Source organism: Trichoplusia ni, chromosome 2 (assembly GCF_003590095.1).
Source record: "Trichoplusia ni isolate ovarian cell line Hi5 chromosome 2, tn1, whole genome shotgun sequence".
NCBI lineage: Eukaryota > Metazoa > Arthropoda > Insecta > Lepidoptera > Noctuidae > Trichoplusia > Trichoplusia ni.
Window position 1 is genome coordinate 13,062,856 of NC_039479.1, and position 144,179 is coordinate 13,207,034.

Consider the following 144,179-nt stretch of genomic DNA (forward strand, 5'->3'; position numbering starts at 1 on the left):
ATTCGTTTTACAAAACAAAACTTCCTTCAACAATATAGTAATAGTATATGTTTGGTCATTTTAGAGAAAACTTGGTACAGGCCCATTAAAAATGTATACGTTTTCTGTGCAAAATTAAACAGCGCGTTGCGTGTTTAAGGAATTAGTAATGGCGGTAGACTAGTGGAGCAGTCGGGTACATTACACCGGACTCGGAGGTTAACTAATGTCCAGGGAAAACGTTCCAGAGAAGGAAATATTTGCTTCATACTAAAAATGTTCTGACAAAGGTGGTCTGTTTTTTTTAAACTTGTTACTAAAAGAAAAGATACAGTTCTATCAGTTTTTTTGGCATACAAAATGATAGGTGAAATTTGAAAAATTCACAATGTATGTGCAACAAAACATATTAGACTTTAACACAACTGCTTAAAGTGCATACCTCATGAACTACCTCCAATATTCACAACAGTATCCCCTAAAATCAACAAAGCGAAATTAAATGTCCAATTTCATTTTAATCGCGACCACGGACCGTCCAATTCCATATGTCAAAAGGTTACATTCCCGCATTGAGACCGCGTTTGTTTTCCCTACAAATTAGAATCTGTCAAACGTTCAGTAAAGTCGCATTCATTATCGTATGCAGTACGAATGTATGGGTGTGTGTATGGGATGTATGGACTATGGACAGTCCCCGGTCGGATGTTTCGCAATGTTCCTTTTTGTGTTCCCCTAAAAGCAAGCTTTGATGACTGGTATTCTATGAAAGGCCAACGAATATTTGCTTTGAATTCCGATTCATGAAGATCGTGTTGATATGAGGATCTTTGAGGGGTTGTTAAGTTGTTATGGTAGTTTTTCTTGTTTCGCATTTTTTTTGCTCAATATTTTTTTTATTAAGCCTTTGTGTTTCATTCATTTGAATTACACTTGAACCAGTAAAATAAAAAAAAACACGATCATATGATCGAGTAATTAAGCCTGACTTTATGTATCATATTCAAGTAAATATTACTTTATTATTTAAGTCTTATATTAATAATTAATAAATCTTGCTGAAATTAATTAATGATAAAAAATCCGATTACAATCGTTACCATTACACATGTATTACTCTAAGCAAAACAACGACATAATTTTACAATTTATCTTAGAAACTTGCTAGTATTAGTTGACGTTAAAGACCGCACGACTACCCGGGCCGCACCCGGACGGCAACTGTAAAGTTGAAGAAAAACTCCGTAGAACAAGTTCAACAAACATTGGTTAACTGCGTTCGAGTCATTTAGCAGACTTGTTAGCGCTAGTTATAACTTGTTTGTTAGCCATATTGCCATTCCAATGTAAATTTGAAAAGGTTGTCGATATGGGCCAAGAATATCTCTAATTATGAATTAAATATGCTACGCAGAGGATGGATTATTTTTTCATTTCGATATTGTTCAGCCCTATAATGACTCATACAGCTACTTATTACCGCAAATATAAATAAAAAAGCAAATATAAATAAAAACGCAAATATCTAAGTTTGGCTTTTTGGCTAAAAGCATTTTTTTTGACAGACGCTAATTTGCTTGCGAGTTCGTCGGATCTGTTTTAAGGGCTCCTTTAAAAATGAAGACCCAAACTAACAGCAACTAATTTCTTAAGTAAACGAGAGTTTCCCTGACTTTCTATCGAGGTTCGGTCTATGGCTGAAAGTTTCGGGCTACTTCATAATGATAGTGGAATGAATACTGTCTAGATACTTTTACTGCAGTTAAAGAATATTTTAGAAATGACCAAGTAGAAAAAGTAAAACAAATCTTTCAGATAGATTTTTATGTCCAAATACATATCTATATTTTTATTATTATTTATTAACAATTCTTCATTAAATATGTTACCATACATAGGTCATAGTACACATAAAGTTTATTTTAACTGGTTCATAAAAGGAAACCATTTAATTTTTACAGAACGAAACAACATTTCCAACGCAAAGCCCATTAATCATAACTCATTTTATCTTCATTTCAGTACGTGATTACTTCATAAACTTGTAAATTGAATCCATTGAGCGCAAACGTTGTAAAGACGTTAACACGTTTGTTGAACATGCATCAATATGCATATGAAAATGAAATTCTGCTCAACCAGGCGGTTGAAGCAGTAAATAAGATCCGGAATAAATATCCGGTACCAACTGAACCCGCGTGCTTCCATCCCTCTCTGGCTGCTAGAGTGAGAGTGAGACAGCACGCTACAGCTACCCAGTGTTGATGACGAACTGTGATAGTCCCTACGGCTTCCCGCGAAGCCGTGATTGACAGTGCAATCGATGCACAGTGGGCTATTCCTTTAGAAAGGAACAATGCTGTAGTCAGGAAAACTCAATCACTTCGAGTGAATAAACATTGAAATGTCGAAGTACAAGGTTTTGGCTATAGATGGACCACTATAAAAATGCACGAATAGTAGAGTCATACTGCGCCATTGCTATGCGCGTGAGCTTTAATCATATAAAGCAAAACTTTGAGTTATTCTGAAGTAATTGTCCGTTACCGTTCTAGGTGGGATTATATTTTCATGTCCAAAAAATATTTATAATAAAGGCACCTAAATATTAACTTATTGCTACTTTTTGCGATTAAATATTTCAATTTACACCTGCAAAATTTGGACCACAGTGCAGCGAAACGTTGCATCGGAAATAGAAACGTTAGATTCACTACTGCTTCGAAATTTGGAAGTGAAAGGTTTCACGAACATTCAACATCGGTTTAAAGCAATTCTCCATAAAATCATTTACGATTTGGCTTTTGAGTCTAACAACTTCCGACGTAGCGATTTTTAAATGTTCTTTGTGTTGCCGACAGTTTTACAGTACAAGAATTTGCCTATTGTAAAACAGCCTATCTTTGAATTATGTTATTTTTTTATTTGCACTTATTTATTGAAGATCATTAATGCTTTAAGCACTATTCTCCAGTTTCCCTAAACGCATGCCTTCCCACTATTTAAAACCGTCAGAACAGCAGACGAAGTATTACATAACAACTTAAAGCGTAGACTGAAGTCTTAACTAAGCTTCAACTGAAACTAAACATTTCAGCAGTTCTTGTCACAACTATTAGCTAACTATTCCACCTGAGTAAGACGCGAGCGAAGCATTGCAGACGAGTTATCTCGCGCTAATTAATTTTATTAATATCGGCACCACAACACACCAACGTAACTTGATCTCCCACATCTCCCCCTGTCAAACAAGAATAGAGTAACGCCGCAATGTAGAGCGAAAATGTAGAGTCCTGACAATGTTGGTCCAATGTAACAGGTGACGTGAACTGATTTACTTGCACGCGATAAATCGGTATAAACATTGATTATATTATAGATAGAATTATTTAATCGTTTTAGCAATTTGTTGCAGTAATAAATACAGAGCGGAATGACAACAGTAATTAAGTTTTACTTCGACGTTTGAGGTAAATAGGGTTACATGGTGTTAATAAGTTGACGTTGCTATATGGAATGAATGATTCTATTACTCACACTTTATGATAAGAACTCTCAAAAATATATAATGTTGAGATTTTTGGCCTCATAATAATAAATTATGAAAATAAACATTTAGTTGTAATGCGACTCTTTCCGAAAACCTCTTACATTTTCTGAATATTTTTCAAATCACAATATTTTTTGCAAAACGTTTTACAAAAAGCAAACAGTCAAATCGGATAACAATAAAACCGTCATGTGACTGTGTCATTATAACAATAATTTAATATTCAAAGTCATTTTTCAAATGGAAATATCACAGCTTGCCACATCATCACGGAAAGAGGGTAGAAAATTGCGTACTGCCCTCGACACCACCTACTCACATGAATGTGCGAAACACATCGTCTAAGAAACTGTCTTTTTAATACAAACACTGAACAAAATATCGTCTGCATAATAAAGTTTTTTTTGTTTGCCTAGAAAATTGCTTGTGTTGGCAATTATGCCCGAGATTTTTTAACTGGTCATTATTATTTCTATATGTAGAGATATTTTTATTAATGTGATGAAAAAGACATTTTGTGCTAAAATATTGTTTGTACTCTTCTCGTTTTAATTTACACCTTTGTTGTGTAAAAGATAGCTTGAAGTATCATCACAAAAGTGACTCCTTGGTCACAAACATATTCACAACAAAAAATCACAAATGGAAGGGAAAGTTAAACGTCTTAGTACATCAGAGAGCATCTTGCAACGCAGGTGTCGCTTCGGGGAAAGTTAGTTCCCCCCGACGAGGGTAGAAACGGGGGAAATGCGAGGAGCCGCGGGGAGAACGGGGGAGACTCGGGATTTTTGTCGATTTAGACGTAAACACCGTTTAAGACTTGCCGAGTGTTATATCCTTGTTTCGAGTGTTACATCGCAGTTACTATATAAATTATGCAATATGTCCGCCGCTTCGAGTTTGAGGAAGTAGTGTTTGTTTTGTGACAAGTTTTATTTGTGAGCGTAAAGTTCGTACGTTTCATATTTTTCAAGTTTATTTCTGAGAAATGAAGATTAATATGGAATACTTAAGCGAACGTCACATTGTTTACTTTAACAAACAGATTTTTACTTCTTGTCTGGATCAAGTAGAAATTTGTATTTGCCTAAGTTTGGCTAATACAAATTTTTATCCTCTCTTACCCATACTATATAATATGTTTCAACTTTATTTAAATTACCTCGTGGCTCTTGTTTGAAATAAAAATGAAGGTAAACCACGACTTTGCGTAGCAGTTTGCTACGCCGTAGCAGCTCTCGTAACAGTTTACAAGAGCCGAGTTAATTGTGCAATTACGCCATTAAAAAGCTTCATAAAATACTATAATGTTTAATATTTACTTCTAAATTACTCAATTTAGCTGTTTTCTTGTAAAGATGACTCTCTACAAACGTCAATTAAGAAAAACACTACATACATAATATGTACATGCTAACATAAATACTTATTGGAGTGTAAGATAAGATATTTGACGGATTCGAAAACATCTAAAATTGAGTAAATATTTACTGATAAAGAAGTATCATGTATTAATCAATATCTGTTTCTATGTATGTCGAAATATTGTAATTTTTAAAAGTTAACTTTGTATCTTGCCTAAATGATCTCCTTGTTTTAATAAATGCTTGCATGGCTTTTTACAACATGCAACCATCGGTAGGCCTAACTAGACACGTTTAATTGTCTGCGGGGCAAACTGTTTATCAGAGAGTGTTGTTTCCGACAAATATCCGACATCAGTGGTTAGTAAAGAGTTCCTAGATACAAACATACTAGATGGTGTAAGGTTTTAAGTTAAGTCGTTTATTTGTTAACTTTGACGAAACAAATTTAAAATTCTTCAAGGTCTTGTTAGCAAAAAAATTTTTACTTACATAGTCGTCTGAGTCTCTAAATATTAATTGATGCGATTGCATTGTTGAACTGGATCTAGTGAACTAAAAAGTGAGTAGAGACGAAAATCGTTAATCTATAGATATTGATAAAATAATGTTTTGAAATAGAATCAATTAAACGGAAATTCCTACCTGAAGAACTGTACTCTTATCTAGCATCACCTAGATCCATGATTAACAAGATTTACGCTCACGTTCGAATTACACCACGCTACCTTCAGTGCGCGCGGCGTACGGCGAATAAATCAGCCGGTGCCCGTTCGGCCCCATCTCATTCTCCCCTATAAAGTCTGCGAACGTGACGCTTGCCATTTGATGGCCGCGATCCTCGTCTGAATATTTTATTTACGTTGCAACTGTGATTTTTTTTCTGTATTGTTTACATGCAAAGTATTCATGGGCTTTCGTTTTTGTTCGGTGCTGTTTGAAGCTAAAGAGTTGTGTCAATTGTTAGATTGTTATTTTACAATCAGACCGCGTTAGATTAATGGTTTACACGACATTTTTCAGACGTAACCCTAAAAAGTGATAACTTACTAATTCTAAAGCCGCTTTGCATAATACTTTTTAAACATGCATGCAATCAATCATAAAACAAATAAAAAGACGTCTATTATAATATTAAAATTCCAAATCAAATTATAAATTGGTTATATCCGCTTTATCCCAAAAACTTCATTACCAAGATATACATAATAAACGAGCATAATTTATTTATTAGCGAAGCCTACCCTTTTAAGATGCACCGCTCGGTACATTATTCAGCACTCCATAATCCACACTGCCCGCTACAACTTGCACTGAAGTTTTAACTCCCACCGCCATTTTGATTCCGTGCTCGAATTAATCCTGCGGCATGTCCGGTCCACGAAAATTATTTAGACTGACGAACGCCGTAAATAAAGGATTAAACGGGAACTCTAAATGCCCGTATATTTGGGATTTCAGGCCCTCGCAACCCTTCTATTTGCAAACGTGAGATATTTTTGCATTAACGCACAATATGGCAAATTAAACAGGCTGTGTTTGAAAAGGTTTGAACACTTCGGCATTGTTTGTTGTCGAATGTCAAGGTCAGTAACCTCTGTCGCGACAGTGACAGGCAGTTGCCAACTTTTGTTATTGTCTCGTATCGATTGACCGAACTCCTTGACAAGATGTGTGCATAATTAACCTCCTTAAAGCGTTGATTTCCTGAAGAATTTTGTACCAGTTTTATAAGCAATAGAAAAAGTTGAGCAGCCCTGCAGTTTAAAGTTATTAGTGTTAAACTACTTTAAGAACATAATGAACAGATTTAAAAACCATCACAACAAACTGCTATCACAAAAAGCCTTAACGCGTGAAGAAGCAATCGTATTAAAATCGAGCCCATAATTTTAATATCGCAAACAAATTTTCGATGAAAAATTTACTGTAAATTTCACATAACAACACAATGCCTGCAATAAATACAAGGGACATATTAATCCTCCTGGCACCTGCACAGAATGCAATGTTTTGCTCACTGCGCTCCACTTCAGATAAATGAGGATATTTTCCGTTTTAAATTAATTTCAAACTGCTAGTTCCTGCGCTTTTATTTGTGCCAGTTCCGTGGATGTCTTTGTGTCATTATTTTTAATGCAAAGTTTTTGAATTCTAGAAAAGAACCGCGGGATGACCGATTTGCTGATTATTATGCGTAGTTTATGTTGACAGTTGTGATGGCATTGAAACTGGTAAGATATATTTTAGTACATCTTGTTCAAAGACTCGCTATCTTACAATTTACCTACTAATGCACATACTTTGAAAAGTAATAACACAATCATTTACACCAAAAAAAAATCTAACAAGATACAACATCTTGAATAAGTTAAGAAGCTCAGAAATCCTTATAACTTACATTACGTAGGTTAAAGTGACACCCATTCACAACTTCACATTCGTCATCGGAGGCACAATGTCGAATGAACCACAAAAAGATTTCGTTCATTCGTTCAGTCGTTCACTGGCGAAGACCGGAATCCCTTGAGCCATCTTGCATGATGAATGATGTTGTTCTTTTCATTCGTACTTAGAATCGTGATCTACATTGGAATATCTTGGAATAAATAACCTTTTTTCACAATAGTTTTGTGTTCTTCTGTTTTTGTTGTGATAGTAGAGTTTTTTGATACAGTTTTCGTGCAGAAAAAACTAAAAACGTTCGAATTCTTGTTTTATTTATCTTTTACTTATTATGTAATTCTTTGAATCGTCTTCCCAGTAGTTCCGTCACGGAATTGGACCACGGAAGTATTGGGAATAAACCTTTTTTTTAATATTTGAAAGTAAAACTTACACAACAAAGGTATGAAATACTTTGTACTGTTATGAGCGGTGCTGCTGATACACATAACACACAATGTTCTTAGTAGGTACTCCTAACATAGGTATAACATAGGGCAATAGTCCTTGTTCAGACAGTAAAGGTAAGACAGCACCTCTTTCCTTTTAAAATGAAAGATTAATAAGGAACGAACTGTTTACACTTAATCTAAAACACGAAAAACAAATGCTGCTGTAATTGAGAATACGTTGCTATTGACTTTTATTGCTGTGTTTTAAAATGTGCCGATAAATATCCCAGCGTGATGCCTCCAGCCCCAGCAAGGGAGGCATCGATTGGCTGTAATTATATTATCCTACCCTAAGGTAAGGTGACTGTTAATCTATGGAAAATAAAGGGCGTGTGGTGACGCTTGTGTTGCCTCTTCATTATACTTAAGGATAATACAGCCTTAGAAGAATTGAGAAAGTTTTTCATGTTGCTAGGTGACTTTCAAAAGATCTTATACCTATTGAATACTTAAATGTTATGATTAATGTCACAGACTAATAATCTTTAGTTTCAATGTCTAATGAAGGCTCTATAAGTAAGTAAGTTTTCAAATTCCAATTCCATGAATCTTTAAAAAAAAAAACACTCTTGATAGGTTGAATGCAGGTAATAACAGAATTCCTGAATGTACCAAGTTAACCACAGAAGCCAATTTTCCGGTGTTATTTGACCTAATGTTTTTGCAAGACGATTTGTATCTGCAAAAATATAACCTAACAACCGTATTACCTATAATGAATGCAGGAAACGAGAACAAAGTTGGTATAATCCTATTAGGTACCGGTGCTTCTGTCCGAGGATTTATTCGGTCGCCACTACCTCGAATAGAGTGATCATCGGTATTAGTGAGGTCCGCGACGGGTTGGGATAGTGATGTCCTTTAATTGCGGGGTTCGGGACTGAGATAATTTTGTTGGTGCAAATGTTTGATCAACATTTGTTAAATTATTTAGTACGCTTTTTTTATTGATATTGTCTAGAATAATGACTAGAAAATTTCCATGTTGATCATTTTGATATTAGCGTACTTACTCAAAGACAACAAAAATGAATTCAATTTATTTTTGGGTGTTTTTAATAAACATTCAATTATTATACACTGTTACTTGATAGTTAAAAGTTGTGTTCATAAAGAGTATTCTATTAATATTTTACAATGCATTGTACAAAAAAGTATTTCAATTAAAAACAACGGAAATAACATTCCGGGGAATTGATCGCACAGACATCACTATCTAACCCAAACCGTTCGAGATCGGGTACATTAATATTCTAACTTTGTCGAACGTGTTTTGTTTTCAGTTCCCATTTTGTTTTTGTTTTAATTAGTAAGCTCTTCTGTGTGGGTATAGGTGTAAGCCATTAAGTGGACCTCACTACATCTGATTAAATTATGTCTATACTAGCAAACCAAATAGACCGAATATAAGTTTTGATTGAAAATGTTTAACAGTTATTATTACTACAAAACTGAGTGTTGTTTTAAAACAGTTTAGGTGTTTTGGGATACTTTGGATGAACAAACATACATTAGCGTTTTATCTAAAGTTGAGTTTAGAAGTCTTTTAATGAAGACTGATTTTGGCCGTACAAAAACAGTAAACAAAAAGAATAATAAAACTATTTGTTAATTCATAAACAATGCAAATAAATAGTTCTTAAAATAAATAATTCTCTTTAAAATTCCCCAAGCTTAAGTTATCATAATTATAGACAGGCACTTAACGAACTATTTTTCTCTCTCCCGAGCTCAATTCAAATACATTTCTCATAACGACCATTTCCGTATTTAAAAACAAAAGCAGCAGGTTTTAAAAGCTTTGTATATAGAACGTGGGCAGAAGAAAACTCCTAATTGCGGCGTCGCACGGCCGGGCATTGAGGCGATAAACATGAATAATGTCGCGAGATGTCCAACACTACTGCCACTGACTTTATTTTCTCGCTTTTCTGTAGGGCTGGCTGCTTTGAATCGATTTAGGGTAAGGTGTGTTAATCGATTGGTGATTTGGTGATTTTTTCAGCAAAATATTACCTAAAATTATTAAGGACACGTGCGTGTTTTTTTGGAAAATGATCCATATATTTACTAAAGTTCTGGATGGGATTAAGGGTTTTTTGTAACCTACGTGATGATAAAACTTTGAAATAATATCTAGTCTTGTTATTATATAGACTTACTTGCATTCGCATTATGTTAGACCTTACTACGCAATAGTTACTCAAATACATAAATTACTCATTTATAGTTATAAGGTCACACAAAAAAAATAATCATATCAACTACTTTAATTTCGTATCGATATAAAAACCGAAACATAAAAATCGATTCGTTAAACCGGCAGCCCTATTATGTCACCTGGTTTTGCGAGATAACACTCGCAATGCTCGCTAGCCGCTTTCGTAATTCACTAGACATTTTGATTCATTTTGATTAATAAGACTTTGTAATGACAGCGAACTTGCACGGGTTACAATTGTGATTTATAGGATTACTTGTAATTTATTACGTAATGGGGGCGAATATTAAGCGCCCGAGATTATGATACTTACGTCTTTGTCCTTGCCAAAACTTTGCAGACGTAGTAAATTGTAGCAAGTCAAGTTCCATTAATATTTCGGTATAGGTGTGGGAGACACATTGCTTTTATGATAAGGGAAGGTCTTGTAAGCCTTGAGGTGCCGATATCTTACCGTGAGTGATGCCGGATTTGGTGACGTCACATTATGCGTGCATGCTACGTTTATACACGGGTGTTGCCATGGTAACCATGTAGGTAGATCAAGTGTGTGCAAAGAAGAATTTAAATGAAATTTTCGGCATGTATTATTTTTAATTAAAAATGGAAAGCTGTTCTTTCAACTACAAATTGACACACACTTTAATTTAACGATCAAATAATTCTTCCATTAACACGTTAACCATTACCAACGCGAACAATTAAAAGCTACTTAAGCCGAACTAAAAAGAGAAACATTCAATTAGCATACACGACAGTGCAAACATCTTGAGCCGCGTCACCTCCCTAACAAAAACGGGGCAACAGCAACTTCTAACGTTTATTTAATGGCCAAGCGACTCCCGACGCAATAATCCCTGTAATTGCGCGCTTGCCTTGCATTCAAAACAGGCAGATGCCCCCAAATTAGCATTGTTTATACACAACGAACGAAATTTGTTATAATTATAGTGATTTGACACGCCTCGCCTCCTTGCTAAGGTTGGGCAATGAACCTTGCGTTTTACTCAACGAATAAAGATAGAGGAAGTGGGGATAAACAAAAGGAAAGCGTAAATATGAGAATTATGTTTATTCATGTTCATCTGAAATTTTAATATCCAACCTCAGTTACGTTCGACGGTTATTATGGAAATCGTTTGTTTGGAGTCAGAAATATCGAACTAAGGTTCAAGTAGGCAAAGACAAAATAGTTAAGACACAAATTATAATATCAATTGAAATATTTTCATCCAAAAAAACCCGTTGCTATCCTTTTCTGATATTCCAGTGTTATTAGTCAATTAAAAAAATATATGGCACAATGCAAATAGTAACTATTAAAGCTGCGAACATAATTTTCAAATTGATAGTTATGGGCAGACAGATATGAGAGCCTCTGGCACGCAATCTCACTAATAAATTTTAATTAGTATCGCAGAAACTGTTACAAAGGTCAAATTAATATTAAGGACGGTCTCTAGAATCATTTAAACAAACAAATCATCATCTAGTCGCTTCTTGACGAATACTTTTTACAGTACAAATTACAATCATAGTTCATAGTCATTAACATTTTGAGAACAAATAAATAACTACTTAAAAAAACAGCACAAACTTTATCAATCAGATCTACCATTTTTATCTTTTTTTTTATTGCAGTGATAGTACTGTAAGGATTCCAACTGTAAACCATATGAAAAATTGTAAACTAATAAAAGTATTCAGAGAACATGGCAGAATAAAATACTGACGTGCAAAAACACTTCAAACAAAACTTGCTTTAAGGCAAGCGTCTGAAAAAGGAAACAAATATCTCTAAGCCCACAAAGCTAAAATGCAGCAACCTTTCTATCACATTATCCAAGACATTATGTAGCTCCGCCTTGCACATTAAACCGGCTAATACCGGTAAGCTAACGGTAGCCAGTAAAGAGTCACTGATCCCAAGTGATCATGTCTGAACAGCGCCTGAATAATCCCCACGATGTTTGCACAGCACCGTTCAAATCATGCTGTTTTAAACCTGGACTCCTGCCAAACTTGACCACTCTTGTTTATTAAGCTATAAATGAAGTTGTCATCCAAGCAATTTTCAAGAGCCAGCGATTGTCCGTGTTCTTAGCATGTGTGTTATATAGCCAATGTTTGCCAAGAGAAAATGATCTGTCTTAAAATTATTTAGTGTTCTTCAAGTATTGTTGGAGAGGCTAATATATTTCCTTTAGAAACCATTTGTACGAAACTCATCTTCGTTTCTCCACATTGAACCACAAAACCACAAAATTTAGTCTCTTAGAGGACTAAATTACCCCGGATTAAATTGAATGTTTTTCTAACAGTGATACATTCCTATGGTACCTTTGATCGCCAAACCCATAAGTATTTATTAGGTAAATAATGTCGCGTCGTAATTCAACGCACACATCGCGACGAAACGTCCGAGCGCAGTTCTTTCCACAGTAAATAGTACAAAATTAATGAGCTTGTAATTAAACCGGTGTTTAGACAAACATAGGGACGTTCACATCAAAGGCAAGGGATGAAGATTAAACAGGGCTGCGTCTGCGCCACGTGCCAGCATTAGTCTGCTTTACAATACCAAGCTTCTATTTTCTATCATAACTTTTGACATATACCCTTACCACCCACACATAAGGTCGACATTGGTGGGGTTCGAAATTGAGCAAACGCAAAATAAATTTTGTTTATAACGAGAGTTGACAATGCAACTTGTCCCAACTATCATGGGATTTGCCGTGTAATAGGGTATCTCTTACTAGTAAGCGTTTAAAAGCAGAGATAAGGCTGTTTGCTAAGTGCCACGGTATTAGGTTTTTGTAATCTCGCCGTGATTTCGTCTGGGCATAAGTTTGCAAGTCACTCCCTTCGTGTGGATAAGACTTAATCTGTATTCACGTCGGGAGCCAAGCTATTAGTTTTAGTCAATGTGTTGAGTCTAGAAGATGTTGTTTCAAAGTTATTGAGACTAAACTCAATGTTAGATAGAACTTGAGCTTGCTAAGTAAGTAAATATTAAACGTATTTGCTTTGACTTGAAAGTGCAGGATTCGTGAAGGTTAAAACGAGGGAAAATATAACTTGTTTCATTTCACGATAAAACCGTTCCGATTTGGCAGTAGCACATTGTTTTTTCTGGTTGAAAGCCACATTTCCATTTACGCAATCTGCGGTAAAAGAGCGGGATATTCGATATAGTGTCAGGCTATCGATTTCAGTATTGTAACAGATTTGTTCTGTGTCGTGCCTCTGACTAGCTGTCTTGAGACGAGAGAGACGGCTTTGTTTAAAAGCTCTTAGATTTATTGACTCAGTTTAATGTATAGTCTTATTTTATAAGTTATTGACTCACTCGTCGCCTGTTCCGTTCCCGCGTAGAACAAGCATTTGTGTATTCACAAAATCCTTAATCGTCCTAGGCCTGGGCGTTGTGTGCATGTGACTCGAACGTTTGTGTAACCTCCGCGATACAAGGATTAAATTCCTCAATGCGGTAGTGATTTAAAACAAAATTGAGAGAAAAATAACGGAAGACTCTTAGGTTATCAGGCAAATTTAATAATAACCTTTCAAACTTCTTAATTTTAATCACAATACGTTTACAAATACGAAAAAGTTTAAAGACAATCCTCCATCTTTAATCACTTCAATCGAATAACCATTTCCCGATCAAATCTCCATTTACCGATGGGCAAATCTAAAAATACAATAGGATCTGTTATAGCACAATAACCTAGATGCGTAAGCACTTAGGGATATGGCTGAAAGTAGGTCAGCCCCCAAGAGGTTCGTCTGAGATAATGCTTCGAAGACACGCGAACAATGGCCGGTGCATAGCGTTCAGAACTCGCACTTGGCACGTTGTTATGTTCCACTCTTTCAATAATCCTGAACATTGCAGTTGAATATTTCGAGCTGGTAGGAATTTTGGAATTCTTTTCAAGGGTCAGACGATCATAATTCTTTTTTTTTTGTAAATTATAAATCGTACAAACATTAGAATAATCCTTTGTGACTGAAAACGCGTGTTCTAAACAGACGGTAAATGAAACTCGGTAGGTATTTGTCCACACCTGTCACAAGGGTCCTATTTCTATTCACTATTTTACATATTTTCCATCCGCTTTTACGTACCGTAATCTTTTTTAATCCTTCCAATGCTGCATATTACGGGTGTATTACGGAACATCCGTATTTCCCGATTTAGCATTCAAGTCAGATCGTTTTGCGTGCACCTCTGTCTGCCGGGTCCGAAAGCCCGATTATATTAATCGTACGTGCGTTTTGTGTCGTCCGAAAACGGTCCGGTGGACCACTCTCATTTAAATGCAGCGTTCTGATTGGACGGTTTTCAATGCGTGTGTTTTTAATTAAGTAATTAGTTGAATGACGTAATGGCGGCACGTTGCACGTGTGTTTTGAGTTGGATTCGGTAAAATTAGTACTAATTTAATTTAATGTATTTCTAGCGATCACGCTTGTAATTAATTGGGCTATCCGTGTGTTGACGATATGGGTAGAGTTCGATTTTTCCTTTGATGGTGTATTTTGAACATTTTAATTTTGTTGTGATACCAACCCAGAGACATTTATTCAGGCCAATACAGAAACTATATTTAAACTGAAAATGTCAGCATAAAATAAACTTTTTTATTCGTGAACTAAAGCTATTCTAACCTTTTCAATTTACCTGAACATCACTTTTCTATAGTTATACGAGTCAAACAGACCATTAACGAATTAGTATGCATGAACTCGTAACTGAACTAGAAATTAAAACAAGCCGGAGCGGATGGAACTAAAAATTCCCTGTATTTAATATCCAACCTCGCCGTGAATACCATCGCACTCGATTCAATATATAAAAAACTGAAGAGTAATCACTGTCCGTATGAAAAGTTCCTATTCATCGCCGAGTTAACGTCCAACTAAGTTTCATTCCACTCTTTTTACGCGGCCCGATCGAATTCGCGAAAACTGCTTCATTTCGCAATATTTTTTTTCAGTGATTGCCAATTTAGTTTGAGCTCCCGCCACTTTCTATATTCGGAGGAATGAATGTAACAGAACGGTAGAGTTGGGAGTTATGAGGGGTTTGTGTAAGCTGGTTATGGCGTTGGAAGTCGGGAGTGCCGTTGAAGCCGACAATGTGTATAAATAGGCAATACCGATTGCGATCACGTAGCTGTAACGAGGCGTCGCGACTCCAGCAGCTATCGATCTACACCATCATGGAATTTACTGACGGACCGTAGGTGATGGCATTAATGCTGTGTTGCCTGTCTTTACTATGGATTTCCTTTTAGGAACGTGATTTACAGATTTTTTGTACTTCTTTTTATTCAAGGGATTTTTTCTTCACACTCGTTCATCCCTTGCAAATTATACTGGTATGGAAAAATAAACGCTGCTTAAAATTTTATAATCCTACATTAACATTCGAATATTGCCAGTATCAGGTAAATATATCATATTCCTGGAATTCCAAAATGTCAACAGCATTCAGTATTGAAACGTTGTACCGCAAATGTCAATTTGCGAATAGCTGTGTCGTGTCTCTACCTATTGCAGTTACAATGATTTCGCGTGATGTATCCAATGCTGTATTAATTACAGTATTGAATACTGCCCAGTCAACATCTAGGAATGCCTTCGTTCCTTTGAGGCTTTGTATTAAACCGTAAATCACATTACTAATATAGTAAGAAATAGCATTAATATTGGTAGTAACAACGTTGTAATATTGAAAACTAAACGTCAAGTTGAACTATTTTGCATACTAAGATAACACGTTAACTGGCTATGAATATTAAACATGTCCAAGTCTTAAGTGTTAAGTGTGTCGTAAGTTTACTTTAAAAAAAATTTATTAAGATAAAACTAACCGATTAAACAGCTCGCATGTAATTATGATTAATTAGTTATTAACAAAAGTGGTATTAAATTATCAAAAGGCTTAAAATTTTATTCTTTGATTTATTTCTGTCGTCTCTATCCTGGACAAAATATAAAGATTTATGTCGAGCTCAAAAAATACAACCTATTAATCTGTATGAGACACAATCAAGATATACAACCGATTTCTTTAACTTCACCATTCACTTGCTAATGCTAGTGTAGACACATTACAGATATTTAAAACATCTAAAACCTATGCAGATTAAACATTCTTGGAACCCTTTCAAAATGCTACTTAACGTATTTTTGCTCTTCTATTCAAAGATCATAAAATGAATTTAAAAATGGAATTCATACATTTCTTCCTTTTAAAATTCTTTCAACGTTTGCAAGGGGATAAGCAACAAATGTCTCCAGTTTTTCTTTCAAGAACTAAGGAAATAACATCTCTCAGGATAGACATTGCATATTTACCTCTACAAAACTTTTAAATAAGAATTTATAAAATGTTTTTCTCGTGTCGCAGACACTGTATTTAAAAGTATAAAATAAAACCTAAGTCTGTTTAAGAGCCAGTGAATAGCCATTGAGGTGTAGAGACATTTTATATTGAAAGAGGTTGTCGGAATAAGGTCAAAGTAAACACTGAAAATGGAAGTAGGCACTAAACAAAATGTAATCCACATAAGAGCTTTTTCTTCTACAAAACGTAAATGTACTTTCCTATAAATAGTGTCTACCCACGTAAGTAAGCATGGCTACTCTTCTATCGACACAACCATTACGTTTGACCTCTCGCTATAAAATTCGCTTAAAAATATATTCATGAAAAGCGACTTTGATACAATTTGAGGGCTCTTAGGAGAGTGGCCACGCAAATGTATTGGCGTTTTTCATCCTTTAACCATAATAAATGTTCGGCTAGTTTCGGCACAGCATTGATTTATAGTGGACTGACGGTGTTTAAAATTGCTTTATAAATTGTAGTGGTTGAACGTGCAAGCTCAGACAGAAGGGTGCTGAATAGATGTAAAGACGGCAAAATGTTGGCTTGTTATGTAGGAGACCAGGTGTGCCGTGTTTATGAAGTTAATTGATTCTTGTAGACCGTGTACCCGTAGGAATATGGGTAAGCACTTCGTTGCCTAAGATAATATTTGGGAACAAAACAGTCATAATTAACAACATGTTCTAGGGTAGGTATTATATTATGCTAATAAAAAAGTAAGATCAACATTCCTGCCCGTTATAAATTTTGGTGCAGATAGTTCAACACATTGCTGTTGCTTATAACGGAATCTAATTTTTGTGACAGCAGCATACAAATCAAAGTTGTGTTAGTCACAACGTCGCTGTGTATTTTCAGGGTCTACCCACATATATGTATTATGACGTCGATGATGAAAGCTAATTACATATATGGCCAATATTAAGATAGCAAAAAACACTACCAAAAACAAATAAAATACTCCAAAATTTTCTTCTTCATTCGACTCTCCTTACGGTGCCGATATGAGAGTTATTCTTACAAGTTTCACGGATGAGCGCCTGTTGAGTGCCCAATAAAAACGCCAGCCAACTTCCGAGCAGCTATCGTAATGAGAAACGTGTAGTGTCATAAAGAAAACTTGTATTATGTTTTGAGAAGTCCCCTAAAAAGTTCACCGTCTTTATGATATTGAAGCTTTTGGGATTGGTCTTCTGAAAGTTTAATTGTTTTCTGACATAGGCCAAAATCCTAATTTTGGAAAAAAAGTAATGGCAGATTTTAGAACCCTGCCACCGTTATTATTGCCTGCTGCTGAATAACTGCCAGCTTTGGTGCCGGTACATCTGGTGTGAAAATTGAAACAGGATTTCCACAAACAAAAAGTCAAAAATTTACTTTCGCAAAGTATAGAGTAATCTTTCAAATCCATTGTTATGTTTTAGTACAACTATTTAGCAAACTCTTAACCATATAATTTTACAAATCATTTCTTTTTATGTAATCACAAATTACATTTCATTTCCGGACTCTACATTTTCCTAATCCACATAAATACATGCTAAAGACGGTACACATTCTCCTAGGCGACTAATTAACAGTGTAGGCGTAGGCACGCCCTAGTCCGCCCAGACGATAATGAACTTAATTGATACGACGCCAATTACCAAGAAGGCTTACGATAATTACTACAATGCTGTATTTTAGGAAATTATCCGAGAATTCTGGAGATATTCCCTTACATATGAACTTGTGTTTGTGTTCTAGAGTATATTGTTACATTAATAATAATTATAACGTAAGGTTGTATGTAGTAAAGTAATTATTACTGCAAAATAAGCGATGAAATTGTTGATATTTCTAATGTTGATTCGTCACAAAATGATTTTGTTATGTCTCTCTATATTTTTATTTAACAGTGTTTTGTTTTCGTTTTTTGTTTCCAGACATAACAAAAAGGTTTTTTACAGAAGATTTTGTTTTTAGTGATTGTTGTCAAAATTTTACAAAATGTGCTTCGTAATTTGGAACAGTTGTGTTTTTTATAATGTTTCTCTCTTAGGTTATATACTGTCAAAAGAAAATTGAATATCGGTACGAATAAAAAATAACTCGCTCCATAATTATATATTTTGAAGCATGCTGATGCTTCCAAATAATTTAAACTCTACAATAATGCGATACTGCTTGTAGCGGATTAGAAGCATGTCCTGAATTGTACCGCTAATGGAAAACAGTTGTGAACCAATCAATATACCTGTTTTGTACAGATAACACCGTACTTAGATCTTGTTATATTTTTAGATGAGCCAAACGAGGATAACTCGCCGGATTCGTTCCTGAACTGATTTAGAAAGGTTTAAAGGGTTAGGGGAAACAAATTTTGTTTGCCAAGGAGGTTAGGGATCTAAAAAAGGTGCACGTTGTCAAATAATCTGCTTTAAAATGATTATTTCATTTTTATAAATGTATTTCGTTAGACTTATAATGCGTAGCATTTCTTTATATGAGTCAAGAAAGGTTTTTCTTCGCAGTAACTAGTAATTTTCCACTTTCCCTTGAAACTTTGGTAAAAATATAACAAAATACCAAAAATCGTTTAAACATATTGCGTTGTCTTATTTTGGATGGTATAAGATATAGCGCAGCACAACATTTAATAGTAACTTTAATACGAAACATGTTTCACTATTGCATCCTTTACATAACGTTTCTGTAGACCGCTCATCCAACTATTCTAATTTCAAGCAAGCAAGCGTGTTTCTGAATAAAATACGCTGAAACTTGTTACAACATGTTAGTGAGCACCGAAGCGGTTAAATTCGGACGTTTCATTACAAGAATTTGATTTATCGGACGAACTCCGATGTACTGCTCGCTGTGCGCACGTAGCGAACGTTTTAGAGGAGTAATTTGAATGCGATCCGCTGTGCACTGTGTTTATAATGGCTAGTTCCGGATAGTTCTAGAAGCTTTATTAATCAATCTTTGTGTGGTCAGTTTGATGGGTTTCCAATGGTAGAGCTTTGTTCGTGATGTGATGGGCGTTTGTGCTTGCAGCTGTTGTAAAACATGGATATATTTTAAGTCTTTTTAAAAAATGAGAAACTCTACTGGGAACGATATGAAATCTAAAAATACTGGGAAACAGTTGTATCAATATCAAACACAACTTACGAGTATTACATCGTTTTCTGAACGTAAAAATTGAAACAAATTATTAACTGGCTATAAATAAGGGTTCGGGCTCGATATCTGGCAGACTGCCAGGACCGCTTTAGATAGGAAAAACCTCTTGTACGAGCTGAGAGCTAGAAGGACATTCGGACATGAAACTAATGGGATTCTGTGATTACAGCCGTGATTTATGCTAAGTATTTGAACCTCTCTTTTAGAACAATTTCTTAGCTCACAAAGATAGAAAGGATTGAGTGGGAAGTTTTCGTCTCTAAGGACCAACTCACTTATTTGCATTTTACAAATGTTCTTTCGATCTGGGACTTAGGTTATAAAGGGTTCGTTCCCTACTAAACTATTAATTAGGCTTATCGATTGTATGAGGTCTGTTTTGAAAAAATCCTGGTGCAATTATAACCTTAAAAAAAACCCAACAAATAATAGAGCAAAGCTTTTATCCCAAATCTGCCGTAGATAGGTAAAAGTAAACATAGTGGGCATACTTAGTTTCAAGGAGGAAAATCATCTAATGGGTGGCAAAGTAATTCGCACTAAAACGTTTCCCAAAAAATAAAAACGAAATTTACTTAGACTTTAATATCAGTAAAAGCGTTATAAATTCATATTTCGTTAATAGCTAAAGTGTTTTTGTGTCGCAAAGTAGGCAGGTATGAAAAAATATTGTCATTTTACTGTCTTGTTTACGCAAACATTCAGATTTGCGAAACTATTATCTTTACACAACATTATTAAAACATAATTTGTTTTATAAAAACAATAACAACTAAGGATTTTTTTTTATTTGTATAATTTGTCGCCGTAGAGTTTTTGTATTTACATACCTTATTCATTCATTTTACTAAACTGTGAATGTAGTTGTATTATATAGAAAGTTTTCATATTTAACTTAAGTTAGGAAATATTTTAATGCACATCCAACCAACCATTGGGTGTCCTTTTGCGCGCTGATCGTTTTAAAGTTTTCACTTGACGTATGGTTTCACAAGCCTCCAAATCTCATCTCCAAGCCAATACCTGCGAGTTAAGGGGTGTCATTCTTCACGCATCATCGTTTCTTTACGTGGGGTGAGCCAATGGGGCGGAAAAGTCGTTAGCTACCTTCCTGCTATCCTTAACTCGCTGCATGGTGAACTTTTGACGTGTTGCAACTTTTAAAGCTTGTCATTTTTGTATTTTTATCGAAGAATTTTTAATTTCTTACTATTTAATATTTTTACTTAGTACAAAAATAATGTAATTGCCTATGGTACTCCTTGGATGATTCACCATGTTTGATTTTGACCAGTCGATATTGTTTTTTTTTACCTAAACCTTACATATATACCTGTTTAAGTTTCATCATTTAGACGCCCTTTATTATTTGGATTAAAATACCTACTTTGTTCTCAACATTTTCCGAATAAAGAACTTAGCTATCCTATCTTAGATAATTAAATTTTAACAAGCAACTTTCACAAAGACTTATTCATAAGCTACATACATTCTTCATCCCATCACGTTACATAATCATGAGACTAATACCTATGGGACTATGCTCTAATAAATCCAGAGCCCTAAATATCTTCACAGCGGACTAATCTTCTCCAGTCTTTCTCCACTTACCCGTGAAGGTTGTCGGCAACCGGGATGCGGGCAGAATAATTCTCACCCGCTTTTGTGGAAGATAAAGTGTCGCAAACGTGGTTACGAATGTTGGTCAAGAATAATGTGACGGCTTAATGATTTATGGATCTGCATTCATGTAAATCGTGGGGGGGAAATTGTATGTTATAATGTTATGTTTTCTTAATGTCCTGATTTGTGGTTGTTGTGTCATGTCGTTCCATACGTTTTTGTTTAATTATACTTAGGACCTAGTCAAGTTACAGTGTTACACTGAATACCAAAGTAGGTTCCATTGTGCACTGCGTTAACTATATAGTATAGAGAAAGAAAAAAATGAAACGAAAATGTAAAAACAAGCGATTGAGGTAACTTTTTGTATTTTAGTGTACTTAATAAAACCTATATTATCCTCACAAAATCTTTTTTCAATCACAAACATTCTTCACTTCAATGTCATCACGATAATCTGATTACACTGTAATAAAGACAAACACAACCGGGCCAGTATCAGCGTGTATTTCGCCAAATCTCGTGGTCGGCGTGCTAAATCTGCGAATGCTATCGATTGCCAATAATGTCTGTAATTACTGCTCTCCGCCCTCGACCGTTAATCTTACTTAGGATTATGCCCGGCCGTGCCAAGTTTAGTTAAAAAATATCGGTCCAGGTTGGTTGGGTGTTTAAAAGGTTGTTAAGGTGTGGCAATTATAAACGAAGTGGTTTTTAGAATCTATTTCTTTGTTCAAATGGATCTGGTTTTTTGTCATTTATTGTTTGTCTCATCCAATCTATTAAATAGCTTTTTTTCTATGACAATTACCTCAATAAAGACACCAACGAAGGAAAGATTGTCCTTACTTTTTAGTCGATTATAAACCCTTATAAACCTTTTTCTAGATTGTTATACAAATTATCCAAATATTTATTCATATAAATAAAAAAAATCAAAACATAGTATTCACCAGTATAACACGCAATCCAATAACAGCACGAGTTTTCTGCAAAAATCTGTCTGCGAGCGATAGAATGCTGTTGGGAGGAACACACACCATTTGAGGTCCTTGTCATGCTGGTCACGTGAGCCCGTTCAGTTATACCCGCTAGCCCCCGGCCGCGGTTTGATACGCTCACATAAAGGCACAAACTACACAAATATATTGTGAGTGAATTTAGTCAAACAAATTGGAAGAGCCGAGTATTTTAGTCCTAAGATCCGTCGTGACTGTAACGCAAGAATAATCGACTGAATTTGAAAGTTTTCGGCTTAATGGTTGGAGACAGAGATCATTAAAGACTTCGAAGAAGGATTATTACATAAATCCAGCATTAAAATGTTAGTGAGTATAAAATCTACTTTCACATCTCTTTCCTACCATAATACAATTTGCATTGACCATGAAACTTTTGTAAAGGCTTATATTTTTTTTTCTCTTTTCCATTCCCCTTAACCCTTCGTTAGGTAGTCTTCCATCGGAGATATAAATGTCTGAGACGTCTCAAGAGCGACATTAGTAGTCCGAACAAACTGCGCTGTCACGGACCTGCTGAATATCGTCCGTTGTTCAAGCAACGCCTCAAGCGGCCTGCTTATCTGCTGATACCAGAACGAAACAGTTTAGGTTTGAAGATATTATGACAGGAGTCAGATGTTTTGTTTTCTCTCAGTTTTCGTATTTTGTACAGGTACTCACAGTGCAAGCTTTGCTTAATTTAAGGCTGAATATATTATTCTACTATATTACAACTTTTTTGCATTTATTATATATCGCTTACTTTTAAAGATATTAAAGCTATTGGACCGTAATAACACACTACACGGCCTAGAGCGACATCTCTCTTGCACAACCGTAATAATATTACTTTAAAGAGGGCAAAACCTCCCAACTGAGCAAAATATTAAAAAAAAAACTCCGGCTCATTGGTGAAGCACGGAATGCGACTTATTCATGACCAAAATGAAACGACGAAGAATATAAACGATTGTTTAGACATCAATCTTGTTTAAATCATTTTTGACAAACAACTGTTTTTTGTTTTAAAACTTAAACACAGCCTTTCAACAAAACTTACAAAAAATAAACCACCAATACAAATTAGAACAATTATCTTCAGACTCCTCAAACCCTAATCAAAGTTAGATTTAACACTAAATAAATAATTCCTTTTAAATTATTCACACTCACGTTTGCAGTGCCCACTGCTAAGTATTGGCATTTATGTACCCTAATAGACACGAGACGGTCAATGTGACACAGGACATCCCTCACCCCAATGAAATCAAATAAAAACATTGCGTTGTGACGTTTATCTCTGTATCTGAGGTATCTATATCTCTTTGCCAATAGGGTATTACTAAGACATGGGTAATAAAGAATTTACTTCATAGTTCTATTGGGGTCGTTAATAATTACGTCACTTTATAGCGCAAAGTTATATATGGAACAATATTCTCAGGGGTGAAAGGCAATTTGATGGAAAAATGTCGTGGGTTTTTTGAGAGAGGAAAATATATTTCACGATATCATTAATTTTGAAACGAAATATTTTAATCCTATTTTAAGACTTTAACAAAGACTCTAACATTCCCTCCAAAGTTCAGGTATTTTCTTGCAGAAATCAAATTTGTTTCAGTTTTTTTTATCTTCAAGCAGTTCTAAAAGAACTCATTGGAGACCCATTTTAGTATTGCCTGAGGTTAAAATTATCTTCAATATCCGTAGGGATGTGCCACTAGGGTTAAATAAGGAAAGGGTTCTTGATAAGGTCAATTCAAATACAGTTTATTGATGTTATTAGAAAAGTAATTGTGGGGTCTATGGAGTCTGGTTTTTAAATCTTGAATTATTCATTATATATATTATATTCTCTACAAAAATAAGGATGTAAATATTAATCATGTTATTCAACATCAAATTCGAGAGAAACATGTACTCTACATATAGCCTTAAAATCATCACGTTCATTAAACTAACAACGCGCATTGAAAATAAACCCTTCTTTAACCATTGGACTTCACAACATCAACATACCAACACAATGTTTGACAACACGTATGATACCATTGTTTTACAAAACCCAATCAGGGGTGCCCTGTGGATATACTACAAACTTTTTAAAACCAAACCACTACTATTATAAAAGCGAGACAACACTACACACCATGTAAAGCGTTATCTCTTTTCAACAATATCAACGGTCCTACTCATAGCGAACGCGCAGGTCATCCCGTCACCCCAAACTACGCAAAATTTTATCAGCGTCGGAAAACTAAAAACGTCCCCTATTGTGTTATAACATCAAAGAGTTTTGGGGTGATGGATTAAGCTGGTATCGACATGTATGCCACGTGTTTGGACCAGATAAGAGGAGCATGTAAGTAGTATATTATTGGGCATTCTGTCCCACTCCTTCGCTCATGCATGCGCATTCGCGTCGTGGGACAGAATGCCCAATAGGTTATGAGCGATACATATCATGGAATAGAACGCCCAATGGGTTTTGAGCAATTCACTTGATTCTCAAATTTTGATAAATTGTGTGAATTAAAAGAAACAAAGAATGAATTGCGTTAAAATGATATTAAACCATTAAAACGACTTGTTGTATTGCGTTCCAACGTGATCGAAACGACTTGATTCATTGAATTGCGTTAAAATGATATTAAACCATTAAAACGACTTGTTGTATTGCGTTCCAACGTGATCGAAACGACTTGATTCATTGAATTGCGTTAAAATGATATTAAACCATTAAAACGACTTGTTGTATTGCGTTCCAACGTGATCGAAACGACTTGATTCATTGAATTGCGTTAAAATGATATTAAACCATTAAAACGACTTGTTGTATTGCGTTCCAACGTGATCGAAACGACTTGATTCATTGAATTGCGTTAAAATGATATTAAACCATTAAAACGACTTGTTGTATTGCGTTCCAACGTGATCGAAACGACTTGATTCATTGAATTGCGTTAAAATGATATTAAACCATTAAAACGACTTGTTGTATTGCGTTCCAACGTGATCGAAACGACTTGATTCATTGAATTGCGTTAAAATGATATTAAACCATTAAAACGACTTGTTGTATTGCGTTCCAACGGTGATACACCATCGAAACGACTTGATTGTAATGGTTTCGTTTTTGCGCGCTCACAACTGGTTCTGTTGTCTGGTCCAGACTCAAACGCAGTATGCTTTTTCATCGCAATAACGATAGGAACCAACAGGCAATGTTTGTAATGTTTTCGTTTTTGCGCGCTCACAACTGGTTCTGTTGTCTGATCCAGACTCAAACGCAGTATGCTTTTTCATCGCAATAACGATAGGAACCAACAGGCAATGTTTGTAATGTTTTCGTTTTTGCGCGCTCACAACTGGTTCTGTTGTCTGATCCAGACTCAAACGCAGTATGCTTTTTCATCGCAATAACGATAGGAACCAACAGGCAATGTTTGTATTTTAAATATGCTATTGCGCGCTCACAACTGGTACAATCGTCTGTAACACAGACTGGTACGCAGTATGCTTTTTCATCGCAAGGCACATAATAAAAAACAAACTAAAAGTGTAATAATATATTGATTAAATTGTATTTAAAATATGACACAAGTAATTGATCTTATGCATTAGACGAAAAAAACGTTGGCGGCTTCATAAACAGCTCATCTGCAGACTGCACGAACGCTTGGAGTTTACGCCACTGGATGGTGTCACCGTCAGTCTGGAGTTTTAATCGAAGTAGCGCTTTCCTCCATAGTTCTTGAGAGTCTGTTTCACGAGCGTCATTAGTTTGATACACCTTGAGGTCAATATAGTACTCGCCGGAGGTGTTTGCAGTCCGGCGCTCGTTGCCGTTTGCTAATCTTGTAACGAAGAACGTAGACAACACAGGCGTTGACGAGCCATCACATTCATCGTTCCGTTCATGTCGGAGCCCGAATATATCTGTCTTATTTTTTTTGCTGCAACAAGGAGTAAAGAATAATATTAACACGTACTCGTATATTCATTATAATTTAATATAATTTTATTGTACCGTATAGTTACCTTATAATCGCAGATTTTGTGGGTGTCTTGCGTTTGCCTGTCGATGTTGTCCGTTTATGGGAACTTTCTATTTTACGTTCATTGTTGAAGGGAACGATGTCACTCTCGCAGTCCGACCTGAAAGTTTAATTTATGAATTAATTATAAACATTTATTAAACGTTATGTTACTCACACATTAATTTCATATAAAACGTTTGTTTTAAATAAAATTGAACAAGGTTCGATTACATCAAACACTGAAAAATCAAGATAGAAATTAATCGAGTAATAATATAGTACTTACATCTTTACTGGTGTGAATTCTGGCAAATTAGGTGGCGATGAAGTACGAGTATACTAAAGATATTCAGAAGTAAAACTTTTGTTTTGTTGAACGATTTACTTTCTAGATTTTAGCTGAAAACCAGTAGCTGGGGTATGGTATTGAACCAAATATTATATCAGCACTAGAAAGTAATGATCGCTAACCAACATGTCTTTGCTTATAAGCAAATGTGAAGTGTTACCTCGAATAATTTAAAACGTGCGCAATCAAAGCAAACATTATAAACGACAATACAATTTATTATGTACGTATTATACTCGTGTAAATCCAAAAAAGTATCGACTAAGGGATTCTTATTGTAATGCAATATTTCGCTTTATGTGATCACGTTACATCGTATGATTTTTTACTCATTGCTAATTTAGCAATTCGTAAGGATTATCATTTTTATAGATATAATTATTTTATGATTATATTTTATGAATTATAGTTATTAGGTTGATAGGAGAATATGAAAATCTAAAGTAGACAAATAACACCGTCTGTGAGATTTTTTGCCAAAGTAAAAATTTATTAATATCTATTTAACCAAACGGATCGCAGATTTTAATATGCTAAAAATAATTAGTTTTGAACAAGTACGCAACTTTAGTCATTGATTCTGCATTATTTTTAACAAGCTACAACTTGTTATTTCTGTAATGATAATATTATTTATATTCTTTGTGCGACAACCCTACGTAAAACAATGCAAACAACAATAATTGCAATTTGAAACTTAGGTACATTCATAATTTCGTAATTTTTGCTGCATGTTAGACCTATGTCATAATAAATAATTTTCACTCACAGTTTACTTACTAAACTTAACTAAAATTAATAAATCTCATGAATTACCTGTAATTCGAAGAAACTCTTGTCTCAACATTGTAAGGTAAGTCTTTAACTATTTAACTAATTGCTTCACGATCATTAACACCTATGGATACTTAAACTCATGTATTTTTGTTTTTTCAGGACTCCTAAATGTTAAAATTCCTTAATACCTTTGGGAAACAGAGATCGTCGCACAGTGAATAAGATCTTACAATTTACGATTAAAAATACGATATGACAATCATCTGAGGTATTGATAATCAATTAAAAAAGGAGGTAATGATTTTCTTTTGGTTTTTAAAATAGATTTGAGCTATCTTAAATAATAATATTATAATCACAGGTTTTTATGTAAAGAAATGACCGCGGTTCTTGTACCGCGTACTTAAGTCTAAATTACATTTTTGTGTGTACACTATTTCTAACCTAAGTTTTATGGTTTTTCAGAAGCAGAATAGAGCCGTTACTTTGGTGCTTGTGATGAAAATATACCATAGTCTAATAGTAGCAGCAGTCAACAGATCCTGTGATTAAGTTTTAGTTTTTAAAGTAGTATTTACACGAAAAATATACCTCGCAGGTACGATTACTCTTTTATAAGTTTCAATAGATAAAATGCCATTCTGTTCGGTTTGCAACATTGAAGTGGATTTTCGTCGTTGGAGTAACCATTTGCGAACTAATAAGCATAAAAATAATAGTACTATTCACATCAATGATAACGTCGCAATAATACATTCCTGTTTGAAAGGACGTATTACAAGTTACCGGATAGCTACACCTAAAACGGAAATAAATATTTACCCAGAAAGCTTTTTAAACATTATTAATGATCAAGTTAAATCTTTAATTGATAGTTCGCTTCAAAAACATTATTCTGTTAAAATTAATTTTGAATATTTCGCAAATTTTTTAATGTTTAAAAATGACCTCCAAGAGTTAAAGTCTTTTGCAACAAAAAATTTTATTATTCATTTAAATTACAACTTCAAATCTTTCTATGAAAAAGCTGTATCGATAATATTAAAAAAAATTGATGACTTTCAAGAAAGGGACAGCGGATGGACGTTTTTGAATAATTCACATCTAGAAATAAATATTAATAAATATCAACCTCTCAGCGGATCGCAATTTATAGATTTACCTAAATACATTAAAAATAAGAAAGCATGTTTGAATATTCAAAATAATGACGAGTGTTGTTTTTTGTGGTGTGTAGTTGCTGCTTTATACCCAACGAATACACATCCTGAAAGAATAACATCGTATCCTCATTTCCGCGATGTCTTGAACGTAAATGATATCCAATTGCCAATCACTTTTTCTGATATAGATACTTTTGAAAGGAACAATCCTTTTTTAAATATTTATATTTACGGTTTAAGAGGTAGTAAGACTATAACAGGACCTCTATACAAATCTGAGAAAATTAATCATAAATCTAAGAAAATTCATTTACTGTTTTTAGAAAATTCGAATTCATCTCACTATTGTCTCATTAAAGATTTACCACGCCTCGTTAAAACCCAAATAACAAAACATCATAGTAAGATATATTTCTGCGAAACCTGTTTAGTGTTTTTTTCAAGTGAAGAACGTTTTGAAAATCATTTGTGTGCAGGAGTTATTACTGTATTGCCTGATAAAGGAACATTTTTACAATTCAAAAATTATAATAAAAAACAAGACATTCCTTTCATAATCTACGCTGATTTCGAAACATTACTCGAACCGATTTCCGGCCATGAATCGGACACCGCTAACACGTCACGCTTACAACGACACGTTCCTTCAGCCTTCGCGTATAATATTGTTTCATCGTGCGATGATAATTTTAATGAATTCAAAACTTATCGTGGAATTGATTGTGTATCGAAATTTATAGAGTTCCTTACTGAAGACGTCAAAAGAATTTATAACATATTAACTCAAAATGTTTCGATTATATTTTCTGAGAAAGACGGAATTGATTACAAAAAAGCTTGGAAATGTCACATATGCGATAATCTGTTATGGAATAATAAAGTAAGAGATCACTGTCATATTACTGGTCGATATCGCGGTGCAGCTCATCGACATTGTAATTTACAATATAAGCTACCTATGTTCATACCAATATTTTTTCATAATTTATCAGGATACGACTGTCACCTTTTTATTAAAAAGTTAGGTGAAACGCCTGGCAAATTAAATATCATCCCTAGAACCAAAGAAAAATATATATCATTTTCCAAATTTATACATATAGACGAGAATGAATACGTACAAATTAGATTTTTAGATTCATTTAATTTCTTAGGCACTAGTTTAGACAAGCTATCAAAGACTATGCGAATTGAGGATTTTATTAGCTTGCGCTTTCATTTCCCTATAAATGATCAGTTTAATTTACTTACCCGAAAAGGCATTTATCCTTACGATTACATGAGCAATTGGAATTGCTATGAAGAAAAAACGTTACCACCGAAACATTTATTTTTCAATTCCTTAAGTAATGAGCATATTTCACAGGAGGACTATAACCACGCTAACTCGGTATGGACCAAATTTGGCATAAAAACAATGGGTGAATATACTGACTTATATTTAAAGACTGATGTACTATTACTTACGGACATATTTCAAAATTTTCGAAAAACTTGTAAAGTGCATTATAAGCTCGACCCTGCGTTTTATATTACTGCTCCTAGTTTATCATTTGATGCTATGCTTTTAAAGACGGGAGTTAAATTAGAACTTATAACAGACTTATCTATTGTGCGGATGATTCAAAGCGGTATAAGAGGAGGTTTATGTATGTGTTCCCACCGCTATGCAAAAGCTAATAATAGATATATGTCATCGTATGATGCAGTGGAACCACAGTGTTTTATAAGTTATTTAGACTGTAATAATCTTTACGGCTATAGTATGTGTCAGTATTTACCTCACTCGGGTTTCCGATTTTTAAATCAACAAGAAATAGATCAGTTAGTCGTAGAAAATATTAGAGATAACGCGGAATGGGGTTTTATACTTGAAGTAGATCTCTTATACCCTGAAACGTTACATAATTTACACAACGACTTACCTTTCTGTGCTGAAAAATGTAAACCCCCGGGCGGTAAAACAGAAAAACTTATTGCAAATCTCTACAATAAGTATAAATACGTGATTCATTATGTACACTTAAAGAAATGTCTTGAGCATGGTTTATTATTACGTAAAATACATAGAGTCATTACGTTTCGACAAAGTGCATATTTAAAGGAGTACATCGAATTAAATACCAAATTACGACAAAACGCAAAAAGTGTTTTTGAGCAGGATTTCTTTAAGTTATTAAACAATAGCGTTTTTGGTAAAACTTTAGAAAATACAGAAAAAAGGGTGACTGTTCATTTAGTGAACTCATGGAATAGTCCAAATAATAAAACCAAAAAATATACTTGTGCTGAAAAACTCATAAGCAATCCTTATTTTCATAGTGCTTCAGTTTTATCGGAAAACTTAGTAGCAATACAAATGAAACCTGACCGTTTAATATTGGATAAACCGATATACATAGGCTTTACTGTATTAGAACTATCTAAATCACATATGTATCATTTTCATTATAACATAGTTAAACCTTTTTACGGCGATAGAGTAAAATTATGCTACACTGACACGGATTCTTTTGTATATATTATATACACGGATGATTTCTATAACGATATAAAATATAATTTTTTACAGTACTTCGATACTAGCAACTATAACATTAATAATAAATTTATGATACCGCAAATAAATAAAAAAGTGCCGGGATTATTTAAAGACGAAATGGGTGGCGAGCTGATTACCGAATTTGTTGGTTTAAGGTCAAAATTATATTCAATAAAAACGAAGAACAATGTCATTAAGAAAGCAAAAGGTATTAAGTCTTGTGTGGTCCGTGATTTAACTATTGATAATTATCAGCATGTATTATTTAATAGAGACATAATCCATCGAAAAAATATCTTATTCAAATCAATTAAACATGAAATATTTACACAAAGTGTGAATAAAATAGCACTATCAAGTAACGATGATAAACGTTTAATATCCAAATGCAATGTTGCAACCCAAGCGTGGGGACATACTTCCATCTTAAAAGGTTATTTGACTTGATGTTATCTCAATGTGTTATCATTTAACGTACATAATATAAGTTATATTATTTAAGATACAAATGAGCTGTAATATTATAGAAACAAATATGTTATTAAATAAAATACTTGTTTGTTAAACAGATTGTAAATACGTATAAATTAAAATAAGCTTAATTAATAAATTCACACTAATAAACACCATTTGTTGAGTACAAACTTGTTTTATTTTTATATTTATTGTACTTTTGACATGTGTTTTATTTTCCATATGTCTTGTAATATTTGTGATTGCAATGATTCAATATAATACATAAGTTTGTAGTGGGACGAGTAGACACTTGTGCTATGTTGCAAGTAAAATATTATGCAAGATTGCAGTTTATACTTTAGTCTAAAACCGTTATGTAATATGGAACTCTAAGTATATTTACGAAAGAGTGGTTTTCAAACAATTTATATACAGACCCAAATAAATGCAAAGCTAACAATTTTAAAGTCTTATATAAAGTTGATTGTTGGTTTCGTTTTTATTCTTTACAGACTATTACTATAATATAGTATATGTGACATTTTACATCATCATGTCAACGGTAAGTTAGATATTGTAATCTAACGTTAACCTACTAGTGGATTATGTACACCAGTATTGATTATTTATTTTTGCGTATCTTCTTGTTTCAGATATCTGACTCAGAAATTGTGTTTAGCCAGTATGCTCAGGATCCTTACGAAGGATTCTCTGAGCTGTGTCGCACTGAACCAGAACAATGTAAAACCAAAGAAAAAAAGCAAAAGCTGCGTCGCAGAGAAACTTTAAAAAAACAGAATGCCACGAAATCTTTTGTTGTCAGCCGATTACAACGACGAGGTCTTAAGTTAATCAAAATTGCTGTTATTGATCTCTGCAACAACAATAGTTCTCAAACAAATGACAGCGATAGTGAAAACGAGAATGTTGTGATAAGTGCTCAGTATATTGTCAGGGATGCCATGGACAGTGTTATGGATGAAACAGAATCATTAGTTAAAAAGATCTCTAAATCTTTAATAGACAGTGATTTTTGATGATATCGATCTAGAATTATATTCAGTTTTTTATTAATCTTATTTATATTGGTTATTCGTTTCAATTTAATTTTGTAATTTGTATACGATGTATAATTTGAATTAAAAATACAATTATAGATAAAAGTTGTTTTATTTAAAAAATATATCTTAAATTATACATTTAATTACCACTCCAAATACTTTTTCAAACATAACACATTTTTTAGAGCACATAGTGTGTACACTACAATTAAAATTAGTTTTTATTTACAAAACTATTTACTTAATGAGTAGGTACACATTTTACCATTCTAAATACTTTTTTATACATAATACATTTTTAAGTGCACAATGTTTTGCATGTATATTACAATTAAAATTAGATTGACCAACACAATATTTTTTATACAGCTCTGAGAAATTGATACAATGTGTTGTTCCAAGGTCTGATACCACACAATCCTCACAAAGATCATTTATCCACTTTATCTTTTCAAAGCCATTTACAATAATTTCCTTATTTTCTAGATATGGAACAATTATTCGTTTAAACTCTCTGTAGTCAATGTATCCCTCGTTCCAATAAATACCTTTATGCCTTTCCAACCATTTAACTTGTCTCTTTTCGTCGCTTGTCAAATATTTAAACAAGTATGGAGGTTTTACTAAAAATGTTTGAGTATATTCTCGAGTAGCAAAAGCCAATTCCTTTATTATGAAATTGTTATAAAGATCTTTAAAACCTTGAACATCTATTATGATAGTATTTGGATTCATGATATTTTTCTCACAGTATTACTTAAGGGTTTGTATTCAATGATACAATCGTTCAATATGAGACAATATGCTGAAGTTTGGTCTGGTATCTCCGCTTCGCTCTCAATTTCTACTCTCACATCGACAACAGGGCCTGTTTTTACGTTGTCCGCTTGTCTAGAGCAATCGATTATAAATAGTGGTGCTATATCTCTAAATTGTTTCTGACTTAGTAATGGCTCCGAACGGCGTCCGTAATAAGACTGTTGAAATCGGATGTATTGCTCATATAATAAAGCGATTCTATTATTCGCGAAACTAATATTAAGGTTTTCATACGGAAAGTAAGTCGAATTTAGATATACTTTAACATCCCGAACGTGACAGTGATCAAACTGTGACATATCAGAACTTGAATTATTTTTTCTGTTTGTTTGTAAACCAATAATTACGTATCTTGGTTTCTCTATTTGCGATGAAGTTTTTATAGACCAGGTGTGTTTCGTAGTTTTTGGTAGAGCTGGGTATTCGTATAAATCCCAATTTCTAAATATCATCTGAAGAGGTCGATCTTTTTCTAACAATTTTAACAAACTTATTTTTTCTTTGTCCGATACTTTAACATGCGGTACACGCCATATAATTTTATTGATCTTTATGTCGTCAATTACTTCACCAGTATTCAGTTTCACTGCATTTAAGTTCGTGTTACTTCTTAGCAATATCAGTTCATGTCTACTATTTATAACAATTTTCTTAAAATCTTCAGCAAAACCAAGTATGTTACATAGTGGTATAGAAACGGAAAAATTACCTCCATTAATATTTTTTATACCATCAATGTTCCAGCCCCATGCGTGAGATAGCTTTGATTCACTTTCATTCATCGATATTAATGATTTCATGGTGGTAGTAACTCCTGCATTTTTTATTTTATCAATCTCCACGCCATTTAATTCGTACCTTATATCTTGGAAAAGATAGAGTAGAGCATTATTAGTAAAATGAACACTGCTCGCGGCTTCTTTTGAATCCTTTTTATTAACAACTATGGTTCCTTCCAAATACAAAGTGCTTGCTGACGGTAGTACATACAAGTCCTGTTGGTTGATAGGTATGCGTATCTCGTCATTCCTGTTAAAACTAGTCACGTACGGTTTATATGAATGGTATTCGATGCCTTCAACAGTATTGTCGTAGGTTGGTGCGGATAAAACATCTAAGATATTCATTTTAGTAAACCGATTGCTTTAAGAAATGCTTTATTTTCTCTCGTTAATTTTATTATTTTCCTCGAGCTAGATCTTATATGACTGGGAGCTTGATGTAAACTGAGGACTTTTTCTGGTTGATATATATATTTATTATAGTCAATCATTTTTTCTTCTTAGATGTAAATACAGCTGTACTTCTTCACCGCGTAAATTTATTAGTTGATTGTTTATGTCCAGTAACCGTATATGTATGCAGCTTATGTTGTTTTGGTTAATTGGAAAGTATATTGCGTTTTTAGGAATTTCTATGATTCTATATCCTGGTGGCACGTTGAGTGCAAATTCGTGGATAATGTGACTGGGCTCTCCGTTTATGTACGAACCACTGACAATATCACATTCAATCCTGATCACGGTTGTTGGTAAAATGTTAACTGGGAACTGTGAGACATGCAATTTATTAGCTTTCAAGATCTGCTTATCATACCCTAGTAGATTTCGAAAAGTGTCTTCCTTATCGAAGTTTATATCTTTTGAACAGAGTATTGTAGTTTTTAGAGTATTGTTATTGCATCGTAGTTTTATCGATGCATTTTGTATTTTGGATTTAATATAATCACTAATATCTTGAAGTTCATAAGTTCCTTCGGGTATTTCAATTACTTCCTCGGATCCATAGTAGAACTTATTGTTCTTTTTATCAATATTTGGAATAGAATTAAACGTTGAGAAATGCAATAACGCGCATTCGTACTGACCGTTTAATTGTAATGTGTTTGGATAGTAAGTAGACAAATCTGATGAGTTTCCAGTTATTGACAAAGTGAGGGACATCTTGAGAATGATAAAAATGAAAGAATAACATATTAATTTATACACGTTTATTTTTCCAAAAATTCCTTAGATATTCTAAACATAAGTGTCCACAATTCACAGAATTGAATTTTTGGTATCTTGTGTAGTTATAAAAAATATTATAGTTTTTTAAGTACCGTATCAATTCGAGAGGCGGTTTTAAATCACCAAAGCTGTCAAAATATTCACAATAATTATTAAATTTAACATAAGCTACCCAATGCGTTCCTTCATTTTTTGAATTGTCCAAATTCACAATAGCACATTCAACCTGTTTTGGTTTTCTCGGTAGCTGATCTTTCATGTAAACTCCTCGAAAGTATGGCAAGTCGCGTGCGTGCTTTTTGATATCAATATCAGTTAATGGACGATTAGGTAGCTCTCTTATCAGTTTTTTGATGAATTTATAAACAAACCTGTACCATTTTTATGTGGTTTAATGTACAACCCTTTTCCTATAGCTAATGCTTCCATAGTTTTATTGTGTCGTTCAGTTTCTTGTAAACTTTTTTGAGCTGTTCTATAATCGTTAACAGTTTTTTGCGATACCAGCAGCACCACCCGCTAAAGATCCTAATGCCGATAAACCAGCAAAAATTGGGATCAAAGGCAGAACTCCACCAGTTTTCGGTATGGGTATGACCCGAGGAACTCGTACTTTCTGTATGCAAGGAAATATTTTTCTTGCAGCCAAGTAAGCGGCGTTTATAAGAGCCTTACTGTCCTTGTGTTTTAGTTTTCTAATTTTTGATCTTATTTTCGACACAAAGCTGTTAAACGTTTTAATTCCTGCACCAGACTTTATTTTGGCTTTCATGACTTTGCTCACTAACCATGAGCTAAGTTTTTCCCCTTTTCCTGCATCTTTAGACCTAAGTCTTTGTTTAGCCATGTTTAACAGTTGTAAATCGGCTTTGTGTCGATTAGGTAAATCTGTATGGTTCTGATATGCAATATCGTGATGCATACAAGCTTCGTCTAACTTGTTTATGCCTCGATCTCCACGTAGTAAACGTTTTTGAAGTTTAGTACCTGGTCCACAATAATTGTAACCAGGCAAATGAAGTTCAAAGGGTAAATTATTAATCACACTATTTACTAGTCCACCACCTTGCATCGTTCAAAGCAAAATGAAAGACATGTAAGAAATAATAATGTTTATATGAATGATTTGATATCTACTTTTTATCAATTCACAATCGCAGCTCTGTTGATCCAACTATTTTCTGCGTTACTTAAACCTAACCATTTCACAAACAATTTATTTCCTTTTCTTTTTAAAACTTTTTCTATCAAATAAACGCTTGGGAAATATGTTTTTTGAAGTTCCGGTTCATAAAAAGTTCCTAAAATAGCTTGTTTTCGTTGATCTTCTATGTGATACGTTGTGGGTGTGGTATTGTTAACTTTTTTTATGGTAAATATTTCAGTTGACCAATTAGGAGTATATCCCTTTTTAAAAACATGTTTGTATTTACTAATGCGAACACTGTCACCAACTTTAAACTTTGGTACGCAACGAAAAGATATATGCTTATGTGTTCTTTTTATATTGTCTTTTACGTTTAACTCATTGCATTTATTTACTTCAACAGGTTTGCATTTAATAGTACGGTGCTTTGTGTTGTTATACATTTTCAACGTATCTTGTAACACCGTTACATACCACTTGTAGTTTCCGTTCATACTAAAACACTTATACAATTTATTTTTAATAGTTTTTATCAAACGCTCTACAATTGAAGCTTTCTTTGTAGAAAAGGTCGAGTAATGGTTAATATTAAACCTTTTCATGAGCATTTGGAATGATGTATTATAAAACTCTGTTCCTGAATCTGTTTGTAAATTAACTGGTTTGCGTTGACTTTTATTGAGTATGTTCTCAAATGCAGTAGTAACATCAATTTTATTTTTCGATTTGAGCGGTTCTGCCCAGGCGTATTTTGAGAAACAATCAATCACCAATAATATGTAATTGTAACCTTTGTTGTATTTTCTTAAATTTTGCATGTCCATTAAATCGGCTTGCCACAAATCATCAATCCCTTTTAAAATGACAGATCGTCGATTAAAATTTTTTCTCGCTGCTTTATGGATTTCATTTACAATTTCTTGTTTGGACATTATGATGACTTTTTAGGTGCTAATAAGTTATCTACAGCTGTTTTTGTGTAAAACTTATCTTCTAAATGAATGGAAACTTCATATATCTTCGCTTTTAAAGTATTTTGTACATCGTCCATAATTCGAGCTTGCATTAACAGCATGGCTTTATGTAAATCTTTTGTTATTTTTGTTATGAATTGATCGACATAGACCTTATTTACAGCGTCATCTGGCTCTACAGGAGTTCTGACACCTCTTAACGTTGCAGCTTTCAAATCAAATTCACCATTTTCTGTTTTTGTCAATGAATTATCATTACTCTCGAATAATTCTGTCAATCGCATTCTTTTATGAATATAATGACCAAATTTGTCTATATTCATTTTAAATGTAGTAGTATTAGTATGCTTTTTATTGAAGGGTTAACAGTAAAATGAAACGTATGCAGACGATGGAAGATATTTATTAACTGATAACCTTACTTTCACGTAATTCTTCAATGATGGAGATTATTTCATTGTCCAGCCCAGTGTTGCCAGCGTCTCGTGAAGCAATCAAAAGTTTTAATCTATCCACTAGTTCGTTTGGATTGTCCCAATAAACATAGTCTACGTTTTTTCTCCACACTTTTGTCAAGGGTAGTCCATTTCCCTTTGGTTGATTATAGATCTGATTTGTACTTTGTAATTTGAAAAGAGGTTTAATAATTTGCAAATATTTTTGTCCTTTGCTACTTTTGATGGGTTTGTTTGGTTCAAAATCTCGACGATGTGCATTTGTATCGAGCAGCATGGACTTGTAATGTTGCATATCATTATCTGTCACTATACTCAAGTCTACATCTTTTTTTAGCAGCAACTGTTTCAAACCGGGTGTATTACGATATTTGCGACCCGCGACTGTAACAAAATCGTCACCAATCGTAATGCTAGCTGAACCTAACATAAGTTTTCCACGCTCTATCCGAACACCGAATGGTACATCATGTAGTGCTTCAGGAGATAGGGACCAAGATGATGTATCGCATTCTTCGTTCTTATCACCCATGGATTGAAATGAAGATTCACTGTCGATTTCATTTTCATCACTGCTTTCTTCGTACTTTCTGCTACTAGAGGCTTCATTGTTTAATGTATGACTGTTTTCCAGGATTTTTCCATTTTCATTAGAAGTAGTTTCATTACTGGTGTTGCTTAGTAAATTAAGTGATTCGGTTATAGGTTTAAAAACCGTTTCTAATGCTTGCTTATTGCCAATCTCAAGCTCTCTCATGGCGCGTACTTTTTTCTTTACAGCCGCTGAAGCATCTACTATTTGTCTTTTCAATGATTTTTCCATCGTTGATAAATGTATAGTCATCTCATAAGAGTTGTTAAACAAGTAATAAGGTAACAATGTCAAGAGTCTTAAATATATATCATTTTCTTATTCAAAGACGACAAATGTGTCAAACTTATTTCTATAACATCCATTATTTTTAGGGCAATCTTTATTTATTACCAGAAAGTTGTAAGGTTCACTCCAAATTTTAGAACACATTTCACGAAACTGAGCCCAAGTCATATCTGTATTAACGTGTTCTTCATATATATGCTTCAGATTAATATCATCCTGCTTAAATAGTACGATAAGGTTAGCGTTGTCTCTTACTAACTGTTTTGGCACTTTACTATACGTTTGATTGAGATAAAAACAATCGATATTTTTGTGTCGACCCATTGCAAAGTAATCTCGCATGTTACTTTGATTTTCACATGCAACGTCATCAAATATTATGACAGAGTTCGGTTTAGCATCCTGAACACTTAAAACGTCTTCATTTCCATGATATTTCTGAAATGAAATACTTGGAACTCGTTGTAAAACACTTTCCAGAAATCTATACTTAAGTTGGTGCAAAGTTTTTGAATAAACGTAAACATTTTGAAATTTTAAACCATTTTCATGGATAAGAAGACCAATGAGCAAATTTGTTTTTCCACAATTTGACGGACCACAAATTATACAACGTACTATGTTAGGTAATAATTCACTATGACGAGCATGAGTCTTGGGAATATCATCACAGATAGTGTTTACATTCAATGATTGGGGTTGTTTAATAAACTTCATGTCTAAGAATGGTAAAATACGTTCATAGCCTTCACTTATAAACTTTTTTGATCAATCGAATCACAAATTACACATGGTAAGCCTGTGAGAATACTCGACTAAATGGATCGAGTCGATTATCGGATATTGAACATACTCTACCACCATCGGCTGCGAGGCGCACCCGCCGAGCGCACCGACCAGCCACCATTAGGCGTTCTATTCCATGATATGTGTCGCGCATAACCTATTGGGCATTCTGTCCCACGACGCGAATGCGCATGCATGAGCGAAGGAGTGGGACAGAATGCCCAATAATATACTACTCATGTAATACTAAACGCCGGCTGGGGAGCGGTATCAATGTAATTGAGATCTGCAATAGATAAAAGATTGCACGTGTAATCATAGATTTAGTTATTTCAGTCATTAAGATTTTGGGGTCTCGTTGTGAGATAAAATACTCAAATAAAACTGTGTCGAATTTTACTAGTATTGTAGTCAAATGAAAGCTGATCGAAAATATGAACAAATCAAAAATAGACAACATGTTTTCGGAAATAAACCGCTTGTATAAATTTCCTAATGTTATTCTGTACTCCGCCAACAATGAAAAGATACATTCAATTTGAAAATAATAAGTCGCTGAACATCATTTGATACACAAAGAAACAACCGCCATTCAACCAGAAATACAATCAATACAAAGATTCAAATCATTGATAAAATCCCGATGTAATTTAATACATACAAGAACAAATGAGCAAAGAACTCTTGTGTTACATCTCTCATTAATATTGATGCCTTCGATTGTTTGGCAAAAATTAATTCAATTTTTTGTGGGGGAAATTGCTATGAGTACGTAACTTGGACGAGGGGAGAGATTTATCATATTACCGATTACTTCTTGCATTCGAAGTCCCGGGTTTATTAATAGCCGTGCAATTTTGCCAAATTGTAAATTTACATAGGAAGGCAAGACTTTATAGCGGTAAAGTGTTGATTGGTTTGCTCAAGGATATTGCTGAATTTTGCTTAAATGGTAATTTATGGCCATTTATTTTAGACTCAGCTGGGAAACCTGGGATTCAAAAATTGAGATAAAATTTAATCTACGTTCTTTTCCATGTCAATGGTTATATGCATGCCAAATTGCATCTAAATCCGTTCAGCCGTTTTTGCGTGATTGAGTAGCATCCAAACATCCACATCACATTTACAATATTAATACGGATATGTAGGGCTTATTGTAAAGATTTTGTTAAGTATGAGATTTCTACAGTACCAGTAATACATGGCGGCTAGTATATCATTCACAGCCCCCAAACACTAAACTCTTAATTTAAGATCGACAGAAAAATCTCATCAGGTTTCATACTCTCAAGGAAACTAGCCGAAAAAACCCGAACAAAACCGATGTACAACTAAACGACTGCGCAAAACAGCTTTCAAATGATCAACAACCCAGTAAATGTTGCAATTTGAGGGCAAAAACTTCCACTCTAATATGATTAGGGAATTTTACGAAATTTTCTGGCGCAGCCATTCGTAATCGTAATTATGGTGTAAAAAAGTTTTCTAATTACGACGCCGAAACCGCTAAGTTGGCCTGTAAATATTTAAACGAGAAATAAGTGTCATTACTTGGTTCGCCTAATTTGATGCAGGGACGACAGGGTGATGTAGGCCACTGGAAATTAGATGGAAAATTAACTGTAGATTTTAAAGATGATGGATATGAAGAAATTTATTTATTTTTTAACGATGTATCGTGGAAGTTGTCCCGCTGTTTAAGGGAAAAGTGTATTTAATGCAGCTTTGGGAATGATTTTAGAAATTGAGTATAATTTTATGCAAAATTATTTTTTGAAGAAATTGAAATAATTTGAAAGCGGTATAATAGTCACATGCTAAAAGAAAATACAACGCGTCTATTTTTCTTTTTTCAACGTTTTTTCTAAGAGGATGATTTCTAGTATCATCGCATGGTTAGAATATCGACTTCTAGTCTTTTATGATAACGGTAAAACAAAACTTTTTATTTCCTTTTATTTACAAATTCTGATATTGATGGTAAAATCGATCACTTAAATAAAAATACAGGCCAGTCATAAAAAAAAAACAAGTATGAAACAATAAGCTGTAAAAAAAGATACAAAAAGTTCTTTCATAAAAGGAACTAATACATTTGAGTTGTAAGTTTCTTTTCCTTATTTAATATCGCTGAAAGGGTAAGAAAGTGTGTCGGTACAACGGTGACTGATGTGTTTTCTTTGCATAATGTAATAGCTCTTTGGGAATATCGACTTTTCTGTTTTAGTAGTCTGAGATAAAATTTGGACGCAGACGTGTAATTTATTTTCGTTTATTTTATTCCATTTGCTTAATGATGACTTTTGTAATTAAATTATAATATATTGATAGATTCTATTTATTTCACAGTAGAGAGCTGGGTGTTGTTGTACAGCGAAACGGCTGACAGTGTTTTTATTTAAAAGCAAAGGTTTGCGTGTTAATAATATCAGGCGTAGAAAAGACTGCAAAACGACGTGTCGTTGTTGAGAACAAAATATATAAAAATGTTCGAACCTGCTTTGTACAGAATTGTGATAGCACGTATATTAGATAGTAGTAGAAGATATAAGTTATGACTTATACCTGCCCTGTTTTTTTCACATTTTCCATTGTATCTTCGCTCCTATGAGTCGCAGCGTGATGATTAATAGCCTAAAGCCTTCCTCGATGAATGTTCTATTAATACAAAAAGAATTTTTCAATTTGGACCAGCAGTTCCTGAGATTAGCGCCTTCAAACAAACAAACTCTTCAGCTTTGTATATTAGTATAGATTAAAGAAATTATGATTAAAAAAACCTAATGGCGATATTTAACAGTGCATATGTAATTACCAAGTATTTTAGCACCAACCAAAACTTCGTCATTTGTCATCGATGCCCACATAAATATGATTACCACAGTTCCAAACCGGTAATGAACAAGATACGAACTCGCATCAATCACGCTTCGACTAAGCAGTGTTTTAATGACATTATTTCCTAATACCCGGAACAATTTCCATGCATAACCGAGTTACGTACGTGATTTTCGATAGATCCGTCGATCACATAGTAGGGGTAATTCTCAAAGATTCATTATTATATAATGTTTTATTTATAGACATAGGTTTTAAAGCAATTAAGATAGATTAAGATTATTTCGACACAAGTAATCTCTGCGAGTGAGTGGAAATAGTGAGAAATAAGAATAAAGAAGTCCTTATTGAAAAAATATAGTTAATTAAAAATCGGCAACAGAAATACGAAGATGTTTTTAACGCCCTTTCCATATCCCAATCGCAATAACGCTGTCGTCTTCTGCCTACACCCTCAAGTTTTTTTATTTTATTCCAAAAGTCGAGCACAACATCCAAGCATTGCAAGCAAATTTAAAAAAAAAACTTACTATCTATAGCTTCTATATTAAGTCTCCGTCGTCTTAATAAATATCCACTTCAAATAAATTTTCTCCGATTATTCATAAAACTATAAGAGCAATTTCACCCCTTGTTTTCCCACGTTACAAAGGCCGTTTTCTTGCCGGCAGCTCTGCCTGATTTCCTTCGCATAATTTTTCCTCCGGCTGCATGATTCTGAGGGCAGGTAATTCTATTTGCTAGCGAAAATCTTCTGTAAATATGTTTTCGGTTGGAAAAATTGTACCTTGTCGTTGTTCATTATTGTTACGTTTTAGCTTTTTTTGGAGGTTTTTGTCGGGTTTTGTTACTGTGAGAGCTAAATGTAATTGAATTAGAAATATCTGTTTTGTTTTAATTCAACAGTTAACTGTAATAAGAGTTTAACCTACTTCCTTTGAACGTGGTCTTTTGACATTTGTTAGGTATGACGGATGTGAAAGTCCTTGCTAACCTTTGGCCTACTAAACTCTGACGTATTATAAGTTCTCATGTGTCTAAAACATGAGCACATTATATATAATTTTAATATTTTTGTTTCTATTGGTATCATCGACTAAGTAGTTCGAAGTTTGCAGATCGATTATTACGTGTATGTGTATTGCCTTCATCAGGAGTACCATCGTTTCTATAACGAGTGTAAATAATACAATAAATTCCGAAAATATCTGCCTTTAATCTAAAATATGTAGACAATAACGTTCCAAGTCATAAGCAGCTTAATTTCGTCGCTACGTCACAAAACGTTAGTACCACTTAAATTAGGAGGGTAACCGCCCTTTGCAGCAGCCATGTAAACAAGGTACGTCGCCATTTCATTAGTGGATGCGTCTTAAGTCAGTCGCGGTTTAGACTTAGATGGTTTTGTGCAAGAGCAAGCCAAGTTTGAATACTTGAGTGAATATTGAAATAGTTACTTAGGTTATAATGTGTGGAGAATTTTGTAACTAGTTCTAGTTAATAACTAGAACTTGGAACTATTCAATTATAGAGTCTTGGTTTTGATAATCAATTTGCTTAGTTTCATTACAAATTCCTATAAACAAGCATCGTTTAAAGAAACAAATCCAGCGCAAAAAACATTACTTTTAGCTCCAAGGATATTTTTATCTTTAGAAGTCTACAAAACAAATCTACACTGCTACGTAGCCGCTACGACGTAGTTCCTGTAGTGCTACGGAGGGAATTACATTCGTAGCTGATAACGATATTAATTATCTTTTAACTCTGTATCAAACGAATCTAATTGACTTCGGTCCTCAATTAAAGTAACTGGCGATATTCTTCTAATGATACCATTTATCTTCGTGAAAGAAGTTTTCAAGAACGTGTCTCTTGGTTTTGTAGGTTATAATTAAAACTGTAGTTACTAGTGTTTGAATGTAATGTACCTATGTATTTATCTATGTTCAACGTTTTGAATTAATAAGAAGAGAATTAGAAGAGAATTTGTATTGCGAATACAAATTAAATTCAACTAAAGTAGGTAAAATTTAAGCAAAATCAAAATTATACTACACCTCTTTACGTTATCCAACATGTGCGACAAAATCAAGTGAACTCCTCGAAACTGGTCCTAAATAATAAAGAAAAAAACGTAAGGAAACAAACAGCTCCGCAGTTTACATTATTTACAACGACAATTGGGTCACAGCTATGACAAAAAATTAAGGCGCAAAGCTGTGAACATGTTGCAAAAAAGTGTCAGCGCGTGACGAGACTTTATATTATATTTGCCTTCGCAGAACTCATAATACGGGTGTGGACAAAAACCGTACCGTACTACATCTCGTTAAAGGGTTAGAGACTGATTAGACTGGCAAGTCGTTCGAAGTAGGGAGAGAGAAGAATGATGAACTGGTTTTTTTTTTTTTTTTTACAAAGTGTACCTAAATAGCATACATGTAAATAAAACTACTCAAATATTTAATTACAATGTTAAGGCAGTAGTCGTTTTATTCTATTTGTAGTGTTTTGTTTTCTTATAAGGCTTCAACTGGCTTCAATTGAAATTCAGGCTAGCAACTGAAATCACTAAACCATAATGAGCTACGGTGGTGATCAATGTTCTAAAATCTTCCCATTACCTTCCCATACGGGAAGACCTGTGCCCAGCAGTGAGACGCATGTAGGCATTTGGAGTACAATCAAGAATGTTTTATTCTATTCTAATCTCAAAGTTTCGATCCAGTGTAACAGTTCTCTAATAAAACGAGAGAGTAAAAACCGGCAAGCCTTACAACAGGACGTTCGAGGGTCGAGGCAAAAAGTTAAATTGAAACATCGTACGGTCGGCGCCAACTAACGCGCTCATAATTAGTGCTGTGAGCAGCGTGTGCTCTTTCAACTAATGGATAACTATTTAAATAATTTATATAAATTTATTTGTTAGAGGTATCTAGTTACATTGAATTGTGGTCATCGTTCATCCTTCATTTAGGACGAAATGGAAACTGTTCGTTCTAAAACGAGTCTGAAAAAGAAAATTGTTTTTAAATAAACGAAAATTGTATGTATTAAGAATGTTTTTTTTTTCAGGCCACATTAAAATTTGTGCAAAGATTATCATCATGTCCCATATTAAATCTACCATCGCGGTAGAATTTCAAATTATCTAAAATCGAATGAAAATATTATATATTCCAAAAAAAATGACATACAGACTTAACATTAACTTCTAAGAGTATTTAAAGCAAACGCAAAAGAAAAATAAATATACGTAAGTCCAATTAACATTTCCATTAAAAACATAAGGTACATAAAAAGAAAACGGAAAATAAAATTACGTACGAACTCTATGTACCGATAAAAACACACAGGGAATTCTTATTAAAGAAACTTGGAATCAGGTTAATGTAACGAGACCGGCAAACAATTAAACTTTGACGTCTTTCGAGTAAAAACCAAAGTGCTTCGGTTCATTTATTTGAGTTTTTCAAAAGTTTGAAAATAAAGACTGGATTAGACATGTGATTAAAAATGTTTCTAAAAGGTTTTTTAATTTAATTATTAGAAGATTTGTTGCTTTGCTTTGCGAGTGGTTGAGGTCAACACGCTTAACCCACTGTGCATGACGTGTCATGGGTTCAATCCCCACGTAGGACAAGAATTTGTGATCCACAATGCTTGGTCTGAACCTGGGTCTCTTTGTGCATGTGAAAATGCGTCACATGGATTAAAGTGATTTTTAAAGAAAAAAAAAAAACTAATTACTTTCAGACATTAACTTGAATAATTATGAGTACGTAATTAATCCCCTTTTCTCTTCTAACCTAACTGTAATAAAATACTGTTTTTTTTTACTTTTCTATTAGTACATCTTAATATCAGACATCTATTTTTGTGCTCCCTTATGATTACTAATGTAGTAAAACACAGAAAATTGGTTTGATAATGTTCCAAGGTTAAGGAACTAATTGTGTGGGTGGGACAGGCATTGCTCTATGTGTTACGTAACAGGTAATAAAGGATATACATGCATACATAGTACATATATTATTTTTATGAGGTTTCTTTTGTCTTCGTTTCTCGTAAGTTCACCTATACAATGACGTCAGAATCTGACGCACATAACCCTTCACCTTTAAAAGTATTCATTCAATGCCGCTATCTACGCTAGTGTTCTGCATGTTTTAAAAGAAATATATTGTACACGACGCAATAGCATAATATACAGACAATATCCTTGTATATAGGTATATTTTGAAAATAGACTCTAAATCTTTAAAAACAAAGTGTTTATTCGTGAATCAGTTTTTAAACCTTATTTGTAAATGAGGCAATTACAGGACTCGTAGTAACACAGATAATCTGGTTCAAATCAAAGTCTAACAATATAAATCTAAACCAGTATTCCACAACCTTACGATACCCATGAGAAAATAGGGAACCACACATCTTAACCAGCGACAAGGCGTTCCCAGCTCAAACCCCATTAACTTTTACGAGTATCATTAAGCCTGTACCTATTTATAACTCAAAATTGATGCCTTAAAAGTTAGTCGCCTAACAAATGCGCGTCGAATTTTGAAAGTGGCCAATTAATTGTGGCAACTTCCAGTGTGTCGTTCCAAGTAACATTCGTCAACCTTAATAGCAACCTCTTTATGCCACAACTTAAAGTGTTCTGCGCTTTCGTCTCTATAAATTAAAGTGATTTATATACGCTAACTCTGAGGGCAGAAACTTTTGTCGTTACGGGTAAAAAAGCAAATTTCTCTCGGGGACTAATGAAACAGGCTTTTTGTCTTTCACCGAGTTTTATATACCGGTGTACTGAGAACCTCATGATAAAAGAAACATTCTGCCATGAATTTTATTTCTTTTTTTTTCGAGATACCGTGGCGTTTGTTTTATTAACTCATATTTTGTAGGTGAACAAAAACGTAGGATTTATCGCTCTGTTTTTTTCGGCGCTATTTTATATGATAGTCATTTGGATTATGGGAACGGAAGACAAGAAATGTGTGTTTTTCGTGTATTTTATTGTAAGGAAAAATTCATGTGTATGAAGCAGGTGTGGGTGTTTGGCATGTGCAATGCGTGGGTTGACCTTATGAAAATGTGCTGGTAAGTAGAAATTAAATAAGAATATTATCATGAAAATGAGAAACGAGGTCGTTTGTTCTTATTTCCGAACACGTGTAAGCGTCTGAACCAGCTGTGGAATAGTTGGGAACTTTAGAATAGTTTCAGATAGATTTTGTAAGTTGATGCGATACTTAGAGGTGTACGGGTCATTACCAAGGAGGGTGATTTTATTGGGGTAAATTATAAATTAAGTTTTATCTAAAGGAAGTTACTTTGTAAAATTAAAAAGAATATATTATAATACCCAATATGAAGATCGCCCGATTGGTGTAACATTCATATTAAGTAAGAATGAATACGCCTAGTAAAGTCTATGTATCCAATATTATAATTCAGTTCTCGATCTGAATAGTGCCGTTTTATAAAACTCTGTGATAATTCGGGATTGTTTGAAAATGTATAAAAATATATATATATCTAACAATTTCAGCCACACATTGATATTACTACCATACTCCTACAACTAATATCCTTCATTATAATAAATATGGAACTGGAACTACTCCAATCATGTAATGTTAGACAGAGTCCCAAGCGGCGGTAGCTTAGACGACAGCCTACATTATATATGACCTTGACCTTAGTAAAGGGTTACTGATCGATATAGTATGTTGCCGTAAGATACTGACTTAGCCGCACATATTTAGTTCATTATGAAAAGAAGGAATTAAGATATACAAAATAGTGACCATTTTTCAAAAGCTGTATTTACAATACATAATTTACGCGCATATAAAATAATGGAAATATTTTTTGTCCATAATTATCGAGGACGTAAATAGATAAAAGGTTATAAATAGTAATGAAATGACTTTATGAAAATGATTTTCACAATTCCAAGCACAAACACATATACAGGCTTTGTCGAAATCTTCCATAGAGAATCGACAAAACCAATAGTTTTCTGCTCAATACACTACAGCAATCCAATGTGTCCTAAGGCGGTTCACACACCTGCGAAGTAGTATTCCATGTACTGAATCTATCTGATAAATAGAATGATCACGGAACTAGTGTGTACGCGCCGAAACGCCTCCGGTTAACTTATAGAGTAGCTCGTAAATTCCGTTTTTCATATGTTTTTTTTATTCCATGTATCTGTTCGTTGTTCGAATACGAGAGAAAGATTTCCACGAATATATTTTTCTTTTGTTTTTATGTGAATGCAAGGATTTTTTTTTCGTTTTATTTTCTCAATTCGCATATGGAACACTCGAGTCTATTTCGCCTGTAATATTTTTGGCATCAGATTTATTGTTGGATTTTTCGCTCGGATTGCACTGGATACGAATATTTTGATTGTTATTTCTATTCAGCTATAAAAATATTATAAGGTTAAAATTAAGATTGATAACTGATGAAATGTGTTCTACGATTCTTTGAAAAGCTAACCCTAAAACACCACACATTTACAGAAACAGCTTAAGGATCGTCGCGTCGCCACAAAAAGCGCGGGCGTAAATTTTAATAATGACACAAAAGAAAACACGAGGTCTTGGTATAATGAAAACAAGACTCCTCCCACGGCATTACTCGCAACTGCGCACACACTGTCTAACGGGTTAAAATCTGAATAAATAAATACTCGAGCACCTGCATACGGCAGTTAAGTGCCCATTAGCCTCTCAGAATGCTATCATTGTTATTATAATTGTATTCTTATGCGAAGGTTCCACTGTTGGAGATTTGTTGGTTTTTATTGCGAGAGAGACGTGAGCATTGTATGGGTTAAGTCATCATTTGTGTTTACTTTTATTATAAGCTCAACTTTTTGAGTGCTGTGACGTAAAAACATAAATGTTTATCTGCGTCATTGTCCTTACGTAAACGTCATTGCTGTAAATAAAATCAATTTTTTTAGTACATTTTAATTAACAACCTTAACGCGGCATTAATACAAAAATAAAATTTTGTTTTCATGAAACTTAAATGTTTGCAAAAGCTTAACATAAGTTATTCCAGTATCTTTTTTGTATAAATTAAATGCAATACCAATTTTACTTCAAACTCAAGTAACTTTTCTCAAGAAGTAATTTATGTTTGCTCTTCCTCGTCCTTTTGTGCCTTACAGTATGACCGTATTATGCTAAGCAAGTCGAGGCATTTGTAGGCGGCTGCATTCACAGACATTCTCACTTCAATGACGAATTGCTACGGTAAATTGGATGAGCGAATTATGCGTCTTTGCATGGAAGTGAATTGAGGTAACAATATTATTTTAAAAGTAGCCTTCTAAAGTAGCTTAATATAATTCGTAAATTCTGTGTTTCTTTAGAGTTTTTTTTTTATCTGCTACGATGATTAAAAGAAAGGTGAGGTCAGACCGTGTCGTGAAGACGCTTCTTATAGACTAGTAAGTAAATGAAAATACTAGTATTAATTGTGAACGGTCAGAAGGAAGTAGTCCAGGTCTAGTCTAGAAGGACTCTTAAAGAAATATATAACTCCCGCAATAAATCTGTCAGCTAAGAAAATTAAAACAAATATATATTTCTCCATTATTCGACGTATGGGTATGGATCAATTTTTTACTTTAACTAGTCAATTCAGTTATTAAATGATCGTTTTGTGTGTAAGTTCCCACGGATTTCAATCTACAAAAAGTTACCACATATCAAATTCTATCAAATAATTAATACGTATTAAGAAACCACATTAATTTAACTTCCCATAAAGTAATTGTATTCATCAAAATGCGTGACGTTGAGTGAAGTTTTTATATCAGCTCAATTAGTGAAACAATTAAACGAAAGAGTGTTAAATGATTGAGATAAGAATAATTAATAGATGGCTTAATTATCGTAGTGGATTTGGCTTACAGTCTTAGCAGCCCTACAGCCATTTGTGTAAAACTTATTGTTAGTAAAAATATGAGAATCTCGTGGTTAAGCCATAAGTGCACAAGTTGCTCGATCACAAGTTAAGATACACATGATACGGTCGGTACGTGGATGGGTGACTGTCAATATCGTAAATTTAAGGGTCCCAGCCGTTATTTATACATCTTTAACAGTCTTTACGGGTAATTAAAGGCTAGAAAATCTGACAATCTTACTAAGAGGTACCTACTGGTTTACCCAGCGGAGGTCAGATAGGCAGTCGCTCCTTGTGAAACATTGGTAATTAGCTGCGTCCGGTTATACTGAAAACTGATCCCCACATACTCGCAGGAAGAATCTACTCTGGATTATTATGAATGTCAATAGAAAGCGTTTATATACACATGTTATGGGAGTGATATTTCGATTGGAGAGCGTATTTTACTAATTTTTTATCCTATATTTTTTTGCAAAAATAAATTAATCGTTCATTAGATCTTTTATTATCAGCACAGTTAAAGTTATAACGAAAAAGTAGAACAACGAACGGAAACTTTATATCACGCAGATCACGCTAAGAACTTTTGCATACACTAAAAACTCTTAAAGTCACTTAAGATAATTAAAAATAAACAAAACTAGCACATACATAATTTCGGCCATTTAAATGGATAATTCCTGCAAACTACTCTAAAACATTTTCGTTATAAAACACGTGTTCCTCTTATCCTGTTACAGTAAAACCTCTTTCATTTACCTCAGAGTGCACGAGAACTTTGGACTGGACATTTTCATTACACCCACATTTATACGCGGTCATCTTAGAAAATGAGAATGGGTGAGAGCCAAGGATGTTTGTAAAATTTACAATTTCTATTTGGCCAGTAAACATGTAGTTGGTGATTGCATCGCATACGAAAAGTACAGGCTACCGAATTTTGGTACTGGGTTTTATTATCATCTTTTTGTGTTAAGTCTTAAGGTTGAAATTTGTGTGTCGGAGATACTACGCGGTAAGAGATAGTCGACTGTAGAATTACGTAACATTTTAGAGCATACATTAAGGCCGTTATTCTAGTGTTCATAAATGACCCTGTTTGTGTGCATAAATATAGCTCATAACATTTTTTTCTTCTTTTAAAGCATAGTTATATGGATGTTTTCAAACTTAATCGTTAACAATAGATAGATATAAAATTTCGTAGGTATACACTGCATTTTTTTAATTTTAGTGCTGGCTAAAGTGGCTATTCATAATCTTTTTGAAAAAAAAACTTTTCAACACTACTAAAAGTTACATGACGTGTATAAATGGTACCTCAAGACAATAGAACTAATTTCTTGCAGACGACATTACCATTAAGCGTTGTTTATGTAACTTCGCAATTTCAGGACCCGCGCAAACCAAGCACCACGTTTCACAGTAAAGAATTTTCGTTTGCACTATTTCACCGGCGTTGTCTTCCCAACTTATTATTCGTCCCAAACAGAGGGTGCCTCAAACACACCACTTAGACACCAAACAAGGGTGTATTAAGTGTGAGTTAAAATTTAAATTGATTCCACCCTCCCTTGGGAGAAAATTCAAATAGTGCATGGTGTGATCTGAAGCGGGAAACACTGTGTTTGTGGGATTCTTTTTCTGTAAATTGGACGCTTCGGGGCGTTTACACACAAAAAGAATAGGGAATTAGAATGTGTGTGGATGTGTGGGTGGGTACGTACAAACTGCGATGACACGCTTCATTTGGCGAGGGAGTTGCAAGCTTGTGGCCAGGACACTATGCCACACTTATAGGCAATGTTTGCTTGTGTGCGTGTGTCAGTTTGTGCGAAAGGATTGGGTAGAGAGACTGTTTTGTTTTAGAAATCTTTGTATTTTGTTGCCTGGCGTATTATTTTGTTGAATTTATATGGTGACAACGTCAAAAGAAGAATTTAGGCAGTTTTCTGTGATTTAGTTATATTGTATGCCAATAACTCTGTTTCTTCATCATTTAAAATGTGCCTCACCTCTCTTATAAGATTTTTGGTGTTATTAAAATAGAATATTATTCAACGTCCAATACACATTTATGCACCGCTTCTTTATCAACCAGAAAAAAATAATAATAATATGCAGCTCTCCAAAAGAGATACCATTAAGTCCAAATCAGTTTTAAAAAGATTTTCGTTCAAAAATACCGAATACCAGCGATCTAATTAGCAATTCTTCAGTAATTCAAAGGAAAAAATTCAAATTTGTGTTGTGGATCGTTTACTATCGTACAGTCAGCAACGGAAGTCAGATATAGGATCCGATTAATAAAGCTCCAAATATTCTTAATATGCGGAATTTGGTGTTTTGTGTAACTATATTGTAGGAATCAAAATTAACTTATTGATTGAAAAAAAATCAAAACGACTCCCGTACTAAGAAATTAAATTCTTGAATCGCGGTGGTTTCACAAAATTTAAAGTCACATGTACAAAGACAAACACACTTAGATAAAGAATTCGTGGACGATACAAATACTTGCTTTACGCGGGTATCGAACCTACGGCACGTACTTCACAGTGGGTTTGGCATGGTGGCCTTTACCACTTGGCTATCCATACAGTTACATACAATTTTTTTGTGGAAATTTTTATGTTTTTACACACTTATGTTGCTGTCTGTACACAAAGCTTGCAAGGCAGATGAGCTGTAATATCATGCAAATTTCCACGACTTGAAGTAGGGAAGCGAAGAAAGGTGAACCGAGTCGACTCGATACAATCGATTTGCACAAATATTATTTTTAAATTAATCTGTAAGTTTGCTTATATAGTGAAGTCTGTTTGGATTATGCCATTTTTATAGATTGCACTCATTACGATTCATTAATTGTTTTTCTATTTTAAATTACAAAAATAGTGTAGCAATTTTTTTAAATGTAAAATCAGGTTCTGTCTGTTTGGGTTTAGGTTTTTAGATAATTGACAGACAGAGCTGCTTTTGCATTATTAAATATACTTGTACAGATTTTATATTACATGGATTTAAAAAAAATAATTGTCGTTAACTGACTTTTAGACCTCACCCTGCTAAAATTGACTCGATCCCTAAAGCCGTATTTATATAAATCGCATCACTAAGTTTAAGTATAAAATTATTTTTCCTTTCATTTTCTTACCGTTTCGGGTCATGTCGTAAAAATGCTTTTACATTCGTCTCGCTTACAATGTTAACAAAGGCTCGACTATTTTCCAAGCAGAATGCTTAATTGACTGAGAATTTTGGTACATTATACTTTTAAAATGAGGTCCCTAATGGGTCTAAACAGCCTGTAATAGAATATGCGACTATTATACTAACGTCTCTTCTTTAAGGAGGTTGCATTTCAGGGTTATTTTTCGTGAGGCTTCACTTTTTGACCCTACATAAGTAGATAGTTGTCTTGTTTAATAAACTATATAATTTTCTTTTCAGAAGATGTATTTTTTGCCGCTTTACAAATATACAATAACAATATAATCCGTGTATAGAGTTTAAATTTGATGGGTTTTTGTTACAAATTAGTTTGAAGCTTGTGTCTGTGACACAAGTTCAGCTAGCACTCGACCGGTTTTTTCTATTTTCTTCAGTACAAGCCAGTATACAATCTTTGTATTACGAGCTCTTGTTTAGTTCCAAAAATATTTTTGGCAAGTACTTATTTGTCTGCAGAATTTTCTTGAACATAGATTACGTAGACTTGGTAAGATAAGCTTTGGCAACAAACTAACAAATATATCGTCTACAAAGTTTAGCAGGGTAAAGTGTTCTCCTTAAATAACATGTACAAAGAAGTGAGTTGAGAGAAAATGAAGTGTTGTAGTTGGAAAGAGGTTTTTCTAAAAATAATATTGAGATTTGTTTGCGTCCAACTAGGATGATTAGTATGTACACACAGTAACATATCAGTTTCTCAAGTAAAAAAGTAGGAGTTTGTTTACATTTATTTTTCTAATTTTATAAGCAACACATTACACAACTTTTACGTCTTACAGAAGCTAATAGTCTAATTAATCGCTGAACCTAACAACTTTGCGAGCGAAGACATTCGACATTCTACATCTCCAAAAAAAAAAGTATTTCCAAACAACGTTGCCCTTTTCTGAAGATGTAGCCCTTCTAACATGTCCCAAATCAATCTTAAATATTGAATTTGAGTCGTAATCTGATGGAAACTTTTACGGGGGAAACGAGTTCTATTACATTTTAACACAATTTGTTTCGAGTTTTCACCTTGCAACGTTACGTACATCCAAATTATAGGGGTGGCACAAATTTTAATTGCAAACGTGAGGATGGGTGAAATGATATTTTATTTAGTTATAATATTTACTTAATGTGAGTACAAAATTTAGATAGGAGTTTAAACTTTGTTTAGAACAAACTTTGTTTTCAATTTAGGTAAGTCCTAACTCTTAAAACAGTCTGAATTAACATAATACTGTATATTCCCTTAACTTAAACTGTTACAACTAAATATTCAGAATGATAAATGTAAGGTTAAATAACATGATACACCCCGTCCATCACTATCCGATTAACGGCATCCAAAAAAATCGACCCGAAACTTTTAAAAATATTTCATACTTCGTGTATCGTATCTCATACATCATTTAAAGCGATTTAACAATGGAAATCCTCGCGTCGATATATTGACAGAGCGCAGTATATTCGGCTGCATTATTCGCAGATTACAACAGTAATCCCAATTTTCGACGGTTGGCAACACTTTTTCGAGGTCCGACGGGCCGCGATGGATTAAAGGCGCGTCAATGGGTGTTCGGGAAAGTTTCGCCTTAAGCCTTTTTAGACGAAATTCTGTTTTTAAGTGTGCACCTTATTAATTAGTTAAACCCCTCGTTTTGAAAGTTTCGAGGGCGTCTGATGTGCTTTTGTTGCGTTGTTTTAAATTACGTGGTGATAATGTTGATTTTAAAGGAGAGACAATAATATGGTGTGGTATTTTTATCATAAGTAAATTAATTTCACCGTAATTAATTTATTGAAGTCCTTGTTAGTATAAATGATAAAATAAATAGTTGTTATTTTTGGCCGAATTCTGAACAAATGGATTAATGTCCCCATGAAACTGATGATAAAACTAAAACAGCAAGAATAGTTTCTTTTTAACTGATTCAAACTTCGACGATTAATCCATTTAGCCTAATTCTAAGGCCATTTTATCGGCCATCAGATTACGCAAATGGTTTGACTATTCACGAAATTACATTCCACAATTCTATATCCACACTCAATCCACGATTCTTATTTTGCCTGTTTGGCTATCATAAATCTTTTGCTATCTTTCCAACGTTTTCCATTAACATTTTTATTCAGTATTTTACATTAACGTGCGCGTTTGGGTTTACGTTTCTGATTGTAGTCTTCTTTGATATCTATTTTTGTGAGTTTGTTTTGACTGTATATTTTAATTAAAATCCGTTTTGTATGCTCTTTCCAACTTGGTATAATGTTTGTGTTTATAATAATGAGTATGAAATTTGACTTGAACTTTGATCATATTGTCGATCATTTAAAGTAAGTAGGTACTAGAAATATACAATGTCTAATAATCATAAGCAGGTATATTTTGATACCGGCCTTTAAATACAGTAATAGTTTAGAATATTTGTTTTTTGAAAGAATTTCCAGGTAAAAACTAGGGTTGTATATGAGATGTTGTAAAACTCGTAATACACATAGGCAGTAAATCTTATCACTGGGCCATCTACATTAGCACAATATAATAATATGATCGATAAGAAACCTTCTTTCTCTTCCTTTGCCATTACGACCACTAAACATGTTTCTTATGTATCAACACTACCTTCATGGCCTACAACAAAAGAACATCTAGAATTTCTCCTAGAACGTAAAAGGTTTTGAGCACATTTCGGACCTTCCTGAGCGTCTATTGTTTCGAACGTCCGAAAGAGGTACGTACAGTCTATTTACCGGGGATAGCCGTGTTGAACTAGTGGACCGACAGTTTATATCCCAAGTTCATTTTCTTGAAGGTAAACAAAACGGTGAGGTGTAGGCGTTATGATGGACGTCTGTAACAAGTGCTCGGGTGGATGGACGGATGTTTGAGTGTTGGAGGCTTATCCGTACTTTTTCTGTAGCCTTCTTTGTTGTATTTCAATTAGAATTTTATTTAATGTTCTGTAATAATATTGGATTTTACCATTCAATGAATCTAACTAGATATTTCCAGCATTTTTTTCTGACTGTCAAAAGTATTTTCATTTAGCGTGTATGTTCAACATAATATTATACTTTACCATTAATCGTTTCAACCCTTTTCGTAAATAATCTAATAAGAATAATCTTGTTTGAAGAATTAGAAGTCACTTCTAGTTTACATTTTCACATTCTAGCAGTGAATTAATAACAAACTTGTATGAAAAAAAATCAAAACCTTAATTTTGAAAAAACTTAAATAAAATACAATTCCATGTACATTTTACTTACTTTACAACATCATGTATCCACATGCGATTAAATCAGCCGCAGTTTCTCTAGTTCCTGATAAGATCCGTACTGTTCAGAAGAAACTACTCCAATACGCTTTATGGTTAGCCGATAGCGCCACTGCACCACATAGAGAGCACCGCTCCCCACAGTCGTAGGATACGGGTCTCAGTGAGACTTTACCAGGTATTACGACCGAAGCTTAGTGCACCATACTTTATACCCAAAATATAACTTGCGACTCAGTGTTGCAAGTTCGACTCAGTTTCAGGTTTCGTGAAAATAGGCTAAACGCGAAGAAATTCGTTGGATGACAAATAATGAGTAAGTACCCCAAACAGTAATTTGTCTGACACCCTGGTGACCCAAATGTGTTTATTTTCTGGCTAAAGATTTTTAACATTCATATAAAATACCATAGCAAAGTAACATAACATCAAATCAGTTTACAAGCCGAGCGGAATACATATGTCCATTTCACTCCAAAACAGGAGTGACCATTAGGGGCCAGCAAAACGCCTAATATACATAACTATAGCCAAATAGAAGCCTGTATAACAAAGGTACAACCACACATGAGCACATTCTCTCATACAATTGTACTGCGTTAATTTTTTGTGTAGCTCGGAGGCTTTTAGGGGACATTGATTAATAGTCCAAAGAGGAACATGTATCTCACTTTTTATCCACCAAACCATTATATCTAGACCTACCCTGCCGCTCTTACCAGTTCAATGTCAATGTGTAACGGGGGAGTATGAACTCTGATGGAGGGTCTTGGAATCTGGTTGTGGAGGTGTTTTCAAAAGTGCGTTCAGTACAGTAGAGAGCTCGAAAGAAAATCGCTAGTGTCATTGCCACATTATTAGTATTAAGGGCTTTTGGAAGAGCGTGGCGAGTTGCTTCTTTTTATTCTTTTGTATGGAAACACCAATTTACAAGCTTTGGTCTTAAATTTAATTAGGTTTTATAAATAAAAATAGTTTGATTATTTAGTAAATTCTACGACATTGATGTATTTATATTCGTCTATTTAAATAATTCTGATCCTTTATTATCCTTCCGGGAAAACCAGTATTTTATCTCAATGAACTCTCACATTGTTACTATCTTTACTCGTGTTTCTTTAACTGGTCATTAAACTTTGACATTTCAGCATTTTGCTTAAAAATATATTTTTCGTCCCGATAAAAAGATTCGGAGCTTTTATCGTAAGAAGACAATCCGCTTATTGTGGCTAATAAAAATTTCTAAGACTAATGGCTTAAACACGATACAAAAGGGAAAATAAAAGAATTAAATGGTGGAAAACATTTCATTACGAAAAAAGAAAAACAGTTAATGGTGTGGTGTGAAAACCTAGAGATATTAAACATGAAACATATTTAGGTTGCGTTAAGTGAATCTGAGAACGTGACAGTTTCGGTTAATAAGTTAAAGAATACTGATTGGGACTACAAAATTCTGTTGGTTTTTTTTCTTCTAACGCTTTGAACATCTAAGTCCTTAAATCCAGATACCTAGCTGGCTACCATACAAACTTTTAGACGAATATCTATTGCAGCTGAAGTAACGTCGTGTTTTAATTACTTAACAAAATTTACGTCCCAGAGCGTAACCTGAGTATGTCACCATTTTGTTACTTTCCCCGGCCATTAAAACCCTCAGATAAGCTGAGTTGCTGTCAACTGGTACATCGTTAATTTCTCGGGAACTCGAGTTTTTATTGTGCGTAATTTTTCCTTGGCTGAGGAAATATATCGCAGTACTGTCGACGTGTGACACATGAACGCATTTATCTTTGTAAGTGCAATAAAAATTATGCTCCGTTGATTTTCTTCGGACGATTAATTAAGCTCAAGTTTGTTGGACTTTTTTTTCGTTTATGTTGTCTCTAAGTGGGCAATAGGGCTGTTATTGCTTAGTTGTTTTTGCAATTCATGTTCGTACTTATTGTACGTTTGTTTAACTACCTATAGATAATATGTATATTGCCTGATTCATATATTTGTGACATTTTTTTCAAGTGTAAACATAAATGCGATACCAAAACATCAGAAAAGATTTGATCTTCTAACTAATTTCTTCATGTCTAATATTAGATAGTTTCCTTCAATTTTAACAATGCCTCTCCCCAAACACCACCCTTGCTTAAGCGTTTTCTGATCACAAAAACAGCTGTTCCTTTAAATCTACCTGGAAACATATGAAGGCTATATACAGTCTAAGGTAGAGATGCGCGCGTCTGTAGTCCCTGTCCCGATGGTCCCCCCTCAGTACCGTTCTGACTGCCGGGGAGGGTGCACGCGCTTGGGCGGCAAATCCGCCCATCGTATTCGTAACGCCGGTATTTTGCGAGTGTTGTGTTGTGTTATTATATTACTCTGTGATTGGACTTGTTGGTGTCTCATGGATGTCGAGTAAGTTGGTGTTCTTATAAGATAGTATATCAAGTCTCTTCTTTATTGATAGAAAATTTAATAGATATTTTTTTTATATAATTAATTCCATACGTATTCTATTTATGAAGGTAAAATTACGTATTATAATATAAGTTTCTAATAAGAAAAACACATACTCTGTTAAAAGAAAACATTTATTTACGAAAAATTTTCATGCTTTGCAAGGTACTAAAATAATTATCAGTGTAAAATTTGATAAAATACATTGTTTTTTACCCTTACCCTTACACAAAATAAATTAATATAATAATTAAAAGAAATAATTCATTAAAAAATTAATCATTATATTTTCCTGCACGATTAATTTAAATTGCGAGACAAAAAAAATAAAACAAAAATGATGGATGTCGCCGACAAAACTGTTAGCATAAATAATGCCAGTGTGAGTGAAATATGAATAAATAATACTGCATTTAATTAGTTGTAAAAACAATAATTATAAAGTTTCGCGTGGCCACGACGTATTACGTGGTAACGTAGCGTGATATTATTTGTTACTGGATAACAGGCATTATAATTTACAAGCTTAAGTATTTTAACTGTTATTGTTGTGACAATTATTAACGTTAAATTTATTTTGTAGTTATAAAACGCCTGCTGAAATTATTTTGTAGCAATTCCTATAAGGAGCTCTTTACAATGATAGTGTTGAGAAAAAATAATGTTAGGTTAAAATAGTTTGCCAATTTTTGCACGAAATGTGTAGTTACAGTCAATAGAAACTTACTTAACGTAATTACGTTCAAAGATATATTTTACTAACATGACATTATTGAAGTGTTAGTTAATAGATAACAAAGATACAAAGTTGATGATATTAAATTGCACGACTAGGGATTTTATGATATTTTATAACCAGTAATTTAGTTTGTTTCAATGCACATTTATTACTTCAAACTTTTTTTTATTTTGAAAACAAACGCCGATAAATATTACTAAAACATTGTTTGCGTTGTCAACACGTTCGACCTCACACGCGTTACGTGGAACTACATCATTGTTAATTCATTTCAAATAAAAAAGCACCATAAATACATTCAACTGAACATTCTACTCTATTTTTACCAAAAAAGCAAAGGTCATCGTCAAACAAAAATAACCCTTCGAGATCCCAGTCACGATTATTCAAATATTATTCTTAGACCCTATCTGTTTCACTTGTACCAACAGCAAACACGAATTTAAAAAGAATAACATAAATTACCGTCGCTTTTGAACGCGACAGTACCGGACACAAACCATCAGGAATAAAGTCATTTAAATCTATTGTCATCTTTGGTGTATCACTGAAGAAAACAATAAGAAAATGATGTTCGTACAACCGTTGGCATTTGATTTTGAACCTTATTGGTTCGAATTAGAACATATCGTTCAAAAATTGGATTGGGATATGATAGTTGTTGGAACACAAAGAGGTAGCGATAAAACAGATAGCGGGGTACAAAAGGCTACAACAAAAGATGTTATTACGTATACATATAGCCGCCTACGCTTAGGATTGTTTATTTATATAAATAAGTAGTATATAATAAAAACAGGCGTACTGTGTTCCCATTTTTTGCCACGTTTACCCACTTTTGAAATCGCCACTCAAACAACATACGCGTAAAAAAATTACTCGCTTATTAAAAAAAAAAACATGAAATCATGCTTAGTTAATGGCGAGACTTCCTCACTTAATAAATAAAAATACATAAAATTGAGATAAAACCATGAAGTAGGTATTTCCCAGACATTATTTTCCTATTACATCTATTTCGCCAAATGACCATTTCAATTAAGCGTAAATGAAGGGACAATATATAACTTTTTATCTTCATTCAGATCAAGCGGGTATCTATTACGAAATTGCGATTTGATAAATCGCCAAACATTATTACGGGCGGCGAAAGAAATGGAGTCGCCCAACTTGAAACGGTACTGAATAAACCTTATTCATCCACCAAAATGGAACTTTATGTCATTACAAATAAAGTACGTTTTTAGTCAAACGCCATTGAGCCATGTAAAATAAATATTATGAAAGTAATAGGAAAACATAATGCTACGGATACTGTGATGAAAGCGGTTCTCTTTAATAAATTGACTGAAGGTTGAATATTATAAAACGGCTCTAATATGATGTTGAGAGAGAATGCTGTCGTCTATTTCAGGCGTCATCAATGTGGTATTAAAATAGTCATTGACTTTTACCTTTTTAGAGTAGAAGTCCAGACATCAATGTGATTTATGCAGTTTGGTTGATTTCAAGAGCGAGTTGGCTTAAAGTTTAACGACGGGCAATATATATCCTGTACGATGGACAATTAGTAAGGGAACGAAACTTTACATATGGTCTTAATAAATGATCGTTTCAATTAAAGTAAAGTTTAAACCTTTTTTATTTAAAGATAGATATTATTTTGTAAATTAAGGACGTAAGTTATGAAAGTTTTTACAGCGTGGCGCTACAATGGTGACATCATTAATGCCACCATACCCCATTAAATTGTATTTGACAGGCACTAAAATAAAAATAAACATACGCTCATATAACAAAGAGGCTGAAACACAATCTACCTCAAAATCTGCACTTATAATCGCCCATCTAATAAGACCCATAAATAAATAATTACCTATCCTACGCAAAAATCCATCTCGGGAATCCTTTCTCCACAAAACATTTATTTGAAGCGAACCAGTAAATCATAAGCGGCATTTCTTTAGCAAAGAAAACCGGATCGCGTGCGTCTTCCCCTATTTGAACACGCGATACTAAAATTTCCTCCAGATTACTTCCCAAGTTTTCTCACGGTCGTATCATGACGAAATGCGTTGGTAAATAATGTTGGTAATAGTTTTGTGTGAAAGATATTCAGATAATTGCGCTGTCATTTTGAGGAACACTTGCCTAGATCACGAGAAACAAATGGAAGCAAGCAAAATCAGCTGTTATTTCATATTTTTTCTAAAAAACGTATCTGCTTTGTTATAAGCTAATATTTAATTATTGTATAATATTGCAAATTGCTATCTTTTAAGTCAAGTTTTTTGCTATCTTACTGTTGTGTGCAAAACTTTATACATACATATATACTGGTATGGGTGGGTAGGCTGAAGGCAACTTGGAGTGCCTGTTAAAGAATACGCTCTGTTAAGCAAGCTTTTAATAGCGCGTGTCTTGAGTGATAGCTAAAGTAAAACGGGGATAATAATATACTTTACCCTACATGTACATACAGTCATACAGAGTAAGGAAAAGGCATTATCAAAAATTCACCTTTTCAGTTGGAAATACTCTTCATGTGTTTTATCGATCAGTCAGATTACAAGTTCATATTTTCGCCACCAAAACTACAGTCATTTTACACAGAACACATTATCAGAACAGTACTAATTGGACCGTACATCAATTCGTTTATTACAAAACTTTCCCTCCATACATACAGACTGGAGGGAGCATAGATTGGACGATGTGTTAATTTGGCCTGTCATGCGATGAGTAACAACAATGTTCGGATTGTGAGGGTCCACACTCACAAAAGGTACGCACGCAATTACCTCTGCGTGTATAGAGAAAGAGCTTTTCTAATCATCTTTGTATGTTTTTCTGAAAGACTGATTGATTGACAGGTTATTTTTTTGTCGCTAGGGAGAATGTAGTTCCAATAAACTAGTCTTCAATTCCTGAACTTGGAGTTTCTTGCCGGTTGTTGTCGTAAATAGTCTTGGATTCTTTTACGAAATATTACTAGACCACACATTTTTTTAATATTTTCTCTAGTAACGTATAAATTATCATGTATTACCAGTAACGTAGTTGAAATCCGGAACTCTACAACCCCGTTTGAACCCGTAACTCACACGAATCAATATATAAATCAAATAGTAAGAACGGAAACGCTTCCCCCTACACGATGGCTTAATTATCAAAGCCAACAACATAAAACATACAAAATGCATTTACAAAAGGTCAAGGCGACGGCAAACTAAACGTGAAAGCGCCAATTAGATTAACAGGAACGCTCCACGCCCGTAAATTGTCGAGAAGGGGTGTCTATCGAATTGTCTGTCCCCGTCTTTTCCCCAGACATAGAGAAGGACGCAGATAGGGTAATTAGGCACCGGCTGTGGTCAGGTTTACGCGTTTACGTAGTCGTTCACCTCTATTACTGAAAATATTTACGAAATTTATAGGGATGTAATATTTAAATTACATGGATAAGTTGAATTATATCGACGTTAAAAGTTGCTCATTTTTATGCAGGATAATCACAGCTTGTGTAATACGTATACACCTCTCTTTTTAACATCGTACTAAAATAATACAATAAAGTGACGGAAAGAAGGTTGTAAATATATCAAGAATTGTCTGAAGTCTTTATTTAAATCCTTTGTGTTTTAGTTCGACTAATACGCGTGTATTACGTTCAATGCATTTCGGAACACAGTCTTCAATAATTTACAACCTTTGCCAAAAGAACAATTGATCCTTCTCACAATTAATTCGTTCCAAGTTGCGGTAAAAATATTTTGTCCACTCTCGGCCCGCTGGCAAACAATTGTGGCCCATTTAACACCCATGAGGCATTTTTGAGAATCGTATGCCTAACAATGGACCAATAATTATGTTACAAACGTAATAATGTGGAGTGTAAAAGTCTATTGTTTACACAGAAGCGGTTACAGTTAAGCATCACCATTTTAAATTTTACGCTTCTACCCTTTTTGGTATATGCTGCCTTATTGCAATGGTTTAGAGTGCATTTTTGAAGGGTGGAACTCTGTTATATTTGCATTCAGACGCGTGTACTCGGTGATTTATATTCGTCTTTTGTTTTTGGCTGTTTAGCTAGCATCAGTATCTATGGCAGTGTCTCGGAAGGTCGTTATTCTTGCATTGTAACACCACTATTGTCCACAAAACGACATCGTTAGTGAGTAAGCGGGTGGTCGAGTCTATTGAAATTCTATTGGTGTGATAATAAATCATTTGTTATTAGAAACCATTCGGTTAATTATTTCGATTATAACAGGTGACATTTTTATTCAAAGTAAAGCTTTTCTTACTATTGGAACGCATACTTGCATACTTATAAATTTTAACGACTTTTAATAAATACGTGTACCAAGCTCACATGCAAAAGTTGTAGTTACGTATCACCGATAAAAAATTGAAATGGTACCATTCAATAATCGAACATTTTAACTTTATCGATTCGAATTCAAAAAAGGTTCCATTCAAGTTTTTTTTTTCGTACAGAATTAAGTGTCAACCGTTGATATATCGCACTAAAGACAACAAAGGGAATTCACGTCCGTTTGTCAAAATAAACGACATCGACCTACGCGTAACATGGGGACATCACACATCGAAAAACACTATAGACAACTTAAATAAATCACCAGTATATCAGTTTTTTTCTATTAAACTATTTTACTCTGTGCATGTGAAGGAGTAAAGTGAAAAAAGTATGTTATTGTTGGAAATACATAGTTGCGATCGTTTCTAAAGCTTGGTACAAAACCCAAGTCGTTTTGTCATAGAGACGGGTGATCTGTGATGTTGTCGATTGTACGTGGTCCGTGTTGAACAATAAGTGACCATCGGGACTATCGGGGTAGGCGCTTTGTTGATGGCAGCTGTGTTTTTATAGAGAATGCCTATCGGACCGAAATGAGGTATGCGCTTTGGTACCATTGTATAATGATACTAAAATTCGGAGACGAAATTGATGTTGGCTTGTATTTAAAGTTTTAGGTCGTTTTTATTTGCTTTTATTGTGCGACGTGTAATATGTTGTATAATAAAGGAGATAAGTCAAACATAAACTTATAAAAACTATATCCCATTCAGGGTCTTCCCAATAACCCTGATAGAGACTTAGGGATCAATGAGAATTATTTTTTAAGTAATATCGCTTAAAGTTTTAACTTAAATAATGTATTCCGAGTACTTTCCGTACCTACCTAGCTTTCGCAATGAACGACACCTAAATAAGTCATAATTTGTCCACACGACAAAAATAATGGGCATCCCACTTCGTCCAAACATGAGCCAAATAGCCTCTTGAGTTTAACGAAGCACGCAATGTAGAGACAGAATTAAAACGGCAAGTGAAGTGCCCACTAAAAGATTTCAGGGGCATTCTGTGAACAGCAGACAGTAGACAGTAGTGTAGTAATGAGTATGGTAGTGAAACTTTGGAACGCTTCCAGGCTGTCTTGTAAACAGGACTTGACCACGCTGTAAGGAAAATTGTGTTTACGTGCAACGTTGGCAGAACACCAGTTATTATTGTAATTGTGAAATGTTATCTCGAGAAGGTATCAAGAGGTAAGCTCGGGCTGGTTTGTGGCAAGTGGTAGTTAAGCTCTTTATTCTATTTAAAGAAAATCTACCTTAACATTTGAAATGTGTCTCATAAATATTATCTAATTAATTCTTGCATTTGCTAGACCTACAAGATTCAAATGTGGAAAGAAAAAGAGATTTAAGAATAAAGACTTGAAGGTAATAATACTAAGGTATAATTAAATACACATAAAACGACTAATCTTTAATATTAATCTAATTCTAATTCAAATATTCGAAGTTTTTTGCAGATCTCTTTGTTGTTTGCAGATAGGCCTCCAATCTGATCTTTTTTGAACTACTCGGTTGAATCTCATCGTCCTGCCTTTTTCGTGGTCTACCTTCTAGCAATCCTAGCTATTTAAATAACGTCGATGGTTGCCACATTAACTACTAAAATATATATTTGGTACCTACTTTTATACATTTCATAGTATTACGTTACATATATATTATGACACAATATTCAAACGTTCATAAAAACTTTTCCTTTTTATCAATCGACTTAAACCTGAAAAAAATGAAACTTTGCCCAGCCTGACTGGTTTTCTAGTAGACTTAAAACGAGCAAAAAAAACTCCCCTCATTAAATTATCACTTCTACAGCACATATTAAAATAAACAAAATGCTTTATTCAACTAAACAGAAACGTCTGCGGTAGTAAAATATCACTTCACATTTTCGCTTCATAATAAGATCCCGGCCTTCTCTTGTATTACACATGTGCATTAGTAAGATAAAGCTACTGTAATGTTACGTTATGTTATGTGTTACGTCGCATTGTATCATGTTTCTGTTATACTAAGTTATAACATTTGTGAAAATATTCCCTCGGTGGAATTTGGTTCAGTTTTTATAATGTGGAGCTGGAGTTCAGTTAATTTTGGTAACAAGTTACGAAGTTAAGTTTAATTACTGAACTATAAAAGTTAATACTTAACAAATTTTTTTGATTAACATTTATCACCAAACAATAATGATTTTACTGTAAGGTGGCGCACCTTTACTCGGCTATGTAACATGAGACTAGAAAACATAAATACAATTTATAACACTTGAAAGTGCAAAGAGAACATAACTCTATAAAATTAACCATTATTAACAATTACCTGAAAATACAGCACAATCTACATAATTAATTTCCATAAAACTCGTTGCGCAAATGAACATGGCGGCAGTGAATTTAGCGGGAATCTAGTTGAGTCATGGAGTGTTCGACTTTAAGCATAGTTGAGCATTTACAAGTTCCGACACGTTCGCTTATTGAGTCGCCAGAGCATTCACCAACCAGCTTACATCAGGTACCTTCGAAGAAATTATTAATTAATTAAGAAGCTTATTAATAAAGCTTATTAATAGGTGTTTTCGCCATCTATTATTAGGCTATTTCTGTGCACAGGTTTACTTTTTGTAATTGGCTGGAAAAAAGGCAAGGGTTTAAAAATAGAATATTGGGAACAGTTTTGTAACTTTTTTATTATTTTATTATATGGCCAGCGCGTAGAATAACTTAACGTAAATAAAATAAATGTGCAGATATTTAATCAAATTCGTAATTTAAATTTATTCATGATTCTTGAAAAAAGTTTAAATTGTTACCTCTGAAAATAAATCGTGACCGTTCAGATTAGGAACTCTTGTCGAATCAACTTTTAATTAAGTTGCACTTTTCGAGGAACATTAATTAAATTATCTAAGCTACTTTCGTTGAAGGCTGTTTAATTATACGGATAATTCACCTGTCTGATTGGGTGAAGTTTAGTACCTTGGGGCAATAGTCTTTGTTTTCAGGTAACAGGCCCTTGTTTGGAACAAAGAAGCGAGGTTTTATTACAGTTTCATAGGTATTTACTTGTATTCGTTTAGACAAAGGTCTTGACCGTTGTCATCGTAAAATCTAGGTGTCGTGGTTTAGGTTACTCGTTCGACTGTTTATGGTAATTAAAACATATTTATTCAGTGTTTAAATGTTTCATGGTACCTACTTACCTATATTTTATTAAACATTCCTCTGAATTCTAAATCGGAATCGGAATCTCGGAAATCTGTTACCTAATTAAAAAATCAAGTAATGTGCAAAAAAATATGCTAAGCAAACCAAGTTGTTACTAAATCTACACAGGTAAGCTGAAAATACGGGTAAATTAATAAAGACAGTTGATACATTTTCCTTCAGTTTCTGTATTAACCAAATCATTAACTAAAACAACTCCTTTCTACCACTTCATATTCAAAACGAAAGGCCACCACTTACTCAGTGTATTATTAATTCTTAAATCTGTCTACAGCTGTTAAATTAATTGTTTTGGGAAGGAAGCTTTTCCGACTGTCTTGTTCCATTGTTTTATTGTCTAGAGCTACCGGGCAGGCATCTAGTGACACAGACATAAACGTTTCTTTTAAACCCAGTGAACGATATTAATAGACACATATTATGTGTGAAGATGAAGGAAGATGTTAAAGAAATGAACTCGAAATATCGACGGGTAATATTTCTTTGTAATATTGGTATTGGAGGATATATTGCAAAGGGAATTTGCGCTACTAATTAAACAAAAATACATAACTATACATTGCTCAATGAAAACTAGCATTCCAAAAGTAATTTAAAACAGAATAAAAACATATTTTTTTCGAATGTCAAAGTCGACATTGGGTAGCACTCTGATTCGTAAACCCATCACGGCTTTCTAAATGCTCTGCGAAAAACCGACAGTTGACGACAGCAAAAACTTTAAATATATAAAAGAACTAGCTCTTGCCCGCGACTTCGTCCCCGTGGGTAGAAGATACCTATAAGTTATGATTTACCAATACCTGCCCTTTTTTTTACATTTTACACCTTCGCTCCTATTAGTCGCAGCATGATGTTTTATAGCCTAAAGCCTTCCTCGATGAATGGTCTATTCAACACAAAAAGAATTTTTCAATTTGGACCAGTAGTTCCTGAGATTAGCGCGTTCAAACAAACAAACAAACTCTTCAGCTTTATATATTAGTATAGAAGTATAGATATATATATACCTACAATAATTAAGTAATACACTTTCAGGCAAATACAAAACACTATGAGACTAAGAAACCAGCTGCGAGCGAACTCTATCTTCTGAAAAAATACAAAGGTACATTTTCGGGGCTACATTATTTACAGCAGACCAAATTTGGTCATCTATCATTTGTTGAGCTTATACACTCCTGTTGTTGCTATGCGGACTCTAATGCGGTTTTCAACAACATTTAAACCGTCTTTAGGGAAACGTTTTAGTGTATTAATTGTACGTAGGAACGCGTGGGAAACCGCTAGTTTAGCCTGCGACTCGCACCCGTTGTAATTGCATGAGCACCGTAGAACATTTCACATACCCACATAAAAGAGGCGAATTAGAACATGGATTGTTATAAGGAATCTTTTTTTGTTATAATGCAAAAAAATATTAGAAACTTTGTAAAAACCAGTCAAGCGCGAGTCAGACTAGAAAATCGACTGAAGTAAAACAAATCAGTTTGACAAGTACATTTCAGGCTGGATAACTTTATCGCTCAGACAACTGATTTATAACGGGAACCGCAAGCTTAAGCTTTTATTTGTTTAACAGCAACAGAATACAACATCTAAAAAAATTGAACTATGTATGTGTCTATCAACTATATAGCAATCACGGCTTCTGAGATACAGCCTCTAGACAGAGGTGCCCCAATAATAGGCTTACATTTTTGGTATTTTTGTACGGAACCATAAGAAAGAATAATATAAGACTCAGAAAGGGTTTGAGTTTCTTCTTCGAAATGTTTCTAAAAACCAAATTTCTGTCTTTGTTTTTATAACCTTTAAAACTCAAATCTCAACGAAAGTAAGTTAAAGCCAACACTACTACAACTGTATAAAACACGAACAAAATATTTGCTAAACATGAGCTATACTCGGATTAAACTAAAATTAATATAACAAAAGCTTAAACAATGCACGCGCATGCATTGTTAATTTCATTATGATTAATCGCTAATTCTATTCCACATATTTGTATTAACCAAATTGGATATTAATTTAATAGATATTATTTTAATTTAATTCTAAACTTAACAACCAAAACGCTGTTTATGTTAATATTCATGAATATTGCGCGTTGAACATAAACCGTTGGAACAGAATTTGCTGTCGTAGAAGGGAGACAGCGCTATACAATGCCTATATCTGCATCTCGCTTCCACAAGATTAACAATTTACTGTAAGGCATTAGAATACAGCCATTGATGATAATAATGTGTGCGGAGAGGCGACGGCCTAAGAAAGCTTTATCTTAAGATTCTGTGAGATTAACGAAGGGGATTAACTAGTGCTACACTCAACTAGTTCTTAACGCAAACTAACGATAAACCAGTCTGTTGCACGTCACTATAGTTTTACGTCAACAATTCGTGTTATTTCTCAGAACCCTGGTAGTAAGTACACATTGTAATACGTTATGACAGTTTTGGGTATTTCGTTGTGTAGTTGGTACTATCGTGCACGTGCTTAAGTATTTAAATGGTGTTTAAATTGAAGCTTTTCTCAAAAACGTTGACTGCCCTTAATGGCTATCATATTTTCTTGTAACAACTATTCAATGCATGTGTAAAATAATTTCATAAAAAAAGTTTATGGTACTAAAACTATGTGGGATTTTCTTTCATTTCTAATCGTATTATTAAAGTACAACTCATATTCAATTTCTAGACTTATGTATTTTGGAACATGCCAGTACAATGAGTTTAGTATTCTTATTTCAAAATTTGACATCTCCACGTCACACAAGATACAGAATTCTGTTTTTTTGTTTTTAAACGAGTTGAACGCGTACAGCCCTACGCCTGTATTGTCTGTACTATCTTTAAAATACATTATTGCAGCATCATCACAGCTCTATTATTCAGTGCCGGTATAAACTGTGTGGTATTAAAACGACGCGTCATAAGTGCATCAATTTGTCATTACAACCCGCATCTCTTTGAGATGGATTACAAGGAATATGGACAAACATAATGTGGTTTATTTTTAATTCTATTTTACTATCGTTTTATAGAGTCGGCCACCGCCCGCGCTGGTTAGTTAACTATCTATTAAACGTAATTCTTTATTAAGTACATAATTTTTGGTCTGAATACCAGTATTTTAGATTTTACTAGATTTTTCTGAAAATAAACATTCTAAAGTGTATAATTAGATTGAAAATGTGCTTAGTGACACCGGCAGGTAGTTTTCTTAACAGCTTCTTTCTCGGCTAACAGCTTATATAGCTTAAGCTGTTCTAAAACAAAACAACATCAGCATCGTCAGCACTTTACCAATTACTTTCGTGACAAAAGAAAACGTTCTTAAAAAAAAAACAAACTGCGCTCTAACTATTTAACAGGCACTGAACAGAACAGATAATTCCAATGAGCAATTAAACTAAAACATTACCAAATCCAAACGATTTTCACATCGAGTTCAACGTGTTTCTGCGCTCACAGCATTTCCTTTTACGTACTGTACTGAACTAAATTTAAACCAGATCAATACGGATTATTCTCAGCATCCAGTGCAATGGCGATGCAGACATTTTATTAATAGAACTCCTATCTATTAGCTATTTCTAACTGATGAGATCGGGGCTTTAATAAAAAGGGAGGTTTCTTTTTTTTTGCTTTTGCAGATTTTCCTTTGGTTCTTTGATATTCTATATTACTATTTTGAAATAGACCATGGACGTTAAAGGCTTAATTGGCTTAAAGAATAACTGAAAATTATAGGTACTTTTACATACTTACATGTTATACCTACGTTTGTAGTGTGTTTTAGAATTCAATGTTACGTAACTTTTCGTCTGGAAACTTTCTTATGTTTTATTGTTAAAATAAAAGTTCTTCAGTTGAAAGTTCTCAGGATTTTGTAAGTCACGAGGTCTTCGACAATACTTTTTTTGGCTTCAGTCTTCGATTTTTTGCATTGTTTTTATTTCTTAGTGTAAATATTATAACGAAACTTATTTCTTCATCGTGATTTATGTAGCATTTTGTTTTCATAGAATAAGACAAGTCACCTGAATAACGGATAATGACGATCAAATAGTGTCTTTTAAGTCTTAGTGTTACGGTTGATTTTCGAAAAGCAACGTTTATATGAATTTGGTTCACCGTACAAGCATTAATTCAACAAAACTTACGTTTACTTAGAACTATAATTACATGACTTCATATTATTGTTTCGCAGTATTGTCCTATATTGAAAACAGTTCCGCCTACGTGCAAACCGCAACCTATTTATTTTATAACAATATTATTCACTTAACATAAACCATGCATTGTTTGTTCAGGGAATCCTGAATTTCAGCTACACATTAAAACGGAAAGCAAGACAAATAGAACAGGCAAAATTATTGCAGAAAAGACAGATCATTGTTTATTGTAACTAGAATTACAGAAAAACAACGATTAGAACTTCTTTTAATTGGTATGTTTATTTATTGTTGCTTATTCCTCACGCTTGTAAATCTCTCAGAGCGTTTGCTGATTTGCGGATAGATAACTTTCTAGCTATAAACACGTTGCAAATTCAACTTTTGAATTCGATGTGTAATTTAATATGGAAGATACTTTTTTAGGATAACTGTAATAGTACGATCTTGCTCTACCGCCAACTCGCTTATGTGTAGATAGAGAATACAAAACAAATAAAAAAAATGTTATGATTTAAAAAATACTTCCAACATTCTTGTATGTAGGTTTGGGTATCTCAGTGTGTAGCAAATTCCACTACCAGTGAAACACGCAGAGACAGGTCGGTTTATTTTTCAACATGTGCAAAGAGGAATTAATCCGGCTCTCCATAGTGATATGCAGACAGGCGAATGATGGACATGACGTAAGCATAGAGCTTATCAATCGCCCACGGGATATCAAAAAACATTATTTGCTTTCTCAAATAAACATGTAGACTAGAACAATAAATAGAGAGATTGTTAGTCTTAAGAGTCATTGACTACGCATTAACGGGAAAAAATATTGCGGAGAAAACCAGTTTATTTTTCCAGTATTCCTTAATTCTTACCTAGACTAATTTTCAATTCGAATTCGGCATGAGCTCGCAAATTCTGCGTTCTGAGACTCTTTAGACGAATTCTGTTGGGACACGTAAAATTATACACTGAATATTAAGGAGCTCAGTTCTTATTCCTTTGCTCTGATATTATTCCATTTTCTTACTTCTACTTAAATAGAATATTTTTTAAGTAGCAAAAAATCGCCAAAGAGCCAGCCATAAAGTTATATTCTAAATATGAATAACTGAAAACTCTACAAACAAAATTAAAACCGACGCAACTGAAAAACAAACAAGCAACTTCACTCACAGTCTCCCAGACCAAAAGTTTTCAATTCGGAAACGCATTAATTATCCGACTTCGGTATCGCCTGCAGCGAATCTGTTTGGATATCACGTCAAATGATTTTATCTAATTGAAGTACAAAGTCGCCGTTATTAATACTTAATAAGATACTTCCTTATTGATGTTTGAGCTTGGACGTTTTGGGCGAATGTTGGCCGGGGTTGATTTGCCCTATCCCCTCCCTTCCTCGCTACACCGCCCTTGTCTAGACTGGCGGCGAGACCGATTTAGTTCGTTCCCATCGCTCGTGCGGGAAGGGTGTCGCTCGCTCCGTGCGTTTGGCGCGAATTTTAAACGTCAGTGTGTTTCTACGTGACTTTTTTGAATTTCGTATTCTAGTGGATTGTTGAGTGATTTTGTGATAGACTGTACCCTTTTGTTCTTGACATGGATTTGTTATTATTGTGAGTATGGTTTACTTTTGCGATTTTAAAAGATTCATTTAAGAATCCGGACGACACGATTTAAACACATTTTGATCATTTTCCAAACGTCTAATTTATTTACCAGTAAATATGAAAAAAAAACCTATTTAGTAATGTGGATGTGATATTAATTATGTTCAATATTTTAAAGACAGGGGTTTTATTTGTTTAATGAGTCTTCGTCCATCAAAAATTTATTCGTACCTATGTGATGTGTTATGGATATCAAAGATATTCTTAATTTAAATATTAATATGTTACTTGCGTTGCTTACATATTTCCAATTTTAAATTGCGATTCTATGATAAATGTGTTCTTGTTCTTGTATTTCAACCGGTTCAAGCATTGTTTGGTTATAAGTGTAATAAGTTACTTCATACGCTTATCTGATAATCTAATTATCGTTGTATATTTTTGAAATAATAAGGGTTATTTTGAAAATCCAGTTCTCTATGAATTATTTGACATTCACTATTTTGATTTATATTTTGTCAATCCACATCCTTGATTTGTTGATATTAAAGTCAATAATGTACTTGTTTTAAAGCTTCCTCTAATCGCATTGATACAATATACGACTAACCTTACTTATGCATAATCATTATAACATTGCAATTCTCAGTACAATACGTCATGTCCGGAAATTATGGATCAACCCTTTTTTTCGCGAAACCCAAATGCTTAGCCGTCCGTAAAATTACCTACCAGGTGCTACTCCGTTAATCAAAACACATTGTGTAAACCAAAAGCAATACTCGAACTAAACACAAATAGTGACAGTACTTATCACCAAACTTTCAATCTCCAAAATAATTTTCTCCAACCAATGAGTTTAACAAACATTTGTCCCAAGCGGCCAACACCAACATAGCCAAGCTTAAGTGCTGCCATTGTGAAAAAAAAATGTCGAAATGTACTTGTAAGAGAAAAAGTCATTCCGAAGACATTTTGCGAGGCTCTCAAGAGTTTGCGGGTTGAAAAAGCTGAGTTCCGGCGAACCGCGGACCACTTATCGACGCCGGCGCGACGCGATGAATTAGCGAAAATGTACTAAAAGTTAGAGTGGAAAAAATATGTCGATGTTAATGATTTTAAAGATTTACTTTTAGAAGTCAAAGTTGTTGTAATGGTTCTCCATTTGTGCCAGTTAATGTCAATTTAAAAATGACATGTTTTAATATCTTTATAATAATACGTTTAGTGACTTATCAAAGTAGGTACTAATAAGTTATCAAAGGATATTTATATATTATGGTCTCAATAATTATTTCAAAAATCCATTCTTTAACTACTTCCAACGTGATACCTTATCACTAACAAACCAACAATACATACACAAAAACACGATTCGAAAGTTTCTATTAACAAAAACCTCATGGTACAGTGATACAAATCCTTGTAATTGCTAGGTTCGCTGTCAGCCCAGCAAAAAGCCGGAAACATGAGTTACAATAGATACAATACATACAATAGATACATTAGTTCTTGTAACCGTAACATCTGATACATTCATTTTGTTTCACTTACTGCAACGGAAATAAAAAATAAAATATGTATTTTTTTTAACTTTAACGGCCTGTTGACATAGGGTTACATGTCAAATATTTTATATATTTGTCGGTCGATGTATTCGTGTATTCCTAGTATTATATGTTACATTTTTGGTTGCGCATTTTAGTTAATGCGGTATTGCGTTACAATATCGTTGACTCACCTAATGCAGGCATTAAAAGCACCAATAGCAACGAATGCAATATTTGTGCTTAATTTTAACGATTATAAAAATTGAACATTATGAAATTGTGTGGTTACATACTTAATGTTCCTTATAATACAAATAAAACTTACGATACGACTTTCGAATTTAATGGTATTTTTCACGATCCTAGCTTCAAACTTAATGTCATGAACAATTTCATAGGTGTATCAGAATATTGCCTTTACTTTGTTTAAAAAGTTTATAGCAAATAAAGCTGTTGAAATAAATACTTCGCAATTTTTAGTTAGAAGCGACGTGTACGGCTTCGACTAGTCTAAACAAACGAATATAATTAGACTTATAAAAACTTTCACCCAGGCATTTAAACAAAAATAGTTTTAAATATTTCTACAATCTTTGCGAATAATCTAGAAGAGTTCAGTTCTATTTTTATTGTTTGATTTTTTTTTTTTATTTGTAATCAGAATTGTCAGCCAATTAAATGTAGTTATTTCAGGCAGTATTTTCTTGTATAGCATAAAAACCTCTTTTTTTATATAGCTCACAGATATAACACCATCGTACTAATTACATATTGGTGATTTGATGACATGATTTATGATTTTAAAATGAACATCCTGTACTAAACCAGCAGACCACAAATCTACAATCGGGTTAAAAGTAAACAGTCACTTCATAGTATCAATGAATTATTCCATCTCGAGACAGTTATATTGACTACTAATGGCTCAAATCCGTCCCCTTATGCACCCGCCTCTGAGGTCACCAGTATCATACACTTTACATACAATACTTGAGAAATATGCGCATATTTACAGCATCAACGTCAGCCCACTTAACTGCTTAAAACTCTGTACTGCTTGCAAAATGAAGGGGAAACTAAGAAAAAGTATTGTAGGTGTCTTGTCTTGCACGAGCGATAATTTAATATTCGTTATTGTTCTTACCTGTCATGCTAATAGTCATTATAATTAAGATGTGAAACTGATTTTCTGAATATGCAAACGATTATGTAGGTTACATTTCATAAATTATAAAGTAGATGCATGAACCATGCAATTATGAAAAGAAACGTCCAAGTTCTCGTCCAAAACCTACGAGTATCAAGTTTCAGATACTTAGAATTCAAACTTCGTGCAAAAAGCCACTCCAGACCAAAATAAATTCCACAACGGAAACAATTCACGTGTATAACGAACTTGGTATCCGAGCGATCGGCAGCTTGTCAAATTTTAATTGTTGCCAAAAAAAAACTTCGGTCCGAAACTGGAGTACACGCATTTTTGCGAAGCGCTGCAAAGCGCTTAGTGCGCCCTGCGTTCCGAAATAAAGTGCGCTTACCTTTTACCCATCCACTGTACACTGTAGCGCGTTTGAACGCGATGACATCGATTGGATTAGCTTATACCCGAATAAATAAAATTCCAGAGTAGCCAAACAATATAAACGTTATCACAAAAATAAAAAAGCCATACAAAGGATCGGTTGCGATAAACATTTCACTCTATCAAATGAAACTTTTAACGTCGTTTTACGAGAATATCTCGGCTATAAAAGCAGCTCTTATCTGCTATTGTTATCTAACACCCGATAATCGAAAAGTTTGAATTCATTCAAGAAACTCGATATCACCTTGAGTTTGAAACAAATGGATCACTGCGGGTCCTGTCCGCATCGAGATCTTCCAATTTCAAGAGGTCACGTAATTATTCCACTTGGTATCAAGCGCCTCTCGTTTTAAAAGCCTATTCTTGTTACAGATAAAGCGGAGATATCTTCTGACCTTAGTGTATCTTTAGGTATGTATTTTCAGGATAAGAAACAATGAATTTTAATTCCTTTCGACGCTCGTTGGCTCGTAAATAAGCCGTTTATCGTATAGGTAATTGGGACTGCGGGCGACCGCTCCCATAACGCATGGGTTATCGATACGAGAGTATAAATTAAATTATACTATCTTTACGGCATCAGTTAGTTGGGACAAATGATACAAATCTATCCATAAAATGTAATTTCTTGGGATATTATACTATTTTCTGAAGTTTAACGGAACAATTAGGAAATAAGTAACTGAAACTGTTAGCTGGAAAATTATTTAAGTAGATTATTGTAACACGTAGTATAAATGTAGAAATCGAACATCATCATGTTCCAATATTTATTCCATTTTACCGATTTCTGCCAAAACATACGTTCCTATACCAAAGTGATACAAATTGATAAAATGTAGTTCAGCTGTTGAAATTAATTATTATGAAGTCAAAGATCAATCCAACAAACATGTTATGTGATAACTTGACCTACACTCTTATATTTAAGTTGATTGACATCAGTCAGCTGTTTATGACATTAATACATTTCTTTCATATAAAATACAAGTACAATTTTAATCTTTGCAAAAAGTTTATAAACAAATGAATTTAATTAATTTAATCCAATTTAAGATTACTTTTATATCTATCCAAGATTCCTTTCCAGTCCTTAGTTTATCTTGGGTTGAACAAATATATCAAAATGCTACTTCAGAAGTGGTTCTTGTTGAAATAAGATAGTGGAGTAGAAAAAAATACTTTTTATGACTGAGAACACCCAGAGAGCGGCATTATGATATTGTGAAAAGGTTTAACCTGTACCATGATATGGGGCTATAGTAACGTAATTGGCACCTTCGAAAAACCTAACTTTAGTTTTAATTTTATTTCATTTCGTTTTTGGATATTGCTCGAGGCTAAACCAGCCAGTAACAGCTAGTTTTTTTTTTATTAAATGGTTTGTTCCTATTTGATCGCTGTTACTTTTGGTCTTCAATTTTGACTGATTATGTAAAGTTTAAAAGTACTATTTATAGGTCGGAAACTTCATTAGGTCAGGGTAATCATAGCGCATAACTAAGACAAATTTACTTTTCCTGGGTCATATCCTTACGATCAATTTTTTACTATTAGCGAGAACTATATAATAGTGTAATATCCAATCACAAACTTTCATAGTGTCCTTGGCATAAAATTACATCTTATCAAAATCGTATCACGGTTCATCAAAACCCTTCAGTGACAGCGGGACCTAAATCCACCATCCGAGTCTATCAAAATCGAATAAAGCACAATTTTCCTCCATTACCGCCCTTCATATCTTCCGTCATTTCACGTATCGCTTCCGAGCCTAAAAGAGGGTAAGATGTAAAGATGAAAATAATAAATCCGTATCGAATATGCACGGCTAGAGCGAATGAAAAATTCTTCGCACGAAAATATTATATTCGTCCGTGTAATTCGCCTGTCGGGGATTCGTAGCGATCCATCAACAATTAAATGTTGGGTTGTTGGCGATACATTATCGGCCGTATTGCGAACGTACTGATTGATGGCACTGGTACCATGAAACCATAGATGCTTCCCGCTCCATTGCCTGCCAGTCTATGGAGACTACTGTCATTGAATGACCGATCACCGATTTATGCTACTGCCCGAATCATACATACTAACATTCAGCCCAATTGATATACCAGCCATACAGGCATTGATTAAACATGGAAAGATTATTTCACTACCCAAATTGGTCCCAATATTTCTCCACTAGGGTGGTCTTTGATAAAATGTGCAATAAATTTAAACGAAGCACGTAGATAATTACCTCCATTTAACAACCAAACAATGTGCACCTGATATTATTAATATTTTGGAATAGAGGGGCTTTAATCACAGCCTCGAATTTGAGCTTAATTATTCGTCCGTCGGATAATTAATTAAACAAAAGACGGCATGCAGCCTAGGTGAGTATTGAAACTGACTTCCATTGTTGTTAGGATAACAGGGAAAAATCCGCGATGCTTCCGGCCGCGTCCCTGCTCCTTCATTGTTCAGCCTTCCGCCTCATTCCAATTTACGCAGCTCTTTCATCGCGTGACTGATGCATTTATCATTCGTGTTTGAGAAATTTCTATATCCCTTATAAATTGTTTATTGAACGGGCGTTTCTAATCGCGTCGCTACGTCTATCTTGATGTTTTTTTGATTCCGACTCGTACGACAGATTTGTAGGCATTTAGCGTGAGGTCGTAGGGTGGGTCTCTCGTTCCCATGGTATTGGGGTGTTACGCTATTTTAGTGCGTCGTCGTAGGGTAATTTACGAGCATGCAATGCACACAAGCAGCCCTGCTTTTAGGGCGATGGGCTGGAATAACGATTTTTCGTGAATTTATGTCTCTTTAAAGATGATAAGTGATTGTACTCCGATATTCACACACGGGTTTAGAGAACGGAACGTGAGATATGTGTGGTACGAAATTAACCGTATCCCTTTTATGAATTATCGGAAACATCTTGATAACAATCTAAATATTAAATTAAATTACGGTGTTTAGTTAGGAAGGTGGTATCGCTTGCGGCAATTAACAAACATATCTGTAGTTATTGCTGAGCTCCAAATTAAACTTTAGTTTTGTTCCTGTTAAGCGGTTTTGTGGCTTTCATGTTTGATATTGTCCGCTTGTAATAGACGCATACCGTAATAAATATTGTCGCTGTCACAGATGTATTTTATCTCTTTTCTTCTTCGATTTATTGCGACAAGATACTCTTTCGGTCAATTGAAGCTTTTTAAGGTACGAAAGTAACCAAGCTTTAAAATAGTGAAACTGACGGAAATCCTTGATTGAATTATTAGGTACCTACACTTGTAAGTGTGTAGGAATTTGCTAATAACAACCGAAGATGATAAGTAAATATCTATTATTATCCACTAATTAGCTGTTACTCTCATCACTAATGCATTTTATGTGTAACACATATTAAGATTCCGAAGAATTAACAGGAGGCCACTTAAAGTTGTAACTCTGTCTCCATATGCGGCGTCGAATATTTAACTACACAAACAAACCCATTTAATAGTTGAACTGTTGAACCAATTTGTTCTCAAATTATTTGTCAAGACGGTCCATTCCGAAAATTGTTCCAGATTTAGTTCTAAAGGGGTTCGAACGCGCCACCAATGTTCCCATTTGAAACAATGTCACCGGCAATTGCAGACATAATCTCATAGAATTGTTACTACATTTTTATTTGATAAAGTATTTTGTTCCGATAAAATTGAAAATGGTTCGAGATGTATTTGTACAAATATAGTAATAATAAAACGAAATAAGTTGTTAATGGAGCGGATAACAACGTTTAATAATTATTATTGTTCATTCATGTGTATAATTAACCGGTTTAATTGATGAATCATACATAACTGAGTGAGCTTTCAAACAATTCGACGTGTAACATACCTATGTTTGCTATTTGGTGAAAGTAAAAAAAATGGCCCTTTCGTCCGAATCACTAAAACAATTTGGTCCTTGAGTACGAGGGACATTATGCATGTGTGTGTGTATATATAGTGATGTGTTTGTGCCCAAAGATGCAGTTGCAGCTCTTAAAGCCGTCGTAAATCAAAACGGTCCTTTAATATTATTACAAAAGTCAATATCTTTTATGGTATCGGGCAATGTCACGGAAAAAGCAATGAGGTGTGAGCTCCGCGCATCTGCCAGCATTGTGCACGATAATGATCGTTTGTTGCATACACTGTTACTGGTTTTAGCCGAATTTACGATACTGATAGCAATTGGCTGTCCTGGAAATTAATATGGCTATTATATGTGTGTTTATTAATAGGGACGTTAGTGGTCGCTGGCTTAAATAGTCAGGCGCACGGCGAAATTTCATTTTGATACTGGACGTTTGGGATTTTTGACTCAAAAAGCGTGGTACTTACAATAAAATTCACTTAAATTTTGATTTATTGTCTATCGTATTTTTTTACGTAATATATATATTAGCAAATGCTATGCTAGCAATGATGGTATCTGCTAATTTTCGAGTTCAAAACACAGTAATCAATTCTACCATTTGGCAGAACATAAAGTTGTTAGCCGCCCAAAATAGAGCACGACCTCACCGAAATCGCGTATGCCTAATAGTATTTGCCGTGTCTACGCGTACCGAGGTCTACAACCTTTCCTCCGGGAATAGAACAGTAAGTTGAGTATATAAATTAGCTGTCAGGGCGCTAATCGCTCCGACAGGCCGCGATGAAACTTTAGAATCCATCAGTGGTCTAAAAGGCCAACGTGTTCAGAAATAGATACACAATAAACGCAGTTATTTATATTGTTATCCTTTTAGCGAAAGCCCCAGAGAGGCCGTTACTTTTAATGAATCGCATTCTCTGTTTGCCTAAGGATTTTGAATTGACTCGATTTATGAATTCGATGTTTTGAAATCGATTCGTGAGATTATTGTGTTGTAGTTTATACGCTTTTTCTGTTAAGAATTATTAAAACGATTTATATTTTTAAATCCGGATAATTTCTAATTTGTTGTAGCTTCATTTGTCTGAAAACACATTGTATAAAAACGAGTCTAGTAATTACAAATGAGACATCACAGTTTCGAAAACGACAATTAAAGCACCTCAATTATGAAACTTTTAGATTTATACTTACCACTTTAACTAACCATAACGAGAACCAAAAATCACAGCAATGACATAGAAACCAATACAAAGTCAGCGTTCGCAAACGACCCTTCGAGATTCACACGGTTCGGGGAAAAATTGTCGTCTGCCGAAGTACAATGGCACACAATTACCGCCGGCCATCGTAATGAGCGCGCCAATGAGATAGCAATAAAATTTCGCCGCACAATACGGTCATAATTAGAATTAACTGTCTCATTCCCGCCCACATCCGATGGCCATCTCCATTTTGTAACCCCCATTGACGCTAGCCAGAGTTTTCTCGACTGTTTCGCGAGAATTATGACCTCTATTCAATTGCTTGCGATCGTGTAGTGATAATGGTTTTGCAGTCTGATCTGTCCTTTTAAAGATGCTTAGAGAATTGTTATCTAATGTGGCCTTGTTGTTTGTGTTAGCAATGTCACCGTAAATCGGTCTTTAGCTGTCATAACAAGAATTATCATAGCAATACTTGAAGAACACGTTTTTTTGGTTATTTTGGACCTAAATATGTATAATTTCCCTAGTCTGTCGTTCAGAATTATTCCTCTTCATCTTAAACTACATATAAAATAAACCAAACTAATATTAGCTAAAGTTTAATAAAGTATAAAGACCACTTCAGACTCAACCAGCCCATTTCGCTAACAGAAATTCACAAAAAACCTTTCAAGAAAACACATGCGTCCAGAAGCAAAAACATCGTAAAACAAACTCTTTGTTCAAACATCTGTTGTTAAACACCTTTATACTTGAAAGAGTAAGTTTTTGTTGAGCCAATTAAAACGATAGTTCCTTGTGTGTGTATTGAAATTCACGGATCACTCAAGCAGTCCTCATTTACAAGATTTAGTAGGAATTAGAAGGGAGAATAGTGCATGCATTGTTTGTTACACAATGTTCTATTGTTCTAGACTTTAGGAGGTTTTGTTCGTAACCGTTTCATTGAGGCAATTCACGTTTCGGTGTTGTGTTTTCAGTTTGTAAAGGACCGCTTATTAAGTTGAAATTGAAATATGTTATTTATGTGGCAAACTTAGTGAAATCGAGTAGATACTAAAGTTTGCAAAGATATTAGGGTATTCAATAAATATGTCAGATTAAAATAATGTATTTTTAAATGATTTATCACACGCATTATAATACAAATATACACTGACGTCATTATTTTAACTTAATCCGCAAGGGAAAAGCTCATATTATATTACATTGAACAGTCCAGGAAATAAACGCACTGTGGGAAAACAAACACTAAAATGCAAATGCTCGTAATTAGTTGTACCATAAATACTGGTCGATTCGACCCATAAATAACATAATGGAATCTCTAATCCGAATTCATAAAGCATTCGTTGTGAAACCGGAGCTCTGAATATTAACAGGATTTGATTACGACTGTGAAACCTTTTTGGAGAAAAAATGTTCCTGTTGTTTTTAGTTACAGAGTGACATATCAGCGTTTTAGGTTTAGACGAGTACTAGGATCTATCCACGGCTTGGTAGCAGGATATTGAATCAAAGAATTTTACTGTAATAAGCTGAAATTATCCATACACTGGCAGTTTATAAGGCAATATTCTAAATTAGAAATTTAATACCGAAGTATTTGAATCTTGTTAAAATATTGGTACATGGACAAAGATATACGATCTATATAATTTAGGTAATAGATACACAACATGTAATAGATTGCCATAATTCGATATAGGTACCGAACGGATCTAGCTGTGACAGTCTGCTTTCGTAATAATTTCCTGTATATCGCGCCCACTGCGCTATGATTGAATCATAGCAGGGCAACGGAATACAATGTTTAATGTGAGTTGTTAGTCTAAAACCGATTTGTCAGTAGCTACTCTCTTTCCTCTAAAGAAGTCTGTTTTCTATTTATATTTATATTTATACACGATAAGAACAGAACTAGAAGGTTTGAAATAGTGGGCTTTTTGGAATGAATGCTGAATTATTTAATTTTATACAGGTGAGTCGAAACTGTTGTCTTGAAGTCCAGGATTGTATTTTGTCCTGCCGGGAAGCGGGATTGTCCGAAAGGGTTCCCATGGCCTTGGCACACGAAGGTAAGGAACATGGATTGGTTCTAGTCAATAGAAGTCTGACACTCCATTTCGCCAAACAGAAAAAAAGTATCGTTTTCTGTACTAACACAATTATTTTATACACTTTTGAATATTTAATATTTGATTTCAAGTGCTAATGGTTATCTAATATATAAAATTCCCATGTCACGATGTTAGTTACCGTACTCCTCCGAAACGGCTTAACCGATTTCTACCAAATTTTATATGCGTGTTCAGTAGGTCTGAGAATCGACTAACATCTATTTTTCATACCCCTAAGTGATAAGGGTTGCTCACTCTAAAAAAAATATTTTATTTTTCGGACGAAATTTTTTGTTTTTACTTTTTTATAATGTGGCATTAAAAATACATCCAACTAGAAAAAAAAATATTTGGCAAAACAACGTTTGCTGGGTCAGCTAGTAAACTATAAATTAATAGCGATATAAATTATTTAAAATTTACCTGTTGTGTTCCGTGGTTTTTAGGTTAGTCAACATTTCGTTTGCGCTAAATATTATATCGGTAAATACTGCAACCTGTATTATGTACGTACGCTAAAACACATCAGATTAGTATCACATATTTATAATGCAGTCGCGTTTTGCAACCATAATGCCGTCAGTGGTTATTGAAAATAACCTGTCATTTTATTAAAAGAGCAGAATAGAAATGAAAACTGTTTTCAAATTAATGATTAAATGCAATAATTTTATAGTTTGATAAATGTATGTGATGTTTTATAAGACGTAAAAAACTTTCTGTTGTTGCACAAGTGATAAAAGACAAGGATTGGAAGGAAGGACAACCCGGTACACAAAGATGGAAATTAGTTATACAGGAGCTGCTTTAAAAAAAAACTATTTGAAGATTTCACATGGTCATCCTGGTAGGATAGATCTTAAATTTTATTATTTCTTTAATTTATACACCTAAAGTGTTGATAGCAAACACTTTTATAGCACCATCACAAGTCTGTCTTATGGTAATTAGACTAATAAATTCCGGAATTTAAACATTATCGAAAACACTACGCCGTGGAAAAAGCTATCAATCAACGACTTTGATATTCAATCTGTATTTTTAGACCCTTCAATTAAGCATAATTTAAGATAAGCCTTTAATTTTTTCGTCACGGGTGGGCCAGGGAAAGTGTAAGGCGGTCATCAGCCACTTTTTCTGTAAGCCTTTGTACCTTTTGTCTTAAAACACATCATATTTCTCGAACATAATCCATAATACATGAGATACCGGGTTCCTCCCAGCAATTACGTGTAATAAATCTCAAGTTAGATCAACAGCTGATGCTTCAATTTATTTTTATTTTGCTTCTTCCATATATTAATTTTTTACACCTAAAATAATGGTTTATTTTTAAAAAGGTTAAATCAAATTTGATTTTCGTTGGAGGACCACTTTGGTGACCTAAAAATCACTCGACACTGTGACCGGCGTTATCATCGAAAATAAATGACCAATTAAACAATCTAATTCATTTCGGTCGGGTCCCAGCGCTGGGGTGGAAACATAAATCAACATGTCGAGTGGCGATAAACATTTTGTGACTTCCAACCCAGGTGATAAAAAAGTGACCACTTTTTAGACAGTGCACACGCAAAGAGCTTTTGAAAGGGTGACATTTTTTAACTGTAACGGCTCCTTAATTGTTGCAGCCCACCCTTTAAACACGTCCCTTTTTGACAAAAAATCATCCTAAATAAATGACCTTAACAAGCCGATTTGGAGCTTCGAAAAGCAAAAAAACTTTTAGGTAGCCGATCTTAATTGGTCATAATGTGTGTGATAAGCGGGAATTCTTCAACTCTTACCGTTTAGACGCCACTTAAATTAATATTGTTAATGCCGCATGCCTAGACATTAAGTGCCTGCTAATAGGGTAAGCAAATAAGGAGGTGGACACACTTGTATAAAGTACAGAGTGTAACCGCGATGCGGATAAGAGGGTCAATATTTTGATAGCGCGCGTGGTGCGCTGGTAGAAACATGTGGTCAAACATTGAGCAATACGTTTGCGTGTTTAATCGTTGAGGCGTGTATTACAGCTCGTATCGGCATAACAAATGTAACCGCGCTTTCGCCACGCGCGTTCAAGTCACGGCGTTCAGGCGCCAAAAATATCCGCTGCGATGAATCAACCGCTAACTCGAGAAATTCCTGTACATCAAAGGCTGGAGTTTCGCGGAACCCGATTTTATATTTCATACCTCATCGTTTGGAATGTCAGCTATTTTGATTGGGGAGATTCTGTACGTCGTTCATAATTACCAGATGTGTTCTCGTCATTACCTTGCCAGAGCTGCTTTAAATAGATTTTATTTTAGAATTTTGCTGTTTACATGAACTGCAAAATTTTAGTGAGATTTATATTTCATTTTCATCGGCATTTTTTTAAAGGTTTATTGACATGTAATTGACTAATCTGTAACAACTATTTATGAACATTGATCTTTCGGGATCAAAACAGGTCCATCAACATGAATAAATGCATATCATTGCAGACGCGGCGCGAATCGAAAGCGCTTGTACATTTTTAAAACTCTAATTTTAAAGTTAAAGGCATGGCTTAATGACGTGGAAAATTTGACACTTGGCCGAGGGCGGTGGGCGAGAGTCAAATTATTCAGAGTTTTATTGACGGCCCGGAGAGATTTACACGCACAGCTGCCCGGCCGCTTCGACGGACCAACAACGCGTCTGTGTGCACACAACCTTACTTTTTATACCTCATGTTTTACATAATACATGTTCTTGTGTAAATGCTCGATAGTTTTACATGGTTATTAAAATTTAAAAGTAATAAATTGTGTTCGTGAAGAACTCGGTTTATTACACATGGTATAAAAACTCTTTTTCGTTTTGGCATAGCTGTTACTCAGTTTTTATACTGTACCACGTACGGTTAGCCGCAATTTAGCTGGTTAGCCGCCGTCAGAGTAACTTTAACGCCTAGCCGCAAACGACTGCACCGTAAAAATTTCTATGCAATCGTTCAGCTGGCAATGTGGTTGGTTGAACTCCAGTGTGGAAGAGGCCGTTTTCGTTGGTTATTTGATTGAAATAGCTCAGTTTTCGACGAGTAACCTATTATTACAGTCAATTAAAGAACCTTTAAAATATATTTATTTAGTTTATATACATTTGCAGCAGTTTCCATAACAACAGACGTCAAAATATCGAGAATGCACATTATGCACAATGGGTCTTAACTTCTTTAAATTATCGTCTAGAAATATTTCCTTTTATTTATTGACCGTTTCAGTTGGCCAAGCTCACAGCCGTAGGTATAATAAAGAAGAAATTTTATTTCTACCGAACTTATTTTACGAGTCGAAATGAAAATGCTTAATTTCGTGTTTCGAACAGTTTCGTCAAGAAATGTTCGAGTTTTAATGTCTAATTTTCAAATTTAGTACGTTTCGAATTCAGAGTTTCGTTACATCTTTATTTTAATTTTGAATGTCGATGGGTGGAGTTCAGGAGAAAGATAACTTCAAATGTTTAATCCCAAACTGCCATCAATAATTGTGCCGGTGAGTGTATTTAGAAATATTTAAGTATGTTAATCAGTTGTCTATGTAATGGTGAGTTGTGTCGATGATTATAATTATTTCAACAGGCATATTTTCATGGTACACTAGTAAAGATATCTTTCAGTTTAAGATTTAAAATAAAACAGTCAACTAAAAATCGATACCGATCGATATCTATACCTTATAAACTCATAAACAACCCATGAAGTGGGCCCAGATGAGAATATTTTTAACATATTCTATAACATCCGGGAAAATGAGAGTTCCCATGGGAATATAAAACAAAAGCAGGTGCTTGTGGACGTACACGGAATTTCATGAACAGTTAAAAACTATCCTTTGAAGTTAAACTGAACGGAGTAGAGGTGTTCTTTATTTGAAAGTAGCCATTTACGAATTTTATACTACTATTTATTTTAAGAAAATAAAACTGATTTATTTCAAACTGCAAAGTTAGTTATTGAAGTGTAGTAAATAAAAAATAATAAAAAAAAGTGCAAATTCAAAAGCAGGTTTTCCGCTCGATTAAAATCTTTAAATATGGAATGTCCATTCACTAATGAAGAAAGGATGATTTGTGACATTAAGAATTCAGGAATTCAACAATTTATTTGTTTTATCTCTTGGTACAAAGTAGGACCCTGTTGTTCGGATCAAGAATTTGACACTATCAGCAGATGATCCAGGCAAAGGTTATCTGAACTAATTATTCAATATTATCTTCAATGGATAAACACAGAAAACAAACAGCTTCTGTGCGTTAAATAACTCAATAAGAACCTTATCATGAAATCAATAAAACTGTTAATACATTGTTTCATGATAATTGTGTAAAAATATATTTTTTTTTATCCTAAGCCAAACATTTTTTATCAGCCGATCTACAAAACCGTATTGAAAAACGCTTCTAATTTCGAACTACCCGTAAGGGAAAACAAAACAGTGTAAATAGAAGGCAGAAACTAAAATGTAACGTGCCTCCCGAAAAATGATAGAACGTTGTTACAAAGATGGTCACCCATGCATAGACTTAACCTGTGATTAATTAACTAGTGCAGTTGTAGCTTAGCCATGAGCACCTCAATAACGAGTAAATAAGTGACGCTCCAAAGTTTCTATTGGTCTCTACATTTTACTATATGATTTTCTTTGTGCCTTCTACTTTTCGCGTCACTATTTTTGGTTGTTGCAATCTCTAGTAGAATTCGAAAATATACATGACTCAACGAATTTTAAATTTATATTCCACTATAATAATAATATTATAAAGGCAAAAGTTTGTGAATGTGTTTGTTACTTCTTCTCGTCAAAACGGCTGAAGCGATTTTAATGAAATTTGGTATGGAGTTAGCTGACACCCTGGATTGACACATACGCTACGATTTATTACGAGAAAATATCTAATTTTCTAACCACGCGGGCGAAGTCGCGGGTAACAGCTAGTAACACTAATTTACACCACAGGTAAAACGAGACACGAATTTCCACGAGTTTGCAAATACCTCTATATGTATAAAATCTCATAAAATCAATAAAAGTAATAAGTATCGTCATATTCCGTTAATTAAATGATAATTGAACGGCATTCGATGGAATTATTATTGAGATCGTTACAGTAATTTTTGCTTTTCATTTTGTCATTTGTTTCCGCTTCAGATTGTCTGAGTGCGTCTGAATCATTGTCTCGTTCATTTAATTAATTATTTCAGGATGTATTTGGTTTCATGGAGAAACATTTTTAGTTTGGCTATATTTAACATACTGCTCAGATATACCTAGTATATTTTATGAGTATATAATTTTTGTGCATTTAACCTGTCTTAAAGGATACTGGAAAGAGGTGTAAAACTCTCCAACACAACCAAAAAGATTATATCTTGTGCCGTTAACATGAATTGATCAAATTGCATTGAATTAAACTGCAGCTTAAAATTTTTCAAAGTCTGTTGTATCTTTTATTTTTCAAATCAACGTAAAAATACCTGATATTTTTAGTTATTCATGTGACGAACTAAAAAGGAACTGTTTACTTCTCAAACCCGGTCAACATCCCTCTGATATTATTATATTAGATTATTGCAAGGGTATTTCGTTTTGTGACATTAACTCAAGAAATTATGATGTCTTTGTTACAATTTCTCGATAAATTCTTCCTTCGTGCAACGTTCCATACGAGCACATGTTCACATGCAGTGCTTGGTCCTATTGTTCTTTTTTTTCTTATTTCATTTGTTTTTAAACATAAATCTCCGCAAAAATGTCGTGACTCATACTTTACCAGCCTGTATCTGTAGCCAACGGACAACGTGACAGTACCTGTAATCATACTTTATAAACTGTTTATGATAAACAAACCGTTAGTATAACAGGTCATATTTATAGTGACATTTACAACAACAATTATTGTTTCATAACAAAAAAAAGTGACGCAACCAAACCATAGTTTGTAATACCTCAAATCAAAACATCTTAATATTGTCGCCTGAATACAGTACAAATAAAACAAATGAACATCGCCTAATAAATGTCCTGTCATCGCAAAATCGCTTCATTGGCCAACCACGACATTTTATTGCCACAAAACATCTTTCCGTTAACGTGTCACAACATAAAAGGGACAGAAGTCGAAAGTTAGAAATAAATATTATAAATAACTTGCGAAGTTTGAAGTCTCGTGTCAAAGTCTTTATAGAGCAGCAGTTTATGTCTGATCAAAGTTCTGCATTCCTGTGTGGCTCGTGGAATAGTCCCTGTACTATGACATCTTAAATAAATAATATCGACGCCGTCAGACCGAGATGGCGCTTTACACCGGCCGTAGCTATGTCTCGCTTCCTCATCAGCAACAGCTTCGTTTATATGCGTCTGCTTGCTTGTAGTAAGGGCACTGGTGTGATAAATATATGAAGAATTTACGATTTAGTTTTATTTATTTGGTTGCGACACCGTGAATGACGAGTGACTGTTAAATATATAATTTGTGTTTTATTATGCGTCTTCAGATATTTGTGTGGAGTTTTATTTTGCTTTTTCTGTGGTTTGTAAACTAAGTATTTACAAAGAAGTGTTAGAATATTTTTTCTGCTTTTAATTTATCGCAATACTGATGTAAAGGGTTGTTAATCCCATTTAATGAAGTTTTTAATCAATTAAAATTACTTTAGCTATGCATATATGTGGTACCCTGGATTGGAGCAATATATTTATCAGGTTTTTGTTGTTATGAGCCTTATGTTACAAAACTCATTAAATAGCCTTTTACACGCAGAATGTCTGAACACAAAGATGCCGTAACTCGCATATTCTTTTTTAAGTAATGAATCTTAGACGCTCAAAACATCACACTTTACTTTGAAATTTATTACCAACTTTATACATGCTCTTCATACAAATAAAATAAAGAAGTTAGGGAACGTGTCATGACATCATTTTTAGCTGAATATAGACTTAACATGTTAAGTTAAATGTCTTCCTTTATAGGAATGCAATCTTAAAGTCAATTTTTGTTTAACTATTATTTAGCCAATGTGTTAACTAGCAGCACAATATAAGTCTAGATTAGTAACACCGGATTAAAAAAAAACGGTCAAGTGAGAGGCGACTTCCGATAGTGAGGGTTACGGACAAATAATAGCTGGCAAATAAAATCGTCCATCAAATATATTACCACAACAATCATTGCTAAACCTCTTAAATCTTGCAACTGTCTTAATATCACGATTAGTGGGTGACTTGGAGAGGCCTATGTCCAGCAGTGGACTGCGATAGGCTGATGATGATAATGATGATGATGATGAGTGGGATTCAGCCTGGTAGCATACGAGTGGACACACAAATAACAGTGCTCTGTTGCTTGGGTACGGAACCTTGAAAAGAGTCTTTAAGAACAGATTTGCCAGGTAGTCCAATTAAATAGTGTTACATAACAATATAAACATTACGGCTTAGGATGCCGTCAAACAGTGTTAATATCGTCCCAACTATTGTTCATTTTTTGTCAGTCGAGGTGTTTTCTTTGACACCTCTATATTATCTACCTTTATTTATACAGCAAGGGACTTTCGGGCTATCCCTTTGTAAGATATTGCTGTAATACTAGGATTAACTTTACCTAATGGTCCTGCCATGACATTTTTATAGTAGTATTGATTGCCAGATAGCACCTTAATGTGTGACACTATGTTTTTATAATGGTTAATGGCTTAATGTTCAAAAAATGCAAACTAAGATCTTCCTGTTATTCGGACGAATCTAAAACAGCATTAAAAATAAAAATATTGGTACCTGCTGAACAGGAAGTAGACACACGTCATTATATTTATTTTATTTGGTGAACAATTTTTGAGAACAAATAAATAAGCTGATTATCCCTCGCAAAATATTATATTTCAAATCCCCAATCATTCATGAACATCCAAAATTCCCTCTTAACAATAATCTCTTGGGCGCTTTGTGAAGCCGCTTCCGCCGTTCACAATAGATGCATGCAAACTTCGTGAAATGGGTAAAAATAATCCTCTACCCGAGCCCAATACATCACGCGAACTGTCAGTACAGACCGCACGAACAAAAATATACCATTGTGAGATACGAACAACGCTTTCAACAAAACTTTGGTAAAAACTTGTGCAATTTCGAGCGTACGCACCGACGCAACGACAGACATACAATACCTTCTCCTTACCATGTCGCAATCATACAAAAAACTAATCGTCCCTTGTCAAAGTTTTCACACGAAATGTCTATTTTGAATTCCAATTGTCCATAACGACGGATCGTTAGCTTGTAAATCAACGTCGGCACTGAGCGATTGATGGTACCAGCAATTAAAAAACTAGCTGCGCTGTCGACAAATAGACATTTGGGACTGTTCTTAAATTAGAAGAGGCACTCGTGTTTGTACGCACAACTGACAATTAATCAATTCCAAAAGTAGAGCGCTTCATATTTTAAAGATTGGAGCGATCAATCCCTCGTAGTGTGGGTCCCGCCCTCGCCGTTAAGCCCTACAAAACAAACATTATTCAATATGTATGTTTTCATTTATTTTTATAATAACACCCACGTTCAAGCAGCCGCGTGTGATCGTTACGAGCGCGCAGGTTTCGTGAGACTTTCCTATAAACTTTTAAGGTTGCAGTCAAAATATTTTCAAATGTTACAATCGTGACTTATACGGGTACGTTCAGTAAATATTACACTTCCAACGCGAGGAATCATAACAAGCAAATTGTGGCGATATTTAAGGGGATTTGTTGTCACTGGGAGCGGGCGGTGGAAGAGACGTTTTCTAGTTCTGTCACCATGTTGACTAAGTAACAACGTAAAGAATAAACACTATGAAGTCCGTCGTCTTGGTTCGTTTGCTAAAGTTATCTCCGGGTCGCGCCTTGGAAGTAAAAAAGTCAACAATGTCATTATGTCTTGGAGTGCCGTCTGAGCTAACTATGCCTGTTGTCATATCTACGTCAGAGATAATATTATGAGAGTTTTATCTGCTTTTCTAACTCATTTTTTTGTTTGCATCACCTACACATGTCAAATGAGTTCGTAGTTAGCTCGTGAAAGCGTAATCTGGTAGTTTTGACTACAGTTACGCTCGCAAGTTAAAAATATCCACAATTTACAGGTCAAATTAATCAGTCTATTCATTCAAATAACAAAACAGCATAAAACCATTAAGCTTTACACAAAGGATACTTTGTAAACCCGAAGTACAGCAGTAAATAATTACTATAAAAGAAATATCTTAATTGTTTTTATGGCTGCCACTTCTGAATACCAACGGTTGCCCAAAGAGACCATTGTTTATATAAACCGATAATTATTTCCAAGCTGCACGCTGACAACCCTCAAGTGTCCATAAATTATAAACTTAACCTTGGCCACGTTTGTTTAAGTTTCGTCTAGACGCATATGCGACGTCATGTGCATATGCATAGACGCATATGCTTCGTGAGAAATATTTTATAGTTGAAGTGGTTAGTTTTATATATTTTCGTTATTTGATTTGTTTGTTTAACCGCTGTGTTCTTCGAGCTTCTGGATCAGTCAATCTGTCAATAAGTTTGAAGGCAATTAACTATTTTAAGATTAAAATAGTTACATTTTGTATACGGGCACATCATACAGAGTGTACGATAAATAATTATGGTATTTCATGTGTTACAAGGATTTCAAATGTTTGCTACAACAAAAGCACATCGCGTAGATCTAATACCCTTAACAACCGATTGAAAAAGGATATTATACTAAAATTAACCTAAAAAGATCCATGCAAAGAGGTCAATTTTAATGACACCAATATTGAATCCATCATTACCTAATCCCAACAAAAATCTTCATAAATGACAAAACACAATCACGATTTTCGATTGATTCAGATCATTCTAATAATGAGCTCACATTCGATATTACTGCGTCTATTTTAATGCAATCAGGTTTATTGGACAGTTTCCCTGAGGCATAATGCGTCGTTAAACCTAATGGCATCCGTTACCTAACTTTATTGACGCTTCCTATAATCTGGTTTAAACTGGCGACAATTTTAGCGCGTCATAAAAAGGTACGGATTAAAAATCAGGACGTAGTCGCGTTTTCAACGTTTCTACTAAAGGAATTCAGTAGTTTCAGTTCTCATTTTGTTGGACGTATTTTTCAGTGTCTGCACTAAGTTTGTTACATTGCAAAACATTTAGCGGTTTTAGCGGTCTTTTGTTAATGATTTCATGGATTAAGTATCTACATATATTCGCTTTATTTATGCTATTTGATAGGGTCAACAACAAGTCAATTATTGACATTCAACAACCCAAATTAGTCATAATGTAATGTTTGGTAAACTAGAAGATTGATAAAGAAGTATTCATACACAAGCGTCATAGCTTAATTGGTGCTCTAAATTATATACCTTCATTACCTAGAAATATTAAAAAAAAAATTTACTAAATGTATTATCGATAGAGGTCGTGTTAGACGCGCTAATTATATGAAAACCATTACCAACCGTAACGTTAACATCAAATGACGCTTATTACAGACACATAGAGTTTAAATTCGTAATTCATTCTCTACACAATATGAGCTTAATTTTTACCATAATCCCATTATTTACAACTCACATCGGTATCTTATCTATGCGGCAAAGTACAGGACAGTCTTAATAACCAAAACATTTTCGAAAGAATAAGTTATTGCCCCAAATTACGCCCGTTCTACATCCGACGTTGTAAAAATATAGTCGTAAACTTCGGTCTAGTTATATAAGTATCTTTTAAAATGTGAGTTTCAAAATCTTGGTAAAGATTTTACTATACATGATTCTTGAATGACTGCCAATCAATATTTTGAATAGTTAGGAACAGTTTGAAATTATACAGTAACATAAAACTGATGGAAATTTTAGTATTCAGTTAATACTAAATTTTCTTTTTAGGAGTCAGTTTCGAAAAGGTCCCAACGGAACAAAATGCGTGTCAAAAACCGTGATAGCTACTATAGCTAGGGAATTAAGCATTTTTTTCCCATTTCAAGGGACACTCAGTATTGCAATTGCCTCGAACTTAAAAGTAGAAGTAAGCGTATGCCTTAATAAATACTATTTGAATTTAAATAAAAGTAAAAAATAATCATTTTTTATAGAAAACCGCCGATTCTTCAATTCTAATATTTAATTCTTGAGCGCAAAAAGTAACATAAATTTAATTGAGTGTAAACTCAATCTCTGTGAGTATAATCAAACAATATTCACAATTCAATATGATATTATATCAAATAATGGAGGCAATAAGCGACTGCTACCCGCCACGGAAGTTGTCAAGAGCACTTGAGTTCAGATAAACTAATTTGAACCAGTCAAAAGTTAAATCAGGGTCACACATGATAGTGATCCGAGCGAAGAGAGGCAGTAATACAACTGACAGTTGCCATTATAGAAATAGTTATTATATTTGTGGTTTTTAAGAGTTTCTTTACATTTGTAACTAAAAATATCCGATTGCACGAGCACTTTTTTAAGTAAATGTTCCAAAAGTTGCTAAACAATTCGGTCACTGCTTGCAAAGAAAAAATACCTCTAAACTATTTATGCTAAACACTTCAATAATTATTTTTAGAAGTTGTACTTCTGATAGTTTTATCTATTGACTGAACTCGCCAAATCCTTTCATAAGTTAACATGTATTAGATACCCGCAGAGTATAACTAATCGAGCTCATTGGTTCCATTAGAATCTGAACCCTCTCTCCAGGAGACAAGGTTTGAATTTAATTACAGATAATTTAAGTATCAACATAACGCTTTTCAGTTAAACACGAGTATTGAATATTTGTAACCAATCAGACATATCAATATTATTGGATCAGGAGACTGTCAGTTTTAATTGAAACATCCTTGTCAATCATTAAATTGCTTTTGAAGTTTGTCGAAATATTGAGTATTTTTGGAGTATACTTCAGTTATAATGGGCATAAATAGAACTGGAGTACTGGTTATGTGATGGTTCAATACAGAAAAAAAATCAACAAAATTAATATTTAATTTTAGATTTTTTTCCTTAGGTTAGGTAGGTAGATACTTAGGTATATCGCGAAGGGTTTCACAAACATTCTAGTAACACGCACAAAGACACCCAGAGTCAAGCATTCGTAGATCTTACAAATGCAAATATCCACAGTAGTTAGTTAATTACTCAAGACTTTTATAATCTATTCGAGCCTACTAGTACTTAGTTGTCACTTTCTTAGAATATCCCACGCTTTGATGCGATCCTGATAATCGTCTACTATATATAACTCCAAATTAAGTTACGATAAATGACATCCATATTCAAAGTTCCTGACAGTTACTCCTCTTACAAAAATACTTTTGAAGTTTAGTCCAATTTGTCACATTCAGTACAACATCAAACGGTTCATCTGATATATTAAAATAAACAACTATTCAGAATAAACAAAACATTGCTAAATGTTGCCCAATTCAGATCAAAAGTGGGTTCAGCCTAATTAATAATCATCTTTTGAATGTCTTCCGACTAGAGATATTTTTATTTGTAAACATGAAATATTTATCTCTGATATGTTTTCTGAACTTCGAGACATTTATTGAGTAAACTACGTGTTTGAACGTGGCAAATGATGAAGAATAAATGTTTGTAAACATAGTTGTAAAGTTTTGATGAAAGAGAGCTCTTGTTGTGTTATTGATCAACAATAAGCAACTGCTTTTAAAATTTCTGTAGATACCGTGAACTCAATGTTCTAGAAAACGAGAAATTACGTGACAATTTAGCCATTTTCAAGCTATTTAAAGATGTTATGGATTTTTGATTAGCCTTGTATAATAATAGTCATGAAATGAAATAACACTTTTCAATCGAGGCTGGTACTTAGAGATACTCGATTTATTCCCCATAAAACCCAAATAATTCAGTTAGTTACAATACTAAGCCGTCAGATATTTAAAACTTAAAGCAAAGTTGATAGTCGAATAAATACTTAGCCAATGTTTATATTTGGCTCTCAAAGAGTTGTTATAAAGACTTTAAGAGGTTCAAATATTTTTCTGACAGCTGTTTACTGTTTTTGGAATCCAAACAAATATAGATTTGTTTACATTGATGTCATCGGTGAGAAATTGTTTGTATAATTTGATTATGTAGGGCCGGTGGTGAATTGGTACAGATGTTTCTCGGGCCTCTAAACATCAAAGTTTTAATACCCTAGTTTGATAATGTACTGAATATTAATTTCATGTTCTAGTTACCGGTGTATACTTTAAAGATGTAGGATGCATTTAAGGTCATGTGGTGGTTTGAATTATCCCTAAATTTTGGATGGCTTTGTTAAAAAGTATATTAATATTAATGTCAATGTTGAAGTAATATTTAAGAGCAGAGGTACCAAACATACAGAAACTTCACCTTCTTAATATTAGTCCAAATTTGCTTCCAAAATTGTTCAAGTTATGTAGACAGCACATAAAAAACTTAAAGTACCTTGCAGGGGTTGGCGTGATATAAAAAACTTCCTACATACATAAAAGATACCAATATAAATAAGTATTTGTATAAAACCGGAACGACTCCTCAAATTTACAACGGCGAGACCCACGGGTCCTCTTATCTCGTTATGTTATTGAATAAAGGGAAAGGGTTTTACCAAATCCAATGTATAACTAAACTAAATTACGAAAATATCCTTAACTGGAGAATTTAATAAAATTAAAGCGGATATTTTGGTAAAATTTTCGGGCGTTTATTGTGTGTCGAAAAATTGAGTGTAGGATACTTAATATTTGGTGAAATTCTCTTTTGAGACTGATCAACAGCTAGGATGACTCTCGATTCATGTTTTAAAGTACTTAGTGTTTAGTCATAATTCTCGAGTATTCAGAAAACTTGGAATAGTTTTAATGATTCTGGTATTAACGTTATGTTTCTTTTGTTCACAGGTGAATGAAAAAGAAGAAAATGTTGCAGACTACGTCCGCTCAGAAACATCAATTGTTAAGCTGAAAATGTGTTAGTGGACTGTCAGAATGGATATCTTGACCCTAGTGACATCTTTACTCGGGCTGGTATGCTTCTGCTCAGGTAAGATTTCGTTTTATTAAATTGTGTAGCTTTATGGTTATTTAGACGATGCAACAATTTTTGTGCAAATAGCAAATTGTGAAGCCATCGTTGCGCGTTAATATTCTCATGGCCAGTGCACGTCGTTTGTCGTGACATCTAAAGACTTTTTTTTTACTGTTCTTCATTATTGGAAACATCTTATCTTTATGTGGAACGGAACAAACTTTTATTTAAATATACATATATAGTATTCAAATATTTTTTGCAAAAAGGAGCTCAGTCACACAGTGAAAAAATACCGATAAAATTCTAATTATAGAAACGCAGTAAATTCTTTAGAAATGATACTTTTAACAGCCAATACGATTGCACATAACAGTTTCCACAAACACAAAAATGCAATTTTAAGCACGTAAACTTCACTTACACATAAATAAAAGCAATTGAGAGTGACACTTCTATTTTAGCAGTAACATCGCCACAAATCTGAGATGGTACGGCAAGGCACTAACCCGTGGGGGCCGTACCCCATGGGACCGAGGCTAATAGATCTGAACCTTGACTTTGCCAAGTCTTTTAAGTAATTTTAGTTGTTCCGAAGTTCTACTGTATTTATCGATTTTGTAAGTATAGGATTGGAGTGGTATTTGTTGAGTGGTGTTAGATAACTGCTCATCTAGTGTATTGTTCTACTTGAAATATGGAAGATGTGTTTAGAGGTTTTTGCTTTACACAAAACCATCTCTCTGTGTATTTTTATTTAATTTTTTAACTAGCTAGGAAATAATAGGTTGAATATAGTTTTTGTAGGAGTTAATTTTAATTATTATTGCTGTAGCTCTCAGACGTAATTCTTCAAACTAATACAATTGCTTTCATTCATTGACATGATGAATGATTAAAAAGCCAGAATATTTAACACTCAGTAAAAAACGACCACGACCAAAGCGGTAAAAATCGTGTTTTACAAATAAACACAGGATAATGATACTCCCGGGACTAATATAAAGCGGGAAGCGTAACTTATTGACAAATCTCATTAGGTTAACAAAACACATGTGTGTCCCGCATCTGTCTATCGCATATTTTACAGTCAAAAGAATATAAAAATACAGTCTCTGGATAATTTTGAACTGTTAACTTAGGTGACCAATCTTAATCCCTTTTTTTACAGTGCAGTTTATATAATTTCTTAATTTTGAATACTTTATAAGGCACTTGAAAGACAGGTCACTTATTCCTGATACTTATTAATAATCTTATTATTACAATGACTCTACGCTTGCTCTACATTATAAATATTTAACAATTGGAGTTCTATGAATTACAATTTAGACACCATTACCTGAAGGGGTAGAAAATTTTTGCTTTTTATTACTAATCTGTCATACATGTATTTAAAATTCATATTTATGTTTTCATCATTTCATAGTAAAAATAACTACGGGTCCCAACATCATCCCCTGAGGGACCCCACAGATTCACCCGTGGCATCTATCAAAGCGTAAAGAAGTTAAGCTAATGTCAAACGACGCCCATCTTTTGTATCTAATGCAATAAACCGTGGCAAACTAAAAAAGTTAAATATACAATGGAACCGTAACATAATCATATATCATCATGTTACTTGCGTGATGCATTCAGTCAAACGCTTTGCCGTAGAAACTGTCATTAAAATAGCAGCTCTATAGAAAAATTGTAACTTTATTATCCCGTTGTAGCACTGCACTATAGGCATTCCGTGTAAATCTTGTAATACAACAAGTTCTTTGAGGACCTGGCAAACCCCACGATAACATAGATAACAGCTTTGTAGCTTAAAAAAAATTCCAGGTATGAAATAAATACCTCGAGTAAATAAGGTAAGTTTAACGAAACTAAACTATTGCCTAAATATTTAATATGTATTTCTTTTTTAAATGTGCGAAAAGAATTTCTTTAGCCGATTTTCAAGTTTTTTCCTTTGTAAAAGACTTTTTCGTTTACGTATCGCCTTAAATGGATTGAACGAGTTTTAATGGAGTTTTCTGTGTTCGATAGCTTTGTCCTCGATGGGTTTATGGTAAAATTACATTATAGACTGAAATACCCGCTTTAACTTTATCCCGGCACAAAGGGATGCGAAAGCGAACATACCAGCATTTTGTAAAAAATTGCTGCCTTAATTAGCCTGGTTCCAATAAGCTAGCCATCTTGTCAATCAACTTTTAAAAATATTTTATTTACTCACATATGTTGATAAAGTAAGCTATTCTAACATTCTTTAGTAGAAGAACTACATATATTAGAATAATGTTACATTTTTGAGACGTTTTTCAAGTACATTACGTTGAAAAATGTGTATTAAAAATTGATAAACTGGCAACATACAGGTTTTAAAACCATAATGCAAAAAAAGGAAATCTGTTGCAACAAGACACAATAGGCTTGTTCGTTTAGCGTTCGTCATTGTTCGATTTTTGAAAAACGGTCCGTATCTGAATCGCCGCTCTAAACAAAGCTATGACATTTATGAACGTTGACACGTGTGTGTGACCCCTATAAAAGAACTATTTTTTGTTGAAATAAAGTTCTTATTTCGAATTCCGTTTGCATGGAACTTTTATGAGTAAATCAATGTACTATTGAGCTTTGTGAATGAAGTTATGACGTAAGAGAATGAATGTTGTTCTTGTTCGGAATTTGAAGTGGTAATTTTTTCGTAATTGTTTACTGTTTGCAAACGCTAAACAAGCGTAATTTTTCATTAGTTTTTGGAATATACATTACATTAATAATTTTACATTTCAATTTTGCTAGTTGATATTTATTGACTCGAACAATGATTTTGACAGCGAGAGTTACAATTTTTCCATCATCAGAAGGTACCTATAGAATAAGCCCACCGATCATTATTATTCCACATTAGTATTACAGATACTGGCTAACAATGGACTGTTTTCAGGTCTCACAAACAGACTGTTTTGTTACTTATCTTGTCTATTACTTTGTCTGTCTTTGTTCACTAAATGGGGCACTATGCTGTGACACATCCCATTTACATTCATTTGAAAACACTTCTAAACATCCTTTAAACTAAGAAATAAGTACCTAAATAATAATATTGTCTGATGACAAAAGAATTAATAAGCCGATCGTGTTTTGTTAAATTTGCAGCAGATTCTTATCTTGTTTTTAAATATAGATGTCGCTAGCTAATCAGTAAGCAAGGGCCCGTCTTCACGCAACTTTTTTGTTTTATGATCAGATAACTTTGTGCTCGCGAAATACCTTTTTGTATTTTTTGGTAGGAAGAGTACCTGGTCTAAATAATGGCTTCCGATTTTATATTTTATGTTGACGCTTGTTTGTACCTGTTTGGAAGCTGAATCTTGTTTTTTTTTTGTTTATATCGCTAGAACTTTATCTACTTAAAGATCTTACGCTCTCATTCAAGCACCACTTTAAATAGTTTTCTTTTTTAAATTCTTTTTTTGAACAACAGACAATACAAAACTCATATCTATAGCTGTAGGAGTTTGAACACAATACTACATGGACATTGAACATTCCAACTTTACAAGAGCCATATATTTAAAATCTAACGACTTTTTGTACAGTATCAAAATCTGTTATTCCATCTGCCCACGCGTCGGATTGTCACAAAAACAAACCGTTGTTCGGGGACGGCGCGACTGTCATGTCGCCGACGCATTTCCGTAAACATGCCTGTGAAACGGCTACACCTCGCAAAACCAAACAAACTTTACGACAGATAAAAGCGTCATAACATATCCAAACTTTAATACTACGTAATAGAGTTGAAAATCGAACTGTGGTTTTTGTAAAATGGAATTCAGCGTCGTTTATTGCACGTCTAGCTGCCCCAGTTCCAGCCAGGTATCGGTCCCTACGAAAGATGACACTGTGTCAACAATTTGTCCCAATACATTAGAAGGTCTTACAAGACAAACAGCGTTACACACGAAAAATACATTTGAAGTAATCCGTCCATCCGTCTGGCTAATTCTGAACACATGTGCGTGTTTTTTGCACCGTAAAATATATATAAGTGTTATTTCATTAAGCGTGTCGTTGGCTGTTTGTGCTCTGTTCAGTTCATTTAATACGGACTGCCAGTATCACGTGTGGTGTGAGTTGGATGTGTGAAAAAGTTTCTAATAAAACAATTAAGTTAGGTTATGGTTTTGGTGCTAGCATTTTATGGCGGTTTTAAGAGTAACATTTTGTTCGGTGGGTTTTTTATTGAAAATATGTTTTCGTTTTAGTTGGAGTATATACTTTCGAACATAACTCTGTAAATATTTTTAAATTACATTCAAAATAAAGTTATTGCAGTTTTTAACAACACGAGAATTAATTAGACGCGTGACAGAATTTAAAGTAATAACTGCGCACTGTTTCCCCTCAGGGGATAGAACAAAGCAAAAATGGTTCACGAAAATATGTTTTAATTTCGCACTAATTACATACGTCGTTCAGTCAGTACAAACGTCGCGGATGCACTGCCAACTAATAATGTCAAGCGCTTCATATTGCAAGGGGGTCTAAAATTGAGCACGTGTTCATTCGAAAAATCATGATTACCTCCTAAGGGAGCCAATCACTGCCATTAGAATTAGATATTCGAAAATTCAAACGACTATCAAGTTACTTGGGGTGACAGTTATGGCCATTTGAAAATGTTCAGTCAGTCGGCAATTACGTAATGTCATGATGCAACATGATTTTCCGCGTAAATAAATAAGCTCAAGTGCCGATGATCAAAGGGATTTATAACTTTGATGATATTACATATCCTCTGACAGCTTTACGGCAATATCGCACCATATCAAAAGCTGATCCAGTTTACATGTCTATAAACCTAAATCGATCGGACAGAGTGCAATCGTATGTTCTAAAAGTTTATTAGTTCACGGATACACGAGAGCTATCAATTTCGAACCGACAAAAAACATTAAGGGATTAGTTCAAACGGACTTGCAACAGTTTGGAGTTGGTAGGCCGCGTGTCGTTCGCCTTAAATGCGAAACCCGTGTCTCTATAACCGATTTTTTTTTATTTATTTTACTCTTGCGACGCGTGTCGACATGTGCCTGTAGTAAATTAGTAGGGGACAAGAATCACCCTTGCGATTTTTTTTAACAAAGATTGTTGAACAATAGCGCGTAACTACCGCGTGAGAGTTGTAAAGTCACTCCCGGCGGCGTTGGCGTCTGTACCGCGGCTATAAATTATATTTTTTTGAAATGCAACACTTTGGTTCATATTTATTACTACTGGCAACACCTTGACGGCAAAGTTGTATGTTTCTTATAATCTTATCTGATGGAGATTATCGATGATGATACACTGGATGTCGTGTTTTATAATTGCAAACATTAATCTGTTAGTTAGACTCTATATTTATTGAAACGATCTCTCTATTTGTTATTATGCTTAATTTTTTGCATATTATACTTTTTTTATAAAATAGTCAGTTAATTTGCCGATGACCGTGCAGCAGACAACATTAAGAAATCGGTTAGAAGCCAGTTCGATGCCAAAACCAAGTATTCTTAAAATCAATTTATGTGCAGTAACATCGAATAATCTTTAGAGAATTACGTAAACATTTATGTGCAACGCGTAATAAAACCTTATATCATAAACGTAAGCCCGAGGAAGGATATATCAAACCTAATATCCAATAATCGATAGAGTTCTAACGTACAACTATGCGATAAAGTTACTTTTATGCGCGATAAACTAACGTATTGAGATAAACATAAACAATATTTTATGTTGCTCGCAATCTGCTAAATCTTATTTTTATCTGTGCACGTCTAGGTATGTGAGTCCATTAAAACAGCGAGTATGAATAGAGAGCTGTTAGCGTTTTTGACGCTGCGACAACAATGAAAGACACGATTGTTAACATACATTCACTATTCTAACTTTTGTGCTTTGACACTGATAATAAATGTAATTAAAATTGTCATTAATTAGCTATATTAAAACTATTTTTATCAATAATAGTAATTTAAATTTAATATGATAATGCAATTCAATTACTTTATCAAACATCGTATTAATGATCAAATTTAACAAAATATTCTCAATAAAAAAATTCTAAGCCAATTAGAGTTAAAGCGAAAATTCTCTTTTACAACAAACGCTGGTTTCGGAGCCCTCAAACTTTGTATAACCATATAGTATACCGTATCATATCTGTGCACGTTCTTTACGATGGCGGCAGTTAATTTATAGTTGTCACTCTGCAGTCCTATGGTCACTATTTTTTGCTCTACATTCACGTGGCACATGGCACATCCTATCGTTTTTATAAAAGCTTTTATATTTAGGTATATTTTGTTTGCGCCTTAAGAATGGGAAGTGATATATCGTTTTTGCAACGAAATGTTTCTGTAATAGAAGATGAAGTTGAAATAAAATGAGATTTTTATGATTAATGATGACGTCATTACCCTGGTATCAATCTCGAGAACTTTGACTTAGCAGTCCTGTAGTCTTACCACTAGGCTATAACAATTCACAGTTTTTATATCCAACTTCTTAAAATAGGCGTTTTTAGACTGGTTTTGTTTGTCCTATTGAAATAACACCCAGAACGAACTATGCGAAAGTCCATCAAAGAAAGGTTATAATGACAGCAGATTACGAATTAAGTATATTGTAACGAAGAAGGATGAATCTATTCTATAACGACAAAATTCTAATTATATTTATGGTCCACTAAAATAACTTCGTGTAATTATCTAACAATAAAAGATAGAAGAAGCATTTAAAAGGAAAGCGAACACGCGATTTAACCATTACTTATGACAACTTCCAACGTTTCTGTTAACATGTACCTATTATATACTTTTATTCCTCTTTTATCGTTCTCAATGAGACATTATCGTTACGGTGTAGGTATTTATTCAGTAAACCAAAACAATGGGGCATTTTTCACATAACACGTTTTGTTCATTTATTATATTCGAAGTTATAACTTCACATCACACGTGACAAGCAAATAGTTAAAAAAATATTTAAATAGTCTATTTTTTTTTACTTTATATTGAAGCTGTTTTTATTTCGTTTTATGAAAAATATACCGAATTCAACTTAATATGTATTTATTCTCCTTTAGATTAGGTATAGTGAAACCCACGCTATCTAATATGTGACACGGTTATTACTACAAAGATAGGTTGTATCTTATTGTATGTTATTATACACAGGTCAAAATATGTATCATAGATTTACATATTGAGATATATATTACAATAAAGCAATAAAGGTATAGTTACTTTCTTGAAAAACGCCGAAATCAATAGCTTACCTACTTAGGTACGTCGTGAAATCGTATTTTTAGCAGAATTCAGTTTCAAATAATTTTGGTAAATAGTAAAGATTTTCGTACTCTCTAAAATAAGACTAACAGTTAAGGTGCGCTTTAAACCATTGCTATATACCTACTTCTACTAACGATCCAACTAAAGTAGTATTATTATTTTTGCACAATTAGCCCAAAATATTTCCAAAAATACGTAATAAAAATAGGGCTGCACACGCAAAAATCGAAAGATAGCAAATCGAATGGAGATTCAATTATAGATTAGCCCTTGTATCGCACCGCATTCACAACGTTGGGACACGTGAATAAATAAACACAATTACTACACACAAAAGAGTAATCCCTATTGATTTCGTTCGAAAATACAACTCCGCATATGAAATCGACTCGTCTATCGATTATGAAGGTTCATTTTGCTAAAACGGACACCGAAACGAATATTTTTTTTCATCGATTTTTACTAGGCTACAATGCACCCTGTAACAATAGACATACATCAATTCGAGTGTCAAAAACTAACATCTGCGCGTTGCGTTGTAAACAGAGTAAAATAGTGGGGTTTGGGACCCCAGAATCCTTGGGGGACCCTCAGACCCTGCATCGGCAAGCCTGTGTTTATAGCTCATTATTATTGTGCGCCGCTTTAGAGTAACTGCAAATGACATACTCAACCTATTATTAAAATAAACCGTAGCCTAGAAAGGGCTTTTGTTAGGAAAAATTTAAAATAAAGCTGGTGTGAGAGTATGGAGTGGGTGGGACCGATGTCGAAGCAAACGACGCCTTTTATTACGCTTGCTCAACACGCCACTGCATAAACACTTGAATGTAAGTGTTTACATAGTAATTTATATTGTTAGGGTCGATGGTAGTGACACAGAAGTAGCTGTTGATATTTTGCATCTAGACTTGGCAAAGAATCGCTCCGTTCATGTTCCCATAAAGGAAAGCCGCTATTCCAATATATCGGCAGAAGTTATAAAACTCTTGTTTTTTGCCAACAGGTCCAGCAGAATGCGGCATGAGCGATGACTACGTCAGCAATGGAGAAGCGCCGTACATTATAGAACAGCCCATTGATGTCACGGTAGCCCGTCACCAGCCAGCCACGCTCAACTGCCGCGCTGGGGGCTCACCTTCACCAACCATACGATGGTACAAGGGAGGAGTCCTCGTGGTCTCAGACACCCATAGAAGCTTACTGCCAGCTGGAGGCCTCTTCTTCCTAAGAACCACACATGGAAGAGCACATTCAGACGCCGGTGTTTACTGGTGCGAAGCAACAAATCCTTATGGAACAGCAAGGAGTAGAAACGCAACGTTGCATGTTGCAGGTAATTTTCAAATTACTCAGTAATCTTGTGATTGTGGGTTGCTTGTTGCTTTCCTTTGTTACATAATCCATATTTTAAAAGCTCATTTTGCTGTGGAACTAGGACAAACGATTTGAAAGTAAAATATGGACTTGTAACACGGTTTTTGCAGTGATCAGAAACGCAGGATGGCCGTAACTTTGTTCCAACTTCAACTTCCTTTTTTTTAATTTAATATTTTTGTCCACAGTCCTTCGTGAGGAGTTTAGACTGGAGCCGGTATCCACGGACTCGGCGCAAGGTGAGACTGTGATACTGGAGTGTTCGCCGCCACGAGGCTCACCAGAACCCACTGTGTACTGGAAGAAAAATGGACAGATGCTACACTTTGATAGCGATTCCAGGTCAGTATTCGAAATTACAGATATTTTTTGATCGAATAGATATTTTATTTACTTTTAATTAATTAGAAAATTGATATTCATATTAAGAAACCCAAAGTACAAAATATTTCTTATTTAAAAGTTTACTTCACACAAATACAAACAAATTAAGTCAATTCATTTAAATTACTTCCCGAACCAAACTGTCTGGAAATGGAGATCTACAACTTACAATTTCCTTGATAAAGGGTAGTTTGAAGTAAATTTAAGGGTAACAAGTGCTCTCATGAGTACAGCGGGATGGTGGAAACATGATAGTCTTGAATAGCTACTCGAAGAGTCGTTTGACATCAGATACCTCCCATATAAATTCAACGGGCGGCGTAGCGGGTAATCAAACCAGATACTAATTTATGCGTCGTTTAGCGCCAAGCGGGAAGAAAACATTCTTTTACGATCCCAGGACTTTGTTATGGTTGCAATTAATTGTCTGAGAATATTTATAGAGTTCTTGTTTAGAAGCCTTTTATTCTTTCTTCAAAGCCTTCCAAATGTGTTAACTGTTATTTTTATATTAATTTTAATTCAATTTCAGTTGTTATCGTACAAACTACTGTAACACTTATCTAATATATTACGTTAACAAATTTTTAACAAAACTATGTTTAGTAGGTACCATAGATCAAAATGCCGTAAGTAAATCGAAAGTTTAGTCAGCAACGACACATTGTTTAAAAATGAGATAAATCCTAACGCGCTGAATTGAATATCGCTCAAAGTTATATTGCCAATTTTCACTTTGCTCTCTATGAATTTTTATGAGCGTTACATCTTGAGGGCGCGCTGTTACGTATGGTGAAGCATAAAAATAATTAACAGCCGTACGCAGGGAGGGAGGTACATCAAAGTTATAAAAGAAGGGGATATTTGAAGAGCTCGACAAGCAATCAAGTAAAAATCTCAATAGTTCTGACTCACCGGACCCTTTATTAAATGTTAATTTCCCATTCAGATATTCCGCCCCACATTTGAATGACTTTGTTCGTAGGAAAGGTTCATTATTAATATCGGAACAATTGTTTACTTTTGTCGCTAATAGTTAACATTTTTTTACCATAGGATGCATTTAGTCGACGGTGGCAATCTCGTAATACAAGACGCCAGGCAAACCGACGCCGGCAGATATCAATGTATTGCGAGGAATGCGGCGGGAACCAGAGAATCGGCAACAGCGACGCTCAGAATACAGAGTGAGTAACGACAATAATTTGGTGTCTCTCAGTTCTACAAACAGTAGAGATTTGTCGCATTCAATTTATAACTGCATACTAATTTCTGGTTGCAACTCGACATTTGTGTGAAATTTCTCGCAAACACCTCTTTTGTCATGTAATTCAGAGAGACATTTCTCACTGCACAGTTAAGCCGTACTTAATCACGGGCCCGGAGGACGTTGTGGCACAGACTGGCGGCAGCGTCACATTCCAATGTCGGGTGGGGGGAGATCCCCTCCCAGACGTGCTATGGCGAAGGACTGCTGGCGGTGGAAACATGCCACTCGGCCGCGTCAAAGTTCTCGACGACAGGAGCCTGAGACTCGACAACGTTATTTTAGCCGACGAGGGAGAATACTCCTGTGAAGCCGGTAATTCTGTCGGAGCTGTGAGCGCGAGCGGATACTTGACTGTATACGGTGAGTTTTCCGATAAAATTAATATTGCAAGCCTTTTCTTCTACTAGCATTTTATTAAAACAATACCAACACTTGTTGTTTTGCTGTAGCGTGTTGTAAAATGATTTTCTTCTTATTTTATTTTAGATCCTCCTGCTATTACTTTAAGACCTAATTCAGTTAACGCTGAGAGTGGAACGATGGCGACATTTACTTGTACTGCCACTGGTACGCCGGAACCCACAATGTTTTGGAGTATAGAAGGCAACCGAACAATTATCTTTCCTGGAACATCGAGAGGCAAATACCATGCGACAACAGTTCTCGATGGGGTTACCATACTTACAATCAACGACACGAATAAAAACGATAGTGGAAACACGATAGTTTGCTCGGCGGTAAACTTTGCTGGCAGTTCGTTTGTCAGAGGGAAACTAACCGTGACGTCAGACGATGACCGCCCACCGCCAATCATAACAAACGGGCCCTCTAACCAAACGTTACCTATAAAATCGATGGCAGTTTTCCCCTGCACAGCCGTCGGCACACCTGAACCAATCATCGCTTGGTACTTTGAAGGGGAAGCATTAATACAAAATCATAGAAGGAATGTTACTAATGATGGTACTCTTATATTGAAGGATTTGGACAAAACCGACTCTGGTACATATACGTGTGTCGCTTCCTCACACCACGGGAAATATGTTTGGAGTGGAGTCTTATTAGTCGACAGTCCAATAAATCCGAACATTCATTTTTTTCGGGCTGCGGATGTATCGTCTTTGCCTGGTGCGCCTACAAAACCACTCATTTACAATGTAACAGATACAAAAGTTACCATCACTTGGAATCAAAATAATAAAATTGGATCATCATCCATACTTGGGTATCAAGTGGAAGTGTTTTCTAGAGAGACATTATCGGGAAATAGTACTCCAAGAAATTCAAGAGGGTGGGTTGTGTTGGCGAGGCGAGTTCATCATACACAATTCGTTGTTAAATCATTAGTACCTGGGGTCACTTATATGTTTATCGTCCGAACAGAAAATTCCCATGGGTTGTCCGGTCCGAGCCCCGTATCGGACGCTGTGACTATTGGTGACGATGCAAACTCTCTGTGGAAAACTGGTGTATTCTCTAACAATACCGAATTCAGAAACAACATTTTAACAGATAACATAGTGGAACTGATTGAAGCAACACCAATCGATTCGAAAACTATCAAACTCATGTGGGAAATACAGAACTTTTACTACTTGGAAGGCTTATTCATATATTTCAGACCCCAAGACAATATAACGACGGAGTATGAAATGAAAACTATTTTGCATTCCAACGACGTCTCCGGGTATGAAATAACGTCTTTGAGAAAATATACAAAATACGAGTTTTTCCTTATACCCTTCTATAAGAAATTTGAGGGGAAGCCATCAAATTCCAGGGTGGCTCAAACGTTGGATGATGGTAAATACCTAGAATATATTAAACATTTTCTGTTATTTTTACACATCGTGTAATAATTTTACTAACTTAATCATTTTTTACAGTACCTGACGGACCTCCAACTAACATCGAAATGTTCATTTTAAATACAACAACAGTACATTTAAAATGGTCGCCTCCAGAGACCCATTTACAAAACGGTGTAATTACCGGCTACAACGTACTGGTTAATTGGTTAGACATACCTGCGAACAAATCCATGGTGGCCATCAACACGACCGTACATCAAGCGACCAGTCTAATTATGACTAATTTGACGTCTGGTGTCAGCTATTCAGTGCAAATTGCTGCCGAAACTATCGTTGGTCTGGGCCCATTCAGCCAAAAAGTGTATTTAAATATCGACTCTCGCTCCGTTGGATTGGATCCTTTGTCCAGGTAATTTTATGTTACTAAAATAAAATCTGCATAAAGATAATGCCAAATGAAATGTCATTACATTTAACATCCGACGGACGTTTCTGACGTATTCATTTTATTTCAGATACCCGATAAACGGGGAAGTGTCTATAGTGGCTGGGGACTTTGTTATGGAAACATGGTTTTACTTTTTGATTGGAGCAATTGTTCTGTTTAAAATAATTGTGATTGGCGGCATTATTTACGTGCGGAAACACAACATTTTCGCCAAAAAGTCTGCGCTTCCCAACATTTATGGTAAGTGTTAGTATATACTACGTCGAACGCCAGTCGGCGCAAACATAATAATAAACGCGTTGTGTATATCTCTGATTGTTTGAAGCGGATCACGTCCGCATAAAACAACCAATGGTAACTCGAAAATAAACAGTTATTCAGCTTATCTCGAAACGTTATTTTTTCTGTGGAATCAGCATCAGAATTTCAAAATTAAAAACATTCCTCGGGTGTCATGGGGTGGTGCAGGGCGCCGAGCGTTTGTTTGATAGAGGCTTTGCCATGCGACGGAAAGGGAGGGGAGCTAGATTACTTTCGAGTTGAAAGGTAGCGCGAGCCCTCTCGTGAGCGCAGTGGATCTCTTTCACTTTGCATTCACGTTCGGGGCACAAAGGAATGATACAAATCCGAGAAATAAAGACCCAGTAAATGTAAATGTTTTCTATTTTGTTTTCTCCGGGCGATTCGTTTGTTGACTCACCCAGTTACCTTTAAGCCAATTTCCCTCGCTTTGTTTTTTTATATAGACCGATTTACATCTTTTAAGTATTCAGTAAACGAGATCATTTGCATGCGGCTTATGAAATGATTGTCAAACGGAATTATAACGGAGGAAATCCTGTTGTGACTAATTGAAGATGTTGTTTTAGATTCCAATGGTACAAGTTTGGTGACTCAAATGAACATAAAAGCGGCGGTGTCTTTGTCTCATCCTCTCAGTAGCTGTTACAATAAGAACACTGTGACAAAAACTGAGTCACTGTTGTGGATGGAGAATCAACCTGGTTTGTGTATGTCCGGCAATCAAACCAATCAATCTAAAGAGAAAGCTAATTCTGAGTATGACAAAGTTACCCAGCAATTACCTGAGTATGCTGAAGTGACGTCTTCACGGGCGAATGCAAACGAATGGAACACAAGTAAAACAGCAACTTCACCGGCGGCGTACGCCTCGGTTACTCTAGTTGCCAATACCAGGCAATGTGTGAGTTCATTGGTAAGTGTCCAATTATGTAATGTTCCATTTTGCAAAATTTGAAGCTCTGCCAACCTGATATTTGTCCCATTTAATTTGTTCAATTGACTATATAAATTCAAGAATCACTCGATTTTTATGCAGTTGGTAGAAATTGTAAAAAAAAAATTAGATTTTAGTTAGATACTTTTTTGGTTTTGATAGTACTTTTTTGGTTTGTCTTTAGGAAGTACAACAGATTTTGTTTTCACAGGGCTGGTTTCCGCCGACTGGTAAAAACGTTGATTCGTTTGACAATCGGTATGCTGCTGAAGAGGAAATGTATCCAGCCAGCAACGGTGGCTATTACAACAGAAATGTGTATAGCGAAAAATATTTCCAAGGCCATCCAAACGTGTTAAAATTCTACGATTTACCTTCGTTAGATAAAACACAGAAGGCTCAAATAAGATACAATCAATCAAGTTTAGATGAGAGAAAAGGCGATAAAAGCCTTAAGACTGATGTAACACAATCGCTCATAGGCCGAACTTACGGAATTAGTTCGAGGAAAAATTCCGAATCTGAGTCTACCTACCGAGCGTTCGGCGAAGAGGAATCAGACGAGGAGAATTACCCTGAGGACGGTGGTTACGACGAATTGCAGGCTATGCAGCCGCAGAGACAGAGACCACAACACCAGTACGAAAGGCCTAATTTCGATAACGACGCCTCGCGGACGCTGGCCAGACTGACGTCATTCAGGCAGGGGCAGGGGATCACTGTTAGTTCGAAGCAGTCGCTAGCCCCGACGCACCCGCCCCCCGCGCCCCACCCCCGCGTCGACTCTGTAACCCGGTAGTATCACGCCTTGCCGGTTTTCGGCGACCTGTGCCAAACGGACGTATAGACCGATGATCTTTCCTAGTAGTGTAGTGATGTCACGGACAGAGATCGCAGTTCTTCCTCACGTTGTAGTGTTGTACTCGTGTTAAGGATGTGATTTATTTAAGTGAAGATAAACAGTGACAATGAGTGATTTTATTTTGATTTTTGCGGACTAAAAAGGCCTAAAATTGTGATTAAAAGGAACTGGCCTATCGATTTACAGCACAATAATACTGACAATGGTTTTTATTTGATATATCTTCTAATATATTTTAAAAGTATTCCTAGTCTTCGTAGTGTAAAGATTGTAAATATTGTAAATAGTTAACTATAGCAAAGAGTATGTATAATGTTCTACTACACTTGATGACGTTAAAATATCAATTCTGATAAGTGTTTACAATGTTATTATTGGAATTGGAAATTCAATTGATATGTCCGTCTGAATATCAATGAACGAATTTGTAATCCTATATCATTAGTGTAAGCGTAACAAATAATAATAGAAACAACAAATTAACGCTTGGCAATAATTTGAAATAACATTATAAAAAATATTCATAGCAATGTAAATAATAAAATAAAAATAATAGCGTTTTGTTTGTATGCATTCTAGAAAAAACAATAATTCATTGAGAAATAACTTATTATTTCTATTAAAAGTATTTATTAGTATTATTTTACTTTATTTCTCGTGCCATATGTAGAGATTGATAGCTAAATAATAATAAAGTAACATTGGAGTTGTGAGATAAAATTCAAATGAAGCTTTTACAAAACTAAAGTTATAATCTACGTAAGATAATGTGATATGAGTTTATATATCCACTTGTTATAATATTAATAGCACGACTTGTATTGCATATCATATGTATTAGTCATAATAGTTAAAAATGTTATTAATTAGGACGCTTCCATATCTGAAAACCAAAATTAATGTAAAGTGTAATCGCCCTTCATTTTGTAAATAATTAAAATGGAGTTGACTTGCCTTTAGACTTCTTCAATGTATCAACTGATCTATTTTCCAGACTAATAAACAAACTATTTTGGGTGAAGATCACAAGATTGTGAGATGTCGTGACAAGACCAAACGGTAGCGTCATCAATCTTAATTCAAAACTTTAAGCAACACACGAAATAACTTAAAATTTTCTTAAATGATTATCTGTCTCCACATACCTTCTACAAACGACAGAGATAGAATGAGTCGTAAGATTATTTCGTATGATGTTGCAAATTAATATCTGTTCGGACGTCACAATCTTATGTCTCTACCCTTATTTAGATACCTTGCTTTGCTATGTACAGCAATACGAAGATATAATTAGATTAGACAGCAGACTCGCTTCTGTTGACCAGTTTTACGTAGTTCCTATTTTCGCACTTTGTTCAAAAGCGAGCAATAGGCGTGTCACATAATATACTAAAGTAAACTTTTTATTTATCACTTACAATTATTATGAGTGCGATGCTCAAAACGTGGTCCTAAGTACCAAGTGTTTTAAGATTTGAATTATTGAAAATAGAAGCAATAGTAAATTATTGTTTATGTTTGAACTGGTTTGATAAATGTAAAATCAGTTTAGAAACTATAAAAAGCAATAATTATTCAATAGAAAAAATATTCTGTTATAAAATAATGTAAATGTGTCATCTCATAAATATAAAAGGTGTATCAGAAATCCCACCAGAAAACAATTTTCAGAGTATAAAAAAAAAACATATTCAAGAGGTATAAAACTCATCACAAAATTACCAATATCTTTTGAAATATAATATGTAAAGATTCGTTTTCGGGATTCGTTATTTTTTAAGGAAATTTCACCCTATATATTTCAATGTGAATTAATTAGCTGGCTTATAGCAAGGTGTCTACTCATCATGTAATACTAGAACAATGAAACAAGCCATTGGCCTATTTTTATGTGCGACGACCATACACGGAAATAGTTGAGAACACAATAATTATAAACTCGATGGATTTTAATTTTTGTATTAGTCTTTGGATACCTATTTTTAATAAAATAATTTAAATACTAATAATCTGTCATTTTCATTTTTGTCTTTATACCGCATTTCCTAATATTCCACCCTGAAAATTAAAAACAGGGTTTTATATAAAAATGAATGCAAGCCCATTTAAACTTACATAAAATTTCGTACATTCAAAATTTATACACACTGCGACAGTTTAACTGAAGTTGATTTTATGGGTTCGAGTCCTAAAACCGAGAAAGCGAAAATCTTTATTGAAGTAAAACTTTTTTAAGCGCGACTAGGAGGTAACTGGACGCCAAAGTCTAAAATAATTACATCAGAGATTGAGATGGACTGATTGGAATTCGACACTGCTACAGGGACAAAACGTAAATATAGGACACTCAGAAAGCTACAAATTACTTGTTACTTGAAAACACTGAAAAATAATAATTTCTGAAGATATTATAGTACACAAAATATCATACCTCATATCCCTATCCCTCTACCGACGATACTAACTCATCATCATAATTTCTCAACATTTGCCAAAAAGCGGTTTAAAATTTCCGCATACAATGCTGAACCACAATTAAAAATATCACTTCTGCACCAGCAAACCCGCGGTCAAAAGCCCATCATTGTCACCGTTATCTAATTCCCATTAATTAAATCCAATGACGGCTTCCAACAAAAGCATTACGTGTGAATGAAAATTTAAACCGGGCCAAACATGCTCATGCTTTGTTGACGGGCTCATTCAATTTATGGCTGCAAATCTCTGTCGTACACTCTTCGTAAGTATATTATTGACTGGGTATTTAGCGCGGCTTGTGGGCGGCCGGTTCGTCTGTCTGCTACAGATAACTAACATACATTAATACACATGCCGATTGGATTCCGCTTTGTCTTGCTGCTTAATGGAAGCTGGAGGATGTAGATGCCATTGTGTGGGAAAGTATGTGGTGTTGCATGCATCAAGTGTTTTGAGGAATAGGTCTTTGTTTGCTTCCAAAATGTACAAATTGTAAGTTTACGTTAGTTGTTGAGTTATAATAGATACAATTTTGGACACTGCCGGGCACAACATAGCATAATTATGGACGAGAGGACGAGGAGCAATGAGTGTTTACTTCGTTTCTAGATTTTTTGAATAAATCCTATTCATTAGTAACTTTTTAATTTAGGTAAAGTCCAGTCAAAATTGATTAGTCATCATTCTTTTGTTTCCCAGTTCACTTTGTCAGCCCTTTTATAAAGTCCGCTATAAATACATTCGCTACCTATCAAATCATCATCAAAAATAGCCCGCTGCGAGCCTTTTGAAATGCATCACTATTTCGAACACACACCACAATGCAGTTCAAAACATTCGAACAACAAAACGAAATCCATCCAACTCGAACCGATAAACTTTTTACAGTGAAGTTAACGTATGAAAACACGCGAAGTTTTTCTCTTTCGTTCTACTTTCCCATATTCACAGTATCAGGACAATAGGTACGGGACCGGTGTGTGCCTCGCCCGGGGTGCTATTTTAATTTTCCGCCCTCCTGAAAATTTACACGAAACGAATGAACCATCTATTTTAATGAGCTTTAAAAGTTAACTGATCACGGCTCCGGAAAGAGGGCTCGAGAATGTGCCAGAGAATGCGCACGATTGTGGAGAAAACTATTGCGCTATATTCTTTTGTTAGTGTGCTCTATATTTTATGGAATCTAGACCTGCGTCAGCTGAAATGATTTATAGACATGGAATGTTGGCCACTGTATTCGGTGTTCCAAAGGCTGATAAATTGTAGCTACCTAACTAAATATTCTGGTTGAGTATAAAAACTGGACTGTTTTGCCAGTTTCCGAAATAATCTTATATTATGTAATACGCTACCGCTATAAAAAGTCATTCAGTTAAATAAAATGCCATTTAATTTGAAATTAAATCATTCAATTACAGAATTTCAGACTCAATGTTAAAAAATAAATCACCCGTCAACGAACCTTGTCGCGCATCGGCAGACCTCAAATGTCCACTCACAGTCAAAACCAATGACGTATGTAATCAAATTAGGGGTTAATTGCTAAATTAAGTGTCGTCCGTCGACTTTGTCCTTTTGCCTCATGTATGATTTTGTCAGAAAGGCTGTTCGTAGCAATTAAGGTAATGGAAAACTGGACACCCAATTCCGGTAGCGAGTGGATTGTTGTAAGAGCGATCGGTTGAATGGTTGTCAATCAATTAGCGGTACCCCGTAGTGTGGAGATTTAAATTTACTGATGTCTGATGTCCTGTTGATTTTTTTACGTATTTGTCTGATCATTTCAATATTTGTGCTGTTAACGCTTTTATATAAATTGAGTCTTTATTGTTCTCAGGTTGTTTGCATAAAATTACATTTAGTATATTGCGTATGTAATTTTTTAACTTTCTCGTTTTTTGTAAAATTAATTATTATCATTTACTATGGCAAAAGTTATAAATAATTAACCTTTTTACCGTAAAATATTAATCCTTATATGCGGTGTATATAAAAAAAACCTCCGGCATATAGGGAAAGTCAGCCATAATATACGGTGGCCCTTAAGCCAAAAGTGCCCTTAATACTGTGCTTAAGTGGGCGAGCTTCAGAAAATGTTCAGCGGCTTTTCAGAGCAACACTCGTAAGCCTTTTAATATCGCACCCCTAGACTCGTGCTTATCGGATATCTTAACTGTTGCCGTTTTTAATGGCGTTAGCAGTTAAATCAGGTGTTCTTTTGTGAAAAACTTGCAAGCCGGTGTGAAGTGAATGCAATTTGCGAAAGAAAATCTGAAAGAGAATTGCGGAGGATAATTATCAGATCATTTTGTTTTAGTGTTCTGCTGGTTTGTTAAAGGGGTTGTTAAAGAAGCAAAATAATAGCATTGTATAGTTTCATCTGTTTGAATAAATTATATGACACAACGCTTTTGCTAATGTACCTATTGCGGAGTTTTTATATCATGCCTACTAGGTTACTTCCTATCAGTACTCTGTTTTGTCAAGGATTAAAGGTAATAGAAACAAACAAAACATTCATTTAAATGAACTTGAAATACGACAGAATTTCCAACTAACAGTCACCGCTCACATAAATGTAACGACTCACTTTACAATTAAGGCAAACGCTAAATAAACGCAACTCACGCCTGCATCGCATGATAAACGCACGAGACAAACGTGTTTCAGACTAATTCACTCAATTCTCACTCGGGGTCACTGTCAAACTAACGTCCTTACAAACATACTGGGACAATTGCCTAAATTTAATTACGTCACTCTACACCAACCCTTCCGATGCGATGGGGCAAAAACGGACTCTAAAGTTTGGTAAGCTTTAGACAGCACATGGGGCCGTACTTTTGTAATTTTATTAATGACGTAATAACAGTTCTGTCAAACGCATGTGTGTGCCCATGAGCGATAGTGGAGTCGTTAGCTCGGACGGGTTAATATCGGAGGGTTGAATTGGGGATTATCTATGAAATCTACGGGTTATTTGGTATTAAAAGTGGTGTTGAGCGGCTTTGTGTTCGCGTGTGCCCATTATGTATTTCCTATGTGATGGAATCGTTCATATTGATATTATAATAAATGTGAAAGCTTTTTGTGTTTTTACCCTGTTAAACAGACATCGTAACGGTAATTTAAGTATTATATAGTAACATAATTAACACAGGTGTCCTTCTTATGGAGAAGGTTTTACCAAAGATCACTATTCTAGCAGCGAGCGGGTTAAATAAAACCGTTTAATTACTTGATTTGATTCATATCCAAATACAATCACTTAAAGTCAGACTCACTCTAGCTCCCAAAATGACGTACAAATTGCCACAGTTTACAAGTTACGCTTAGTTGGCTACGTCACAATAATGGTCAGATTTTGTCGGGACTTCAGATTAAACTAAAATGTGCAGACAACAAGGCTTTGCCGGCCACAAACTTCATAGCATTAAAGTTTTCCGGCCACTCTGAAATATGAGGACGAACGGCCGCCCGCTGAAATTCAACTTGCTATCTGATCGAAGTATTTAAGTGGGAAGTTAATTTTGTAACATTAGTTATTCGAGTATAATTTAAAGTTTGGAACATTTATCAAACACAATGGATGCTAAAAATAACTTATTTGTTGATGGTACAAAAGGACCAGGTTTGGATATCGATAAATACTTCGGAATTATTACCAGCAAGGCGAAATCAAATTCCACGAGACAATAATAAAATTTGAAATGAAAACCAGGTCAATGCCAAACCAAAATGATTGTCTTACCATCTTTACTGCTTATCAATTCGATATTGGTTGCCGACACGCAAGGTTATATAAAATGTAACGTCTTCCGCAACCTTAGAAGTATTCCAATCCATACAACAGTTTATGGCACCGCGATCAAACAACTACAATAAACATTCCTCGCAACTATTGTGTCATAATATGAAAAATATTGCGTGAACGTTACCAATAAATGGAACAGGGGATCTACCACCAACCTCTTAAACTAAGACTAGTGCATTTGAGAAAGAGAGACAAAGCTATACGGCGTATAGTGCGCTCTCTCTTACACAGTTATACCAGTCTTGCTGGAAATGACAGTGGTAGGTGGCTATTCAGCTGTTTCGGAACTTTGTCACTAGGAGGCGCCCCTCACTACGTCTAGACACGTAAATATGGCATACATTTGATGCCGGCTGTAATTATTCATTGTACAAAACTTTAAATGCTCGCCTCATTTTGTAACGAGTTGTGTTTAATTCGTTTTAGCTCAATGCGCCGTGTCTGCCAGGATTTCACCGAGTTGAATTGGTTTAAATTGTTTCTATATTTGAATGGTTTGTACTTTTGTTTGTGTTTCGTTTCTATTTATCCATTGCATTCTATTTGCAAGGTCTATTTTGTTAACAAATGACGTCGAAGCAGATTTAAATTCTAATTTAACTGAATTAAGTACTAAGATAATTAGACATAATTACATACTAGTTTATTTATAATAATATGTAAGTTCGACAAATCTTCGACAATCCAACCTTCGTCAGACCAATATTGATAAAAAATAATGTGAAAGTGGATGATATTCTGGTTACAGGAGTTTAGCAGAAGCCATGTTGAATATGCAGTACATCGAAGCAGCGAGAAACGCTAACTTTATCTTAAACAACATAGTCCACCATAACATTCTGCATTTTCCTTCTAACATGTTTTGTTTCATCATTTTCAACGGCCGACAAAAATGAAACCCCTTCACCTGATTGATTAACAGAACCCAAACATGAGCTAGCCACAACAAAAGGACGGAGTGAAAGCTTTAGCGTCGGTCAGCGATGTCGCCTACAGATAAGAGCACGCTATCAATCATTGCATTAGAGGGGACGCAAAAATTCTATTGATTTTTCGAAATAAATTGCATCTAGCGTGTACTTGCGACTTTCAAATTTGTAAACAAATACTACTATTACTTTCATCGATATTAAACTTCAACATAAAAAAATAATAATATTATCAGTCAAGAAAGATCACGATTTTTTATTACGTTTAGGTATTTTTGACCCTTTGCTGTTTTTCGCAACATTATTCTGCTATAGGAACAGCAAAGGTCAATAAAACAACACAGTTTTTGTATAATAATAATATAATTATTATGCAATACAGACTCGAGTAAAAAAGTAAATAACATCCAATCTATACTTAATGTTATTAAGTGTCAAAGTCAGTAAAGTAACGTATCTCAATCACACCTACCTATAGCTTTACCTATAGCTTTACCTATAGAGCCTTTATCTACAAATCAATCATATCGGAGGTTAGTGCGGTCATAGTACAGGATTATCCCAATTAGTACGACATGAGTACCGTACATATCATATAACATCACATAATCACACGTACTAGTATAACCGGTAATACGCATTTGTGATAGAACATTGCCACTTATGAACGATAGAATGAGTTACTCGTAGTAAACTTCGACTTCATTATAAACACGTAATGCTTAATGAGTATTTAAATTAGTGAACACCCTATAGCGACTAATAATGGAATGAAGATTTTATTTCAAAAAAGTTGTTAATTTTCTATAATGCACATTAAAATTAAGCGTTTTAAGCGTAGATTATGAATACTGATGTTTGCAAACAAAACTTTATTTTTATACTTATAGCGTATGGAAAAGATAAATCCATGAAATTACCTTTTTAAATACAAGATAAATATTGATGTTAAAATTTTATCTTGGAATTGAAAATTGGTTTCGTTTTCGATCAAGGAACTTCAACTATGAAATCTATGTGAGCATCACTGTTACATGCAATCAAAATACATATCTTAATTAAATCTATAAATAACATAGAATAACTATTCGTAATCCCGCACATGTACGTTTCACTCAAATGGAACCAAAATTGCTTACCGCCTAAACACACGAGAATATATTAAGCTCAGCTGCTAATTCTTAATAGTTTATGCAAATCTGTGTCAAACGGTTCCTATGTAAATCTCCCGTCCCTTTCTGACACCATCTCGTTTCAAGATGAAAACAAAATGCTGATTTGCATGTGCAAATAACACTGTAGTGAAATCCAAACAGCAATTTCGTAGACAATTGGGAACCAGCTGTGTCATCTATTTTGGATGGGGACAAGAATTAAACAATAATTTCTTGTTCAATTTCTTAGGCTTCGTCATGAACTAACTGTCAAGGGTCCTATTGTCTGGTTAAGCACCTGATTTGCGTTCCCCTATAGACTATCGATTAACCTCCGAACAATGACATCAAGCAATTTTGCGTTTAAGTCTGTTCAATATTTCTAGACGATTGTTATACTAAATCTTGTCAACAGACTCGTTAATAAGTGTTTGGAGAAGATTTAATTTAGAATTAGATTTATTATCACCATTTCTTAAAATAATTGTGCGTACACTAGCTTCCAGTTGTGGGTTATTTTCCAAATATTCTGAAAATAATTGTATGTCAAGCTCAATAGAGCTATAATGCAGTAACTAAACAAACACCGATATCGAAAAAAGTATTACAATTTAATTGAATCAATACCCTATCAACTCTTTATAAACAAAATTCATGATAAATGATATAATCGACAAACAAAATTCTAATAAAAAGGAATCTCGCAACAGTAGTTCCCTATCAACCAAACGCCGAAAGCATAAAACTGTCAGGCGCATTATGCACATAATAAATATTATTCCCTGTAGACACTGCTAATGCTATTTAGTCTCTCCAGAGATGTAGGTCACTATGCTATCTATGAGCCTCTGATAACAACCCAAAATCAACCTTAAATAATCCACGATAAAGCACATAATTCAGTAATTTGAAGAGCTTTAAGTAGCCCCATTCAAATCTCCACCTTGACCAACGAAACTAAGGTTTACTTTCAATTGTGTGCTAAAGTCCGATTGAAAAAATGCACTCTCGGCTAGGGTAACTGATTTGTGTGCATCTATTGCATGGGGCATCTAATGGTTTCTGCATTCGTTCAGTACACGAGTGCACTTAATTTATGGTCACTGCAAGATGGGGTCGACTTATCCATTGTCAACATTATCTTAAATATTTTATGCTCAATTAAGTCGCCTTTTATTTTCTGAAGCCATAAATTTCGCCACAACACAAGATATCGCGTTCGGGGATCGCATGAGCAAACTAACCCTTTGTTTTCCTTATTTTCTGTAATATATTACTTTGTATAAATATTTAATATGCAAACGCAATAACAATGATATTGTCTCACGTGTTTTATGACCTAGTTTGTTGTGTTAAACAACGAGAGAAAGATTTTGATATAGGAAAGAACATTTAAACATAAAAATGGTTTAGTACCCCGCAAGCGCATTTAGTCTGACTTACGGTAAGCAATTAGCCCACACAATCATTAAACCCACCTAAACGTGCACTCAAAGTCAATAAACCATCCTCTATGGAATACCTCACGAAATTACCATAGATCTTAAGACCCGAAACAAACTTCGTAAGCTCGTAATTAAAATAGACAATAAACTTTATCCGCGTCAACGGCGCGTCTTAAACCCGAACCCAAAGGGCAACCACCCCAGTGTGTACACAGTAACCTACATTACTGCTTACCATGAGGGATGGCATCATTAATGATAGGGACCTGATCGGAACCCTCCGTGACTCTGAATGCATTGAGCGTCATTCCAAACGGTTTGTTTATAAGATTTTCAACAATTTTGAGTTTTGAAACTGTCATTTTGTTTGGGTTATGACTTTTTGAGATTGGTTGATAAGAAACAGGAAAATAAGTTTGGTATCGGCACAAGCCATGAGGTTATGTTATAAGGAAGGAAGGAAAGGAAAGCTATTTTGGTCCAGATGTAAATATTTTTGATATTATATAGGGCAACATTCTGATTACCTTACATTCAACATTCCCCAAAATTTTGGTCGAAATAAGAAAAAATATATTCCCAATCCGGGCCGACAATACAATCCTACCATACTGTTAGTTAAAAAGATTTCTTTTCTATTACATATTCGTTGATTGGATTTCGTACTAAACCATGGGTCGCATAAAAGAAAATCGACGTTAGTTCAGTTCCAATTTCAATATCAGATGGAGTCCGTGCCGATCTATTGTGGAATTCGTCCGAGTGGTCGGAAGTATGCACGATCAGCGGAGTGGGCGTCACCGGTTCCTTTCATCCCACCCCGTACCTATATCCCATTCAAATTTTTACCCTCAGAACGGGCATGCTCGATGAGTGGTCTAACGTCCATTCAATGCAATTTGATGAAGCCAACGCGGTGTACGCTATTCAAACTGAATAGGATTGGCTACGACAATGCTGTGATTTAATAGAACCGCATCGAAATACCGGTTACGTGCCACGGGAACCTTGTTTTCGACGTATTCGAATAATAATTGAGTTAATTTTAGAGGAATTTAAGATATGATCAAAGCGAGGCTTGTTAGGTTGATAGAGAGGTTGTCACAAAGGTGTATAACGATGTTATTGCGATATAATAAATTGGTTTATAAATAGCGTCTATTGTTGGTTAATAACCAGAGCTCTTGTGTGACAGGTAATTTACAGAGTGACAAACTACATTACAACCACAGCAAAACTCCGCATTTAACAATTCATAATAACATAGCAACTAAAATTATCGTTACACCAATCTGTATCTAAAAAGCTATTCCTTTTTTCTTTACATTAATCAGCCATGTAAAACTATACTAAAAATCAAGACCCCAAAACAAGTATCTAATACCAACAACAATTACAAATAACAAAACTCATCAAAACCCAACAATACTTGTCACTGTTTAGCGGATTTCACTAAAGCAATAAATCTGCCAAGTACGACAAACAACTAAAACTGAGTTATAACAACAAAGTCAAATTACTGAAGGAGTTTACCGCATCCAGAGGGCTTGGGGGGAACCGACACCGGGCCGGCGACACCCACGGAATACTGATGCACCGGGACTCCTAACTCTCGAAAGATTTTCGGATAGGGATTTTCCTTTCTTTACAATGGTTCCTACTCTTGGGGCATATCAATTGCACGCGGTTATGTCGTTAGAAAGTTTCTTCGGGCACCGCCATCGATTTTCGGGCTTAACGGGAGTATGCGTGCGGTGGGAATAATGCCGAGGTGGTTAGTGTTGATAGCTGAGACTTGTGTATTTATGTGATAGATAAATCTGATATAAATATTAATATAGATCAAATAGAGTTTTATGCTCGTCTGTATTCTGCCAAACTTTTATTATGATACAGGTGCAAAGGTCGGTAAGCTTGTGTCGGGACTACGTGCTGTCACTTGTCAGTCCCTGAAAAACCATACGTTGTCACTAGCCGCGTTGTACAATTCAGACCAATAAAACTGTCTTTTAAAGTGTTTCTATCTATGACCTAACACACTTAAACCATTAAACTACTATTTTTGAAATCTTTTTTTCTCATTATTGTTCGATTTCATTAAACAACCTATCAGAAAGAATAAACACTGAGTCTTTTCATTGTCATGAAGAACTAATTAGACAGTGAGTATGCAATAGATACTCCTTGCATCCGACCTGTGGCACTTTTATCATCGATTGTATTTTATTTAATGTTACGGGCTGGAGAGGAGTCTCACATGCAAATAGAATAGGAATGCGCTCGTTCATAGAAAAAAATATTATGCATTAGTATTATAAGAAATAATAAATAATTGTTTTGTTTATAACATTATTGTCATATTTTTAATCTAATCAAATATCTAGAAATAGACAAACCTGGCCATCAAATAATGCCTAATCATTTTAAACTCTGGTATTATAGCAGATCTAACTCATAACAATGTAAATCTGTATCGTATTGTTTACGGTAAGCATTCATTCATTTATTTATTGAATACTTTATTTTGCGATAGCGACTTGACAGAGACATTTTCTGATTTCCGAGCGACAGGCAGAGAAACAAGAAATAGCTATGCGATTAGAAAAAACATAAATGGAAAAAAACATACACAAATGTATACATTTATGTATCACAATATATATCATTCTCATTCAATCACAAAAATGAATTAAATCAATCAATACTACGCCAGTTGGCCGGCATTAAAGAGCTTACAACTACTATACGAAATAATCGATCTCCCTCATATGATAGGACATTAGGCACATGCGATCCCTTCATTTAATTTACATGAAAGTATCGGCGATTCATTTTTCTTTAAAAGGGGATTATCCATACGAAATAGTGATCCCTCGGGCATAAGGTCTATTATGATACGTGAGTAGGTCCCGATACGACGAAACGATTTATAGAATAATGAAAGTAAAAATTAAAACTTTGAAGAATTTATAGTATTTTTATCGATCAAGTTATTAGAGAACTGAAAATGTGAATTTTGATAGTGTAACCAACTATACTGATTGTGTTCTTTAGTGATCTTGCTATTGCTGAAACAAAAAGTAAATTTTCGTAGCCAATATGCCATGCCAATTAATGTTAACTTACCGTTAGGTATGTTTCATGTTATATTTGTCACTTTCAAGATACCAAATCACAACATTAAGCATTATTAAACTTCTAACTACAACCACTTTTGGTTCATGTTCATAAAACAAAATTCCGAATGATCATCATCATCATCTTCATTAGCCAATAGTCCTCCACTGCTGGATCCTAAATTGCACCCCATTCACACCTATCTTCGGCTTTCCTTTTCCTCCGAACATACTGTACCGACAAAATTGCTAATTAAACACTAATTTAACTCAATTCAAAATTCGTATCCCTTTTTTAGGCTGTAAATAAAAGTTACAGTAATAAAAATAAATTCATAAATTTTCCTCAAAATGTACAGTCAAATACATGGTGTTTTGATCCCTCTGAACTGTGTCACCCGTCCATACAGAGGACATGACAAACATTGCAGGGAGGCTGCAGTTCGTTAGGAGCCGGATCACAACAAGTACGTTTGTTATGTCAGTTAGATGCTATCGACGTTCACGTACCGGCTTACCGTTTGACTCGCTGTAAGTTTACAACTTCGACAAACCTCCTTGGTTTGTTTATAGACGGGAAGTATGTTTAATAGGCTTTTTGGTACAACGAATGATGGATTCCTTCTTTATTTCTGCTGATAAAATTATTTTTAGTAATTAGTTGGTATTTAGTCTTTTTCTTCCACATATTCTGAAGATTTTTGTGTAAAATTAAAATAAATGAAACCTAGTTTTGGGTTTTTTTGCATAAATCATATTTTTTACAAAGCTGGCAACTACACTAGATGAATTCTAATTGAAATAACAGATAACAATGTGTGAAATGTGCTCACGCGAATGTCGACTTTATTGTTTTTAAAGAAGAACGAGTAGAAAAAATCGATACTACATACAAGAAATAATGTATCCATTCACCTATATAAGCAAGTACTAACAACGTCCTTTACATAGAAACAATGAGTACTGCAAACACAGCAGCGCTGTAGCAGTTCGGTAAGAGGCCGGATCAGCCCTAAACTCTGCTCATGGACTCGGAAAATTGCATTCGTTATCGCATATCCGTATCCTGCCTACTTGCATTGTATTGGTTTATGGGGGATACGACGTTTATTAGACGACGTTGGCCATGAGCAAAATATCTTAGTTTTGTTCTTGTTGTAAAGTGAATTTTAATTTGGGAATATTAGAGCCGTTCCCGTGTAGCAACGGGAATGGTATGTACAAAAAGTTTAGATCCTTACTGTGCATTTTTTACTTGGTATTACCTTAAAGTTTATTAAAAGTTAAATCATTACCTCTTAGTGATTTCCTCGCCTATCACTGAATTTGAGAGTATTTAATAATTAGTATATTATATAGTGATTAGTTTATTACAACAATGACACACATGAGTCGTCAAGCGTGAATTTCAGCAATATCTTTTTGACCGCCACAGAGGTTATTTCTAGTATATATTATATCTAGTAGAATTAAAAGCGAATATTTGACAAAATAAAAAAATCTATTATTTTTATCAAAAAAGACTTAAGCTATCCTTACCAAGTCTTATCCACGTTATGTCAGAACACTTTATGGACAGTGAGTTACGAATGTCAGCCGGCCAGTGTAAATAAATGTCCGACACAAATTGATTTATTAGACATCACGGCTCCAATTTAGTGTGATGTTCGATCATGATGGGAAACATTACTTTTGGGTCGAAATGAAGTTTTTTGTGTAAACGTTTTAGTTGAATTAGATTTTTGTTTACATAGCATACGATTCTAGATTCCGATGTGAGTGAATGTCACAATCTCGAAACTGTGTGATTATCTATTTTAAGTCCATAGTGGTTTCTTAAGTTTACGCGAATGGTAGACATTGAAATAAAATAACATTTAAGGATTTTTTTGCGGTTTAATTATAGATTTTGGTTTCCGACGTTTCGACACGTTTTGCTAGTATCATGGTCACGGCCTCTAAAATCTAAAATTAAACTGCGAAAAAATCCGTAAAAGTAGTTTTATTTCAATACTTAAAGTCCAATTAATCTATTTTAAGTAAAATTAATATTTTACATTCTGTTTCAGCATATTCCAACTTTCAACCATCATACAAAACAGGCACCTCTCCTATACACTACTTCTACTCCTATCTCCGCCATTTTAAAACTCCGCACAAAAACCAAAAGCATCAAACTTATTCAGTACACAGCGAAAGGAATACTTTCCCTTCGCTCCCTCCCTTTGGCCCTCTTCGCGACAGACGACATCTCCTGAATGACCTATTCATTCCTACGTTCATTTTGCTAATGGAGTTGCCTTTTTAAGGTGCAAATAAATAGTCAGTGCTTCCCAAAGGAAGTTAAGTGCGGCTAATTAATTAAAATTTCCTACACTCAAATACTTTTGTCAGTGCGTTAGTTAAATACTTATTTTTGCTATTTTCTTTGACGGTGTAGGTTCGCTTTTGTTTTTAGTTTTCTATTTGTGGAGTGTCCGTCTGGTATGATTAAACATAGATAGGGTAGAGGTACTCTGAAGTTTTCGTCTGGTTTATAAGAAAGAAAATAAATTGAATGCTTTTTATTTTTATTTTGATTAAAATCTGAATGTGGTATTATATTTATATACGAATAAATTAATAAACATAATAACAGTTCATTTCATGATTACTCAAATCAAATTCAATTTAACAAAGACTTGAATTGTTAGGAAAAAATGTGAATAATCTTGATACAAAATATTGACTTGTATTGGAAATTCCGTTATGCATTAATGGGATGTAAGACGCCAATCTCGTTGAAGGCAGCATTTTCCAGCAGCTATTAGCCTCACATACCAATATAATTGAACATTCTGACGCGCCTTAAATATTTGCGAAACGGGCTTCACGTTGTACCAATTGCCCGTGGCATTCGAGATTCTGCTAGCTACTTGATTGAATGGGATTAATAAACAAAAGATACATTTATAACCAAAACGTCTAAACATTTTTCCTTTTTTTTATCATTCCTACAAGAAGTTATTCGATAATCTCTGAACTGTGTCAAAGTTAAAACTTTTAACACATTTTAGACATAAGTTGCCGTGGTCACTTAATTATTTACTTGTTTACCATTCTCACCTGACTTTTAATCACGTAATCATCATTATTATTTTTCATGTGTTGATAATTTTTGCATGGGGCTAAGACCACATATTCTATATTCCAAAGATTTTATTTTATTTTGCTTCGTATGTCCGTAATCATCAATTCCCATCCCGCAAGCCAATTTTAATGATCAGTCTTAAAATTAGCTAACTAAACATCAAAGAGTAGGAAAAAAAGCTGTAATACTTCTTATCGCCAATCAATACCACTTCGGTCGTATTTTAATGATTGATCTATACAGCTGGTAATAATTCCGACATCTTCCAACGAACGTAAAAATAATATAAACAAAGTTGGAACGCCAGACACTCCTTTCATACTGTTTGGTAATAAGTCGGCAATAAAGCGGCTCTTGCATTTATAATCCTTAGCTCTCCCCCCTCCTTACCCCCTCTCCCCCCTTTCGGATCCGTTCGGTATTGGTAATGAAAATTCGAGACGTCTCGCCGCGGATTTCACTTGTTTGGGGAATCCGATTGCTTTGAATAAAGGCAGGATGGGAAAAATTGTGCCTGATTAATCTGGGACTTCCTTTTTGCTGTTGCTTTAGTAGTTGAATTTATTTTTATTTGTACTGACAGTGGGACATGTCAATGGCTTATGGCCTTAGGCCGTATGTTTTTCAAGAAACTTGCGAATGTCACTGGTACCGTAGCGGACTAGATATTTAATTTTGACGCGTGATGTTGTATTAAATTAAACTTGCATTATGTTAATTTAAGTTCAAACGCTGTTCACTTATACTTTTTTGTTTCCTAAAATTGTTTTACACTGGAATTATTACAATTTTTTAGCCTTTCCGTGAAAACGAAATGAGTAATTTAAACCGAGGACAACATTAAATGTAAGAAACACTTAGAAGATATCAGCTAACAAATTGCCTCATTAAAATGCAGTAATGTACCCAAATTCAAAACTTATTTGATTCGATTTGCTAATCGTTGAAGTGGGGGAATACCGAGGGTGGACTGTTTTCCCCAAACCATTATTGTGACGATGCATTTCCGCAAAGAAACGCCTTATTCAATAAATTAAGTGATATTACCCTTCGCTTGCCACACAATAAATTGCTTATAGGACACAAAACTTTAAACAATGTTGTCGTCTTAAGAGGTAAATCTTCCTGTAATCGTTTTATTTAAAACCTCTGGTTTTATTTAAGATTTTACAGGCATATTTCTTAACCATGGATTTGATAACATTTTTATTTTAGTTTGTTTAGTTTGTCTAGTTCTCCCACGTGGTCTTAAATATGAATGGGGTGAATTTAGTCGGATGCACTGTTACTGCAATAATTTTTGGTTTCGATATATTTTTGTTAGCTAATTTCCAAAGAAATGTGAATTAATTAGTTTTGTTAGGGCCGAAAGGAAGAATATTTTAATCGGGTAATATTTATTATAATAATGTGCAAGTGTATATTCCTGTTTAAAATAACAAATTGTCAGTGATTTGAAAATAACCTTTCCTTTTACATCTGTCTATATTTCAATCACTCCTAATCAAGCCTGTCAAAAATGTTCAAAAAATTGGAAAAACTTCTATAACGGGCAGGATGTCACGTTATCCCGCTTTGTGATCGGGATTCGATGGCATCGGGCATCATGAATGAGTAACGCCGGGGGTCATGAATGTTTTATAAGTCGCTCGGTGATACTCCGCTCGATCACACCTCGATGGCCAAGGACTTGGACCGGGAGAAATTATTGTAACAAACATTTTGGGATTCATTATTGGTATGTTATTAATTTTATTCATTTGTTTCTTCTGGATTTTAGTATTGTTATTATTTTGTAGTATTATTTTTTACAGATAAATAAACACCAGCGTTGATATGGATGAAAGAGATTGACGTCTTAGATTGAGAATTTTGGAAATGAAAAGAATGTAGTAGGTACCTGTATAAGGAAATAAAAAGAAGTTTTTACAAACACACTCTACCAAACCCCAATATGTACACAACCATGTAACTACATAAATATAGTACGTTTCCTGAAGGTAGTTTTCTTAACGACGCTTTCCTGTACCATTCTAAAGCCAAAAATCTTCGTAAATCGGGAATTTTCCGGCTGATTTTTAAGGAAATGTAACGTGAATATATTTATGAGATTGTCGTTGTAACCAAGACACAGGGAAAATCCAACAAAAGGTTAAGAAGCATATTAAGCGGCGGTGAGTACACTCCAATTCTTTTTTTTTTTGTGAAAAATATATTTCTTACGTAATGATGATCTGATTTTATTTACAAAATATTTTTTTTTGTATAATGTGCCATCAAAAAATGATGTATTTTGTTACAAAAATGTCAAAGAAAGGCGTATGCATAATACTCGGTATTTGTAAAATCTTTGTATCATTTAATAGTTTTTGACCGTGTTTAAAAAACCAATTTTGCACATAGATACAAATACAAAACTTCTTGTTCATATTCAAGCACCTAATCTTATAGCAGATTTACCTGACATACAACCGTCTCACATACTATGAAATCTAGGTATAAATATACAGATACAACATGTAATATCAATAGTACCACACGTACAGATTCCCCGTATCGAAGCTACCCGGACATCCTTACCCTATCCGATAATGGCGACGTATTTATAAAATATTCAACGTCTTCAACGTTATTTATGAGCCCCTTCATGCTGGAACAAAAGCTTTATGTTAGTCTCGCAAGGTTTGTTAATGTGGAAATAAAAACAAGGCACCGAATGATGGTGGGTATACAAAAATGTTCGTGGATTTTTGTATGATTATTTTGTGATTGTCATTTGGTTGGTTTTGACGATCGTGTTAAATTCAAGTTGCTGTCAAAGCATTTCATATACTTAGAAGAGGGTGATAGTACTGTATCATGCATCTAACTGTGCAAAAACACTTACGTCAAAGCTTTATATTGGTTAAGTTAATTAATTTTCATGGTTATAATCTTTAAGCGTAGAGTTAGGATAATTGATTGAACTTCGATAAAAACTATTCCACGGTTTAAAAAAAAAACTCATGATCAGTAAAATAATTGAAAACACAATAAATTGGAATTGTTTTTAGAAAAACCAAAAAAAAGTTTAAAACATAAGTATAGGTAAACTATCTTGAAAGGAAAATAGCAGTAAATATGAACGCACATTAAGTATTGGAAGTTGATTTGCGCTTGTAATATGTACTTCTAAAGCAGGAGTATCACCGTTGCGGAAGCGAGAGCTCTTTAGTGCAAGTAGTGCTCTATCTCGCTTTAACAATGAAAGCGGTCGTCATGTAAGAATTCGTAGTAACGGTGCTGTAAATACATATGATTGAGCCGCCGTATGGCCGACAGTTAATTACATGTTTGATGTGTATTCACGCGGGGCGAACACGCCTCACTACTTATAAACCTGACACATTGTTTTAGAACTTTGAAGTAATATTAGTCTAACACTTTTTTTTAAAGAGTTTTTTTTTGTGATTTGAGTAGTCGACTTTTTACGATTCTCTATAATTCTGTCCGGTTTTATTACGGTATAAAATACGGTCTTGAGGGTTAAAAAAAACTGACATTAAACCATAACCAAGTTGGACTGACAAGTGGGATAAAGCTGGAAACTAAAAGATTCTGAGAATTAAATATTGTTGATTACCTAACTCGAGATAAAAAGAATAAAAACCATGTTATTTCACTTTATAGTTGGCTGCATAATGCCATTAGAACTACAATATCATCAACGTTTGCAAGTATTTTCAAAAACAAAATAAAGCAGTAACAAAGTGTTAATACACAATTCATGATTATTATTATTAGACCAACTAAACTCTAAAGAAAAAATCACATTTTCAATGACTTATCAAATCCGAATTAATTTAATCCGTTTATTGGCTCATACATCTCACTAGATGTTCAGGTCAATTTCAAAATAACAGAAATCAATTACGTTTAAATTCAAAAATAAAAAGAGCTGATGTCCAAGGGGAAACTTTCACGAGATTAATTCTCTTGATAAAATTTCACGGTTCAAGAAATCCAACTACCAGTTGCGTGGGGCGATGAACGATACTGATTACGTTCGTCTCCGCGAAGACTTATAACTGGCTTAGAACAGACGTTTTATGAAGAAATTGCAAAGCCTTTTTATTAAAGCAATGACTGCATAACGTAAATCAATGATTGCGTAACGTAAGGCTATGACTGTATAACGAAGGCAATAACTAATATTTGTAGAGATATTTTGTAAGTGAAGTTATGGTGCTACAGTTTAATTAGGTTACATTTTAAATTTTAATTTCGAAATAGTTTAATACAAGTATAACACTATGGTTTACACGTTTCAAGGGTTAATTTCATTGATCATATTTATAATAGAAGTAAATGAAAGAAACCTAACAGAAAATCTTTTATTCCATTTCTACCACTTCGCTAAGTCTATTTTCGTACCCGTAGTCGCTACGTCTGTGCTACGGGTCGTAGCTGGCGCTACGACTCCCCAGAGATAGAGGCCTTCGCAACCTTACTACGTTCTGCGTCCGCTTAGAGCTAAGCTACCGTCTTATTATTTTCTAGATCATTTTGGAAGCTGTTTACATAAATGTGTGAGTCAGTTACGTTGAAAAGGAAAGTATATTTTAAAAGTCGAGGAATTTTTTCTTCTCTTTAATCCGCGTATCCGGCTATTCATTTTCTTTTCGATTACGTTTTACTAGCAGTTTACCCGTTAAGATCGTAGCTAAGGATAGCACTGGGGACAATAAATAAATTTAAGGTTTGTAAAATATTATCTAGGTCACATTCTAGAGCTCCATCTAAACCTCCAAAATAACCATTTAAACTATATAGAGTCAGTCTGAATCGAATTTGCTACGAACTACTCCATATGAGATTATTTAACATTGTAGCGCTTAATACAATAAAAGCTAACCTCAAACCCATCTCATAGGGACTTAAAATGCCCATTTAATAAACAAGAGTTGACCGAGGAACTGCAAATTGATAGTTAATTGGAATAACAAAACAACTATTAGCTGGAAAGTGGAAATTAAACTCTGCATCTGTAGTCTAAGTGGCGCAGTCATTTTGTATGATGTGCTAACAATCGAATTAAGTGGTTTAGTTGACAACTACTCTTAGATGATATTGTTGTGGCATAGGTTTTCTGGAATGGTTTAACTTAAGAATTTATAGAGCCAGTCGCTTTTATGAACTAACAGATGTTTGTTTAAAAAGGAGAGCTTGATGCTTAGTCATATATTATTCTTAGAAGGTTGTTGAGAGAGATTTAAAGCAGATATGTTGGCTTTTTGAAATATGAGAGGTCTTGGATTGTTTAATTCTTCATTACCCGTAACTTTTACGTTAAATCCGCTGACACTACCTGCACGCAAATGTTTTATTAGGTATGTTTAGTTTCTATAAATTAACTGTTGTATAATTATTATAATCATAATTACTTTTTATGATTTCGTCAATCAAACAAATGTGTGATCGTCGTATGTTTTCATCTCTCTACCTACCTACCTATATTCTGACACCATATTTTTCCAATAAGCGCTTAAAAACATTTCCTACCTACGTCATATCTTAGAGCAAGTTTAGAAACTTCTCGACGTCACCGCCGGCTATGAGCCAACCCGCCGTGTTGTTACTTTACACAATTATGTAGACAAGCTAGGTAGTTACAAACTTCGCGTTAATGTTTTGCTTTTTGGCATAGAGAATAAAAACTATAGTTTTTAAGACTGCTCAAACTTTTGAGGCAGGATTTTGCTGTTACTTTTGGTTTATTTGTTGGACATGATGCAGTGGACAAAAAGGAAACAATGTTTTTTTTTCATATATTATTATGAAAGCCTCATCAGCTTGCCTCCTGATATCAAATAAGCAATTGGAAATAATTAATCATGAATCTCCATCTAAAATCATGATCTACATTTTTATCCAAACAACCTTTCGTTATTTCTGCTCAAAATATCAATTACTTGAGGAAAGGCTCTTGCCAAAACATAGTCTATAATAAAAGGGTAAAAATGTTAAAGATAATATCATGAATTTCGCTCTTAATTTCACCTTATTATCTTTATCTCATCAAGGTAATTCAACAGACTGTTATTCCTTAGAATAATGTTTCAGTAACGTTCAAGCAGAAACAAGGGCCCGACGTGCCATAATTTATGTGTTAGGGCGAGTCCCCGTGGCACATCTGGTTTTATTCAAAGCACTACCGCACCGAAGAAGCCTTCAAACAAGGCAGTTAATTTTATTTCAGTAACCGCAAGTGGCAATAGATAAAATACGCCTTTGAAAATGAGGAATGAAATATTTTCCTTGATCAATAAATTTGCTATACGATTTTTGTAAGGCGTTAGCTGGTCTACAAATAAAAAATATTCGTACAAATTCATATAATAATTACAATGTTCAAATGTAAGGTAATCTTTAAATATGTAGAGCTTATAATTCAAATATTGTGAAAACCAAATGTGTTCAATCCATATACATACTTACATGAATACCTTATGTAGAATATTGTATGTACATGGACCATCCTCCTTTTTATCCTTTTTTACCATCATCTTACATCTAAGGAATCAGTTTTTTTTATGTTTAAGTAGCTGATTATTTCATCTCAAAATAAATTTCAAGGTGCGATAAAATGTCACGTTTAAAAAGGAATTGTAGTTAATTATTATTCATGTTTCGGTATCTTGCACCGTATTTCGAGTAAGTTTGGTAATGGAAAAACTTTTTTAACTGCCCAAATCTCGGGGTCCGTTCATAAATAACTGTTACAGCAAGCTGTTACGCACGACCGGTGCTCTCTGGGGTTGCCAAGTAAAAAATAAAATGACGACTCAATTAATGAATTTAGTTAGTTACTATGTGGAGGTAGTCAAGGCTTCATAGTATTACAATGTCAAATATAATAACAGTTTCAAAGAAAAGCTAGCTTAACATGTATTTTAAAGGAAACAGTTTAATAGATAGAGAGTTTTTTTTTTAATACAAGTCGTTTTCCGATTCTACTTAGGTAAAATATGTTACAGACATTTAAAATTGTCATAATCGTCTTAAAACATTGTTAGCCCTCAAATTATGTACAAACACAAGTTACGTTGCTTTCAATAAAAAAAAAACCCTAAAAACAGGGAAACGATACGAAACATGGCAACATTCTAACAATTTCGTCGTTAGATCAAAACGGAGGGTCAAACAACACGTAGGTAATTATTTAAGAGTCTCCGTCCTTAAAACATTTTTGTTTTTTATAAGTAGAAAAAAATCGTGGAGAAAATAAGCGATTTTCCTTAAAGATTAAGTTAAATTAGGTACGGCGTTAATATGTTTGGAGTGCTCTTTACAATTTCTTTCTTATCTGCCGAGTATTTTACGGTTTCTTTAAAAAGAAATATTGATTCCTACGTAGGTACTATTTGAAAATAAATCTATGTACAAAGGAATCTTTGTTAAAAGTCGTTCTTGAAAATGATTTGTTCCTGTTTTTATTGTGACCTTTGTCTTGTGATTTTAGACTGTCTTTGTGACGTTTTACAACAATGATTATGTTTTTTTTTATTTTTAAGATTGCCATCTTTTTTTATATATTTAGAACTTTATTTATTTATTTATGTCATTAGATGACGGATCAACTGAAGGTTGGGATATCAAAAAAGATAAAAATATTAAAACTACAGCCTCAATGTATTCAACCACTTCTTGTAATTGAAAACATTTTCCGACTCCATATATACATCCGAAAACATTTATATCAAGAGCAAAAGCTTTAGAACGCTTAAAAGCACAAAAGGAGGTTCCTCAGGTCGAACTAGGATGCGCTATCAGCTGCAACCCGGATGTTCTCTCTTTGAGTTATGGCGGACCGCATCCGCCGCATGTATTTCCGGCCGTGTATACTCGATCGCCACGGTCAGTTAATCGCTCAATGAATCATAGCTAATCAGTGAACAGTCCTAATGTCTTGTTAGCTTTTTAGGACAAAGGATGTAGTGAGTATTTATTGCGGATTCCATGTCCCGATAACTGGTAATAACTCATTTGAGATTCCGTAGTATTAGGTCTACGGTAAATACCAAACTGAAACTAATTTTACTAGAATAAGAGAATACATATTATTATGTACGCCATTTATAATGTATTCAATTGCAATTGCGTTATCCTGACATTTTAAATCTTTACAATTGTGTTCATTTTTTTTGCCATCTATTGTAAAAATATATTTTCACGTCCATATAAGCGTTTAACTCACCTATCAATGCATATGTTAGCCCGGTTGTTGCTGAAACCCAAACAATACAGATCAAATATTATCGTATACCCAACACGGTCCTCGCAAAAACAACAGCAACGTCCCACTAAACTCAATTTACATTCCAATTCTTTCGTTCTCCTATTATGGTGTAAAAATTCATTTCTTTATCTACATGTACGGAATATTTAAGCGTTCATTAATGTTTGACTTTCTCCTAGCGATCTCGGTTAGAAAACTCATAAATATGTAATGATGCGCTTCGCCAGCTATGCAAAATTTCCAGCCTTTCCGTTTGTAAACAGGTCAACTTAAATTCAGGATTGAGTTGGTTTGGCGCGCGTTGAGGCACAGAGTGATTGATATTGTGATTTGTGAAAGACTTTCAGTGAGTTTGCACAAATCTTCTTCTTTAAGAAGCAATTGTACTTATTCTCTTGTTTTCGTTCGATACCTACAACAGTCGTCTAAAGTGGGGAAAATAATACACAAACTTATGCCCATAATATTATAATTTGTCAAACAAATAAGTATAATTCCTTTTTTTGGCAATGTTCATCCCTCTGATGATGAAAATACAAAAAATCCTGCCACAAAGTAAAAATACTTGACATCATAAAGGTCAAAATGGAATTTCTGCTCAGCAGAATATTGATATGATCTTATTTATTAAATTCTTCCCGTGCCAACCGTGACAGAAGCAAAAAATATTCAAAGTTTATACTCATTTCTTTATTTTAAAAATACCTTGACTATGGTATGAGAGAGGACGCCTTGGAATTTAATTTACCCTTGAATCGCTGCTGGTATTAAATAAGTGGTAGTTTAATTTTGAAATAACATCGTAGATTCTGGCTTGAAACATATTAAAGCATAATTTGGATACCGATCATGGAGCCGGGTTAACAAAGAGGAGCATTTTTTATTATAGGTATGACGACCAAGAAAAATAAGGAAAGGTGAATTGTATTGACAGTTAAGTAAGAAGTTACGCAGCAACAACTATTATTCTGCAGGTTAGAAGCACATAACTTGAAAGGATTATGTCTTTGACATTCAAGATTTTACAATTGCCAAAAAAGTAACCCAATCAGTTTGTCACCTCCTCAAACCAATAAAACCGAATCGATCTCTTCCATCTACAAGATTAATGGATATTCATACGTACAGATACGACCAGTATTTTCGCGTCACGAATCTGAATAGGCCACCCTTCCGCTTGACCGCCGCTCTTCATAACTTGACTCGTCCAATAATATCGTCATATTTTTTCTAACATCTCGAAATTGGTATAAAAGGACGGAAGGGAAAGTTGGAAACGAAATTGCTGGGGTCCGTGTTCATGCAATAAATAATATACGCAATCTGTGACTGTTGCCTTCGAGGACACGTTTCGAAGTGCACGTGTTGGTCCGGTTCGAACTAGTTTCTGATGCCGTTTATTTGATAATGATTTAGTGGGCCGTGTGTCATTATTGATAAGTGGCAATTGGTGCTGGGGTAGTTTAGAATTGCAGGAAGTGTTTAGGTGACAGCTTTTAGAAAAATGGTACTGTGGATATGGCAAAACAATTATAGAAAATGAAAAGGTGGCATTGTTTTTTCTTTTCTCTCTAATGAATAATACCATTGTGCATGCAATTGCACTCAATTAAAAAGCAAAGCAAACTCACTTTTTTGACAAACTAATTTCTTAGGATTCCAATGGACAGTCAAAGAAACATAAATAAGAATTCAGTAACACACAAAGTCCACCCAATCGAAACACAATATCAATTTCCGGAAATAAAAATGAAACCTCGACCAATAGCTTAAAATACCCACAACAATCACAGCAACATAGAAATACACTTTTATTTTCCAGTAGTACGAATTTTGACAGGAGTTTAGTATTACTTGCATTTCCTGATAGCGTTTACCGGCGGTATGTGGTCGTCAATTATCGTAAATAAGTGAATAGACGCCGCTCCACTGTCGGCCGGGGCCGCCCATTCCCTGTCTATGGCAAATGAGACGGTTTGATGCGCCCCTGCACTACCGGTAAGTTTTGCGAGTGGTGCAAGTCGAGAACTTCAAAATTATTGTTTCGTTTTTTTGTTTCATTTATTTGTCTGATTTCGCGAAGTTCTAACAAAATGAAGATATTTTTATTTCACTTGTTTTAGTTCTTTCTACAGCTTTTAAAGACTATGACGAATGACGATGGGATTTGATTTGAGTTCATTTCAAAAACTATGTTCCACGCAAATAAAGTGACCAAGCCGGCGTAGATTACAGCGAGAGCGATTTTCCGATGCCTCAAAACGTTTTTTTTTTATCTGTATCTAAGAAAACTCATAACATCATATTAAGTATATAAATATGTACATAGTCTACAAAAAGTAAAATCAAACTCGCTCAAAGCCTATGATTTCGACCGCCTCCTTTCTTGGAGGGTAAATTTACACCTATCCAAATAATAGTCAATTGGTCCCTGCTTCCCGAGTACCAGAATCACTGCAATGCAATATTCAGCATTTTATTCAGTATCTACTACTACCTATGTATAAAACAACGTAGGGTGTATTGCGATAACAGTTTGACTAACAATATCTGATAACTCGCGAAACTTACTCGACTTGAAATATGTAGTAGGTATTCTTGCTCATTTTCAAATCACCACTTTGAGGTGATAAGTACTAGAAAAAAACTAAAGTTCCATGTTCTAATAAATTATTTTTTTAAAGCTCTCTTGATGACGCTGTTTTTGGTAATCGCAAATAAGAAAGATTTTTTTTCTCAAGTAGCGAAAAGTCCAGTGTATTTAAAAATAAATAAAAACTATTTTATTTCTAACTACATCGTATTTCTAAGCATGGTTTTAAGCGATCATTCATGCAACAGACAGAATTTACTTATTCACGTCACGTCCCGCGGATTTTATACTTTAGCACCCAGTCTTGACTTGAAAGTCAGTGATTCCACTTTATAAATTCATATTCTCACACATTTTTGCTAAAGTAACTAATATATAGCTTGCTCTACTTCCTTGATTTTTGAAAAATATATTTACTTTCAATATATTTTTGTGTAAATGGACGTGAGTCAACACGTGTCGGAAAACTTGAGGGATTAAGATAAACATGACTGTTAAGACAGAAAGTGACTAAATAAGAAAAAAAGATTTTTGTGTTTTTTCTCCATAATAATAATATGTGTTCATTTATACATATCTTTCGATTTTTAAATCTACAGACACCATAAAAAAAGTTTCCATGGCTTATATTTAACTAATATCCCATCGATAGAAATAGAAACTAAACATTATAAACTAACACCATCAACCAACAATTCAAATCTAAAGCTGTGAGCACACTTAGCTCATAAATGCAAATACGACCAACGAATCAAAACTCTACTTAAAGTTGTACATGAACACCAATTTCCCGATCGACTTCCATCCCTACAAAGACATCGATTGTTTATATACGGTGAAGTTTGTCATGCGAGTTGCTCAACTTGTGTTGAGGATTGACGGGGTAACGTGGGGTAAGGAATAGGGGGTATGGTCTCGTAACTCGGTGCCTTACGTTTAATTCGTGAGACGGTTGCTTGTCAAATGATCGATGTTCTTAGTTTTGAAGTTGTAAGTTATTTAGGTGATGAATTTATTTTTCAGGTTTATTCTTGGGTGTGAAGGTAAAAGTTTTATGATAAGAATTATTTGGTGATGTATTTTTTTCAAATCCTTTCAAATGTTGCCAATTTCAAAAGTATTGCGCCAAGACGAAATCCATTAACAAGTTGTTTTTTTTTATTCGGTGTTCAAAAAGGAAATTGTATATACAGTAACTGCAAGGCATGAATTTGTTTACTACTGTTAAAAACTTGCCTCATTTTATTCTTAAAATAACCCGTGGAACTATTAAACAGTAATATTTTACTCAGTTGTCATCATTACTCAAATGTTTTTAATCCACTTTGTAACCATCGTTATTGTTAATATGGCCACGATATGTTCCGAATGGGAGCCGGTAGGTATCGTGATTGATGTAAAACCAATATCGAAATGATTTTAACGTGTGCCACATTCAACCAATTTGATCCATTGGGCATGATTCCAATAACGTGATAGCTTGAATTGACCGAATTTGAGTTCAATATAAACTGAATCGGCTACCTTATGAGGCACTCACTCAAGCTACGAAAAAATACATCAGAAAATGAAAAAAAGACTAATAAATTCTGGACGCATATTGCAAACAAAACAATTAAAGAACATGTTCATCAAAGACGCGTGAAAAATACAAACACAAAAGCGGAAAAAGTAACGTCACGCACAAAAGTTACTAACAATAATACCCGGTGTGTGCACAGAATTAGCATAATGCTAACATTGGCGCCCGTGGGACCGCACACGTGGGCAAACATCGGCACAAACTGTACGCGTCTGTACCCCTGCGCGACCACCGCAAAATATTGTGACGTTACAAAAATACAGAATTGCAAAAATACATCGTGTTGTTGTTAGAAAATGTTTTTGTTTTATACAGAAAGTGATTTTTTGTAGTTAAACGTAGCGAAATAGGTTACTATTCCGTACTACGGCACATGAATAAAAAACCTCACATCAAATATAGAAAAACAATGTTAAGTCTGCTTTATTTTTGTTACAAACCCTTCTCGATATATTTCCCGACATTAAAATAATACACGAACAGTACTAAGTAAGAATCAAGGAAATTAAAACACAAAGTAAACAAAAAAGATTACGTCGTTTCCTTCAAATTACGGTGTGTTACGGTTCTCCATTCCGCGTAATACCCACACACCTTCAATAAAGAAAAACCTTTTTACTAAGAATTCTTTTATACAAACCAAACGACGTACCAAATTATTTAACTTGTTGAGTCTTAGTAATAAGGACGAAAACATCTGACTTTGTACGGTAATATTTTAATTACTTCCTCTCTTACAAGTTGTGAGCGTATTGTGCGGCCTAATTAGACATGAGGCTTTTAATTAAGCTTTTCAAACGAAACCATACAAAGAAATTTTCGCGTTTGTGATGAGAACAAATGGTTTTATTGTAAGTCACTGAGTTGAGGTCCTTGTGAGGATTAAAGAGCTAAGTCTAACTTTAAGACCTTAGTTAGGTACCTATGCAAGTGTTAAACTCATGTGGAGGGAGAGGTTGTACGCTTTAAAACTGTAACTGCTACATATGTAGGTAATGTTTAGTTCCAATTGCAAGACTCTATCTAATGTATGTTACTTGAGTATGTATTCAGGATTGGAGGCCTAAGAAGACTGACTTCATTCGTTCATTTTCATCGCACTGACAGTCTTCCTAAAAGAGATGGTGATAATCTCTTATAAACTGTTGCTCACGGCCTTCACCCTCCTGTATGTAAGATATAAGATTAAAACACAAACCTCTTAAATGCAGTCGGATTTAAGTAGCTTATGTGTACAAGGTATCAATTACCTCTATACCAGATGTCATCAAAATCGGTACAGGGGTTTGAGCGTAAAGTGGTAACATACCATCACAAGCTTCCGCATTTATACTATCAGTATGATTAAGTAACAGCACCATGTTTTAGTATTCAATGACAAGCAAAATTCGATTATAATCGAGCCTTATTATTTTTGATTTCATACAAATCGATCGCGAAGTTTCGGAAAAGCTTGGTAATTAGCATTATGACATGAGAATAATATATAGCATTGTACTAAGATAAAGTTAAAGTATTCAAATTCAAAACACACTTGATTACAAAACAACCACAGCAAGGAATGCCATAAATATGCCATGAAGCTACATACATCCTTACATCCAGAAATAATCCGTCCGGTCCAGTACTGGGATTATCTTCTATGAGTCTGGGTACTGACAGGCTGAGGGTCAAACAGAATTATAAATCAGCCAACAACAGACCTCGTGAGTGTTTAATATAATATTCATACAGTAATGCATGTTTCGCTGTGTTAAAAGTTAAATGTAGGTCACATTTACATAGATTTTTGAGACTTCAGGTATTCCAATTGTGGTCTGGAATTAGTTTGGTGAGGTTTGGTTTTCTTCTGTTTGGAAATGTTTTTCCTTGTTTAAAGTTAGATATTACAAAGTGTGTTGGATTTAATATTATGGTAGCTGGGCCGCAATTAGGTTCAAATAATAGCAAAGAACTTAAAGACACAACAATAGTCTTGTTACCACGTTAATTGCAAATATGAAAATACAAATTTGATCATGTAGAATAAAGTAAAATAAAAAAAATGACACGTTTTGTGGAAGTCTATCATTAACTCACTACAGATATAATTTACTCTTAAGCCACTAACATGAAAGCTAATGAAATCAATAGAACAACGTTCCTACCTTTAATTATAAATAAGACAAAAACAAGGCTCAGAATAACTCCACTTATTTATGACTAGAGCATTAAATAAGCGAATAGCACAAAGCATTATGCTAATTCGTTTCAACAAGAATAAAGCTACCCCGTCTATTCATTGTCCTCAGACGTAGAATTACAGCAAGTAGCTAACAAGGCTCTTGTCTAATATTAAAAACGTACGTAATCGTACAAAGGGAGCTCTACTTAGTAAAAAAAAATTGCGAAATTATAGAGTATGAGCAATGGCATAATTGGAAAAACGGTTGAACAACTCGCTGCTAAACGAAGCTTACCCACGATGTCAAAGGTTGATCACCTCTGATATCGACACTGCAATATAGGTAAGTACGGTTGTTTGACCCAAGTATTTATCAAACAATTATTGTGATGGAGGATTAGTAATATTTTTTTAAGCAATGCGTGAGATTGAATACTTTACTTAATTTAAACTTGAAACATTTTCTATTTTTGCGAATCTGTGCGCGACATAGCAAGGTTGCTACGTCGCGATCCGTTTTGCAGATTTTCTATTGGTTGAAAAAAAAATCTAGTCTTAAGCACTCAACTGATAGTGTATAAAAATGATGTATTACCAAATACAATTGTGCCTAATGCAAGAAAAGAACTCCAAGAAAAAAGCTAGCCTATCCCGTTGACAAAAGTAAATACGAACCATTTTCAAAATGTCAAACAACAAAACTTAAACAAAAATGATTAAATAAACTTATCTCCACGTCCAAACAAAAATTACGTAAAAGATAGCCAA

At 34.4% G+C, this 144,179-nt stretch overlaps 2 protein-coding genes and 1 long non-coding RNA gene across 6 annotated transcripts; 2 read left to right on the forward strand and 1 right to left on the reverse strand.

Annotated features, from left to right (window-relative positions):
* Positions 1 to 25,669: 25,669 nt before the first annotated feature.
* LOC113507814 lies at positions 25,670 to 26,801 on the reverse strand. Its single transcript, XM_026890744.1, has 3 exons — positions 26,536 to 26,801; positions 26,251 to 26,367; positions 25,670 to 26,165 (listed from the first exon to the last, which is right to left on the reverse strand). Coding segments are annotated over exons 1-3 (462 nt in total). The 5' UTR covers positions 26,538 to 26,801; the 3' UTR covers positions 25,670 to 25,822.
* A 549-nt stretch (positions 26,802 to 27,350) lies between these two features.
* Positions 27,351 to 28,231, forward strand: LOC113507820. Its single transcript, XR_003401921.1, has 3 exons — positions 27,351 to 27,451; positions 27,535 to 27,669; positions 27,841 to 28,231. It is a non-coding gene; the product is annotated as an uncharacterized LOC113507820 (long non-coding RNA).
* Positions 28,232 to 59,246: 31,015 nt separating this feature from the next.
* Positions 59,247 to 114,706, forward strand: LOC113507828 (protein sax-3-like). Of its 4 annotated transcripts, none has more exons than XM_026890763.1 (12): positions 59,247 to 59,367; positions 77,053 to 77,091; positions 97,873 to 98,014; positions 106,343 to 106,672; positions 106,902 to 107,055; positions 108,154 to 108,284; positions 108,455 to 108,727; positions 108,854 to 110,170; positions 110,254 to 110,587; positions 110,694 to 110,866; positions 111,496 to 111,842; positions 112,075 to 114,706. In XM_026890763.1, exons 3-12 carry the CDS (start codon positions 97,960 to 97,962, stop codon positions 112,660 to 112,662), a joined length of 3,702 nt encoding a protein of 1,233 aa, XP_026746564.1. In that variant the 5' UTR covers positions 59,247 to 59,367; positions 77,053 to 77,091; positions 97,873 to 97,959; the 3' UTR covers positions 112,663 to 114,706. The 4 variants fall into 4 exon arrangements, with proteins under 4 accessions (XP_026746564.1, XP_026746569.1, XP_026746558.1 ...); XM_026890757.1 differs by lacking the exon at positions 59,247 to 59,367 and adding an exon at positions 72,697 to 73,551; XM_026890768.1 differs by lacking the exon at positions 77,053 to 77,091.
* The last annotated feature ends 29,473 nt before the right edge of the window (positions 114,707 to 144,179 follow it).

What these genes read in the sequence shown, in the direction of transcription:
- LOC113507814 (XM_026890744.1), bottom strand. An exon ending in ACAAAATCTGCGATTATAAG is followed by an intron (nt 26,166 to 26,250) that starts GTAACTATACGG and finishes TCCTTGTTGCAG; the next exon opens with CAAAAAAAATAAGACAGATA.
- LOC113507828 (XM_026890763.1), top strand. Translation starts at nt 97,960, where the DNA reads ATGGATATCTTGACCCTAGTGACATCTTTACTCGGGCTGGTATGCTTC. An exon ending in CACTTTGATAGCGATTCCAG is followed by an intron (nt 107,056 to 108,153) that starts GTCAGTATTCGA and finishes TTTTTACCATAG; the next exon opens with GATGCATTTAGTCGACGGTG. An exon ending in AGCGACGCTCAGAATACAGA is followed by an intron (nt 108,285 to 108,454) that starts GTGAGTAACGAC and finishes CTCACTGCACAG; the next exon opens with TTAAGCCGTACTTAATCACG.